At 43.2% G+C, this 144,179-nt stretch overlaps 1 protein-coding gene and 1 pseudogene across 1 annotated transcript; one reads left to right on the top strand and one right to left on the bottom strand.

Moving 5' to 3' along the window:
- Nucleotides 1-30,082: 30,082 nt before the first annotated feature.
- On the bottom strand, nt 30,083-115,085 carry LOC124788918 (serine/threonine-protein phosphatase 6 regulatory ankyrin repeat subunit B-like). Its single transcript, XM_047256200.1, has 2 exons — nt 113,985-115,085; nt 30,083-30,244 (listed from the first exon to the last, which is right to left on the bottom strand). The coding sequence occupies exons 1-2, from the start codon at nt 115,083-115,085 to the stop codon at nt 30,083-30,085; spliced, it is 1,263 nt and encodes a 420-aa protein (XP_047112156.1).
- Nucleotides 115,086-116,613: 1,528 nt separating this feature from the next.
- On the top strand, nt 116,614-133,536 carry LOC124788917 (annotated as a pseudogene).
- Nucleotides 133,537-144,179: the final 10,643 nt, after the last annotated feature.

The following is a 144,179-nucleotide window of genomic DNA, read 5'->3' as shown; positions in this document are numbered from 1 at the left end:
GAGCATTCACACAAGGGTGGCGCCGGTGACGACACCTACAACGCGCTCACATGAGGAAAGTTTCCAACCGTTTTCTCATACACAAACAGCAGTTGACCGGCGTTGCCTGGTGAAACGTTGTTGTGATGCCTCGTGTAAGGAGGAGAAATGCATACCATCACGTTTTCGACTTTGATAAGGTCGTATTGTAGCCAATCGCGATTGCCGTTTATCGTATCGCTACATTGGTGCTCGAGATGGTCGAGATCCAATGACTGTTAACAGAATATGGAATCGGTGGGTTCAGGAGGGTAATATGGAACGCCGTGCTGGATCCCAACGGCCTCGTATCACTAGCAGTCGAGATGACAGGCGTCTTATCCGCATGGCTGTAACGGATCGTGCAGGCACGTCTCGATCCGTGAGTCACCAGATGGGGACGTTTGCAAGACAACAACCATCTGCACGAACAGTTCGACAACGTTTCCAGCAGCGTGGACCATGGCTGCGGTTACCCTTGACGCTGCATCACAGACAGGAGCACCTGCGATGGTGTAATCAACGACGAACCTGGGTGCACGAATGGCAAAAAGTCATTTTTTCGGATGAATCCAGGTTCTGTTTACAGCATCATAATGGTCGCATCCGTGTTTGGCGACATCGCGGTGAACGCACATTGGAAGCGTGTATTCGTCATCGCCATACTGCCGTATCACCTGGCGTGTTGGCATGGGGTGGCATTGGTTACACGTCTCGGTCACATCTTGTTCGCACTGACGGCACTTTGAACAGTGGACGTTACATTTAAGATGTGTTACGACCCGTGGCTCTACCCTTCATTCGATCCGTACGAAACCGTACATTTCAGCGGGATAATGCACGACCTCATGGTGCACGTCCTGTGCGGGCCTTTCTGGATGCAGAAAATGCTCGACCGCTGCCCTGGTCAGCACATTCTCCACATCTCCCACCAACTGAAAATTTCCGGTCAATGGTAGCCGAGCAACTGGCTCGTCACAATACGCCAGTCACTACTCCTGATGAACTGTGGTATGGTGTTGAAGCTGCATGGGCAGCTGTACCTGCACACGCCATCCAAGCTCTGTTTGACTCAATGCCCTGACGTATTAAGGCTGTTAGTGCGGCCAGAGGTGGTTGTTCTGGGTACTGATTTCTCAGGATCTGTGCACCCATATTGCGTGAAAATGTAATCACATGTCAGTTCTAGTATAATATATTTGTCCAGTGAATACCCGTTTATCATCTGCATTTCTTCTTGGTGTAGCAATTTTAATGGCCAGTAGTGTAGATGTGTGAAAACGTGCTTTCGAGTACACTGTTCTTCTGTATCAAAATTGATGCGCATACTTTCCTGCTCAAACCTTACTCTGATTCCACTTGAAGCTACTCAACATACAGCAAACTCCCATACCTTCATCTATATATTCACAAAAAGATCTCCAAACACGGATCAGTTTTTCTGAAACTGGTTTATTTGCTCAAGATGTAGTACTCAAGATTTATTCTTTGCAGTGCCAAAACTACAAACTGCAGGTGGGGGACTTCGAGATTTTAGGCGCATGAATACGTCGGAGCTTACAGCTTTCTTTGCAAACAAAATGTAACAAGGCAAGCGGGTTCCTTTGTCTTATTATGTTGATCTCCCCAAAATTATGATTATTTTCTTTCGCAAATATCTTTAATACTGTTACTTTTTGACGGGTGCACAGTAATACAGGGTTCTTCTAATTTAGCCTTAGTATCTAACTGGGGTATCCGGCTTCACTCAGGAAGTTGATATGAAAATAGTATGGTAGTTCGAATAAAGGTGTCAACTTTACTGTATAATCGGTAAAAATTTTTATTGAAAACATTTTCTAACTATTTACAATTCTTGTTTATAAACAACTTTTTTCATTTTGTTATCTGTGGTATACGTGCACAAACTTTTCTAATTTCCTACTCGAGAAGAAGCAACGTATAATTGACCGTAAGAGAAGCAGGAGACTTGTAGATGTAGAACTCTAGACTAATTTGATTGGAAACTGCATTCTTTTAAACTGGAATGGGAGTTCAGTAAAGATCAGTGATAGTCTGGGATAGTGTGTGTACTTTGTACTTTCCAGTCGTAAGATCGGCTTCGATGACTACATTCGACAGCTGTTCAACGAAAATTTTTGTTCCATTACATAGGTTTAATGAAGTGAGATTACTCAGTAGTTCTTGTTACTTGGAAAGAGTTTAGAAATTTTGTATGGAAGTTCACACTTCCTTCAGCTGTTTTGGTTTCGATGGATTTCATTTTGCTAGAATTACGGCGAATAAGTCATTTATTCGGCTGAGACTATGATTGAGGCTTCTTGTAGTGGTAGTTCCCAGTGTTGCCGTTTCTCAGAAGTCCTGAGCGTTGGCCTCGTTAACCGTCAGAAGTCATGGGATCTGTGAAACTTGCTTGGTCCCCGTATTCCGAGTAACAACATCCGGAAATAAAAACATTAGGCGTTGTTCGGATGTACACTGTAAACTCGGCCAAGTGCGCCAGTTTTCATGATAACTGGATGATCTTCTTCTAGAACTCCTCGTTTCCGTCGTTGAAAGGTTTTCTTGGTGTGTTCCACGCATAATAGACAGGGACGCCGACGTATAATCTTTTCACGGATGGATTCGTTCGACACAGCTGGTAAAAGGCTGTTCGTGTTGTGTTCTGAAATGGTTCCTTGCAATTTTCTGGCGCTGTCTTTTGTGAAATAAACTTTCTGTCCGTTATTCTAATGTACCGCTAGATGTTTCGTACGTGTATGGGAAAACCGAAAACACGCCACGCTACATCGTTACTGTTGATGTACCTCCCCATTTGGTACATGGTAGATGTTGTTAGCTGTCTTTGACTGTTTGTAATACTGCCATGTCGTTGACTTTGTCCACATACTTAGACATATTTGATGGATTTCACCGAATTGCAGTCTACGTTTATGCATGCTTGGAACATTCTAGAAAGTAGTATGTTAAGTGGTACAACCAATTGATTACCTATTTTCAGTACCTCGCTGGCTTGTATTCGTATTTTTGATGTGAAGCCACCGTTTTTGGATTATCTCCTGTATTTGGAACAGACATCAACTCTGGTTTGTGAGTCGTCGAAGTATGGTTTTGGGTATTTTTTATACATTTTCCATTACTCATACAAGGTGAATTTGGAATTAATGGCCCACGTGGTTCGTGAACCCTGTTTTTCGCTACTATGTTGTGCAGTCCCGGATCTTATTGTGGGTTGGGAAATTCAGCTTGGATGATTTTGTCGATATCCGTGGGATGAATTCTGGCATGGAGCCGTACGAGGTTGTGTGAGGCAGTCCTCGTTTTTCCCATTCGATTTTGTACATACAGCATCTCACGGTTTCAAAGAAGTGGTTTTGGTGATGACTTCAACAAATTTCAGTTGCTTTCGTCGAGAATTCGGGCTGTTATGTATCGTCGATGCATGGGGACTTGCCTGTATCTTAGTTCTTTGATTTCTAGCCACGACGAGTTGCATGTGAATGTCATGAAAAACCCATGTCACCCATACATTCTTATGTAGGTCATGGCATCCTGAGTATATTCGTGCATATGTCTCGGACTTCCTTTGTATGATGAGGGTAAGATTACCATTGTTGCAATGCCGTCACTGTTCTCGTCATTTATGATTGCGTCTCGAAGGTGGTCGTTATTCTTCTGCTCGTAGTTCCTTCTGATTCAGTGATAAGTAAAGCATCCGGTCAGCTTCTGTTTTTGCACACACATCTACCAGGTGTTGTTGTTGGAATAAACGGCGAGTGTTGAGAATGTGATTGTATGCTTCATTGTCTCTGACCATTAAGCGGCAAGCGTAGAACTCCTTGGAAGCGACATGTTTGTTTTTTTCTACCCCTGTTTCAGGTTCGATTTGTTTCACATTAAAATGATATCCGTCCACTCCGTGCAGAAATATTAATAGATATTGGAGAGCATCATATGAACAGATTGTCTCTGCAATGCATTGTAGTCCTTCTCTTCTTCATTATGCAGTTATATCATGGCTTAAGTTTACATTGTCCACAATTATGATGGAGACTTCGCCTATCTGGGGTGCATTAAACTAACGTTCTTATTCTCCAGGTGATCTTTTGTCGGCTCGAAAATAGCCTTATAGTTATCAGAAATCATTCAGTATAGTGCTGTTTTGTACACGCGAATCAGTTGATTGTATTCGCGCACGATCATCTGTATATCTTGAACCACTTTTCTTGTCAGTCCACTGATACTCGTGCATCGTCAATCAATTTGTTTCTTCATTTCCGATTAAAGATACTAGCAGAAATTTATGGTCGCTGTTGTGTAATGGTAGTAGTAATCCCACATTGTGACAGATTTGTCCTTAGATGGAAAAACATTATCGATTTCACCCGCGTTAGTATTGACTGAAGTGACAACGAAAGAAGTTATTTGGAAGCAGACGTTGCATGCTTTTACATTTCGGTAAAATTGTTTTGATTCTGGAGATTCATCGGTCATGTAATTTAAAAATCCCGGCGAAGGTGCTTCCAGTGGTGGTAATCGAATTTTTCCATTCACGCAACAGAGTCCTGGTGTTCCTCTACTGAATTATTTTCGCGTTATAAAATTGTAAGATGCTGTCCATTCTTCCGATTGCGGCCTCTTTATGATATTTTCCTAGCTGGCGTCACTTGGCTAACTTTTCTTATAAGATTGTGTCGGAATTCTTCATTCTTCAATCTGTTCATTTCATTGTTCTTCGGTTTCTCTGCTTCTCACGGAGCTCATTCTCGTTCGTTGGGAACTTAAACGTGCTTCGCGCTCTTAGTCTGTTTCGTTATTTCGCTGTTGTTCTTGTTCTCGCCGTCTGGCTTGAGAACTGACAAGATCCCCTCCTCTTTTACGTTTAGGCATTGTCTAAAATATAACTGAATTAGCTTTTTACTAACAAATACACCAAGTACACTTTACACCTCTTTCTAACTGTATTTTCGATTTATATTCAGTCACTGCATCAATTTGACAACTCATACTTCACTGTTTGTTTTTATTCACTCAGGGCCCTACTTTTTCGCTTCCTCCCTTCGTCACTAAGCAAGTGCACGACTTGCTAACATATTTTCGTCGTTGGCTGTGGGGATACTTTTGATCAATTATATCAGTATATTCCAGACTATTTCCAAACATTCCACAACATTCAGGGTCATTGTGGAATATTGTGAAATATTCTGGAATGTTTTGGATGCACTCGAATACGCTGGAATGTTACGGAATGTTCTCGAATACTCTAGACTGTTCTGAAATTTTCCAGAAATTTCTATAGAGCGTAACAACCCAGCCCTTACATCTTCAAAAGCTCACCCTTCACGTAAAAACGGGAATCTTCCACATGGAAGGGGAATAGAGGGCTACCACACCATATTACCCCCTTGCTTGTACCAAGATTCGTTTAACAGTTTTAGCGGCACAATATTGTACACTTACTTTATAGTATTCAGGATGTATCATAATTAACGGCGTAAATGCATACAGTTGAAAGTACACGATACTAGTCTCAGTAAACATGTCGTCGAAAATACATACCTTAAGAGCTACGAGCAATTAGCTACGAGCAATTTTTCATCTTTGATACTGTAAAACAAGTCTCTTTCACTGCAAGTTCTTTGCTTTCCATATTTTGGGAAGTGGTACTATGGACCGTAATAAGAAAAAAATATCAAGCAAACATATTCTCTAAAACGCATACCTTAAATGCTACGAACACTTGATCATTAGATGAGTTGTGTTTCAAAGTAGCAAAGATGAACAAGTGCTCGTAGCTCTTACGGAATACATTTTAGAGCACATGATTACTCGAATTTTTTTCTTGTTTTCATACAAACTACCACTTCCCAAAATATGGAAAGCAAAGGACTTGCAGTGGAAGAGACTTGTTTTACAGTACCGAAGATGAAGAGCTCGTAGCTCTTAAGGTATGCATTTTCGACCCTGTGTTTACTGAGACTTTTTTGTTTCTAGTATCGTGTACTTTCAACTGTATGGAAATGGCTCTGAGCACTATGGGACTTAACTTCTGAGGTCATCAGTCCCCTAGAACTTAGAACTACTTAAACCTAACTAACCTAAAGACATCACACACATCCATGCCCGAGGCACGATTCGAACCTGCGACCGTAGCGGTCGCGCGGCTCCAGACTGAAGCGCCTAGAACCGCTCGGCCACCACGGCCGGCTCAACTGTATGAGTTTACACAATTAATTATCATACACCCTGTATATTGATTACATTCCTTTGGCTGATTAGTTTGCTGGAAAACTTTGCTGATTATCAACAGCAGTAATTTTGAATTTCTTTATAATTGTTCCTGTGTAAACATATTTCCCACTACTGATTTTCTGATATAACTGGTCTAAAGCATACACAAATAAGTGAAGTAGCCCCACAGCCAATGACGAAAACATTTTAGCAAGTCTAGCACTTACTTAGTTTGAAAGTAACAAAACAAAAAAAATTCAAATGTGTGTGAAATCTTATGGGACTTAACTTTTAAGGTCATCAGTCCCTAAGCTTACCCTCTACTTAACCTAAATTATCCTATGGACAAACGCACACACCCATACCCGAGGGAGGACTCGAACCTCGATCAGCCGCACAGTCCGTGACTACAGCGCCTCAGACCGCTCTGCTAATCCCGCGAGGCTTGAGAGTAACAAGCATTATTAAACATTGCTACTGAAATAGAATCCCATATTTTGGCAAACCAAGCGTAATTATATAAATTGTTTCCGCATCAAAAACTTCACATTCAAATATCTTTCAGCTATTCAGTCAATCAGGAACGTAAATATTTAGTTTCAGCTTCCGAAAATGGAGCAAACAGCACCAGCCAACTTTAGCTGTAATGACTGTGAGCTCATAAAAGAGGCTCCTCAGAGGCTACTTTAATCCAGTCTGCAGAAAGTTTTGAAAGTAAAAGATCTACGTCCACCAAAACGGGGAAATGTATCCGGATGAGTTAGCACAAGCAACAAATTGGAAAATTTAAATTTGTGTCCAGGAGTTCGTAAAATAATTCAGCGATCGATTTAAACAGTCATTATGGACTGGGTCAAACTTAAATAATGATCACTACTGTGATACCTGCGCCAAACTCTGGACTGTGATGTTACTTCCAAAATTCTTTGAAATGACTGTTAGACTTCAAGAACAGTTACTACAGATCTTTATTCAGTGACTGTGGTATTTATTTGTCTGCCACACGTGAACTTTGTCACTTCGATGTTAGATTATTCCACCTGAACAATAATATTACAGGATATCAAAAATGGTTCAAATGGCTCTGAGCACTATGGGACTCAACTGCTGTGGTGATCAGTCCCCTAGAACTTAGAACTACTTAAACCTAACTAACCTAAGGACATCACACACATCCATGCCCGAGGCAGGATTCGAACCTGCGACCGTAGCGGTCTCGCGGTTCCAGACTGAAGCGCCTATAACTTCGTCATAAATAATTAAGTTTCCTACTTCGCTAAGAGAATCAATAATTTGTACGATAAATAAGCATATCTAAAAACAGTAAGAGTCTGGTGAAAACCTGCACCATGGCTTAAAGCCCATCTCAAACACCTTGAGAGTACCTCTGATAATCATCCTACCTACAAGCGACTATGCAACCGAGTTAATCCGTGAGGAACTTAAAGCTCAGGTATGCTCACTCGCTAACAAGGCTTTCGCTGACCTGCGTTCCTGTGGGAAAATCTACGTATAGGAAACAGCAAACACAAATCTGCAGCTTAACCTCTAGTGTCCGTTGACAATCTAAATGAGTATCTAGCAGACTGTGTGTAATGATGGTGGTAAACAGGTCACAAAGGAGGAACGTGGTATCAAGAAACCGACAAGGACTAGTACTTGACTCATTACCCTTATCACTATATGTTAACTATTCTTTCCCGCTGTAAATGTCACCTATACGCTCACGATAGTTACATCTAACAGCAGATCCACAAAACTTGTTCACTCCCACCCAGCAAGTAAATGCCGATTTACATAAGCTGTCCGTGTTGGCACGGAGCATAGGTTTGCACATCAAAGCGTTTAAAATGCAAGAAAGCTTAGTCCTCCACAAGACTCATTACCCTCCAATTAAGAGAATACTTTCTACCACTAAACCTAAAAAGCATAGAATCAACCTTCCATTCTTCTGCAAAGAAGTTGAGGATGGTTCTGGATCGTCACTTATTGGTAAGTGATACGATGCTGACAACTTCTTAAAGACTGGAGTCTGTGTGTTCACACAGACTCTAGTCTTTAAGAAGTTGTCAGCATCGTATCACTTACTATAGAAATATAAGAAATCATTTCCCCAGGATTAATAAAATATCTGACACAAATACTCGGTATATTTAATTACAGTGATGCCATTCTTAAGTGACTCCCTACGAAATCTAGCGCAGGCTAGAACTGGTGATGAATGGTTGTATGCGATACGCCTGTAACGAACGCTTTTTCGATCGTATCACACAGTCTTACGAACAATTATGATGGCTGCTTGCCAATAAATGGAGACACCAACATACTCAGCTGACGCCGTCGTCTTCTTAATCATTCCACTTCCCTTTATTTATCCTAAAGTCTTACTCTATCTGAACAGCACAGCGGAAACACTCGTTTTCAATAAAATTGTCGATGTGCCATCACATAGCACTGCCATGTATTCGAAACCAGCTCCTGTATCAGGAATAAGATCTTGTAACAATCTTTCTCAAAATATCAGAGAAATTTAATTCCTTTTAAACGTCAAAAGGAAACTAATTATCCAACCTCTATCACAACAGCCACCGCTCCTACATTCTCTGCAGCTCATTGGCGCCATTCCCCCCCCTACCTCAGTTTTTCCCTTCCCCTAGTCGGCAGAGTTCTCTTTTTGTATTTGTTCTTTTTCAACAGCGAATGTAACTGTCATTTCAATCTATTTCAATATAAATGCCCGTTATTATTATTATTATTATTTTCGATTATTCCCAATTAAGAGAGCGTTTGAACTTGAATTCCTTTATGATGATTGTTTGTGCTTTTTCTGAGCCCAAATTTTCTTCATGTGTTCACTGTGTTGTTTCTTTCGCTCCGCTGTCCATTTGCATCCTGGTCTCTTCTGTATTGTGGTGTCAAATTTATGTTTTTTTATGATGTTCCTGAATTCAGTTCTATTTTCTGCATCGTTTACTGTTATGTGTGCTTGTCTGAGGTCCTCTTCAACTTCTTTTATCCATTTTGTTTTTCCCCTGCCTGAGTTGATGACTTTAAGAATTCGCTTTGAAATTCTGTTTTCATTCATCGTGTGGATATGTCCGTAGAACTGCATTCTTCTTTTCCTTATTGTATCCGTAATCTTGTCTGTGTATTTATATAATTCTGATGTTGGTCTCTTCTTCCAGATTCCTTGCTGTTGTATCGGGCCATAAAATTTTCCTGCGAATTTTCCTTTCTTGTTTCTCTATTTCTTTGATTTTAGTTTGCCCACCTATTTGTGTTGTTTCAGATGCATACAGTGCCTCCGGAAGTACGACAGTGTTGTAGTGCCTCAATTTTGCGTTAATGGATATGGACTTTTTGTTATAATAGTTCCACGTGAGTTTATATGCTTTCTGTAGTTTTTTTATTCTTTCGTCATTGGCCTTTAGGTTGATCCCTGATGGCTGGATGATTTCTCCCAGGTACTTAAAATGTGGTACTTGTACGATTTTCCCATGGGTTGTCACAATAGGCAATTTGTCTTGTGGCACTCTTTCTATGTACTGGGTTTTCTCATATGAGATTTGCAGGCCAGTTCTTTGTGCAATTTCGTGTAACTTCTCTATGGCGTTAGTGGCTTCTTTTCTATTATTTGTGAGGATTGCAAGGACATCCGCAAAAGCTAAACACTTCACATTGAATCTATTATCTTTTCTAATGCCAATTTGGATTCCTTTGACTTCTTTTTCCCATGTCCTGATAATTTTTTCGAGAATTATATTAAAGAGTAATGCCCGTTATTATTATTATTATTATTATTATTATTATTTCCTTCCTTTCTCAGACGTTATGTCTGGTTAAAAATGGAAAGTGACGCGGACCTTGGTCAAGCGTGATTTCCTTTTAACTGTACAGTATATGTTACATTGCATTTAGGATCTTTGGGGTAATTGAACATATATCACAATAATTATAGATTTCTGTAGCTGTAAATATACGTTTGGATGTAGCTGTATTGCGTTGATGTACTGGTGGATATTGTGTGGTATGACTCCTGTAGTTGATAGTATAATTGGTATAATGTCAACTTTATCCTGATGCCACATGTCCTTGACTTCCTCAGCCAGTTGGATGTATTTTTTAATTTTTTCTCCTGTTTTCTTCTGTATGTTTGTTGTATTTGGTGTGGATATTTCGATTAATATGTATTAATTTCTTCTTTTTATTGGTGAGTATGATGTCAGGTTTGTTATGTGGTGTTGTTTTATCTGTTATAATTCTTCTGTTCCAGTATAATTTGTATTCATCATTCTCCAGTACATTTTGTCGTGCATACTTTTATGTGGGAACGTGTTGTTTTGTTAGTTTATGTTGTATGGCAAGTTGTTGATGTATTATTTTTGCTACATTGTCATGTCGTCTGGGATATTCTGTATTTGCTAGTGTTGTACATCCGCTTGTGATGTGATCTACTGTTTCTATTTGTTGTTTGCAAAGTCTGCACTTATCTGTTGTGGTATTGGGATCTTTAATAATATGCTTGCTGTAATATCTGGTATTTATTGTTTGATCCTGTATTGCAATCATGAATCCTTCTGTCTCACTGTATATATTGCCTTTTCTTACCCGTGGGTTGGATGCGTCTTGATCGATGTGTGGCTGTGTTAGATGATATGGGTGCTTGCCATGTAGTGTTTTCTTTTTCCAATTTACTTTCTTCGTATCTGTTGATGTTATGTGATCTAAAGGGTTGTAGAAGTGGTTATGAAATTGCAATGTTGTAGCCGATGTATTTATATGAGTGATTGCTTTGGGTATTTTGCTAGTTTCTGCACGTTCTATAAAGAATTTTCTTAAATTGTCTACCTGTCCATAATGTAGGTTTTTTATGTCGATAAATCCCCTTCCTCCTTCCTTTCTGCTTAATGTGAATCTTTCTGTTGCTGAATGTATGTGATGTATTCTATATTTGTGGCTTTGTGATCCTGTAAGTGTATTGAGTGCTTCCAGGTCTGGGTCACTCCATTTCACTACTCCAAATGAGTAGGTCAATATTGGTATAGCATAAGTATTTATAGCTTTTGTCTTGTTTCTAACTGTCAATTCTGTTTTCAGTATTTTTGTTAGTCTTTGTCTATACTTTTCTTCAAGTTCTTCCTTAATATTTGTAGTATCTATTCCTATTTTTTGTCTGTATTCTTGATATTTATAGGCATCTGTTTTTCCATCGCTTCTATGCAGTCGCTGTGGTTATCCAATACATAATCTTCTTGTTTAGTGTGTTTTCCCTAAACTATGCTATTTTTCTTACATTTGTCTGTTCCAAAAGCCATATTTATATCATTGCTGAATACTTCTTTTACCTTTAGTAATTGGTTGAGTAGTTGATTTTTTGCTGCCAGTAGTTTTAGATCATCCATGTATAGCAAATGTGTGATTTTGTGTTGGTATGTTCCAGTAATATTACATCCATAATTTTTATTATTTAGCATGTTGGATAGTGGGTTCAGAGCAAGGCAGAACCAGAAAGGACTTAATGAGTCTCCTTGGTATATTCCACGCTTGATCTGTATTGGCTGTCATGTGATCTTATTTGAATGTGTTTGGATATTAAGTGTGGTTTTCCAGTTTTTCATTACTATGTTTAGGAAGTGTATCAATTTAGGATCTACTTTGTATATTTCCAATATTTGTAGTAACCATGAGTGGGGTACACTATCAAAAGTTTTTGATATCAATGTATGCGTAGTGTAACGATCTTTGTTTAGTTTTAGCCTGATGTGTCACCTCTGCATCTATTATAGTGGGGTACACTATCAAAAGTTTTTGATATCAATGTATGCGTAGTGTAACGATCTTTGTTTAGTTTTAGCCTGATGTGTCACCTCTGCATCTATTATCAGTTGCTCTTTACATCCTCGTGCTCCTTTGTAGCAGCCTTTTTGTTCTTCATTTATAATTTTGTTCTGTGTTGTATGTGTCATTAATTTCTGTGTAATGACTGAAGTTAATATTTTTTATATTGTTGGTAGGCATGTTATGGGGCGATATTTAGCTGGGTTTGCTGAGTCTGCTTGATCTTTAGGTTTCAGATAAGTTATTCCACGTGTAAGTGTATCAGGGAATGTGTATGGGTCAGCAATGTAACTGTTAAATAATTTAGTTAGATGTGACTGTGTTGAGGGGAACTTCTTTAGCCAGAATTTTGCTATTTTATCTTTTCCAGGGACTTTCCAATTGTGAGTAGAATTAATTGCTCGGGTGATTTCATGTTGCAAAATTATCACTTCGGGCATTTGTGGTATCATCTTGTATGTGTCTGTTTCTGCTTGTATCCACCGTGCATGTCTGTTATTTTGTACTGGGTTTGACCATATGTTGCTCCAGAAGTGTTCCATGTTTGTTATGTTTGGTGGACTGCGTATTTTAATGTGTGTGTTATCTATTCTCTGGTAAAATCTATTTTGGTTTGTGTTGAATGTTTGGTTTTGTTTCCTTCTATTTTCACTTTTTTTGTATCTTCTAAGTCGTTTGGCCAATGCTTCTAATTTCTGCTTCTTTTCATCTAATTGCTCTATCACTTCTTGTTGTGAGATTTTACCTAACCTTTTTCGTTTTTTCTCTGATATTTCATTTCTTATAAATTGTGTTAGCTGTCCGATGTCTTTTCTCAGTTTTTCTATTCTGATCTGTAGCCTGTGTTGCCACGCTGGTTTTGTGGGTTTCTTCTGTGTGTTGGTTGGTTCTGATCTCTGCCTAGTGTGTATATTTAGTGTAGTGAGTGCTCCTGTATAAACCAGTTGTTGTAACTCTTCCATAGTTATATTTTCATGTATTTTGTTGTGTATGACTGTGTTGATAGTTGGTATTGTTGTTTCGACTTTTGGGTTATTTGGTGGTCTATGTAAGAAGAATTCCCCCACCCCACGAACCATGGGCCTTGCCATTGGTGGGGAGGCTTGCGTGCCTCAGTGATACAGATAGCCGTACCATAGGAACAACCACAACGGAGGGGTATCTGTTGAGAGGCCAGACGAACGTATGGTTCCTGAAGAGGGACAGCAGCCTTTTCAGTAGTTGCAAGGGCAACAGTCTGGATGATTGACTGATCTGGCCTTGTAACAATATCCAAAACGGCCTTGATGTGCTGGTACTGCGAACGGCTGAAAGCAAGGGGAAACTACGGCCATAATTTTCCCGAGGGCATGCAGCTTTACTGTATGATTAAATGATGATGGCGTCCTCTTGGGTAAAATATTCTGGAGGTAAAATAGTCCCCCATTCGGATCTCCAGGCGGGGACTACTTAAGAGGATGTCGTTATCAGGAGAAAGAAAACTGGCGTTCTACGGATCGGAGCGTGGAATGTCAAATCACTTAATCAGGCAGGTAGGTTAGAAAATTTAAAAAGGGAAATGCATAGGTTAAAGTTAGATATAGGGGGAATTAGTGAAGTTCGGTGGCAGGAGGAACAAGACTTTTGGTCAGGTGACTACAGGGTTATAAACACAAAATCTAATAGGAGTAATGCAGGAGTAGGTTTAATAATGAATAGGAAAATAGGTATGCGGGTAAGCTACTACAAACAGCATAGTGAACGGATTATTGTGGCCAAGATAGATACGAAGCCCACACCTAATACAGTAGTACAAGTTTATATGTCAACTAGCTCTGCAGATGACGAAGAAATTGAAGAAATGTATGATGAAATAAATGAAATTATTCAGATAGTGAAGGGAGATGAAAATTTAATAGTCATGGGTGACTGGAATTCGAGTGTAGGAAAAGGGAGAGAAGGAAACGTAGTAGGTGTATATGGATTGGGGCTAAGAAATGGAAGAGGAAGCCGCCTCGTAGAATTCAGCACAGAGCACAACTTAATCATAGCTAACAGTTGGTTTAAGAATCATGAAAGAAGGTTGTATACATGGAAGAATCCTGGAGATACGAAAAGGTATCAGATTGATCATATAATGGTAAGACAGAGATTTAGGAACCAGGTTTTAAATTGTAAGACATTTCCAGGGGCAGATGTGGACTCTGACCACAATCTATTGGTTATGAACTGTAGATTAAAACTGAAGAAACTTCAAAAGGGTGGGAATTTAAGGAGATGGGACATGGATAAAGTGACTAAACCAGAGGTTGTACAGAGTTTCAGGGAGAGAATAAGGGAACAATAGACAGGAATGGGGGAAAGAAATACAGTAAAAGAAGAATGGGTAGCTTTGAGGGATGAAGTAGTGAAGGCAGCAGAGGATCAAGTAGGTAAAAAGACGAGGGCTAGTAGAAATCCTTGGGTAACACAAGAAATATTGAATTTAATTGATGAAAGGAGAAAATATAAAAATGCAATAAATGAAGCAGGTAAAAAGGAATACAAACGTCTCAAAAATGAGATCGACAGGAAGTGCAAAATGGCTAAGCAGGGATGGCTAGAGGACAAATGTAAGGATGTAGAGGCTTATCTCACTAGGGGTAAGATAGATATTGCCTACAGGAAAATTAAAGAGACCTTTGGAGACAAGAGAACCATCTGTATGAACATCAAGAGCTCAGATGGAAACCCAGTTCTAAGCAAAGAAGGGAAAGCAGAAAGGTGGAAAGAGTATATAGAGGATCTATACAAGGGCGATGTACTTGGGGACGATATTATGGAAATGGAAGAGGATGTAGATGAAGATGAAATGGCAGATACGATACTGCGTGAAGAGTTTGACAGAGCACTGAAAGACCTGAGTCGAAACAAGGCACCAGGAGTAGACAACATTCCACTGGAACTACTGACGGCCTTGGGAGAGCCAGTCCTGACAAAACTCTACCATCTGGTGAGCAAGATGTATGAAACAGGCGAAATACCCTCAGACTTCAAGAAGAATATAATAATTCCAATCCCAAAGAAAGCAGGTGTTGATAGATGTGAAAATTACCGAACAATCAGTTTAATAAGCCACAGCCGCAAAATACTAACACGAATTCTTTACAGACGAATGGAAAAACTAGTAGAAGCCGACCTTGGGGAAGATCGGTTTGGATTTCGTAGAAACACTGGAACACGTGAGGCAATACTGACCTTACAACTTATCTTAGAAGAAAGATTAAGGAAAGGCAAACCTACGTTTCTAGCATTTGTACACTTACAGAAAGCTTTTGACAATGTTGACTGGAATACTCTCTTTCAAATTATAAAGGTGGCAGGGGTAAAATACAGGGAGTGAAAGGCTATTTACCATTTGTACAGAAACCAGATAGCAGTTATAAGAGTCGAGGGGCATGAAACGGAAGCAGTGATTGGGAAGGGAGTAAGACAGGGTTGTAGCCTCTCCCCGATGTTATTCAATCTGTATATTGAGCAAGCAGTAAGGGAAACAAAGAAAAAATTCGTAGGAGGTATTAAAATCCATGGAGAAGAAATAAAAACTTTCAGGTTCGCCGATGACATTGTAATTCTGTCAGAGACAGCAAAGGACTTGGAGGAGCAGTTGAATGGAATGGACAGTGTCTTGAAAAGAGGATTTAAGATGGACATCAACAAAAGCAAAACGAGGATAATGGAATGTAGTAGAATTAAGTCGGGTGATGCTCAGGGAATTAGATTAGGAAATGAGACACTTAAAGTAGTAAAGGAGTTTTGCTATTTGGGGAGCAAAATAACTGATCATGGTCGAAGTAGAGAGGATATAAAATGTAGACTGGCAATGGCAAGGAAAGCGTTCCTGAAGAAGAGAAATTTGTTAATATCGAGTATAGATTTAAGTGTCAGGAAGTCTTTTCTGAAAGTATTTGTATGGAGTGTAGCCATGTATGGAAGTGAAACATGGACGATAAATAGTTTGGACAAGAAGAGAATACAAGGTTTCGAAAAGTGGTGCTACAGAAGAATACTGAAGATTAGATGGGTAGATCACATAACTAATGAGGAAGTATTGAATAGGATTCGGGAGAAGAGAAGTTTGTGCACAACTAGAAAAAGAAGGGATCGGTTGGTAGGACATGTTCTGAGGCAATTTAATATTGGAGGGCAGCGTGGAGGGTAAAAATCGTAGAGGGAGGCCAAGAGATGAATACACTAAGCAGATTCAGAAGGATGTAGTTTGCAGTAGGTACTTGGAGATGAAGAACCTTGCACAGGATAGAGTAGCATGGAGAGCTGCATCAAACTAGTCTCAGGACTGAAGACCACAACAACAACAACATGTAAGAATGGTCTATATATACATACATATATATATATATATATATATATATATATATATATATATATATATATATATATCAGCTGAAAGTTTTCTTCTATATCTGACATGTCTGTCACTTCGTGTTCTATTTGTGCTTGTTCTGGTGGTTGTCTTAAGATTTCGTTTTCCTCTGATTGTTTAATTGATGCGTGTTGTTCTTTGTTTCTTTGCTCTGGAATGTTTGAGTACATTACTGTATTTTCTTCTTCTTCTGATTGCACATTATTTTGGTCTAGTATTTATTGTACTTGTTGTTTGATGTTTTCTAATTCTGACTCGGGTATCCTGTTATTTTTGACTATTACACGAATCTGATCAGCTAGTCGTTGTTCTGTTAAAAATTTCAGTTCTGGGCATCTGGTAATAAATGTTGTGTATACTTGTGATCTGTATCCAGTTGTGTTGGTTCCTAAGTTTGTTGCTTGGGAATAACAGAACATGAGATGTCAGTTAACTTCATCTGACCAACTCATCCTCTGTCTATGTTTTCCTTATAGAGTGGTTGCAGGAAGCACATCCTGCAAAACACCTCTATTTGGATTTAAATCATTTTCCGTGTGGCTAGCAGTGTCGTTACCATTGTGGAGGGGCATAGAGTTCAAGCGTCGTCCCCGACCATGACAGCGCTTGTCCGAGGCATCATTAGTTCTGTCCTGAACCAACTAATCACACTAAAAGGGGGGTTAGCCCTATTAGTGGTTTGTTCTTTTCGTCGCCTTTTACGACTGTCAGAACATACCGGAAGCCTATTCTTTTCCCTGTCCTCCACGGGTTATTATTATTATTATTATTATTATTATTATCATTATGATCATTATTATTATTATTATTATTATAGTTGTTGTTGTTGTTATTAGAAAGGTACGGGAATATCTTTGGTGTGTGTTGCCCATGGCCAGATGTAAGGGAGGCTCTAGGTGCCATAATACCGTTACATTAAATAAGCAGTAAATAATATAAAATAAACTTTGCTGGAAGATGGTGATCATTTACTTCACGTCCTCTATTAAATAAGATACTCAACAGTGTAATACACCTGAAGCCGACTTCATCACACAATCACGCGAATGCTTGTTAACGTCTCTTTTGCATTGTAGCTACTACCTGGGTCTGGTCTTTAAATGGATGTACAGCAGTTTCACCGAGATGGATTGTCTAGCCATCTATCGGGCTGAAATGGACATGTAGACGATCTCATCAACATCCTTTACAATAGACCTGTAGTCTTACTTCATTGTCCCACAGTGACAATAGTACACACAATCATCCAGTAGGTACTATTGGTGTACGTGTATGCAATTCGCTAGGAGGAAATTTCCCTCCACAACATTTAGGACCATTTACTTTCCAAGCCTTATCGTTCATCGCCTCTAATTGCACCATTCCTTGGAGACTTCAGAAGTCAGAGTTTGTGTAAAATTTCTGTATCTGTTCGTAGACGACAGTGCTCTGTACCAATATATCTCAAACAGCCGCGTGCGGAAACGTTATTCTCTTGGAGGTCATACCTCGGGATCTATCGGTGACAGAAATTATGGATCAAGTGTTTCCGATAGCTCTGGGCAAAGCGACCATTTGTACACCAATCGGAAGAAGAGCACACTGTAGATATCTCACAGCACAGGTCAAAAATTAAATACACCACACTTCCTCCAGCCCAGGCAAACTCAGCAAATCGACTGGTTTCTTTGCATTTGGGTTGGTCTGGGTTCAACCTTAAGGATTATAGAAGGACTGCTTCTTCATGGGTGCCTCCTAAGTAAAACCCGAGAAAGCATGATTTTTAGGTACGAAAAGTACCAATTGGTTCAAATGGTTCAAATGGCTCTGAGCACTATGGGACAACTGCTGAGGTCATCAGTCCCCTAGAACTTAGAACTACTTAAACCTAACTAACCTAAGGAGATCACACACACCCATGCCCGAGGCAGGATTCGAACCTGCGACGGTAGCAGCAGCGCGGCTCCGGACTGGAGCGCCTAGAACCGCACGGCCACCGCGGCCGGTAAAATACCAATTGTGAGTGAGGATGGCCACCTCCATAATTGCTATTCATGGGATCGTCGAAATATTTACCATACGTTATTAAGATGATAATTTCAGAAAACTTTGAAACTCTCCTGGATATCATTATCGGTTACCGAGATAAAGAGGATTTATGTTAAAGTACTTTTGCACATAAAAAACGCACGTTCTATGCGATCTGAGGTGTAAATGTAGTATTAACTGCAGTAGTAAACACGTACTAAGATTTCTAGCTTTATTGCAATAGCTTTGAGGTCACCGAACAGTTTTAGACAGCATTTTCTCACTAGTAGAATTCTAACTCACTATCTGAACCCCCAAGTATCATGGACCTTGCCGTTGGTGGGGAGGCTTGCGTGCCTCAGCGATACAGATAGCCGTACCGTAGGTGCAACCACAACGGAGGGGTATCTGTTGAGAGGCCAGACGAACGTATGGTTCCTGAAGAGGGGCAGCAGCCTTTTCAGTAGTTGCAAGGACAACAGTCTGGATGATTGACTGATCTAGCCAAAACGGCCTTATTGTGGTGGTACTGCGAACAGCTGAAAGCAAGGGGAAACTACAGCCGTAATTTTTCCCGAGGGTATGCAGCTTTACTGTATGGTTTAATGATTATGGCGTCCTCTTGGGTAAAATATTCAAGAGGTACAATAGTCCCCCATTCGGATCTCTGGGCGGGGATTACTCAGGACGATGTCGTTATCAGGAGAAAGAAAACTGGCGTTCTCCGGATCGGAGCATGGAATGTCATTTCCGTTAATCGAGCAGATAGGTTAGAAATTTAAAAAAGGCAAATGGATAGGTTAAAGTTAGATATAGTGGGAATTAGTGAAGTTCGGTGGCAGGAGGAACAAGACTTTCGGTTAGGAGAATACAGGGTTGTAAATACAAAATCAAAAAGGGATAATGCAGGAGTAGGTTTAATAATGAATAAAAAAAATAGGAGTGCGGGTAAGCTACTACAAACAGCATAGTGAAGGCATTATTGTGGCCAAGACAGACACAAAGCCCACGCCTACTAGAGTAGTACAAGTTTATATGCCAACTAGCTCTGCAGATGACGAAGAAATTGAAGAAATGTATGATGAAATAAAAGACATTATTCAGATAGTGAAGGGAGACGAAACTTTAATAGTCATGTGTGACTGGAATTGGGTAGTAAGAAAAGGGAGAGAAGGAAACGTTGTAGGTGAATATGGATTGGGGCTAAGAAATGAAAGAGGAAGCCGCCTGGTAGAATTTTGCAGAGAGCACAACTTAATCATAGCTAACAGTTGGTTTAAGAATCATGAAAGAAGGTTGTATACATGGAAGAATCCTGGAGATACGAAAAGGTATCAGATTGATCATATAATGGTAAGACAGAGATTTAGGAACCAGGTTTTAAATTGTAAGACATTTCCAGGGGCAGATGTGGACCCTGACCACAATCTATTGGTTATGAATTGTAGACTAAAACTGAAGATACTGCTAAAAGGTGAGAATTTATGGAGATGGGACCTTGATAAACTGACTAAACCAGAGGTTGTACAGAGTTTCAGGGAGAGTATAAGGGAACAATTGATGGAAATGGGAGAAAGAAATACCGTAGAAGAAGAATGGGTAGCTTTGAGAGATGAAGTAGTGAAGGCAGCAGCGGATCAAGTAGGTAAAAAGACGAGGGCTAGTAGAAATCCTGGGACAGCAGAAGAAATATTGAATTTCATTGAACAAAGGAGAAAATATAAAAATGCAGTAAAGAAGCAGGCGAAAAGGGGTACAAACGTCTCAAAAATGAGATCGACAGGAAGTGTAAAGTGGGTAAGCAGGGATGGCCAGAGGACAAATGTAAGGATGTAGAGGCTTATCTCACAAGGGGTAAGATTGATACTGCCTACAGGAAAATTAAATAGACTTTTGGAGAAAAGAAAACTACTTGTATGAATATCAAGAGCTCAGATGGAAACCCAGTTCTAAGCAAAGAAGGGAAAGCAGAAAGGTGGAAGAAACATATAGAGGGTCTATACAAGGGTGATATACTTGAGGACAACATTACCAAAATGGAAGAGTATGTAGATGAAGATGCAATGGGAGATACGATACTGCGTGAAGAGTTTGACAGAGCACTGAAAGACCTGAGTCGAAACAAGGCCCCGGGAGTAGACAACATTCCATTAGAACTACTGACGGCCTTGGGAGAGCCAGTCCTAACAAAACTCTACCATCTGGTGAGCAAGATGTATGAGACAGGCGAAATACCCTCAGATTCAAGATGAGTATAATAATTCCGATCCCAAAGAAATCAGGTGCTGACAGATGTGAAAATTACCGAACAATCAGTTTAATAAGTCACGGATGCAAAATACTAACGCGAATTCTTTACAGACGAATGTTTCACTTACATACATGGCTACATTCCATACAAATACTTTCAGAAACGACTTCCTGACACTTAAACCTACACTCGATGTTAACAAATTTTTCTTCTGCAGAAACGCTTTCCTTGCCATTGCCAGTCTACATTTTATATCATCTCTACTTCGACCATCATCAGTTGTTTTGCTCCCCAAATAGCAAAACTCTTTTACTACTTTAAGTGTCTCATTTCCTAATCTAATCCCCTCAGCATCACCCGATTTAATTCGACTATATTCCATTATCCTCGTTTTGCTTTTGTTGATGTCCATCTTAAATCCTCTTTTCAAGACACTGTCCATTCCTTTCAACTGCTCTTCCAAGTCCTTTGCTGTCTCTGACAATAACAATGTCATCGGCGAACCTCAAAGTTTTTATTTCTTCTCCATGGATTTTAATACCTGCTCCGAATTTTTCTTTTGATTCCTTCACTGGTTGCTCAATATACTAACTGAATAACATCGGGGAGAGGCTAACACCCTGTCTCACTCCCTTCCCAACCACTGCTTCCCTTTCATGTCCCTCGACTCTTATAACTGCCATCTGGTTTCTGTACAAATTGTAAATAGGCCTTCGATCCCTGTATTTTACCCCTGCCACCTTCAGAATTTGAAAGAGTATTCCAGTCAGACTCGTATGTTTAAGTATATCTACAGATAAGTCATAAATTTCCTGACTTATTGAATTCCTTTTGTATAAGCAGCTCGTCCTGCTTACGGCCTGATGATATGATTACGGATATTATATGAACCCTCTGTGTGTTGCTACAGTCCATGTGTTAATGATCCCATCACTTCTGCGAATGCATTAAACGCTAGATGCCTAATTGCTTATGCCGCCCTCAGTGAAATGCATAGAGCAGTGTTAATTTTGACCAACCTGCAGTCTTATAATGGCGCCGCAGTGTAGAAAGCAGCACGTAGGTCGTAAGTGCGTAGTCTTGAGGCTGTAATGAACCGATAGCGAGGAACTAACGTCATGTACTTACATGACTCCTTTACTATATTCTACGGATGACACTTGAATTTATTTTAGCACAACATGAGTAACTGCAAGTCTTAAACATAATTCAATATGTTTACATATGTCACATGTTATTAATAAACACATCAAAAAGTTTGGCGTCAAGTCGGTTCTGAAAGTTCCGGAATCTGTACAAAAAAGTGGAATATAAATCAACATAAACATCATTTCCACCCTTTTTATTCCTAATCAAAACCACACATTGCATATAGTACCACCATACAGCGAGACATTCAAAGGTGATCGTCCAGATTTCTGTACACACCGGTACATCTAATACCCAGTAGCACGTCCTCTTGCATTGATGCATGCCTGCATTCATCGTGGTATACTATCCCCAAGTTCATCAAGGCACTGTTGGTCCAGAGTGTCCCACTCTACAACGGCGATTCGGCGTAAATCCCTCAGAGTGATTGGTGGGTCACGTTGTCCATAAAAAGCCAGTTTAAATGCATCCCAGGCATGTTCGATAGGGTTTATGTTTGGAGTACATGCTGGCCACTCTAGTTGAGCGATGTCGTTATCCTGACGGATTATAGATTAGATTAGATTAATACTAGTTCCATGGATCATGAATACGATATTTCGTAATGATGTGGAACGAGTCGAATTTTCCAATACATGACATAATTAGGTTAATTTAACAACATACTTAAGTTAATATAACAACTTTATTTTTTGTGTTTTTTTGTTTTTCTTTATTTTTTATTTTTATTTTTTAAATTTTTTTTCTTAATTTATATCTAAAAATTCCTCTATGGAGTAGAAGGAGTTGTCATTCAGAAATTCTTTTAATTTCTTCTTAAATACTTGTTGGTTATCTGTCAGACTTTTGATACTATTTGGTAAGTGACCACAGACTTTAGTGCCAGTATAATTCACCCCTTTCTGTGCCAAAGTTAGATTTAATCTTGAATAGTGAAGATCATCCTTTCTCCTAGTATTGTAGTTATGCACACTGCTATTACTTTTGAATTGGGTGTGGTTGTTAATAACAAATTTCATAAGAGAGTATATATACTGAGAAGCTACTGTGAATATCCCTAGATTCTTAAATAAATGTCTGCAGGATGATCTTGGGTGGACTCCAGCTATTATTCGGATTACACGCTTTTGTGCAATAAATACTTTATTCCTCAGTGATGAATTACCCCAAAATATGATGCCATATGAAAGCAATGAGTGAAAATAGGCGTAGTAAGCTAATTTACTAAGATGTTTATCACCAAAATTTGCAATGACCCTCATTGCATAAGTAGCTGAACTCAAACGTTTCAGCAGATCAGCAATGTGTTTCTTCCAATTTAATCTCTCATCAATGGACACACCTAAAAATTTGGAATATTCTACCTTAGCTATATGCTTCCGATTAAGGTCTATATTTATTAATGGCGTCATACCATTCCCTGTACAGAACTGTATGTACTGTGTCTTATCAAAATTCAGTGAGAGTCCGTTTACAAGGAACCACTTAGTAATTTTCTGAAAGACAGTATTGACAATTTCATCAGTTAATTCTTGTTTGTCAGGTGTGATTACTATACTTGTATCATCAGCAAAGAGAACTAACTTTGCCTCTTCATGAATATAGAATGGCAAGTCATTAATATATAATAAGAACAACAAAGGACCCAAGACTGACCCTTGTGGAACCCCATTCTTGATAGTTCCCCAGTTTGAGGAATGTGCTGATCTTTGCATGTAACGAGAACTACTTATTTCAACTTTCTGCACTCTTCCAGTTAGGTACGAATTAAACCATTTGTGCACTGTCCCACTCATGCCACAATACTTGAGCTTGTCTAGCAGAATATCATGATTTACACAATCAAAAGCCTTTGAGAGATCACAAAAAATCCCAATGGGTGGTGTTCGGTTATTCAGATCATTCAAAATTTGACTGGTGAAAGCATATATGGCATTTTCTGTTGAAAAACCTTTCTGGAAACCAAACTGACATTTTGTTAGTACTTCATTTTTACAGATATGTGAAGCTACTCTAGAATACATTACTTTCTCAAAAATTTTGGATAAAGCTGTTAGAAGGGAGATTGGACGGTAATTGTTGACATCAGATCTATCCCCCTTTTTATGCAAAGGTATAACAATAGCATATTTCAGTCTATCAGGGAAAATGCCCTGTTCCAGAGAGCTATTACACAGGTGGCTGAGAATCTTACTTATCTGTTGAGAACAAGCTTTTAGTATTTTGATTGAAATGCCATCAATTCCATGTGAGTTTTTGCTTTTAAGCAAGTTTATTATTTTCCTAATTTCAGAGGGAGAAGTGGGTGAGATTTCAATTGTATCAAGTCATTCACAAGATGTGCATGATGGGGGCCCGCATTGTCGTCCATGAAGACGAATGCGTCGCCAATATGCTGCCAATATGGGCGCACTATTGGTTGGAGGAAGACATTCACGTATGGTAAAGCCGTTACGTCGCCTTCCATGACCACCAGCGGCGTATCTCGGCTCCACATAATGCCACCCCAAAACAGCACGGAACATTCACCTTGCTGAACTCGCTGGACAGTGTGTCCATGGCGTTCAGCCTGACCGGTTTACCTCCAAATACGTCTCCGACCATTGTCTGATTTAAGGCATATGCGACAGCGATCGGTGAAGGGAATGTGATGCCAATCCTCAGAGGTACATTCAGCATGTTGTTGGGCCCATCTGTACCGCGGTACATGGTGTCGTGGTTGCGGAGATGGACCTCGGCATGGAAGTCGGCAGTGAAGTTGCGCATCATGCAACCTATTGAAAACAGTTTGAGTCGTAACACGGCGTCCTGTGGCTCCACGGAATGCATTATTCAGCATGGTTGCGTTCCTGTCTGGGTTCCTCCGACCCATAATCCATAGGTAGTGGTCATCTACTGCAGTAGTAGCCCTTGGGCGGCCTGAACGAGGCATGTTATCGACAGTTCCTGTCTGCCTGTATCTCCTCCATGTCCGAACAACATCGCTTTGGTTCACTCCGAGACGCCTGGACACTTCCCTTGTTGAGACCCCTTCGTGGCACAAAGTAATAATTAGGGCGCGATCGAACCGCGCTGATGGAATGATTGTAACTGATCGGCTGTCGGACCCCCTCCGTGCAATAGGCGCTGCTCATGCACGGTTGTTTACATCTCTGCGCGAGTTTAGAGACATCTCTGAACGAGCAAAGGGACTGTGTGTGTGATACAATATCCAAAGTCAACGTCCATCTTCAGGATTTCTGGGAACCGGGGTGACGCAAAACAGTTTTTTTTTTTTTTTTTTTTTTTTTTTTTTAATGCGTCTATTAACGTTGCAACACCAGTAACTGATTACACGCTTCAAATTCTTAAACTGTTCCAAACTCATTATTCCTGCACAAAACTAAGATATGGTAGACGACACTACATATCACGTCGGTCACCCACAACTACCGCTTCCGATCTGATTTGGTAACGCCTCTATTGTGCTTGGAAACCCGGTCTAAGCGGTTCTCAGAGGACACACGAAGAGCATTGTCTGCCTTTTCATTCAGATTTCGTTTCTGGTTTTGCTAGTAATTCTGACTCAGGAACTAAGTTGTCGATAACTCGCAGTTCAGAGATACCTGTTCTAGGCTGTTAAGTAAGTTTAATGCAGTGTTATTAAAATTTTCTGAAGGAAATTTAGCATTTTGGCTCGCAGCCGCTATTTAGTAAGTTTAATGCGGCCTTATTAAAATTTTCTGACGGAAATTTAGGATTTTACCTCGCAGCTTGCGAAAGTATCACCCAGTCACATTGATATGTTACAATTCTGGCGGTCTTTCCCTCGAGAAAGTGTGCCATCCGCTACTGGTATCTCGCACGACTGGTCATTTACTCAGTGCGGCAAATCTCTAATACTCTGAGGAAGAAACTTTGGACTTAAATAGGATAGATACTAAAGCCAGAAATACTGTAGCAGGAAAAAGAAGGAGACCAGCGGGAAACCGCTCCTGTCGGAGCTAAAAAAGTGCGAATATGTTTCTCTTCAAAAGACTACGACAGAAAAGTGTGAAACCAGCTGCCTCAATCCTCATTCCACCCTCTTCGCCAAAACATTTTGGCATGCGAACATTTTCGCCATCATTGTGCTCAGATAGGAGCATTGTTCCACTAGTTAGAATTGTTGGAATGTATCCAACATCGAAACTGGGAAACATATATTCATGAAGTCCCCATTATCAGCCATGTCTGCAGCACTGGTACACTCCGACATACCCACAACGCAGTAGTGTAGCATAACGGTGAAACAAAACGGCGCACTTAGTTGATAAATGAGAGACAGTTTGTCGCGTTTTGTTTTGACGTCACTATCTGCATGCTACGCTACCGTGGCATGTGTATCTAAACACGGACCAGGACTGCAGACACTTACGTTCAAAGAAACAGGAAAGTAATTACGTATAGTAATTCCTCCAATGTGTTGATTAAAACTTTTGGTACCCTTCGTACAATGTGTGTCGCTGTTATAAACCGATGTGAAGAACATGATGGGATACGTCCTACTATCGTGTCGGACCTCTTTACATCCGGCATAGTCCAGCACTTGGGACTTGGTGCTACAGAACAATCATAACAGGAGGGCTGATCAGGTAAGGAATGAGGATGTCTTCTGGAGAATCTGTAAGGAAAGGAATATATGGAAATTACTGAAAAGGGGGAGGGATAGGATGATAGAACATCTGTTACGATATAACAGAATAACTGCCTTAGTACTAAAGGGGGTTGTAGGGGGCAAAAACTATAGAAGACTGAGATTAGAATCAATGAAGCAAATAACTGAAGACGCAGGTTGCAATTGATATTCTTAAATGAAATTTTCACCATAGTAGTAGTGCGAATTGTGACCCAGTGACGGGACGCAATGCTATCCACAAATCTATCTACAAATGGTCTAAATTTACCCCAAAAGAACCATTTCCAGTCAAAGATCTGTCCAGTTCGACCAGAAGACCCAGTCCATTCCATGTTAACACACTCCACACCATTATGGAGCAACCACCAGCTTGCACAGTGCCTTGTTAGAAACTTGGGTCCATGGCTTCGTGCGGTCTGCGCGGCATTTCAGCCCCACCAACAGCTTTTACCGTCTGATGTGGGTTTTCCAGTTGTCTGGTGTCCAACTATGATGGACGCTAGCCTAAGACAGGTGCTGCGTCGGTCGTCGGCTACCATAGTCCATGGAGGCAAAATTTTGCTGCACTGATGTAAAAATGGATCAAATAGCTCTAAGCATTATGGGACTTAACACCTGAGGTCATCAGTCCCCAAGACTTAGAACTACTTACACCTAACTAACGTAAGGACATCACACACATCCATGCCCGAGGCAGGATTCGGACCTGCGACCGTAGCAGCAGCGCGGTTCCAGACTGAAGCGCCTAGAACCACTCGGCCACAGCGGCCGTCGCCGCACTGTTCTAACGGACACGTTCGTCGGAGGGCCCACATTAACTTCTGTGGTTAGTTAACGCTATGTTGCTTGTCTCATATCACCGACAATTCTACGCAAACGCGGGTGCTCTCTGTCGCTAAGTGAAGACAGTTGCTCGCCGCGTTGTCCGTCTTTAGAGGTAATGCCTGAGACATGCTATTCCAAGAGCACTTTTCGCACCGCGGATCTCGGAATACTGAATTGCCTATAGTCTCCGAATGACCCACGCGTCTGGCTCGAACTACCATTCTGCTTTCAAAGTCGTGCGACAAAATAACGTCGGAAACCTTATCACATGAATAACCAGAGTACAAATGACAGCTCCACTAATGTACTGCCGTATCATACCTTGTTTACGCGATACTACCGCCAAATATGTGTGTGCATATTCCTATCCCATTACTTGTCACCGCAGTGTATGTGCCCTGTTGTGTAAGTGAATTTTGGTACTGTGTATTGTCCGATTATGGTGTGTGTAGTGTAATAAATATGTAATGTACTGAATCGACTGTGAGAAAGCTAAGTGGCAAAGACGTTATCTGAGAGACACTATGACAATTATGTCGTTGACTCGGAATATTACTCTCTATGTGGTTTACTCGTAACTATGGGTAACTAGAGTATTCTGTTCGCTTCTTTTGATGTTATGTGGAGAATTGTACAAGAGACACAATAAACAGTCATTATTTCATGAGAAAAAAGGTGAGCGTCACGACCTGTATTAATACTTTGGAAGTATTGAAATAGCAGAATTGTTTCAGATTGAATGCGACGTGTACGGGAAGAGACGTGGACAACAGCACTCGAACCTGCAATCTCATTTATGAATAGTTGCTAAAAATATCCAGCCGTCTCTCTCAAAACTCTTCATACGCGCAACAAACAGTAATTCTTTTAACAGCACTATCAGAGACAATTTTGTCACGTTGTTACGACCTTTTACTGCGAGCATAATAAATCGACAACAGACAAACAAAAAATAGACAAACACATAAAAGAATGTACCACATTGTTAAGCAATTACACCATGGTATTTGATAAGAAACCGGGTGTTATCAAAAATTATGTGTGCCATTTAAATATTAGGCCACATAGAACTTACTGTCACCGATATTACTCCATTTGTGTCCCGCTTTGTTCGCTCTGAATTCCTCCGAGTGAGTATCTAATAATAAATATTACATGTATAACGATACCTTTCTAATTTTATTTTACCAGTTAGTAGACACAGTAACCGCATTCCACTTACTTGGAGGCTGTCTGGCTATATTGGAGACTGGCATTTGCAGGAAATTATCCGCACTTCACCTGTAGCTCAGATGACATAGAAGACTTGTTGAGGAAATTCATGGCCACGCCGTGAGCCCTGAGTACTGTGAAAATAGCTAGGTCTCCTCCGCTTCATTGCGCAGTAGCCGCACGCCACGACCGAACAACGGATTATCTTCCGGACGGCACAGCAGACGTGAACGTCGTAGACACAGAAGCGAACACGGCTGTACAAATCGCCACCTCCAAGGTGTGACGGTACGTCACATAAATGGAAATTTGGAGAAAGGGAAAGGAAGTTTTGGTTATGAGACGTGTGAATTATAAATTACTTCAAGACTGTGTACGTGCGCGCGATGTGTAACAAATCGTAAAGAACGTAAGTTATTATTATCAAAACACAAACATCGATGTAAATAACAACACAGTTTTTTTTGGGTATAATCTCTGTGGAACATAGACCATGCAGATCAGAGACAATGCTTTGATTGAAAGTTCTCCTTTTTTGTTTTGTCTAGCGGTAGGCCGCCATTGTAGTGCTGTCATAATTAACGTTTTATCTGTATTTTTGAAAAATACAATAGAAATTGTTATTAGAAAGTATGTATTATTAACTTAGTTGTCACCTCTCCTGATCGCAACCATTAATTATAATTAAAGTTTTTACAGAACTTCGTAGTGCAGGGAGGTCATCTCCCCTAGCAGGATTTAGTTGGACATTACGCTGACGATTCATGTCATTAAATGTAAATGCGAGAGACTTCTGAAGTTTGATCTTTCATTAATTTCGAAGTGAAAATTAATTTCAGTTACCAAAATTCACAGCACTGAATGAGTTCAGTATGTTTCATTTTGGCCGCCTAACGGCAGACGAGATTCTCTCCAGTTTTGCCTTGCAAATAATGAGCAAGAAATATGGAAAATCATTGTATTCCGCAATATCTCAGTTAATCTTTATATAATTTGGTACGTAAATAACCAGTAGCCCCTGAGACCTATATTAGTAATTACAGTTTGCGTAAGAATACGCATATTTTCTTTTCTAAATAGCAGCGCTCACGCAAACTATTTATTAGAAGGCGGTGAGTCACGCGCTGTGTTTAAAAACTATTACACCGTACGTACTTCGGGGCAGCCGATGTCCGTGCGAGTGCTATCGCGGTGTAAGTTAATTAAAAGTCTCATGCTAGCCCACGGTATTTAAAGCCACCCCAAACAAAAATCATGAAATATGTAATCATAAAAATAGAAATGTATAATTATCCCGTGATAAAGTGCACGCAGACACACACACATCCACATATATACTTATACCGTGATAATGGGTTCAGAGAGTATGGTCTCCAAGTTGGCCGCAGCGGGAACCAACGTGCAAATTGAGAACGCGGCGGGGGTGACGGCGGCGCACTGGGCGACGCTGGGCGGCAGCGCCTCTATGCTGTCTCTACTAATGCACCTGAGCTCAGACCTCGACGCAGCGGACTACAGCTGGAACACGTCGCTGCACGTCGCCACCTGATGCGCGCGACCCCACGTCGTCAGCGAGCAGCAGCTGCTGCTGCTGCTGCTGCTGGTGCTGCCCGGCGCCTGCGCCTCCGTTGCCAATTCGATAGGCATCACCCCACTGCACGCAGCCGCGCAGTAAGGTTCGTCACGGTCAGTTACTACTCCTGTCGGCCGTTAAAAGAGCGTGGCCATTAGCACGAGACTGTGGCGTGGGGTCCCAGTGCTAGTCCGAGTGCTTTTCTTTGTGATGTAGGTCGGAGTTAATAGAAATGAGGGGCGCTCAATAAGTAATGTAATACTTTTTTTCTCGGTGAATTTCGGTTGATAAAAGAAGCTTTAGTTAAAACATGGCTTGGGCATCATTATTTTACCATGTTTTTGTTTATGGACCTTGGTCCAATATTATAAGTGCTGTTTCCTAAGCCAGTTCCATAGTTCTAATTTGATCATAGCCTTGATGATTGTGAAGACAGGTGCCGGTCCAAAAAAAGGAGTTGTTGCCCCCATCCTAGCGAATCCATTGGCTTGTTCATTCCCACAGATCCCTGAGTGGCCAGGGACCTACACTAAATACACCCTATTGCTTCCCCCTAGCTCCACCTGAGCCCTGTGGCAATCTGCAACAATCTTAGATCTTGTTGCAGGAGCTGCCAATGATTTCAGGGCTGCCTGGCTGTCTGAACAGATGTAGATGCTACGATCATTGTAGCACCTACTCACATTCTCCTCCACACATGCCCTGATTGTAGTAATTTCGGCTTGGAATACAGAAGCCAGTTTCCCTATACAGAAGCTGCTCTCCAGTCTTGGCTGAGCCACATACAACCCTGCCCCAACGCTTTGATCTGTTATCGACCTATCGGTGAACCAAACGATGTCCCCTGTACGGTGTCGAACTGTATTCTCCTACTACTCCCTACGTCCAATTATTATGTTGTTAGGCTTATCGAAGCAGTTAGGAGTTATTATATAGTCAGCGGGCATTTCCCCAGCCATACCTATTATTTACCTCACTCACTATGTTAGTGTGTGATTCCGGATATCCAAATGAGACCCAGTTTTGGCCAGTTTTAAGTCTGTATGCCCCAGCTCCTGCCTCCATCTTAACCCAAAGGTGAAGTGGAGGCATGTCCAGCATGGCTTCCACTCCAGCGGTTGGTGTGCTGCTAATTCCGCCCGTTATGGCGCAGGCCAATCTCTGCACCTTAGCAAGCTCTTTAGCAGCAACACACTGTTCTACCTTCTTCCACCACACTATGGCCCCATAAGAAATCCTATGTCTAACCACTGTGGTGTATATCCAGTGCATACCCCTGGGGCTTAGGACCGCAGTTTTTGCCACAAGTCCTCCTACTACTCACTAAAGTGCTTTTTCCCTTGGAGCAGATACTCTTAACATGAGGTGTCCGAGTTAGCTTCTCATCCAAGGTTACCCCTAGATACTTCACTGTCCCCTTCACAGGTAGAGTTTCATTGAAGGGCTTTAGATTCCAAATTGTATGCTGAATATGTCTCTTTGTAAGTGGCTCCACAACAGTCTTCTTAGGATTAACTCTCAGATCCTGTTTAATGCACCATTTTTGTACAATGTCCAACCCTCCATGTGCCATATTCCTGACTGTGTCAGTGAATTTGCCAAGTATTACTATGACAAGGTCATCTGCGAATCCTTGGCAGAAGCATTGTCTGGGATTTGGTTCCTCAATGAGTTCGTTCACCACTATATCCCACAACAGAGGAGACAAAACTCCTCCTTGTGGGCAGCCTCTGGTGGTCTTAATTAGCATCTTTTCATTCATCATGGTAGCCTGTACCTTCCATCCACTAAGCATAAATCTGGTCCACCTATATATAGTGGTCCCCAGGTCATGCAGCTCTGCTGCCCTTACCATGGAATGGAAGGTTGTGTTACTAAAGGCCCCCTCGATATCCAGGAAGATGCAGAGGGCTATTTCTTGGAACTGAAGTGCTCTTTCCACCTTCTGAACGAGTTGGTGGAGAGCTGTTTCACATGATTTACCTGGTTGGTATGTGTGTTGGTCTAGGTGTAGAGGGACCCTACATAGCCTCCATAGCCTCCTCTCCACAACGTATACATTAACCAGTTTTTCCAGTGTTTTGAGAATGAAGGAGGACAGACTGATTGGTCTCATATCCTTGGCCTTGGTATGATCTATTCTCCCTGACTTTGGAATGAAGACAACCTTCACTGCCCTCCAAACATTGGGAATGATTCCTACTGCTAAGCTAACCCTAAATAGCCTGCATTGGATTCTTATAAGCTTTCCTCCTGCCTCCTGCAGGAGAGCTGGTAAAATTCCATCTGGGCAAGGTGACTTGAGCAGGTGGAATGTTCCTACCACCCACTGTATTTTGTTGAGGTTCACACACTCCTTGGCCGATTTCCAGTCCTCTCTTCGAGTGCCTGAGATCCGTTGTCTCTCTGGGATCACATACTGGTCTGCGTAATCCGGCAGAGTATATTGAGGAAAGTGAGTTTTGGGGAGTAATTCCAGCGTCTCATGTGCTGTCTTTGTATATACCCCATCCTCCTTCCTCAACATACCCCCTGGGTTAGTGGGTACTCTAGTGAGGTCTCGCTTGTGCAGCCGTGCCTTCCACTTCCTCACAGAATGCCTTCCAGGATGCCTTCTTTGCTTGTCTTATTTCAAGGTTGTAACTGACAAGGGCCTCACGATATTTAGCCCATTGTCCTTTGCGTCTCGCAATATTAAACAGTCTCTGTACCTGTTTTATTTGCGTTTCCAATTTGTTGTTCCACCAAGGAATACTCCTATTTGTGCACTTCCTGGTGATTGTGCGGTTCTCTTGATGTGAGGTCACTATGGCAGAGGTAACAGGCTCTGCTACTTCCTCAAATTCTACTGGCTTCCTTATCTGGTTTTAATTTCCTATGAGCCTAAGTCAAGGTCCCTCCTATATGTCTCCCATTCTGTTTTCCTGGGATTTCTATAAGTCATGATCTGTCTGATTCCCATTTCAACCTTGATTTTAATGTACATGTGGTCCGATGAGAATGGCTCCAACTCCACATGCCATTGTTTGACATAGCTACCCATCGTCATGGAACCAAATGTTATGTCAATTTCTTCTTCCCTTCTGCTATTCCTGAATTTAAGTTCATTGCCCCTATTCAGGACCTCTAAGTTGTCAGCTAAGAGGAATTCAAGAAGGTACTCACATCTACTGTTGGTGTCCTTGCTGCCCCACACTAGGTTGTGGGCACTGGCATCGCACCCCACCAGCGGTTGGTCACTTTGCCGATGGCAAGTCTCTACCAGTCTCCTCGCCTCCAAGGGAGGGGGGAGAACTGTCTTCGTAAGGAAGGCATGGTGAGGTCAAGAGAATTTCCCTCGTGATACCTTCCTCACATTGCTGCATTTTGATGGTCACTAAGTCCCTAGAGCAGAAATCCATCATTGGCATGAAAGAAATGCCGTTTCCAACATAGATGCATGTTCTGGAGTGTCTTAGATTTCTAGCATAGATCAGTGTACCTCCAGTGCCTCCGAGGCCCAATACACCCCCTTTGTATAAATAGGGTTCTCGTATCAGGGCCACGTCCACTTCCTGTCGCCCCAGGCAGCGGCTCAGGGCAGCAGAGGCCCCTTTACTGTGCTGCAGATTAATCTGCAGCGCCTCCAGGCTCCGTCTTATGGCAATCTTTGAGGTCTTTGAGAATCCTGACAGTAATCGGAGAACCCTAAAAACAGTTTCAGGTTCTGCTCCCGCATCGCCTTCAGGGACTTCTCACCAACCTCCACCACCAGGGTTCGTCCTTCCAGAGCAACCTTCTGGTTAATCTCCAGTCTTCTGTCGGGACTTTTGGGTTCTGGGCCCCAATTTTCCCGAACAGTCTTGGGAGGGACTTCCTTAACGATCCTGGGTATCCATAAGAAGCTGCGCTGCGATCTTAACCGGCAGCTTCACATCTTCCCATGGGGATATCATTGGCACCTTGTCCTTGAACCATTCTACTGTGTGCACCCCCTCACAGGCAAAAATGAGTGCACCACGGTCTAGACAGACCCTCCTGAAGTTTGGACCTGGGCCAGCGTCCTCCCTCCCCAATCTTTTCAAAGAGGGCCATCTGTACTAGCTGTGACATTACAGCCTTTATCACTGCGATTTTTAATATGTAAAAGTTTTTTTTCTGTATTTGCGTCAGTATGTGCGAACTTTTAACATATACCAATGAATGTTGTAACCAGATATCTTTGCCGCACTCCTGAAAAGCGCAGAATATCACGATAGCTATAAACTGTTATACGCTGCTATCGATCAGTAAAAAAAAAACCGATGCACCTATGTTTCAAAATAACAATTGCCAATTTTTACTTCTTCAGGGAGCCGCGCCGCTGTCTAGCTGTTCTGTGAATGTGTTGCGAGTCGGACGCAAAAGTATTGTGCTCCATACTGATATAATCATTGTATTGTAAATTTAAGAGTTTAAGTGATTAAAAATATATGTAGCCACAAACAAGCGAGAATGTGTATCGTGAAAATTCGCTCCATCGCCACAATGGGTGGCCATGTTAATGTAAGTTTCCGTTTCATAATATAATACTTGAAGCCTTGAAGTTTATTTAATTTCAAAGAAAATCTCTCAACCTTATTTTCATTAATTATACTTGTGATAATCTTTTCTGTTTAAAAGATTTATGCAGCTTATGATCCAGCGTGTGTTCTGTCGGAACAGGAGGCTGTCGTGACGACATCGTTATAGTATTTATTCCAAGTTCTTTCAGTTCCGTTTATATGTTCGTACAAATCCAATTAGTTGGTCCCTTAGGTTTCTTTCCTGTAACTTCCGTCTGTTTTCTCCGCGCGATCTTCCTCCGAAAAAAAATTTCTGTTCATTTTTTTTAGTAATTTTCGATATCGCGAAGGAGAAAAGACAGCCGCCTCCTGCTCCGAACGGAACACCACGACTTTTCTAACGTCGGAGAGTACCGCACGAATTTTCCGCTAAAAGGTAATAGAATTTCTTAAAGCTGGGTCAATTACACATGTTGCTGCTGTTCTCCGACAAATCTGGTGTGATTAATAGTAATTTATTCTGTCACGACAAAAAGAACCAATTTTATTTTTACCAAAGCAACAAAGCTTTCAATTAAATTACTAGAAAAAAAAATCATACTAGATAGCTCCGCCTGCTGTGAGGTAATGGCCACCAGTGGATAACCTTCCTGCATAACTGCCATCCTAAAAACCGAGACTGCAGTACTATAGGTCTGTTTCCCTTGGGTTCTAGTCCCATACTTCCCTCCATTTGTGTTTAGGAAGCCTTTCTTTTCCTTCCTTTTCCCTCTGTTCCTTGAGTAGCTTCCTCCTTTGGGCCCAGACAAGCCTTTGATCTTAATCTGGTCTAGCTTCTCGATTACAGTTCCCACTTCCGGCTCAGGTCTAGACCCTGATTCAGTAGTGGAAGTGCCTTCCATCGGTTCAGTCCCCAATGTTTGGGTATCTGAGGTCTCAATTTGCCCCTCAGTTTCCTTTTCTTTTTTTGTAATCGTGTTCATGTTGGTCCCATGAGATTTGGGAATCTAGAAGGTCCACACAATGAATACCCCACACAATGTAAGGCTAATTACTCAGGGAGGTCGCCCGGTATCCCTGAGGCTCTGTTTGCGACTCATCTTCCCATGTGCCACGCACCCCTCAGCATGGATCGCATCACACCTTCAGTTGGGTCAGGGAACAGGGTAGGACTAGGAGTGGATAGGGAAGAGGGGAAGTTGTGGGACACTCTTAGTCTGATCCATCGGCTGAGGCCTTTCCGGCAGTAGGTCCTCTACCTTCGGCATAGCCCTCAGCTTCCTGCAGATACGCAAGCCTCTCCACCCGCATGGACAGTGCTTTGTCAAGGTGGTTTCCCCAGGAGAGGAAAAACTGGGTTTGGTAGCCAAAACAACAGGAAATAATACGTTGTATTGGAATCCTGAATTAAACAAATCTGCTTGCAGAAAAAAGTGTTCCATTATTTCTTGAAAGTGTAACATTTATTCATTACGAAATATTGTGCACAAATAATTTGGTGAACTATTTATAGCAATTAACTTTCCAGTGCAATAATACGAGACTGAGATTGATATGGGGTGGTGGTGGTGGTGGTGCTGGTGGTAGTAGTAATTACTCAAAAGCTTATTTTTGTACAACTCCCAAAGCTAATCGGTTATTGACTCTGTGCAGCTATCAGTCATCATCATTTTCATCATCGCTGAGACGGAAGTCACCGAAGTGGTGTCAACTAAAAGGACCTGCAATATGGCAGCCGAACCCCAAAGGGGATAACCTGGCCAATAAATGCCATACAAGCATTTCATTTTCATCATCTCCGCATAATTTTTGCAATCTACACTTGATTATGCTTCCAGTAGTCTAGCATTCGTCTCCCAGTGCAGGCCTCAGGACAGGGGCTCAACATTCATTTGCTGTGTGTAGGCTTGGTGACCCCAGGGTTCCAGACCAGGGGACTAGTAAGCGCCACAGATATCACTGTAAGCTCTGGGCATGCTTCAGCGACCATCGTGTGGCATAGCAGTGGAGCGTTGTGTGGCTCAGGGAATGGGGATCTTGGCTTGACCACCCAGATCATGACGACGGAATAAACCTCTATAAACAACCCTCAATCTCAAAGAATGCTGCACAGTGGTGGATGCGTGACTGTTACAGTGGAACAGTCATTAGTGGGCAGCCTCTAGGGAACCAGCGGCAACTCAGTTGTATTAGGCTTACTCAGGCCTGTGAGGCTTTGTCTAGGTGGAGCCTTATTTACCTAGCTGCTCGTGGGACCAAACTGCATACTCCAAAATTTTCTTCACCCCCTCCCTGCAAAAAGGGTGGTTCGCTGGAAGGTACCAACACCCTGTCTAATAAGAGCGCTTGTGTATCCAGTCCTGATTCAGTCAGTAGTAACAGAATGCATACTATTTCGTAGAGTATGTTACTTACAGCTAAACGAAGAGAGGGTAGTTTTGAAAAAGTTTCACCATTCTACGTAGAGAGTGGCTTAGAAGGCATTGCTGCCATGTTGAAATCTGTTAAGCACTCAAGCAGTGGGGCGATGGTGGTTGAAGCATTTATTCCCAACAAGTCATGAACCTCCAGTAAGCTCAATGCTTCGGGGAGTATGTGATAGAACTGAATTGCACATCATCTTGAACTACAGCAAAGGTGTTGTGACTTGCAGGGGTCTAGGTGCCTTTCCCCAAGAACAACTGCAAGCTGAATGGTCCTGGGAAGGCATTGTTGACGTGCAAAACGATATGAAACACAAGGATCTGAGCGATCTTGTTAAATCAGACTCTTTCATCCTTACTTTTACCAACACCAAACTACCAGAGCATGTGAAAGCAGATTTCCGACATCTAAGTGTAGGACCCTGTTACCAAAGTGTGATGCTGTGTTTTAAATTCCAACACGTTGGGCACACTACTCTTGGCTGTACAGCAGAAGCCACTTATGGGAAATGTGATAAAGCCACCCAAGTTGGTTGCTCCTCTACTCCAAATGTGCCAACTGCTTTGGGGATACACTCAACGTGGAGCAGGGACTGCAGAGTTTTCCTTGAGGAACGGAAGAGACAGGAGATCCAAACAACAAAGTGCATCCCATATAGTGAAGCCAAGAAGTTATGAAAGTCCATGCTGCCACCCATGTTTGCTGCCCCCTTTTCCTCAGTTCCAATACAGAAAGTCCTGAAAATTGATGCCGCTACACGGATGGAGGTTGCTACTGTCAGCACTAGCACCTGCGTTTGTCAGTGCACTTGTGCTGCTGCAGTTCCTTTGAAGCCTGCCCTTCCCGAGGAATTTCATAAAAATCCATGGTTGCTGGTTGCTGACATTGTGGACTTTCCTCCCCATCAACAGGTCAAGTCTTGTGCACTGCCCATGGCTGCTCCAACCACTACCACTTCTTAAGTGGTGCTCCAAAGCCGCCTCAGTCCAAAACGTTGAAGTCAAAGGCAAGAAATCATCTCCTGAAGGAGATACACCGCCCAAAGATGTCAATGTCATCCTATCTAACATCTCTCTCAAATCTTCTTCAGAGGCGATGGAGGTTGATTTGAAACTGGGGAGGTATATCCTATATCACAAGGATGACCTGAATGGGGAAAGGGCCAAAGGAGGAGTTGCCATGTTTGCCAATAATGGGCACCACTTCTCTGCTCTCCCCTAGATACTGACCTGCAAGCAGTTGCAGTTTAAATTCATGCATCTAAGAGGTTTACAGTTTGCTCTCTTTCTTTACACAAGCTGGATGCGGTACACTCCGAGGCTCTCATAGATCTTATGCAATTACTCTCCTGACCATTTCTCCTCCTGGGAGACTTCAATGCCCGTCATGTCCTGTGGGGCTCGATCTCTACTTGCCCTCTGTGTCGAGTTTTGCAGAGCCTTCTAACATCTCAAGACCTGTGCATCCTAAACACTGTTACTCTCATTTCTGTGATGCTTTTGGGTCATCCTCAGCCATCAAGCTATCTCTCTACTCTCCAGCCTTCGCTGACTCTGTTCATTGGGAGGTCATTGATGACCTTCATTCCAGTGACCACTGCCCAATTTAAAAAAATGGTTCAAATGGCTCTGAACACTATGGGACGTAACATCTGAGGTCATCAGTCCCCTAGAACTTAGAACCACTTAAACATAACTAACCTTAGGACATCACACACATCCTTGCCCGAGGCAGGATTGGAACCTAAGACTGTAGCGGTCGCTCGGTTCCAGTCTGAAGCGCCTAGAACAGCTCGGCCACACCGGCCGGCTGCCCAATTCATTTTCCCCTAATGGACGGTGGATTGCTGGAACAGATACCCCAACACGGATGATTGGCTGGGCTAATTGTTCTCTGTTCAGCCAGTTGGCTGTGTTTGAACACTGTGAAAGCAACCAGGAATTGGTGGACCACATCAGGCATGTGATCTATCATGAAACTGACCTAACCATACTCAAGTCTTTAGCTCCTCTTAGGAAACGACATGTGCTTTGGTGGACAGAAAAACAGCAGTCAGCCATCTGTGGCAGAGACATCACTCAGACACTGGCCGAAAATTTTGCAAATACTACAGCTGTTGCAAGCCAGGATCTGGCGTATAGTCGCTACCATGCAACTGTCAAGAGGAGAAAATTAAACTTCAGATCCAGCTATCATTTGGCCTACAACTCTCCTTTCTCCACATGATAGTTCGAATCGGTTCTGTCTGAGACCCATGATACTGCACCTGGTCACGACCAAATTCGGTACTGCATGCTTCGCCATTCACCAGTGACGTGAAAGTAAATCATCCTCAAACGTTTTAATCTAACACAGCAGTCAGGCATCTTCCCAAACTCGTGGAGGGAGGCAGTTCTGACACCTCTCCTGAAACCAGGAAAGGACCATACATCTCCCATTAGTTACTGGAGTATTTTCTTAACGAGCTGCGTAGGAATGACCCTGGAGCGAATGGTTAACCGTCTTCTGGTCTGGTTGTTAGAGACCTGACAACTCCTTAGCCCTCTCAGAATGACATCTGGAGATTTCAGTCGAATGTCGACAATCTGACCATGCTAGAGGAAGCTATTCAGCAGTCTTTCCTGTACTATCATCCCAAGTGGTTGCGACTGATGCAGTTTAATCTTTGATATCAGTAAGACATATGACACTACTTGGAAACACTGCATTCTTGCAAAACTGCATATGTGGGGCTTTGGTGGCCAACTCCTAATTTTCTTCTGATCTTTCCTGTCTCAATGATTTTTAAGGATCTGCATTGATGCCTTACTGAAATATCGATTTGAACAGGAGAATGGTGTCCTTCAAGGCAGCGTCTTAAGTGTTACTCTCTTTGCCATAGCCATCAACAATATTATGACCACAGTAAGGAGTCGTGTACAGTTCTCCATATTTGTGGACAATTTTGCTGTTTTCTGACCCTCCTCCAGTGTTGCAACAGTGAGCTGCTAGTTGCAACTTATGGTGTGGCAATTAGAGGAGTGAGCTGCATAGGAATGTTATCAATTTACCAAGGATAAGTATGTGTGTGTTCATTTTAATGTTGTCGTATTTTTAATTTTGCTGCCTTGCATGTGGGGTCAACATCCTATATTTTAGACCCTCAGTGAGGTTTCTGAGCCACGTATTTGACTCTAAAGTGTCATGGCTGCCAGACCTGGGAGACCTGAAAGCCAGAACCCTGAAGGCACTTAACGTACCTTAGCCACAGGCCTTGGATAGCAGACAGGGCGCGTCTCCCACAGTTTTATAGGGCTTTGGGGCATTCGCAGCTGGACTGTGTATGCACGATGTACAAGTGAGCGGGGCTATGTTATTTGCGGATCAATGATTCTGTCCACCATGATGGGATTCGGCTGGCCACAGGCGCTTATTGGACAAGTCCTGTATCCAGCCTGTGTGCTGAGATGGGGGAACCACCACTTACCCTCCGGCGCCAGCTCCTCATGGTGCATCAGACTTATAAGATCCCCACAGCTCCGACATCACCCACACACCATACTGCTGCTTGTTCGCCTCTGGAGCGCCTTTTTTCCAAGCTTCCACGAGCCACAATGCCGTTTGGAATCTGCATGCAGAGTGTGCTAGAGTCACTCGGTGTGGAGCCAGTGCAACACCAGATCCACCGTTTTTAACTGTCTGCCACCTGGTTACTGGAGAAGCCCAGAGTGGTTTTAGATATGGTGAAGTACATGAGAGATAACAACACTCCTGATTCAGTTTTCAGTGAAGTATTTTCTGACATTTTATCTGTTTTTCCACATGGTGGCCTCTAGGTTCGACTGCCTCAAGCATTTACTGTCTTTGATGCAGAGTTGTATGCAATCTTGAAGGCAATGGAGCAGATGAGACTTTCGTAAAGTGCTAAATATCTGTCTGTTCCGATTCTCTGACTGTCCTTCACTCTCTGAAATGTTTGTACCCAGGAGATATAATAGTCCATACCATTCAGGATGCCCTACTCCAACTACAACAGTTTGTGAAGGAGGTTACCTTCTACTGGGTACTAGGGCACCAGGGAATTGTAGGATACGAAAGGGCGGATCTAGCAGCCAAGGAGGCTGCCTTGATCCTCAGGTCATTCAGTGAGCCATCCCCCTGCGTGCTATGACGTCGCCGTTGTGCCCAAGAGCATTGAGACAGTGGGAGGATGAGTGGCTAGAAGTAACTGACGACCATCTTAAAGCCCAGAACTAGGCTGAGGCGCACTTCCTTCCAGTCACGTAGACAGGATGAGGTCCTCGTCACTCACCTTCGCATAGGTCACAGCCCTATGACGCATGGCTTCCTGCTCCGGCAAGAGGGTCCTCCAGGTTGTGGTGATTGTGGCGTACAGATCACTGTGCACCACATTTTAACAGAAAGCATTTTATTTTCCGACAAGCGGGCCACAGCTGATTGGCCGACGGATCTGCAGTCTATTCTAGATAATGATCAAACGAATTTGGTTCCAGTTTTGTGAATTGTCCGACGTTTGTACCACGATTTCAGGGAGATTGTTTTAATATGTTCATGAAGTGACTGGCTCACCCATATTTTACGTAAGTGACCAGCCAATGACATTTTCCCGTGCATATACACACACACATATATATATATATGGGCACTGATAACCTCGTCATGGAGAGCCCATAAGCGTCAAACACACATACAAACAGACACACTCACACACACAAACATACATACTCTCCCAGTGAAATCTGCACATGCACCTGCTAGAATACAGGTACACTCACACAATTCCCTCCATTTTCAAACTGGGTGTTACTTGATGTTTCAGGATATGCCCCAACAATTTAGCCCTTCTTTTAGTCAAGTAGTGGAATAATGCGATTTTCTCACTAGTTCAGTGCAGTATATTTCGATTACTTATCCGAGCTATTTTGGCGGTATGCCACGTAACGTGATAAAAATGATATTTAATAACTTCGAAGAAAAATAGCAAAGACTCTGTAATATATTAATGTGATCTGCGAATGTTATTTCAATTTCTGTTCTTTTGCAAATAGATCGCTAGCTCTCTCCTTTTGTTTCTTCGTAACGTAAGAAGCCATTTTGTGAGGAGGGACGAAAACGTAAGTTTCAAGTAGTATTTAGCCTAAATATAATCAAATATTACTAAAAATTGTCGCTAGTGTTTTTCTGTACCAGCTCCTATAATCATGAAATGATGGATTTAAATGCCTTATGCAAATTTTATAGGGGAACAATGGTGCAGAGGTCACCACCATTGTTGTCATATTTGAGTAAACTAATTTCGTTGCCCGCTTAACGAAATTGCGGGAATGGCTTTGTATTTGCATTTCACAATCACAGTTATATAATTGTAATTTAATTTATTGTTTTTTTTTTTAATTTGTGATATGTTACAATAGAGCATCACCGGTATTTTGCGGTCTAACTGTGTTGGTGAGGCAGTAAATCTATCCACAGGGCAGTGACACTGCGTCACTACAGCACAATTTAGAGGTGTGGAGGTTGGACTTGTAGTCCCGTACCACCTTCCGACGGTGACAGTACTACATCAGTCAGGCAAAAAAATTTAGCCTAACGTGGGCAGGTAGGGTGGGAAAGTAATGGATGTAGAATGGGGGCTAGTCCCGCCAAAGGATGCATCCATGGTGGGCGTTCCAGGCCTATCGTTAGCCATGGTCGGAATCCGATTCCTCTAGGATGGTTAGGGGAACCGGATGTCGATGCCAGCGGCATGGAAGGGTGGTCCCAACGTGGCGTAACCCAATGACAATGTCACACAAGGCATCCACTTTCTCAGAGCCGCCGCACGTTGTTGCGTGTGGTCGTCCTGAGGGGGCGATATCCGCTTCCTCACAGAGAGTGACAATTCTCGTGAGTGGCGGGCCGTGCAGGCTCCACCTGAGTACCTTGTTCTGCAGACGCTGCAACGTCCACATCCTGGTGACACTAATCGTGGCCCATGCAGCAGGTCCATACGTGAGGGCAGGCAGGATAACTGGTCGGTAAATGTGGAGTGTGGTATGCAGGTTAAATTCCCTACTGTGGAAACGTCGGTACAAGGCCGTGGTCAGCTTTTGCCCCTTGTTGGCGATATACTCCGCATGACAGTGGAAGAGCAACTTTTGGTTCATCTGGACCTAGAGATAAGTGGTTGTCGGGGACCAGGGCACCTGCACACTTGCAATCGAAATATTGCGGCGGAGGACTGGGCGCCGTTTCGTGAAATAGACTGCCATAGTTTTGGTGGCATTGAGATCTATTTTGTTTGTCTGGCACAAGGTGATGGTGGCGTCCACCTGTCGCTGGAGTCGGGCGACGACGTTGTCAGTAATGCAGCCAGTGGTATATAGTGACATGTCGTCAGCATATTGTGCTAGGTGGTACTCTGGGATGACTGGCATATCATTTACATAGATGTTAAAAAGGATGGGAGACAACACCTATCCTTGTGGAGTGCCTACCGAAAATTGGTGAATGCCAGAACACATTCCCCGTAGAGCCACTAGGAAAGTCCTACTGCGGAGGAAGTCATCCACGATATTGACATAAATATCCTGTGTAGGGGTCTGTGTCAGCATCTTGTGTATGAGGTTGTCTTGCCAGATCTGGTCGTAGGCGTTTTGCAAGTCCAGAAAAACGGCAGCAGTCCACTTGACAGTGTTGAAGTTTTTGCTGAAGTGTTCAGTGATCTGTAGGACCTGAAGTTCGGCAGAGAGGTGTGAACTGAATCCAAACTGTTCAGGACAGATCTTCCCAGCCACAGCAAGAGGTTGGCAAAGTCGGTGAGGGATCACAGATTCAAGGACCTTCGCCATAGTATTTAGGAGGCTGATGGGCCTGTTGTTGGTGGGAACTGTAGGGTCCTTGAACATCTTGGCGATCACAATCAGCTTGGCTTGTTTCCACTGAGGGAGAAAAGGCCAGACGTGAGACAATAGTTTAAAATCTTGGTGAACAGGTTGAGTGGTATGTGAGGAAGGTTCAATCCATGGGCCGACCAGCCACGTTTCCATCAAAAATGGTTCAAATGGCTCTGAGCACTATGGGACTTAACATCTCAGATCATCAGTCCCCTAGAACTTAGAACTACTTAAACCTATCTAGCCTAAGGACATCACACGCATCCATACCCAAGGCAGGATTCCAATCTGCGACCATAGTGGTAGTGCAGTTCCAGACTGAAGCGCCTAGAACCACGTTTCCATCGATCGATGCGCTGAATTTCTGCTATGAACGTAAGGAAGGGAGCAGACTGGGGTAGGCGGTTGCGGAAAGCAGCAACAGCTGTCGGGACTTCATGTTCTTCCTGTAGTTCGTTTGGAGAAAGGTCCTGGACAAGAGGGTGGTTTTGGGCCTCGAGAGCATCTGCCAGCGTTTCCACAATTTGGAGGGTATCATATGACAAGCCCACTGCCATGCGAATAGGATGGGCAGTCACTGGCATAGAATGCCGCAGGGTGCGATTGACAGCCCAGCCAGATTTTTGGTTGAGTAGGAACGTGGACATCCTGTCCTCCCATTGTTCGAACATCTAGTCGGCGAGCTGGTGGCAGAATTCACCCTGGAGGCGCCTAATTTGGCGTTTGTCCTGAGGGTCAAGAAACTGCTTCCACCGCTGGTTGTAGCGTTTCTGTCGCACCTTCAGCTCCCATAACAGAGGGGACAAATCGTACAGGGGGGTTAAATTCCGAGGTGCAGTGGAGGTGGAGAGTTTCACTGCTTTCTGTATTTTGGCAGTAAGGTAATCCACAGCATGAACTATATTGGAACTGTTGTCAAATAGAGGTCGTGTCGAGTGGTGTTATTAAGCACCCTGAAAAACTTGACCCAATTGGTGAGGGTCACAGTGGAACGAACATCAAATGAAAGGGCAGCATTGGTCAGGTGCAAGAGTACTGGCTCCTGGTCGGAGGCCAGTTTGTGGAGAAGTTCCAATGGAAACTGAGCAGTGATGTTTTTGAAGATGGCCACATCCAGAACGTCTGGCTGGCAATTAGTACAGACTGGGATATGGGTAGGTTTGTGGAGACCACAGACCGATAGTGCTATAGTATCCTCTGGGTCAAGGAGGCGCCAGCCTTTTGGGTTAGAGACCCGAGAATGCCAAGCTGGGTGCTTGGCATTGAGATCCGCCCCAACGACGGGCCTGTCGAAGGATACCAATGTGTGGAGGTCTCCTTCCAGCAGTGGCTTCTTTGGGCTCAAATACGCTGCTGCAAAGGTAATGGGACCAAGGCGTATGGAGATGGTAACCCCTGTGGCCTCTATGTGTTCCATTAGCTGGAGAGTCTCTTGGGTATGGACAAGAGCTTTGTTGAGCAACACAGCTGTGCTTCCACCACGGCAGCCAAGACGGTCAGAGTGGTAACACACCATGTTGCGAAGATGGAAATCGTCTGGAAACTGTCATGGAAGATGGACAATGAGGAGGAGACCGAGCTGCAGCAGCAAAGGATGTCGTGGGAGTCTGGGCAGGAAGGGGCACAGGAGCCACAGAACTATCTGGTGCCTGAGATGCTGGTACTGGAGTGGCTGCTGAGGGCAGTGCACCAGGCTGACCCCTCAAAACAAGATGGTTGGTCGTGTCCCTTTGTGGTGGGGGAGGTCAATTTGTTATTGATTTCTTTTTGGGAAGACGAGAAGACTTCAGTGCCTTCTGGTAAACAGGGCTCCCCCTCCAGGATGGCATGTGGTGGGGATTGTGAGTCGTTCCCTAACACCTGGCGCGGTAGGTTTCTCCAAAGCAGGGAGTTTGCAGTTCTCCACTAAATGTGGGGCACCACACTTAACACACTGCAATGGCAGGGAGCAGTAAATCCCAGTATGTCATAAATGTTGGCATTTGCGACAGGTGGCTGGCCCACTGCGGCCCTCATACGATTCAGTCCGGACTTTCGTGTACATAAGATACCGGATTTGGTAAATCCGCCCAATGTCCTCCCTTCGGGAAAGGGAGATGACGTGGGTAGGGTAGGGGATCAATACCCGGGTCTCGGGATCCCTCTTGCTTTACTGGTGGATCAAAGGATCTTCGAAATGGATCCGAAGCTGTTCCTCCTTGACTACCTCTGCCGTAACCTCTGGTGGCAAGTCCTTGATGAGGATTTTGGTTCGGCGATTATCCGAAATCTGGTGGGTAAAGTAAGGCATCGCCTTTGATATTATGAAGTCGAGAATGGTAAGATAGTCATCCCTACTGTCAAGCAGGTATTTCACATGATCTTTTTGGTAAACAGCTCTCAATTGGCCCAAAATGAGCCGCTGGTGCTCAGTGTTCAGTTTTGTACAACTAGTGACATTATATACCACAATGGGGGTATATTCTTTTTCTTCAGAGGGCTTGGCTGGATCTCTTGAGAAGGAGGGTCAGGAGCAGCAGCCATTTCCTCATCCATACGACCATCCAGTGCGGCGTCCCCCAGCAGGGAGGTATTGGAACACGATCCGCTGTCACCACAATCCGCGTGGCCGGAGCAGCGTCTGGAGTGACGGCCAGAGGACTTTCCGAGTGGTCCAGGGTGTCCAGAAGACTCGCCACAGTGGCGGGACGGCGAAGGAAGAGGTGCAGGTACAGGTACAGCCGGGTGGTGGTCAGACAGAGCCGATGTGTTCGCCGCCTCACTACGAGAAATATCAATTACTAAGTGGTCAGGTGAGTCGTTGGACGACGATGACACGGATGAACGGACCCTGACATGGGACAGTGGACAGTCTTCATGGTGATCAGTTTCAGTGCCGGTGGTATCCGCCGGCAATTTGTGGCGGTTGGCGCGATCTACATCTACATCTATACTCCGCGAGCCACCTTACGGTGTGTGGCGGAGGGTACTTATTGTACCACTATCTGATCCCCCCTTCCCTGTTCCATTCACGAATTGTGCGTGGGAAGAACGACTGCTTGTAAGTCTCCGTATTTGCTCTAATTTCTCGGATCTTTTCGTTGTGATCATTACGCGAGATATATGTGGGCGGTAGTAATATGTTGCCCGTCTCTTCCCGGAATGTGCTCTCTCGTAATTTCGATAATAAACCTCTCCGTATTGCGTAACGCCTTTCTTGAAGTGTCCGCCACTGGAGCTTGTTCAGCATCTCCGTAACGCTCTCGCGCTGACTAAATGTCCCCATGACGAATAGCGCTGCTTTTCGCTGGATCATGTCTATCTCTTCTATTAATCCCACCTGGTAAGGGTCCCATACTGATGAGCAATACTCAAGAATCGGACGAACAAGCGTTTTGTAAGCTACTTCTTTCGTCGATGAGTCACATTTTCTTAGAATTCTTCCTATGAATCTCAACCTGGCGCCTGCTTTTCCCACTATTTGTTTTATGTGATCATTCCACTTCAGATCGCTCCGGATAGTAACTCCTAAGTATTTTACGGTCGTTACCGCTTCCAATGATTTACCACCTATGGCATAATCGTACTGGAATGGATTTCTGCCCCTATGTATGCGCATTATATTACATTTATCTACGTTTAGGGAAAGCTGCCAGCTGTCGCACCATGCATTAATCCTCTGCATGTCCTCCTGGAGTACGTACGAGTCTTCTGATGTTGCTACTTTCTTGTAGACAACCGTGTCATCTGCAAATAGCCTCACGGAGCTACCGATGTTGTCAACTAAGTCATTTATGTATATTGTAAACAATAAAGGTCCTATCACGCTTCCCTGCGGTACTCCCGAAATTACCTCTACATCTGCAGATTTTGAACCGTTAAGAATGATATGTTGTGTTCTTTCTTCTAGGAAATCCTGAATCCAATAACAAACCTGGTCCGATATTCCGTAAGCTCGTATTTTTTTCACTAAACGTAAGTGCGGAACCGTATGAAATGCCTTCCTGAAGTCCAGGAATACGGCATCAATCTGCTCGCCAGTGTCTACGGCACTGTGAATTTCTTGGGCAAATAGGGCGAGCTGAGTTTCACATGATCTCTGTTTGCGGAATCCATGTTGGTTACGATGAAGGAGATTTGTATTATCTAAGAACGTCATAATACGAGAACACAAAACATGTTCCATTATTCTACAACAGATTGACGTAAGCGAAATAGGCCTATAATTATTCGCATCTGATTTATGACCCTTCTTGAAAATGGGAACGACCTGCGCTTTCTTCCAGTCGCTAGGTACTTTACGTTCTTCCAGCGATCTACGATAAATTGCTGATAGAAAGGGGGCAAGTTCTTTAGCATAATCACTGTAGAATCTTAAGGGTATCTCGTCTGGTCCGGATGCTTTTCCGCTACTAAGTGATAGCAGTTGTTTTTCAATTCCGATATCGTTTATTTCAATATTTTCCATTTTGGCGTCCGTGCGACGGCTGAAGTCAGGGACCGTGTTACGATTTTCCGCAGTGAAACAGTTTCGGAACACTGAATTCAGTATTTCTGCCATTCTTCGGTCGTCCTCTGTTTCGGTGCCATCGTGGTCAACGAGTGACTGAATAGGGGATTTAGATCCGCTTACCGATTTTACATATGACCAAAACTTTTTAGGGTTCTTGTTTAGATTGTTTGCCAATGTTTTATGTTCGAATTCGTTGAATGCTTCTCTCATTGCTCTCTTTACGCTCTTTTTCGCTTCGTTCAGCTTTTCCTTATCAGCTATGATTCGACTACTCTTAAACCTATGATGAAGCTTTCTTTGTTTCCGTAGTACCTTTCGTACATGATTGTTATACCACGGTGGATCTTTCCCCTCGCTTTGGACCTTAGTCGGTACGAACTTATCTAAGGCGTACTGGACGATGTTTCTGAATTTTTTCCATTTTTGTTCCACATCCTCTTCCTCAGAAATGAACGTTTGATGGTGGTCACTCAGATATTCTGCGATTTGTGCCCTATCACTCTTGTTAAGCAAATATATTTTCCTTCCTTTCTTGGCATTTCTTATTACACTTGTAGTCATTGATGCAACCACTGACTTATGATCACTGATACCCTCTTCTACATTCACGGAGTCGAAAAGTTCCGGTCTATTTGTTGCTATGAGGTCTAAAACGTTAGCTTCACGAGTTGGTTCTCTAACTATCTGCTCGAAGTAATTCTCGGACAAGGCAGTCAGGATAATGTCACAAGAGTCTCTGTCCCTGGCTCCAGTTCTGATTGTGTGACTATCCCATTCTATACCTGGTAGATTGAAGTCTCCCCCTATTACAATAGTATGATCACGAAACTTCTTCACGACGTTCTGCAGGTTCTCTCTGAGGCGCTCAACTACTACGGTTGCTGATGCAGGTGGTCTATAGAAGCATCCGACTATCATATCTGACCCACCATTGATACTTAACTTAACCCAGATTATTTCACATTCGCATTCGCTAATAACTTCACTGGATATTAATGAATTCTTTACTGCTATAAATACTCCTCCACCATTGGCGTTTATCCTATCCTTGCGGTATATATTCCATTCTGTGTCTAGGATTTCGTTACTGTTCACTTCCGGTTTTAACCAACTTTCCGTTCCTAATACTATATGCGCACTATTTCCTTCAATAAGAGATACTAATTCAGGAACCTTGCCCTGGATACTCCTGCAGTTTACCAGTATTACGTTAACTTTTCCTGTTTTTGGTCTCTGAGGACGGACGTTCTTTATCAACGATGATAATGTCCTCTCTGGTAAGCCGTCAGGTATTTTATCGTTTCGCCCAAGGGGGGGGGGGTCCCTCTAACCTAAAAAACCCCCGTGTGCACGCCACACGTACTCTGCTACCCTAGTAGCTGCTTCCGGTGTGTAGTGCACGCCTGACCTGTCTAGGGGGGCCCTACAGTTCTCCACCCAATAACGGAGGTCGATGAATTTGCAACCATTATAGTCGCAGAGTCGTCTGAGCCTCTGGTTTAGACCCTCCACACGGCTCCAAACCAGAGGACCGCGATCGACTCTGGGCACTATGCTGCAGATATTAAGCTCAGCTTGCACTCCGCGTGCGATGCTGGTTGTCTTCACCAAATCAGCCAGCCGCCGGAAGGAACCAAGGATGGCCTCAGAACCCAAGCGGCAGGCGTCATTCGTTCCGACATGTGCTACTATCTGCAGCCGGTCACACCCAGTGCGTTCAATAGCTGCCGGAAGGGCCTCCTCCACATTACGGACGAGACCCCCCGGCAAGCACACCGAGTGCACACTGGCATTCTTCCCCGACCTACCCGCTATTTTCCTGAGGGGCTCCATAACCCGCCTAACGTTGGAGCTCCCTATAACTAATAGGCCCGCCCTCTGTGACTGTCGGGACCTTGCCGGAGAATCGGCCACTGGCCCAACAGGCGAGGCATCCTGTGGTGGCTCGGAAACGATGTCATCACCACTAGGAAGCACCCCGTACCTGTTGGAAAGGGGTAAGGCAGCTGCCACGCGGCCAGATCCCACCTTCGCCTTTCGGCCAGGCACGCGCGAGCCCACCACTGTACGTCATTCACCCTGGAGTGATGGCTGACCGGTAAGATGCTCACTGCCGGAAGACGCAGCGACATCAGGGGTTCTATGTGATTCCAAGGCCACCGAAGTAGGCATAGGTCTCACCACAGTTGCCCCAACGCCACTACGAGCCGACGCCTGCGCCTCGAGCTCGATGAGCCTAACAGACAAAGCCTCCACCTGCCCCCGAAGTGTGGCCAATTCTCCTTGCGTCCGCTCACAACAACCACAGTCCCTACACATGACTATGTTTACCCTACTCTATACGGTGACAAATTCCCAAGATAATCTTCTGATGAGCTACTCTGATAATCAAGAAACACTCACTGAAATACGAGACGCGAAAACTACGCTAGGTTTTCCCAGAAAAACTATTTAAAAGCTAAGCGCAGCAAATAGGTACAAAAACGCTTTATACAAACAGTACTCGCTGCTGCTGGTGCTCTCGCTCTGGCTGTCACAAGACAACTGCTGATTCAAGTGACTAGTGGTTAACGGCCGCGAAACAAACAAAAGACGGTTTTAGGGCGCTTTCTGTTCTAAACGATCAAGAAAACACTAAGAAATCTAACACGAAAACTACGTAAAGTTTTATCAAGAACTGTTAGTTACTATGCAGAGCAGATAAACACAAATAGAATCCCTTCCTTAGTGGAAGGTCGTAAACAAAATGCAAAATAAACGCTTTATACAAACAGTACTCGCTGCTGCTGGTGCTCTCGCTCTGGCTGTCACAAGCGATCCTTCGCCCATTGCGAGGGCGGAACATTAGGCTCGGCGGGAAACTGGGATGAGCGGCGTTTCCACCACGGTTCTCCCGGAGGGGTGGAAGTGGAAGAGTCGGAGGGTCACGAAGGCTGCTACACGGACTCCTCCATGGTGGACATGGATCCGTCTGACGTGGCCAGGTCCCCGGCGCGAAGGGACTGCACACCCCAAATATTTCCCAGCTATCCTGGGACAATAACTACTAAGACACCAACGTCGAAAGGCAGGTATAGAAAACACTTTCAGGGATCCAAGCTGAGTAACGACGAATGTGTTGATGGTGTCTTTTAATATAAAAGCACTGTGTTGGGCAAACTAACTGTGACAAGTGCCACAACTGAGCAAATCACATGAACAATTTTCCAGTTGTGAACTCCAACTTTTCATAATATATAAAATGCAATATATAAATAACCTCCACAATGACGCCGAACGTGGGGCACGAAACACTGATTTATATAAATATACCAGTTATGGAGGTACATAAAGCACCACGACAACTGGAGCACAAGGAGTGGAGCTGTAGCCACTGATTTACATAAATATACCTGTTGTGTGGTACATTAAGCACCATCACAACTGGAGCCCAAAGTGTGCAGCAGGAACCACTTACATGAATATATCAGAAGAGATGTTAAAACAGATATATAGCTGTATTTAGATTTTAGTTAAACTCAAATCTCAATGTATGCACACTTGAGCTTGTTCAGTATTTTCAGCAAAATGGTGAGATGTTGGTCACAGTTCTGGTTCCTTTTCAGGAATTCGCGAATGAGTATTCTCCGATGGATCAGTTATTAGCAGCTCATGGATATAAAAATGACAGGATGCACATCCTTTTGTCGTGATTGTATATGTTAAACTGTGTTTTATCAACGATTCCTCAAGTTTTACTTGGGCAATAGTTGGTGATACGCCGGAATCCACGGCACCAACAATGCCCGTAAAAGTCGGTGGAGCCTGGCTGGCCGATTCTCGTAGACAAATTTCTCGTCAAGGCATATATTAACTGGAAAGTTGCCATGTGCTGTGCCATCAGTCTTAGATTTTTTTTCTTTTTTTTTCTCTTTTGAAAATTGTATTCAGAATAAAGTTTCTCCTTCACAAAAGTTTTCAAGTTTTCTTTTTTTATTTCTTTTTCCTCAGTCTGAAAATTGTATTCAAGGCAAAGTTTCTCCTTCACAAAAACCTAATATGAAACATTTTACATTAACTTCAAAATCAGTGAACTTCTCAATTAAGCTACAATTCTCACTTACAGAGGTAGTTAACAATGCTTAGACTGTTACATGACAAAAGGTGAAACATCGTTTGACAAAATAAATTCCAAAATTTAGCTTCTTTGTATCAGTTTTAGGAAATAAACAAAAATATTACATACCGGGTATATCTAATCAACCTATATATTAAAACTAGTGGCAAATGCTTGGTTCCTACACACAAAGGACAGTACTGTTAAATTGTTCGCAGCTCGTGGTCTTGCGGCAGCGTTCTCGCTTCCCGCTCACGGGGTCCCAGGTTCGATTCCTGGTGGGGTCAGGGATTTTCCTTGCCTCGGGATGACAGGGAGTTGTTGTGTCGTTTTCATCATCATCATTCATCCCCATTACAGTCTGAGAAAGTAAATGGCAAACCACGTCCACTAGGACCTTTGCCTAGTCGGCGCAGCGGGTCTCCCGCAACGTCCCATACTCTGAAGAGCGTAGGGGACATCATCATCATGATCATCACCACTGTTGAATAAGCGTAAGCCACTTGCGTTGCTGCATACTTAAAGCTAAATATACAAAATTTCGTTACGTTACAAAACTGTATTATGCTGCGTCCATAGGCCAACAGCTAAATTCTCACAGTTACCCAATAGCTTTAAGTCTTACATCCTGCCTTTAACGGAGTGCAGAGGCAACTGCTACTGCGCTCCGGGTGCCCCTACATACAATCGATAGTGCTACTCAGGCAACATCTTTGGTTCAGTGGTGTCAAAGATACAATCTCTTCTACATGTGATAAACATTTCATTCCATTTTTCATGAAATATATTAGAAAATCAGGCTCCTCGTACAAGAGGACCCCATACATGCTTAACAAAAAAAACCAGAAGCGTTGCAAGCCACTAGTGGGGAAGTACTATGCGATTCAGGAGAGGCTAAATAATTACTGAGAATATCTGTTGTTTCAATTGATCACTTAACAGCTAATCAAAAGGCTCCTCTTTTGGACAGAAAAAATAAAGAGCGGTCTCTATTTATTAGTGCTGCTCGAGCTGCCTCTAAATCACGCCACTGCTCAGATGAAACTCCTTTACACATGGCTAAGTTACGGTAAGTCAGTAATGCACAGCTATGTGCTATGTATCACAAAACTGTTAGTAAGGCGCAATCTTTTGACCAGCAGACTAATGGATTTGTTCAGAGTTACCGCAAGAAGAACAGAACGAAATTTTCTAGCGAGAAGTGCGGTGAGCTATTTCGAACACAATGAGAAGTGAATTCCTGAGAAGACTAGTAATTTAACACAAAGACTGTGGAGACCGACTGTCATCGTGTGAGATGCGGAAACCATAATATTGAGAACAATAGTTATTTGTCCACTGCCGTTAGGATTGTCACACTACTGAAAAAATGTACATCACTATTTGGTGACATAATGACAATAGTGTTATCTCCTCTGAGACACAGTGATCATAAATGGCATGAATGGCTGAGATATCTTGAAGGGCAGGTTCAGTCGTTTAATTAGTACGGTTTTTCTTCTTGAAATATGGGCCCATCAAGCTTAACATCCGATTACAGTGTCGCATGCCCTGACTTGGGTGACGTGGGAATGAGATTCAGAAGTTAATCCAGGAGCTGGTACAGAGACTTCCAACCATCAAATTAACGCCTCTACCTTTCCTGTACCCTTTACCATAGAGGCGAAGGGAAAATTGTCAACAGCACACACCATATCGAGACGGTCACACACCCAAGTACTGGCCATGCACGACGGTAATTAATTTTATTGATCTTATGAGGACTGTCATATCCACTTCTGCTGAGACGCTGACTCCCTCTGAGATATTGTTACACATGTGGGGGCATGGGCCACGTCAGAAATCAGTGCCAAAGTCCAGAATGTTAAGAGTGTGGAGAAATAGGACATGAGGACATGAAACACATGATTGCTCAAGTACAAAGCATAATAAACAGCATCACGGTTAGCTTTCATAACACGAAAGGGGGTGATTCAAGCGTTGGACGGCATTTCCAGTAGAACGAAGTATTATAAAAACACATGCAGAGAGAAAACGCTGATTGTTCGGCTAGTGAATAGTAGAGAACATAAATTGATGGTGTGCACGTGTACCCATGTGTGTGTTTTTAGTCTGTACCTCTTACATAGAAAGAGACTAAATTCTCCACGATATAGGTTATATGGTGTAGGTGACAGTTAAGAGATATCATTGGCGACTATATTGCTCAGCTGCAGCACTGCTTTGAAACTTTCTAGGAGCTTATGGAAACGTTGCCAAAAGTTGAAGGGTCCTGCATGATTCGACGGTTCAATTTGTTTGATGAACATTACACAGAAGTTGATCTTTTGCAGTACACCTTTGGGACATTGTTTAAATCAGGCACAATGAATGCAAATCGGAGAATATTTCAAGAAGGTGTTACAAAATGAACCACAGACAAGTGCAAAAACGATAGATTGACATAATTTCATACCACAAGGTATGTCTGCAATTAATAGACGTCTCAATGAAAATGTTGTGTGTTTTAGAACCATTAGAAATCAGTGATGAACTGAATAAGTCACTTTTTTTTTCGTACACAGAACCATGGTACAAGTTAATGAAACAAATGAGGACTTTATGATCATAATTAGTCTTGACAATTTTTCCCTAAATGCGGTGAATCTGCCAAAGGAGGATGGTATAGATAGCAGCAAGCAAAAAACGTATACTACTTCATTACATGAAAAACTGGCGCACTTACAAGGAAATAGGAATACAGTGAAAGCTTTGTTATTGCAATTTATAGAACTGATTAATGAGAGTGGTCCAGTACCAGAAACACCAGTCATACAGCTTAGAATACTAATGGTCAACAACGCTTTAGTATATAGGAAACTATATATATATCAAAACCCTTGAGGGAAGAGTTTATCTATCAGCTGTTGCTTGGCAGTTCATGGGGTAGAGCCGCAGTAGTTGTCCCAAAAAAGTCACCAGGTCACACTACAGGATACAGATTTTGATCGTCCGTTGGTTTAAAAGAAGGGGAAGGGACAAAACTGCTAGGTCATCGGTCCCTTATTCCGAATAAAACAACGCCACACGGGGGAGAATAAAACAAACGTGACGTAAAACACAAAACGGAAAGAAAAGAAAAACCACAAGAACGAAGGAAAGGTAATAAACACTAAAGTGAACAAAAGAGGAAAAGAAAACAACAGAAATGTAAGAAACAGTTAGAAGAGAGTAGAACAGGAAAGCAGATTACAGTGGTTGGACGGCCACGAGAATAAAAAGGAGAAGGCAGCCACTCTGCAGCACATTAAAACCTCCATCGTAAAAGAGCTAGGGTGGAGGACCCAGAGGGACAAAGGACATGCGCGACAACTTAGATCAAATTATAAAACCCACGCTCACGGGTAAAACGTAAAACTAAAGCTGCTGTAAAGGCATTGTCGAAAAGCACCGAAGGTAGGATGCCGGAAAAGGTAAGAGTCCACCGAATAGCAGCTAAAGGTGGGCAGTCCAGCACGAGATGGGCGACCGTCATTTGTGAGCCACAACGAGACCGAGGAGGGTTCTCGCGACGGAGGAGGAAACCATGCGTTAGCGTCGTATGGCCAATGCGGCGCCAGCAGAGTACAACTGATTCCCTGCAAGAGACCCGCTTGGAAGACTTCGACCCATTCCTAGTCTCGTGCAGTTTGTTGTGCGTACTGTTATGACATTCTGTCTCCCAAAGCCGAAAAACCCTGCGGCGTATGACAGAACGCTTGTCAGGTTCAGAGAAGCTAATCTCCATAAACGGTTTCCGCGTAGCCTGTCTGGCCAGCATGTAGACAAGTTCGTTGCCTGGGATTCCCACGTGGGTCCAGACAACCACCACTGAACGTCTGGAGCGTTCCAGGGCAAACGATGACGGGGGTTGCACTGCTCGACGGCTTGTAGGCTACTGAAGGAGTCAGTACACAGAAGAAATGACTCCCCAGGGCACGAACGGATGTGCTCAACAGCACGAGATATAGCCGCCAGCTCTGCAGTGAACACTGAAGCTATCTGACAAGGAATGATGTTCAATATGTCCTCCATGGACATACGCGATGCCGACGAGACCATCAGCCATCGAGCCGTCGCTGTAAACCACTTCATAGTCTCGGTACATCTTAAGAATGTACAGGAAGTGGCAGTGGAGAGCCGCAGGGTTAATTGAATCCTTAGGGTCATGTGAAAGGTCCAGGCGAAACCGCGGCCTGAGTTTACACCTTGGAGGTGTAAGTGAATGGACTCCTTGTGTAGGTGGTAAGGCAAGGACTCCAGTTCAGATAGAAGGGATCGGACCCGAACTGCAATTATAAGCCCTCAGCTGGGTAGCTGATGCGAGAACTGAAAAGCCGTTGGTGGGGAAAACAGACGGTATATGGATGTGCAAGAGAACTACGAGCAGCAGTGCACGCCTAACCTTCAATGGAGGGACCGACGCCTCCAACAGTACACTGGTCCCATCGCTAGTCGAACGCCACAGTGGCGTGCTAGGTCGAGTAAACGCAACGCTAAGGGCGCCGCCGAACCATAAACCACACTTCGATACTCCAGGCGGGATTGAACAGGGGCTCTGTAAACCTGCAGCAGCGTACAGCGATCTGCACCCCAGTTGTAGTTGGTCAGGCAGCGAAGGGCATTGACGTGCTGGCGGCACTTCCGCTTGAGCTGACCAAGATGAGGAGGCCAAGTCAATTGGGAGTCGAAAACCAGTCCTAAGAATCGCTATGTCTCCACTAAAGTAAGGGGATCGTCATTAAGGTAAAGTTCTGGCCCCGGATGAACGGTATGACGCCGACAGAAGTGCATAACACACGACTTTATGGCCGAAAACTGGAAACCGTGGGTTAGAGCTCCCGACTGCGCCTTGTGGATGCCACCCTGTACGCGCTGCTCAGCAAGACCAGTACTATTGGAGTAGTACGAAATGCGGAAGTCGTCCGCATACAAGGAAGGTGCGACAGACGGCCCTACAGCTGCTGCTAGACCGTTAATAGCCACTAAAAAGAGAGATACACCCAATACAGACCTCATTCTCCTGGATATGGAGGGAAACTAAAGGAGGCACCAACCTGGAGACACAAAAAATGAAGCGATAGAAAATTTTGGATGAAAATCGGGAGTGGGTCTCAGAGACTCCACTCGTAAAATGTGGCAAGGATATGATGTCGCCAGGTGGTGTCATACGCTTTTCGTAGATAAAAAAAGACGAAAACAAGGTGTTGGCGTCTGGAAAAGGCTGTACAGATGGCAGACTCGAGGGACACAAGATTGTTAAGAGGTAGAGCGACCCTGGCGGAAAGCGGCCTGGCATGGAGCCAGTACGCCTTGTGACTCCAGGACCCAGCCTTACCGCCGACACACCGTATGTTCTAACAGCTTACAAAGATCGTTGGTGAGGCTGGTGGGTCGATAGCTATCAACATCAAGCGGGTTTTTGCCAGGTTTGTGCACTGGTATGATTGTGCTCTCCCACCAGTGCGAAGGAAAGATGACATCGCACCAGATCCGCTTGAAGATGACGAGCAGATGTCGCTTGAAGTCAGAGAGAACTGGTCCAGTAGCTGTCTCGGGGCAATGTGCAAGAACAGTCAGGAGCTCCCAATCTGTGAATAGGGCGTTATAGGGTTCACTGTGGCGTGTAATGAACGAGAGAACTTTCCCTTCCATCCGCCGTTTGAGAATGAGAAAGGCTAGTGGGTAACTCTCCGATGCAGAGGCTCGAGTATAACGCTCAGCAAAGTGCTCGGCAATCGTGCTTGCGTCTGTAGATAACACGCCATCGATGGTAATGCCAGGAACGCCTGTAAGGATCTGGCACCCAAAACACGCCTGATCTTCATCCTGACTTGGGAACGTGACGCGTTGACCTCAATGGTCGGGACGTACCTTTCCCAACACTCCTGTTTCCGCCTTTAGATAAGTTGGCGAACACGGGCACAGACTCGTTTAAAGGCTATTAGGTGCTCTAGGGAAGGGTGCCGCTTATGTCGCTGTAGAGCTCTCCGATGCTCTTTAATTGCCTTAGCGACTTCTGGTGACCACCAAGGTACCGACTTTCGCCAGGGGCACCCCTAAGATCGAGGGCTCGCATTTTCCACCACAGAAACGATCGTTGTAGTTACCTGCTAAACCACAACATCGATGGCAGTATGCGGGAGACATTCAACAGTGACAGACTTCCCAGTCTGCTATGTTGGAAGCCCATCTGGGTAGGCGTCCATGATCATGACGCTGGGGGAGTCACTGTAGGATGGCGAAGTGGTAACCACCACACAAGTCATCTTGTGCTCTTCAATGAATAGATGAGAGAAGTCCTGTACTGCAAAGTGATAAATCAATGGCTGAGTAACTACCCGGAGCCACACTGAAATGTGTGAAGGCCCCAGTATTTAAGGGGCAGAGGTCGAAGTGAGACAGTAAAGCTTCGACATCTCTGCCTTGGCCAGTAAGCAGGGTTTCACCTCAAAAGTAGGAAAGGTTTAGGGAGTTATGCAATCAGTGCACCCAAAACCTTCAGGGCTACTGCACCATCTGGAGGAAGATACACATTGCAGACATTTATTTCCTGCGTCATCTGCATCCTGACAGCCACAGTTTCAAGAGTGATTTGAAGGGGCACAGGCTGAACACACACCGAGTTCACGACATAGACGCTACCACCAACTCATAATCTATTATATTCGATATGGTTATTGTAATATCCCCTGAAGCTACAAAAGGCAGGGTTCTGTATTGCCAGGAACCAGGTTTCCTGGATGGCAATGCAGAAAGCAGACGTAAAGCTCAGCCAGGTGGTGGAAGAAACCACCGCAATTCCATTGGAGGATAATGTGATTGTGAGACTGGGAAGGCAAGGAACATGAGGCAGTTGATGCCTCAGGGTCAGCGGCTGCCACTGTGCATGAGGGTCTGGCGAGATCTAGGTCCTCAGTGGAAACCACAATCTCCACCCCATCCACAGAAATAGAGCTTGTAGGAAGCAGTGGTGTGGGTGGTACCGCAATTCCCTTGATCTTGGGTATCTTCTTTTTGGGTTTCTCTCGCTGCTCCTAGGGTTCCTCTGGCTGGGAGGGCTTCATTGATTCAGTCTCAGGGAACGAGGTGGATCGTGAAGCCCTACAAATAGCCGCTTTTGGGCACTTCAGCCACTGGCAGGTGTCATCTTTCCCACTAGCAGAAACGTGAGAAGGAAGTGACCCAAAGAACCCCTTCCTAGCGAGAGGAGCTGAAGAAGACTTACACTTCTCTGGCTGAGAAGGGGGGACTGGTATCCTTGATGGTTTGGGGGGAGGGGGCAGAGCTCCTGAGGCAGGTGATGCAGGATCGAAAGGGAGGGAATTGTCCCCCACCATCAAGGGGGCAGGTGCAGTCTTACAGTTCTGAAAGCCAACTGTATTTCGTGGAACTGATGGGGCTACCTCAGTTCTCGTAGCAGCAGCATAAGAGGAGGTCATTGCCACAGGATGGAGGTGCTCAAATTTCCTCTTAGCCTCAGTGTTTGTCAGTCAGTCTAGGTTCTTATATTCTATGATTTTCCTTTCTTGCTGTAAAATCCTGCAGTCTGGTGAGCAAGGGAAATGCTGCTCTCCACAGTTGTCAAAGATGGGACGTGGGGCACATGGAGTATTGGGATGTGAAGAATGTCCACAATCTCGACATGTGATGCTGGAATGCTGTGATGAAATATGACTTCCAGCACTTAAAGCGGCAGAGGAATATATGGCTTGACATCACATTGGTAAACCATCACCTTGACCTTGAGCAATGTCTCACCCTTGAAGGCCAAGATGAAGGCACCGGTGGCAACCTCATTATCCCTCAGACCCCTATGGACGCAGCAGACGAAATGGACATCTCGGCACTCTAAGTTGGCGTTTAACTCGTCTTTAAATTGCAAAAGAATGTCCCTGTGGAATGTAATACCCTTATGCAGTGTGATGGTAACAGAAACATTCCCCAGTGTATCAGAAACGAGTAATATCCGTGACTGGCCAGAGGATGTCGTTTTTATCAAGACTGGGACTGCCTTTTGGATAAGCCCTCCACCTCCCCAAACTTGTCCTCTAAACCTTCAACAAAAAAACTGAGGCTTCATTGAAACAAAGAAGGCTTCATAAGCTCTCATACGTATGAGGTAACAGGGTGAATAAGGTTCGCTGCCATCCTTAGCTTGGCATTCCTCGCGTGTTATCCGCCCTGATGCCATCCTCTCTGACCAGAGGCCCTCCCCACGGGCGCCACCCAGCCACAGCAAAGGCCACCTGGCAGGATGGCCATTACTGGGAGTCCAGATGCTCCAGGGTGATGGGCACCTACTCCTCAGCACATATGGAGAGTTAGCGTTGCAGGCAGCAGCAGAGCGATTCCCTGTGTGATCAGGGGGCTACAACCAACAGAGCAAATGGAGCCCCACCATAACGGACTGGCTATCAGGTGGAACCATGTAAACAGGTCCCTTATCATCGTCAGCGCAGAAAACGATACTGCACAGTGGATGGAGGAAAACGCACCCATCAAGGTGACTTCTCCCTACAGCTGGAAAATGAGCAAAAGTGCAGATCGACGTCGACAAAGGATGCGAGAGGTCTCTGTGCATGATGGACACGATACACCATGTAAGGCGCCCTTCCGCAATTGCCTCACTCTTCGGGAAAATTTCGAATAATCAAGGTCAAACTCGACAGGGGACCATCACATAAAGGCCGAAACGTATGAGACACCTTTTAGTCGCTTCGTATGTCAGGCAGGATTATCTCGGGCCTATTCTAACCCCCCGAACCGCAGGGGGAACTGATTTTTATGGGACTATCAGTGCTTTAATGCAAGAGTTATCACCAACGTTTATCACGTACTGTACATACCAAACTGGATAACTTGGGTCAGTATAAAGAATTGTTGACAATGGATCTGAAAAGTGGCTATCACCAACCGGAAGGAGTGCTGGAGGACATTCCAAACACAGACTGTTAGGTCTCATGGGGAAAGTATTGGTATCATTCAGTGACATCCAGAATCACAAACTGGCTACATTTCAGAAACAGTTCGAATACCTACGGAATAAAAACCAAGACACACCATGGTGTTTCTGCACGGTATCATAGTATTTTTGTAAGACATGGAGCAACATATATGTCAATTGGAAGTGAAATTCAATGGACTGCAAGCAGCAGGTTTAACACACGACATTGGTAACTGTTATTTTGCAGCATGAGAAGTAGACTGTCCGAAACAGGTGGTCAGTCAGGAAAGTGTAGAAAATGATCGACAATTATTTTCAGCATTTCATAATTTTTTCCGCTTCAGACAGCAAAATAGCTGCAGTCATTTTCCGAAAATATGTCGCTTTGCTGAAATTGTTGACCATTTCCAATATTTGTTAAAGAAAGGAACAAGTCCGTGGCCTAATTACAGAGCATTTGCCACGTGGAAACAGGCACTAACATCAAGTCCCGTGTTAGTATATCATAACTTCAAAGAGGAATTAATTTTGTCCTTGTGAAGTGAACAGCATGGCGATCGGATGCACTCTCAATCAGAAAGCAAATAATAGACACCAAATGCTATGTGCATCCGAACAACTGCATAAAGCAGACCAGACAGTTCAAAAAAATGTGTGTGAATTCCTAAGAGACTAAACTGCTGAGGTCATCGATCCCTCGACTTACACAGTTCTTAAACTTACTTATGCTAAGGCCTACACACACACACACACACACACACACACACTCATACACACACACACACACACACACACACACACACACACACACACACGAGGGAGGACTCTAACCTCAGGCAGGCGGTGCCACGCAATACGTGACATGGCCAATGCGCATGGCTTTTAGCGGTTCCCTACAGCCTTTCTCACTTCCACTGTTATTTGAGAGAACACAAGGTTAAAGTAATGATGGTTTATGTTATGCTGAAGTGGTTGTTGGAACTGAAAACTTTTCCAGAACATTGACCTGGTGGGCACTAAATTTGAGTGAATTCAATTAAGAGGTAGTGCACTAACCATAGAAGCACAAAAGTAGCCCCAATACTTTAAGCAGGAGGACTGGAGATTTATCATCATTGCACAAGAGCATTTTAGGAAGGCAGAGAGCATAGATAACTGACACTGACTGTCGTGCATTTAGGTCAGTCACAGTTCGTGACGCATGATGGCTTACTGTCCAGAACGACAAACTGTGGACCATGAAGACTAAAAAACAAGATGTCGGTCAATATGCTGGTAACTCCATACCTTATGTGGAATGAGCTGGCATTAGTCACTGACAGACTCAGTTGCAAAGACTGTCGGACATGCCTAAATTATTCGAAATGATGGGAGTGGATATTTTTGGCCTATTTCATTGAACACCTGAAGGTAATGGTTACATATTGTTAGTAATTGATCGTACTGTTGATTGGAATTCCCGACCAGCAAGCAAGTCCACAGCTTCCAGATAAAAAACCTGGAATACATTGCAGCCTCTACATTCAAGTTCTGCTGTCGAGAGTTTATAACTATGGTCAACGTAAATACCAATGACATGTAATTGGTATTCATGAGAGATATTGTCACTTTTATCTATGATAATGACATAGGTCAATGCAATGAATTAAAATTTGTCAGCACCATGATGCGAACCCAGGTCTCCTGTTTATCTGTAGTGCCAATATGGTGTTGTGGGTAACGCATCTCCCCTGTAAGCAAGAGACCTAAGTTCGAATACCAGAGCTGGTACAAATTTTGATTCATTGCATTGCCCTATAGCGCTGTCGAAGAGACGAGTGAGACACAGTACGTCTTAGGAACGCCAACCATGCAAGATTGATATTTTCTACATCTGAGGTACAGGCAGAATTAACGCAGTTTCGCTCATTGCTACCGTGCTATTCCAATATCAGAGAGCCATGGCAATAAGATAAGAGTTAAGCAGGCGAACAGCAATCGGCTGAGGCGTGAGCTGAAATTTATGTCGGTGAGGTAGACATACCAGGGTCTAACAGTTAGTGCACCTGTCTAGTAAGTAGGAGACCTGGGTTCGAATCCTGGTACAAATTGTAATTTATTGAATTGACGTAATATTATCAATGTAAATACTGATGAATTAAAACAGGCCTTAGTACCTCACATTTTATTTCTTAAACAATTCACATTAACCGCCCACACATGGCATCGAAAATGTTTATGCATGGGCGGAAGCCTGTATCTCATATTCACAAAAATTACGTGTTTCTGGCCTTTCTGACCTGCCACTACTTTACCTCAGTCTCCAACGATGCTTGAGGTCTCTCTAAAACGTATTACGACAGCCTTCTGTCCACCACTTTCAGCAATACATCAGAAAATGAAGTATAAACATGTATTTAAAAATAGCATTTATCTGATACTGTAAATGATGTGGCTATTAACTTAAGAGTTGTTATGTTGCATATTAAATCTGAATATTACGAAACGAAAAATATTAAAATAAATAGTAAGGTGGCACTAACCATACTTCATTTTTATTGTTTCCCAAAAAGATTTCTGCCATCTTACGTACGTAAAGTAGCCAAATTTTTAACCAATTTTAAAACGACTGGTTATTTGTGTGTAATGTCTCATCTTGAAGGAAAGATTCCAAAACAGGTCTTACATTTTGCCAGTCTGTAATATTATACTGAATGTTTAATATTATGATTTATATTTTTGTTGATAATACTAATGTTGCAGATGCGTTTGGATGACAGTTGTACATGTCAAACTTGATCTTTTATCCTACAGCATCTAGCGAACAAATGTTACATTTGAAACCAGTCAACTGCGTTTCTATATTACGCAAAAGTTTCCATGTTTCATATGTGATACAGTTATAGAGTTACTCAAATGAGTTGATTTCTCACGAAACCATATTCTAATTACGGCCATTAGTTGCTACGAACATCCTCATTTTGTGGCGGCAAAACGTGGGTAACGTATTAAAGTGATTTCAAAATCCGAAATAACGATATCGAACAGGAATACTAAAATACAATTTCTGAAAGATTTCATGGTATCTACCGAATTACAAGCAATAAAAGTTTTACGTCTACATCTACATCTACATCCATACTCTGCAAGCCACCTGACGGTGTGTGGCGGAGGGTACCTTGAGTACCTCTATCGGTTCTCCATTCTATTCCAGTCTCGTATTGTACGTGGAAAGGATTGTCGGTATGCTTCGGTGTGGGTCTAATCTCTCAGATTTTATCCTCATGGTCTCTTCGCGAGATATACGTAGGAGGGAACAATATACTGCTTAACTCTTCGGTGAAGGTATGTTCTCAAAACTTCAACAAAAGCCCGTACCGAGCTACTGAGCGTCTCTCCTGCAGAGACTTCCACTGGAGTTTATCTATCATCTCCGTAACGCTTTCGCGATTACTAAATGATCCTGTAACGAAGCGCGCTGCTCTCCGTTGGATCCTCTCTATCGCTTCTATCAACCCTATCTGGTACGGATCCCACACTGCTGAGCAGCATTCAAGCAGTGGGCGAACAAGCGTACTGTAACCTACTTCCATTGTTTTCGGATTGCATTTCCTTGGGAATCTTCCAATGAATCTCAGTCTGGCATCTGCTTTACCGACGATCAACTTTATATGATCACTCCATTTTAAATCACTCCTAATGCGTACTCCCAGATAATTTATGGATTTAACTGCTTCCAGTTGCTGACCTGCTATTTTGTAGCTAAATGATTAGGGATCTATCTTTCTATATATTCGCAGCACAGTACACTTGTCTACATTGAGATTCAATTGCCATTTCCTGCACCATGCCTCAATTCGCTGCAGATCCTCCTGCATTTCAGTACAATTTTCCATTGTTACAACCCCTCGATACACCACAGCATCATCTGCAAAAAGCCTCAGTGAACTTCCGATGTCATCCACAAGGTCATTAATGAATATTGTGAATAGCAACGGTCCTATGACACTCCCCTGCGGCACACCTGAAATCACTCTTACTTCGGAAGACTTGTCCCCATTGAGAATGACATGCTGCGTTCTGTTATCTAGGAACTCTTCAATCCAATCACACAATTGGTCTGATAGTCCATATGCTCTTACTTTGTTCATTAAACGATTGTGGGGAACTGTATGGAACACCTTGCGGAAGTCAAGAAACACGGCATCTACCTGTGAACCCGTGTCTATGGTCCTCTGAGTCTCGTGGCGAATAGCGCGAGCTAGGTTTCACACGACCGTCTTTTTCGAAACCCATACTGATTCCAGCAGAGTAGCTGATATCAAATATGTGTCTTATATATAGGATAAAATTTGAATTCAGTTAATAGAAATTTTGGTTATGGTCAGGGAGTTAATTCTTAGGTGAAGGTATCGACTTTGGTTCGATAACAGATTACGAAATTACAACACGTCTTTCTATTACACTCAGCTGCTTATCTTGTAGTTATTGGCTTTCTTTATGATCTACCACAACTGCGCACAGTTCCTCCTGTTGACTATTATGAGATATCTCCGTATGTCCATCTTTGCGGGACTCGGCTGTTTGATAGACGATGTCAAATTAAACGTCTTTCAGCTGTCTAGTTTCCAACCATATTTTATTTGGCATCCAGTTTCAGCGTTTCATCACGCCATCTTCAGGTCCTTGGCTGACGTGTAGGAAGAATGTACCTCGTTTGTGAGTCCTGAAGATGGCGAAGTAAAACGCTGAAACTGGATGCCCAATAAAATGAGGTAGGGAACTAGACGGCTGGCATGGTGATGACTGAAGTGATCAATATAGCAAAAATCTACTAATACCAGTATTGCTGGCCCCTGTTTTGATCACAACCGAGGTAGGTTCTTCCCACATGTCGGTCAGGAGCCTGAAGATGGCGAAGTAAAACGCTGAAACTGGATGCCCAATAAAATGAGGTAGGAAACTAGACGGCTGGCATGTGCTGTTACGATCACAAGTAGTGAATCAGAGGTCTGGCTTCCAAACGATATTTTTATTAGTCTTTCTCGCAAACCAATAAACTGTCGCATCAGTGTACTCATCTACAGGTCGTTCCTGTTGTCCCTATTCCTCCTTGCTCTAAATTGTATCATAAATATTCATAGCCATTCTGGAGCAAGAGCTTTTAAGGTACGTAGCTGGGCGTTATGTCAGCTTAGTCCAGCGGTCCGCCAGTTACTTCAGAAAAAGGCGCAAGTCTACTCCGCGACAGCGCTGGCAGAAAACCACTCCACTACGCTGTATTTGGTGTCACATCACCACCTTGAATTTGCTTTGTTGTGCTGCGCTGGAGCTGACATGGATGACTGTGACAATAAGAAGTAGACGGCACTGTTTGGGGCAATTAAGGGTCAACGGAGGAACGTTGTAGAGTACTTGCTACAGAGGGAAGCCAAAGTCAATCACGCTGCTGAATACGTAACCACAGCGCTACATGTCCGCAGCTCGTAGTCTAGGAGCTAGTGTAGCTGCCTCTGGATCACAGGGTCCCGGGATCGACACACGGCCGGGTTGGCGATTTTCTCTGCCCGGGAACTTGGTGTTTGTGTTGTCCTCATCATTTCATCATCATCATTTGTGTGAGTGACTTGATTGGATTGCGAAAAGAAAGTAGACTGTGTAAAAATTGGGACTTCGTACAGGGGCTGACGACCGCGCAGTTGGGCGCCCCACAAACCAATCATCATCATCATCAACAATGAGCTACATTTTGCAGCACAATACGAGGTCGGTGAAATAGTCCAGGGGCAGAAGTTAACGGCGAGGACGTACGGAAAGGCACGCCCTTACTCCTGGCGGCACGAAGTGGCTACGGCGACTCCGTCAACCGCCTCAGTGCGGCGCCCAGGGCGTACGTGGACGCCACGGAAGAGCGGGGCGAGTCGCGGCTACACCTGACCGTCCGCAGCGGAGACGCCACCCTCGCCTCTCCTCGGCGGGCGCGCTACTCACGGCTAACTACAGCGGCCGCACGCCGGTGGACTTGGCCGAGGAACTCCGGCGTTTGGGAATCGTGGAACGGAACTACTCGTGGCTTACTGCGGCCTGGCACATAAGAGGCGTAAACAGTGCAATCTACGGTCCGTTGACTGACTTTACACTCGTCATTTTTTCCTATTTTCCGTCTTTCCTTTAGTTGGCTGGCTCTGAGCACTATGAAACATAACTTCTGAGGTCATCAGTCTCCTAGAACTTACAACTACTTAAACCTAACTAACCTAAGGACATCACACACATCCATGCCCGAGGCAGGATTCGAACCTGCGACCGTAGCGGTCGCGCGGTCCCAGACTGTGGCGCCTAGAACCGCTCGGCCACCCCGGCCGGCCTTTCCTTTAGTTGTTTTAAATTCTTGGAGGTATGTAGGTCTATGCAACCAATTGAAGGGAGTTTGTTTGTAGCCATACGCGTTCCACTCCATTTATTTGGCAAGCATCATCAGTGGCTTGTAAAACTTGTTACTTTTTTTTTTTTTTTTTTTTTTTACACGTGCAAGTGATATGTGCCATATGGCAAGTTTGAGTAAAAGAACGCCAGAAATCTGCCGGGTCTAATATGGAAACTAAGGAATACATCTCCATGACAACACACATGAGTTAATAGCGCTGGAAATTTTAACACCGAACGATAACTTCACATTACGAACTTTGTGCTACGAAAGTTAATTTTAATCTAAAAAACAAAAGAAAGATACGACAAAATACACTCCTGGAAATGGAAAAAAGAACACATTGACACCGGTGTGTCAGACCCACCATACTTGCTCCAGACACTGCGAGAGGGCTGTACAAGCAATGATCACACGCACGGCACAGCGGACACACCAGGAACCGCGGTGTTGGCCGTCGAATGGCGCTAGCTGCGCAGCATTTGTGCACCGCCGCCGTCAGTGTCAGCCAGTTTGCCGTGGCATACGGAGCTCCATCGCAGTCTTTAACACTGGTAGCATGCCGTGACAGCGTGGACGTGAACCGAATGTGCAGTTGACGGACTTTGAGCGAGGGCGTATAGTGGGCATGCGGGAGGCCGGGTGGACGTACCGCTGAATTGCTCAACACGTGGGGCGTGAGGTCTCCACAGTACATCGATGTTGTCGCCAGTGGTCGGCGGAAGGTGCACGTGCCCGTCGACCTGGGACCGGACCGCAGCGACGCACGGATGCACGCCAAGACCGTAGGATCCTACGTAGTGCCGTAGGGGACCGCACCGCCACTTCCCAGCAAATTAGGGACACTGTTGCTCCTGGGGTATCGGCGAGGACCATTCGCAACCGTCTCCATGAAGCTGGGCTACGGTCCCGCACACCGTTAGGCCGTCTTCCGCTCACGCCCCAACATCGTGCAGCCGCCTCCAGTGGTGTCGCGACAGGCGTGAATGGAGGGACGAATGGAGACGTGTCGTCTTCAGCGATGAGAGTCGCTTCTGCCTTGGTGCCAATGATGGTCGTATGCGTGTTTGGCGCCGTGCAGGTGAGCGCCACAATCAGGACTGCATACGACCGAGGCACACTGGGCCAACACCCGGCATCATGGTGTGGGGAGCGATCTCCTACACTGGCCGTACACCACTGGTGATCGTCGAGGGGACACTGAATAGTGCACGGTACATCCAAACCGTCATCGAACCCATCGTTCTACCATTCCTAGACCGGCAAGGGAACTTGCTGTTCCAACAGGACAATGCACGTCCGCATGTATCCCGTGCCACCCAACGTGCTCTAGAAGGTGTAAGTCAACTACCCTGGCCAGCAAGATCTCCGGATCTGTCCCCCATTGAGCATGTTTGGGACTGGATGAAGCGTCGTCTCACGCGGTCTGCGCGTCCAGCACGAACGCTGGTCCAGCTGAGGCGCCAGGTGGAAATGGCATGGCAAGCCGTTCCACAGGACTACATCCAGCATGTCTACGATAGTCTCCATGGGAGAATAGCAGCCTGCATTGCTGCGAAAGGTGGATATACACTGTACTAGTGCCGACATTGTGCATGCTCTGTTGCCTGTGTCTATGTGCCTGTGGTTCTGTCAGTGTGATCATGTGATGTATCTGACCCCAGGAATGTGTCAATAAAGTTTCCCCTTCCTGGGACAATGAATTCACGGTGTTCTTATTTCAATTTCCAGGAGTGTATAATATAGCAGCATATTATACCTACCACATAATGCGTTTATTGTATGTAAAAAAAGGAAACAAATTTTACAGGCCACTGGTTATGCTTCCCAAATAAATCAAGCGAAACGCGTGTGGCAACAAACAAACTGCCTTCAATTAGTTGCATAGACGCTACATACTTTAAGGAGCCATTTGCACTCAAGCACAGACGATATTTAATTTACTGAACTTAGATTATATGTATCGATTTTTTAAGATAAGAGAAAGCAAAACAAAGGAATTAACACCGCCCTCTTGTCCCAGCCAGTAGGCATCAGCACACTCTTATGTCATTCGTTGTCCGAGAAGGACGTAATATTTTATGTGGCTCCACAGTTAGCCATATTGATACGTATTTGCAGAAAAGAGGCGCAGAATTAATAAATCGCTCTCATTTGTGAATTATCTGCAATTATTTACCTAGTGTCATTCATATCGTAATGTATATGTCGAAATGAATACATGTTTTATTTAATCGTATGCTTTTCTCTGTTTTAGTAGTTTTAGTCACCCCATTGTCATGATTGTAGCCGAGGTCAGATATCAGACTTTATCTACAAAAAATATATAATGAGTCCTGGCTACGTTCCGTACATCCTCGGACGTGCGAAGCTCCATAATTTCACGGCGTAAATTGCATTTACTTCATTGTGTGACCTCAATGAAGAATGCTACGTAAGATTTTATGAAACATTAAGAAATTCAATTCCAATCTTAAAGGCGAAACAAACTTTGATCTCTCAATTACTTATCCAAACAACAATAATTATTATTATTACAAATTATTATTATTATTATTTTATTTTATTTTACTTTTATTATTTAAAATACCTCCAAGAATGATCACCTGTGAACAATCTTGTAATGTCACAAAGTATTCTCTACAATGATTACTGTGCATATGCCGTAATTTTTAAGTGCATTAGTCTAAAAGAAGAAAGTTTTTCAGCTATGGTTTTAGAAAGCTCACATATTACGTAGTAAGCTGTCAAAAATACCTAATTGAAAAGTAATTCGTTTTAATTTTACCCTTCATTGCGCGATTTTCGATAATTATTTTTGGTGGCAATAAAATTACATTTCCACAAATTCTCTGTTGTTAAAATAACTTCACCTTTCCACTTTCTCTCCCATTTTACTCAGCTAGTATAATAATTACTTTTCTTTCCCATTTATTGAAGTTCAGTGGTTTCAAATGGAGTATGGTTATTAAAATCACTTCCACACGCGGAGAGACATTTCGTAAACAGTTTATGCTTCAGCTCTTAAGATATTGTTTTATTACGTCTCGAGATACTGAGGAAAGCAGCGATCTCACGGAATACTGGATCTTGGAACCAAACTTTCTAACAGTAGTTACGCTCTGTACTATACTGTCGCAGTTCTTTCTAAGTATGGTCAAGTTTCTTCGCGCTATATTACTATCCACCGACACATCATGATAAGGTTACTTGCATCCTTAAGTTTTCCACTACTGTGTATATTCTTGTTTATTTCTTTACTTCTTGTTAAGAATTTAGCAAGCTTGTAGGGTGGTATGCAGTGTACAAATACTATTACGTCATTATAATCTTATCCGCGACAGACCCTTTGTTGATTTCAATTTTTTTGTTTTTTTTCCGCACTCAGTAATTGTGCCCTAAATTTCTCCGATGTGGGGTATGTATTTCTCTATCAAATGGTTCAAATGGCTCTGAGCACTATGGGACTAAACTTCTGACATCTTCAGTCCCCTAGAACTTAGAACTACTTAAACCTAACCAACCTAAAGACATCACACACATTCATGCCCACGGCAGCATTCGAACCTGCGACCGCAACGGTCGCGCGGCTCCAGACTGAAGTGCCTAAAACCGCTCGGCCACACCGGCCGGCATTTCTCTATCAAGCAGCGAATATATACACTATCAATCGCTTCCAGTGGAATTTAATTCCATGCTTAACGCAAACTGTATACTCATGCTAATTGGAATGTAGAAAAATACGTTTTTCCAGCTGAATAAGGTTTGGCGTATAGCAAATTTGGTGACAGGTTTATGAACTGTGCACTCCACATACTTACTTCAGTTATCAAAATTATGCAATAACAACTGCTCCACCGAATAATATTTTGAGGTAAGTTTGCCTCTGAGTAATATTACTGATGCCACTTCAATAGCCATAACTGAAATTCAAACTGTGGCTACTGCGTGTCAAAATAAAAGCTTCTAGCCGCCACTGCAAAGCAAAGAGAACTTCTTAGGTTACTCTCCCCGTATCGGTCTACAGAATAGAGGCGGCATGGAGAGTATATTTACAACCGGCTGGAAATTGTCTTTTGATCACTTTGTAGGCACAATATTCGAACAATTGAGTATCATACATATTACCGCTACAAAATTTCTGACATTCATACAGCAATGAAATGCAGTGTTCTTGGATATGTGATGGGAGTTTGACAACGGTATCCGCTGGGTATCCATTGTTCACATCGAAACAACAGTCAAAGAGAAAACTGTCATTTAACACTGCCAGGCATGCCTAACAGAAAGACTTGATCACTGGTTTTTGTGAAACTAAATTGCTCGTACTCTGCATACAATTTTCGTTTATTCTCGACAGCACAATATTTCTACAGCATTTAAAGTTATTGCTCTGCATCAGACTAGAGTTACTACTTAATATTAAGGAGACTAAGTTGATGACTACACCTTTGTGGACTTCATTTTGACAATTTTTGTAGCCATCATATTTATTTATGACTTTCCCATTCACTCTTACAACTTGTTTACAGCTACCTAAAACCTAACATGAAATAGTCACTAATCAGGACACTCTTACTTCATTCACAGAAACTTCGACACATGATTAAATCGGTACTACAGGGCTATTCATAAAGAAGAACACGTTTTAAAAATGTATTGCTTCTGAACTACAAAATACAGAAACGCAATGGCCGACCGGGGTGGCCGAGCGGTTCTAGGTGCTACAGTCTGGAACCGCGCGACAGCTACAATCGCAGGTTCGTATCCAGCCTCGGGCATGGGTGTGTGTGATGTCCTTAGGTTAGTTAGGTTTAAGTAGTTCTATGTTCTAGGGGCTGATGACTCAGAAGTTAAGTCCGATAGTGCTCAGAGCCATTTGAACCATTTTTTTAGAAACACAATGCCAACACTCCTCGAAAGAGAAGAGTTAAAATTTTTGTGCATTCCTCGTGAGCACCAAGTGTTACAAGACAGATATCAAAACGGTGGTTCATTTCCTGCCACACTTGAAACATCTGGTCTCCCGTTACCAAATTCACAGCTTCAGCAATGTGATGTCGCAGAGTTTCGAGAGTGTTTAGCGTAGGGTGGATAAAATCTTGGTCTTTTACGTAACAACACAGATAAGTCCAAACGTGTGAGGTCTGGAGACCTGGGAGGTCACCCACGACGAAGTTCATTTTCTGCTCCTCCTCTTCCAGTCCAATCTTCTGGAATTGTATCACTCATGTAGGTCGGACGTTGGAGACGTGAATTCGGTAACGAGAGACCAGCTGCTTCGTGCGTGGTAGGAAATGAGCCACCATTTTTATATCTGTCGTGTAACACACGGAGCTCACAGTGTATGCATAAAAATTTGAACTTTTCTCTTTCGAGAAACGTTGAAATTGTATTTCTGTATTTTGTAGTTTGGAGGCAATAAATGTTTGGAAACTATTACTTCTTTTTAAATAGCTTTGTATTACAGAACACAACATTTTTACGGGATTTTACACAACGTCATTAATATGATTACAAGCAGAGCGGACCGCAACAGTTTATTGGAATATAGCCCAGAGCACACAAACCAGTCTTCTACGATTAGCCGCATGATTGCATGTAAATTTCAATCTCACGCGTAACTACGATATTTACCAGCTTTTGCATACGTATTTGTATCATCCCCTACATTCCACAATCGCTGCTAGCTGCCCTCTTTGTGGTGATGAAAATAACATTATCACTGAAGTTCAAATCAGTTCTCAAAATGCATTAAATACTAAACTCTGTAGAACATGGAATTGCTGTTACATTTTAAACGTACGTAGTATCATCAGACTCGAAAATAATAATTGCATCACAACTGATTTGGAATTAAAATATCTGATATACGATGAGGCATTGAGTAAGCTGAAGGTTATAAAGATCAATGAATATTAATTCTTCTTTAGGGACTCAAGAAAATGTACTCCGTTTGTTTTTGGATCTTTCACGAAGTAACAGCTACTGATCTTTGTCGATAGATATAATACAAAAGCCTGCGGGATACGAAATGTTTTTGAACTTTCGTGACCTGGAAATATCCAGAAACGTCTTAACTAGTTAAAGAGTGAGGATTTTGTGTCGCACGTGGCTAGTTCTTGCCCACGAAAACCGAAGTTCCGAATTCAAATAGCGCTTCAGCACACAGTTTTAATCTGCTACAAAGTTCCAGGTTTGGAATAAGCTGGGTCAAAAACGGCTTTCAGTCTAAGAAAGACGAATCCCTTATGTTCAAGCGATATTCTTATGAAGCGATACTCTCCAAACTGAGATAGAAATGGCTCATTAATGGAAGTGATGGCACAGTCTGAATCTCATCCAAAAAAATTCTGTACCCTTAACTTTATATCTGGTCTTATTAAAAATTATTGGGGATGTTCTAAATGATTTTCGGAGCTTGTAGACTGTTTCGCATAGTTTGGCTGACTTCAACATATGTTCAATTAGAAAAGTATTCTGTATCATGACAAAAATGAGTCGTTCGGGTAACAGTCTTTTAAAAAAGAACCTAGTGCTAAAAATTAAACCAACATGCCTGAAATTTCTAATGGAAAGTAATAGTAGTGCTGTTTCGTGGTGAGATTAAATATGGTAAACAGTGATACAGATCGGATTGAACGTGCTGCTAATTTCTCATTAATAAGGCCTACGGTTTAGACATGGAACCGAAATTGACACCTGGGTAAAAATCATAGTAGTGCTTTGAAATTTCAGTACCACGTGGCGGGAAGCTATTGAATCCGATGCTTATTGCTGCCTGACTAATATTCAAATCACTTGTAATGGACCTGTTCGTTCTGTAAGTATGACGAGTGATTGATTTAGTCTACATTAAGCGATATCTATTACATTTGTGAAACATGGCAGGGAATTACATTGCAATTAACTAACTGTACCTCTAAATCATGTTACACTTAGGCAACGGACGTAATTTAGTGCAACTACACTAAGACACCTTTACCCACCATTGACAAAATGAGATTCACTTCTGCGCAGCGCCATTTATGTATCTACGCGTTCTTCTTCGCTTCACTCAGCATATTTGATAGTATTATTCTCATTGTTTTCTATAAACTCAAGTCTTTTCTTTAGTATTACCCTTTCTTCAGAGCTGAAATACTGTTCGCAGTCGGCTAATTGCCGTTGTTAGGCAAATTTTTCGTTTTGTTAATGTCTGTATAGCCCTCATTTCCTGTTAAATTTTGTTTGGTGTATCCCCTGGAACCTGAAATTATGGATAAAGGGATATAAGGCGAAAGGTTAGGGGCCCGTGTCATTTTAAGTTACTACCTTACTGACATAAATACCTTCGAAATAAATAAGCCTTTGGCAGTTACAATTTCAGTTCATTACAACATAGACTGAGTAAGGTATCAGATCATAGGACAACAACAACAGGTAGGCCTTGATTAATAAGAGATTCAGTTAACAAAAATAGTGAAACAGCTCTTAATTTAATTAAAAGGGAACAGGCAGGCCTTCAGTTATAGCAGCTTCGGTTAAATGAAATCACCAATTATAAAACAGGCAGGCCTTCTTTAATAACAGCTACCGGCCGCGGTGGCGGAGTGGTTCTAGGCGCTGCAGTCCTGAACCGCGCGACTGCTACGGTCGCAGGTTCGAATCCTGCCTCGGGCATGGATGTGAGTGATGTCCTTAAGTTAGTTAGGTTTAAGTTGTTCTAAGTTCTAGGGGACTGATGACCTCATATGTTAAGTCCCATAGTGCTCAGAGCCATTGGAACCATTTAACAACGGCTTCAGTAAAGTAGGACTTCAAGTAGGGAAAAGGTAGGCCTTCATGAATAGCTGCTGTGGTTAAGTAACCAAAAATTTGAATTTCCTCCTCGCAAGGGGTGCACCAGAAAGCATATACTCAAGGAGCACACGACTACATCAAATACTGAGCCCAAGAAAGGTTACCTTAAGAGGACCGTTCTTCCAAGGCACTTTTCGTTGTGTGCAGATGTACATAAGAAATATTAACACAACGAGGCTAATTACGAGAAATCAGCATTAACCTAGCCAAATGGTATACCCGCGTCACTGCAAGTTAACGCCTCTACAATGACGGCGAAAAGCCCGGAAGAAAACTAGGCTGACAAACTCAATTATATAGCTTCAGCAATCGCAAATTTTGAGACGTGAGAACTTCCTTAGTCAATACAGTTAACAGATAGATGACATCTGCAATGGTCGAATGTATCTCTAAACCGGCACCCGTGCGTTTCACAAGGGAAATGTGCTTATCTGGTGTTCGAAGACTTTTGGCAGGGAGGCCGGCTATAACCCAACCATCCAGGTACTGCGTCACAACTGAGAGGTCCGGCCACGGTATAGAAGAAACACGTTATCGCTCCGGATCAGGAAACACCGTCGTTAACAAAGAACGAAAGCCCGTATCGACTCAGAAAAAGCAAACAGCAGCCACAATTCAAAGAAACAAGTAGTGGTAAAATATATCACCTAAGAAATCACAATGACCGCAACAAGCCTAAAGGAATCAATACGAAAATAACATTTAGGACCTAAAAATCCAAAACTTAACCGAAGTTCACGAATCGAAACTGAAGCTTGCCGGTTCCGAAGGGGATCCAAAATTCAACACAGCGAAACTTTCTCCAACTTTCTCACCGGTGTGCTACGTCCCAGAAATGGCTGAGCAGGCTACGCACGAAGACGGCACTCGCAGTCAGCCACGGATTCAAATCGGCCCACAAATATGCCCAGCGAGTATTCGCTGGATTCCGTGCCCAAGACGTTTGCGCAAGTGCTCGCCTTAGTCGCCGGGCGGATCTCTCTCCCTGTCGTCCTCACTCCGTTTCCCCTCCCCAACTCGTCACGCTACAACCCGCTCCTTCTCCCATCAACCACCTCAAGCAAAAATCTTGGTGACTCCAAACCAGGGGGACGACACACGACACATCGAGCTAGTGGCCCCATGAATTTGAAGGGTGACGCCAGCGAACCCGCCACGACTCATATCCCTTCACTCTAAAATACGTATTCTCAGAGTCTACTTTAGAGTTCCTGCACAATGAGTTTCTCTCAAGCCTCGTACCGAATTTTACTATTTTTCTGCAGACGTTCGTAGACGTCAAAATATCCATTTCTACCACACTTAATTCGTAAGGAGAGAAAAAGAAACGATGGTATCTTAACAATCACGATTTGTCGACATACACAAAACCTAACTAACCTTTTGCGAATAAATTGGTTCTGTTAAATAATGACTAAAAGGTAACTGGAGCGGGAAGGATTATCTATATTTTCCCCAAAGTTCGTGGTGAACAATTTTAAGTCAAAGTTCCGTAAAACTAATGCTTCATTACATTTCAACCTGATAACCAATGGGTATTAAGAGCGTTGTTCCACCTAGGTGAGTATTGAATATTACAGACCTAAATTTGGATTTTGTTGTCCACATAGTACAGATGCACAACCTATAAAATGTACGAGAGCATGCTGGAAAGTAAAAGTCCTAAAGGTTTCTAAGTAAAACAAAGGTAACTGACATTCTACATCTTCACTCTTCATGTCTACTTATCTTCAGCACTTTGCCGATTGCACTATGAATTATACGAGTATGTGGAACATGGCGGTGTGTTACGTAACTATGACGGTGAGTGGGAGGCAGCGTATTGCAATCTGGTTTAGAATTCCAACAATTTACACAGATGGAGCACCGTCTCCTTCCGCACGGCAATGCCAGACTACACACGAGCGCTGCGGCAACCAACTATCCGAACCTTGTGTTCACTGTGACAGACCATTCCACATACATTGCCGACTTTGCCCCATCCGATTTTCATCTGCTTCCAAAATTTGAAGAGAACCTTCGAAGACTTAATTTTGACAGTGGTAAAGCAGTTGCAAGCAGAGGTGAAGTTTTGGCTTCGTAAACGAAGTAAAACATTTTACAGCGACGGTATTAACAAACTGGTTTCCCATTCAGAAAAATGTGTTCACCACCAGGATGACTATGACTGGATATGCAGACATGAAATATAGAGATGATGACTGTTAATAAATTTTATTTTATTTAAAAAGCTTCGAGGGGATTTACATAAAATTTTCCGAGGCTCTGCTTGTCAGTACGCCCTTGTCTTAACTGCTGGCTATTTGATAACGTCTCAGTATAGACTGAAACATCTCCCTAAAGTTATGCGCAATAGAACTGTCTTTCTTGAAAAACATAATTTTCATGTGGGTGTCCACAAAAGGTTTTGGTTGTCATTTCTAGACACGTACTACACTTAGCTACCGCAGTCCAAGTACGCTGCTATAAACTTACGAACTACGCTGATGAGGCGAACACTATGACCATCAGTTTCACAGCGTGCACCTCCACCTAAGTTACGCAATAAAGCAGCCATTCCGCTAGTCATGGATTCGACAAGTCGTTGAGAGTTTTCTACGAAACCATATGGCCATACAGAGTTCAGTCGATTACTTGGAGGTGGTTCGTGAGCGCGGAACTGGCACCCGATAGCGTCCAAGATGTGTTCAGTCGGCTTCAGATGAAGCGAATATCGTGTCGAAGGCAGCAACGTGAGTTCACAATTACGCTCCTCAAACCACCGTAGTACGATTCTGGCCGTGTTACACTAATTTATCTGAAAAACAAGGTGCCTTCAAGAATGAATGCATGCAGGTGGTAAACAGCACTGTTCACGTAGTCATGGTGTTTCTGATAATTAAGAGGAACCTCACGAAAGCGCAGGTGTATAACACTGAGAAACCTGTAACTGAACTGCGCAGGAAAGACCTACTACTGGCTCGATTACAACCAAACTTGGCAAACATACGACTTGCTGTTTGGAAAGAAGTACTGTGGATATAAGAACCACCTACATCCTTAAGGTATGGTGGTGGTGGTGGTGGTGGTGGTGGTGGTGGTGGTGAAATAGAAGTGTCACGCAGTGCAGGCAAATACCCAGCTTGTTCAACAAAATGACGAAACGAAAAAGATCTACCGTTTATTACACTTTAGTATCAGTGCAGCAAAACAGCCATATCAGATATGACGAGTTAATTTATTATTTCTTTACCTCTATCTTTATACGCAACATATTTCGCAGGCATTATCAAACTTAACCACTTAGTTAATAAAACACCTCTGTATTCTATACCGCGTCATAAACCATTAAATCTGTGATCTAGGGATAGCGTCTTCGAATGGTAATCAAATGTTCTCGGTTCCAGGTTCGACTACACCACTGCTTAAAATCTGAATAAAATTCAACCTCGAATTCGGGCGAAGACTTCCGGCATAAGAAATTATCTTTTGTCTGCCAACGGCCTTCTCGGAGAGGGCAGAGGGGTGGACAGAGGTTCAGGGTCCTCTCTTGCCACTGAGGTGGGAAACTGCACCTAAAAGTCCGAATAATCAGCAATGATCAACATTATGAGAATTCAGAAGGCAATGGAAACCACACTGCATATTTCAGCAAGACATGTGGCTTTAATTGAAAAAGGGTGTGATGATTTCTCCAATGGCATAAGATTCTGGTCTAGTCTCCCATACGTTTCTCCAGGAGGGGACTGTCAAGGGGGAGTCGACCATGAGAGAGGGACTGAATAACCAACGCAAGGATGACGCTCTACTAGTTGGGGTGTGGAATGTTAGAAGTTTGAACGTGGTAGGGGAGCTAGAAAATCTAAAAAGGACAAGTCTGAGGTTCTATCTAGATATGGGTTCAGTGAAGAAGAAATGGATTTCTGGTCAGACAATCACAGGATAATATCAGTAGCATCATAATATTGTATAACAGGAGCGGGATTCGTTACGATTAGAAACATAGGAAGGAAAATGAGTTAATGTCAACAGTTGAGTGACAGCGTTGTTCTCCTCAGAATCGACAGCTAACCAATACCGACAACAGTATTTAAGTATTAATGCCGATGTCATGTGCTGAAGGTGAGGGGAGAGAGAACGTAAATGATACTGAGCGGATCGTTCAGTATATTAAGAGAGATGGCAACCCAATACTCATGGGTAACTGAAATGCGGTTGTAGGATAAAGATTAGAAGAAAGGGTTAAGGGAGAATATGGACTTTGTAATTGGAACGAGAGACTAGTACTCTGCAGAAAATTTTAGATGGCAACAGCGAATACTCTGTTCAGGAATCACAATAGGGGGAGGTATACTTGAGAAACGCCGTGACACACGGCAATATTTCAGTTAAATTACATTACGGTCAGGCAGAGATTCCGGAATCAGATATTGGATTGTAAGATACACCCAGGAGCAGATAATGACTCATATCACAATTTAGTTATGATGAAGAGTAGGCTGAAGTTCAACAAAGCAGTCTCGAAAAATCAGTGAGGAATGAATAGATTGACTTTCAATTCTCTGATGCTATAGTTACAGAAATAATTATTAGCTCAGTAAGCAGTTCATTAGAAGAGAAATGGATATCGCTAGAAAGGGAAGATCATAGAAGTTGTAGAGGCAAAATTATGTGCAAGGAAGGTAACAGTGAAAAAATCGTGGATAATGGAAGAAATACCTTAGGTGATCAACGAAAGAAGGAAGTGCAAAAGTATTAATGGAAATTCAGGAGTACGAAATACAAGTAACTTAGGAATGAAATAAATAGGAAGTGCAGGAACCTAAGGAATGGTTACACAAATATGTGAAGGAAAAGAAATCAATGTTGGAAGGACTAACCCAGCATGTAGAAAAGTCGAAACAACCTTAAATGAAATTACAAGGCGGTAACATCAATGGTGCAATGGGGATTCCAATGTTAAATGCAGAGGGAGGGCGGATAGGTTGAAAGATTACTTGACGGCTTCTATGAGGGCGAAGACTTTTCTGATAACGTGATGAAGAAGAAACAAGAGCCGATAGGGAAGAGATAGGTGGTCCAGTATTAGAATATAGAAGAGCTCTGGAAGACTTAAGGGATAGATGACTTTCCATCGTAATTCCTAAAATCGTTGTGGAAAGTGGCTACGAAACGATTGTTAACGTTGGTTTGTAAAATATATGATACGCGATGAACCACCAGACTTTCGCAAAAACGTGACCCGCCCAGTTTCCAAGATTACAAGAGCCGGTAAACGCGAGAATCAGCGCACAGTCAACTTAGCAGCCAAGAAAGATTCAAGAGTTGGGTTAGAATTTAAAGCGAAAGGGTATCGATTTTAAGATTCGCTGATGACATTGCTATCCTTAGTGGGTGTGCAGAAGAATGACGGTATCTGCTGACTGGAATAAGCAGTCCAATGAGTACAGAATATGGATTGAGAAAAAATCGAAGAAAGAGGGAAATAATAAGAAGCACCAGAAATGAGAAAGTGTGAAACATAACATCTGAGTTGATGATCATAAAGCAGATGAAGTTAACGAATTATTCTACCTACGTGGCAAAATATCCCATGACGTACGGAGCAAGGACAACACTGGAAGCAAACTAGTTTTGGCAGAAAGGTCATTACTGGCCAAAATAAGTTTACTACTCGTAGTATCAATCATAGGCCTTAATTTGAAGTAGTAGTTTCTGAAAATGTACGTTTGCAGCATAGCATTGTATGGTACTGAAACATGAACTTCGGGAAAACCGTAACAGAAGAAAATAGAACAGAGTAGCAGCATTTAAATTATGGCACTACAGAAAAATACTTAAAATGAGATGGACTGATAATGTAAGTAGTGAGGACATTTTCTGCAGAACCTGTAACCTCCTCCTCATTTGTCGACCTTAATGACAGTGAAAAATTAAACCGCATGTACCTAATAGAAATTTGGGAAAAGCAATCGTCACCGAAGTTAATCTGTCGGTAAAGAGGGAGGAAAGGGTTACATCTAAAGGAAAGGAAAAATGCAAATAAAATTGGTGTAAATTAATTTTGAAAAGGGGTAAAGTTAATAAAGAAAGTAAATGTGCAGCCGTTACGTTAACAATTAACTAGCGGTAATTAGATATTTGAGATTTGGGGAAAATTATGGTCGCCAATCCTATGGGCAATTACTAAAAAGAAAGGTTATTGCACATATATTTAGCAGTAGAAGCGTGGAAACTGAAGGTTGACACGTGTAGTGTGAAAACTGAATGTTTGTCAGAAGTAATAAATTTCGCTACACTCTGACTTAATTTAGCAAAAGAATTAATAAAACCGGAAAATTGAAAGTTAAGTTAGTGACTCAAATTAATAGTGAGCTTTGTTTCCGAAGAACATCGAAATTCAGTAAAATACGGTTAGTCTTGGGATACCTCAACAATCATTTCAAAAGCTCCTTCAATCTACGCAATTAAGAAATAAGAGACTTAACTTTGAACTTGAATTAAATGATTCTGAACAATTAACAAGAGTAAAATTTAGTACGTACGAAGCTGAGCTGCAGTCACAGGTAAGCTAAAGTATGCTAACAAAACTCGCACTCTTAATTTGTGCTTGTGTAATCTAAATATTGTAGCCAGCTATGAATGCCTTAACTGAACTTTGAAATTAAAGCACTGAAATGGAATGATATTACTTTAATGCTGGCGTCTGAATGTCAACGACACTCGGGTTCATTTCGGAAAAGAAAGGGACCCTGCTTGGTAATGCAATTGGGACAAATGAGCAACAAAGGTTCATGCTAAGTTGCTGTAATTTTGTGATGCAACAACTTTAAAAGCTGAGGTCTGCCATACAGTTCTAAAAATTTTCGTGCTTCCTGTCTTCCTTGTTGGTTGATTGAAGGTTTGAAGCCGTCGATCGAGGAGGTGGCGACAGTCACTCATTGTCGGCCGTCGCTGTTGCAGAAGCTAGATGTTGGCGCGCCTCCTTCTCGACACGGTCACCAGGCGAAACGGGCTCTTGATGTGCGCCAGCTAATGCTTCCCGTCCGTGACACCGTGTCAGAAACTATTATAGCAATTCGTGCGCAATTACATGCTGCCAAACCACGAAAGCGCGGCAACTCGCGGGAGCGTCACACCACATCTGCTCCACTGCCCTCCTCCAGCCAGACTCTGCTCTGCCCGCGCTCCACGCGGCCGAATTCACACTACCAAAGATCCTTAACACTTTGGTTCTCCACACGACCTATCGATGTATTCGTTCGATAGCAAAGTTTTCCCTAGGCAAGACCCAGCGTAAAAATAGAAATAGTATTTACAAAACAAACCAATTATACATTGAAATAAAAGCATAAACATATATATACAAATAGTAAAACAATTACAATATATAAAGACACAGAAACGTCATATCTTCAGGTAACAAAATAACGAAAAAATTTTATAGTACAATAGATGGAAATAGGAGGATATGCATTTCCGGCGTTACACGTGCCCCACATTGTCTGAGGATGTTCGTGTAACCTAAACAGACTCAGAAAATGTCCCCAAAAGAAAAAAAAAAAAAACAGCGGAAATGCATATGCTCAAAACATCAAGAAATTTTAGCATTGGGCTGATTAACCATAAACCAATTCTTAGACCATAATAATTGAGTGGAGACACTCCTAATTTTATTCCAGTCTGTCATCTTACACAAAAGAAAACAGGTCGACAACATATTAAACTTCATAGAAAACATAGAAAATGGTTTAGCTATTCTAAAATCATCAAATTCCTAACAGTATCAAGAAACGGAATTCTATTTACAAAATTAACCAGAGTACATGGTCATAAAAAACAGATATATCAAAATACGCAAATTAATAATTAATTACATAGAATACATATTTTATATAACCTTTTCATAATTCACATTCTCGTCATGAGAGTCCACTTAACGCTAAACAAGAAAATAATATACAGCAGATCGACAAAAATATAAATATTGACAACAGAATTCTTTCACTTAGGCTGTCCGGGAAGAAAAACAACTCCGCCTTCCGTACCCGCAAGTACAAAGAATGCCGACAGCGGCACAAGAACCGACAGCGGCACAAGAGCCGACAGCGGCTCCGCCTCGCCAGTATTGTTGCGCCCGCCTGTGCGGCACGCTTGATCTCACTCGCCCTTGTAAAGGCATTTCCAGAACGTCTGTTTCACTGAATTCTTTCAGAAACACTCACTCCCGAGTAATCTCAAGGAGTCCATTAACACTATCACAGTGGATAACTCGACACTGTCCATCATCACACGCATGTACTAGCCTGAAACTTAAAACAGCGTCTAAGTACATCGGCAATGACTAGTAAATCACATGTTTATGAAATTTTACAGCTAGTTACAAAACCATATTTACATTCCTTAATCTACTGTGACTCAGTTGAAAACTTAAACTACCAGCTTGGATTTTTTAATTGGTTACTAATCAGTTACTCTTAAATCATGTAATCAAAATTAATTACTTATTAATGACAACTTCTTTAACGACCTCTAGGTCAGGCAAAAGCATCGCAACATGGCACATCCTTAAATCTTACACTCTATATTTACATACTGTACTAATTACCCTTTCTGTGGTATTAATCAATCCTTGGTTGGTACAATTTCAAGTCTACAATGTTCCGTATACCTAATAGCTTTCCAGAGCTTGGATACTCTAAGCAATAAGCATTTGTGTGAGGTATACCAATGACTTTATATGGTCCATTATAAACAAACTTAAATTTAGAGGTTTCATTGTTTATCTCGCTCGATTTCTCATGAGCTTTTACAAGTACTAAGTCTCCGATTGCAAACTTAGCAAAACGCGCTTTAGCGTCATGACGACGTATGCGAGCATCGGGTTTTAGCTTCATTATTTCTCGCAAACGATCTTTTTTCACACCAATACTAATGTCAATCCGTGGAGGGAATTTGATTATCTCTTCCACTAAACTTTTACTTCTGTCATCTAACAGGATTTCCTCTGGAGAAAATCTCGTAGACTCATGTCTCAAGGTATTCATAATTCTCTCAAATTCTGCTACATATCTGCCCCATGCCTATGGTTGTGATGGCAATAGGTACGGGAAAGTCGGCCTCGTCTTTGTTCGTGTGTTACGTTTGACACACCGTCTACAATACTTTCCAATTCACTTTCTACACCATTTTCAATGCCAAAATTCCTCACGTTACAGTAGTTCAAATTAATGCCTACGTCAATGGCATGCGGCCAGTTAACAATGTGTATAGGCTGGTATTGCCTATGCACACCGTCTCCTGTCTAATTACTATTGTTTTATCTTGTGACGTACATGTCAAAGTTTTGCTTTCGCTATCAATCACTGCACGGTACTTTAATAGCCAATCTAACCCGATAATTACTTCCGTAGTTAAGTCTGGCACGACGACAAACTCTTGTTCAAATCGTGCCCAACATATCTCGAAGCTAACAAAAATCTGTTTTGTGACCGGTCTACTGGCCTTCCCAGTAGCACCGACAATTTTCACTCCTGTTACTGGCATAACTACGATACCAGGTCTGTCTTTCAGTAGCTCAATATTTTCCTAGATACAGCACTCAAATCTGCACCGGTGTCAATCAACACGTTTAGTTGTAGGTTGTGCACATTAACAGACACACTATCTGTCTACACTTGTCCTTGACTGTTTCTTTACTTTCCCACAGTAAATGCTCGTCTATATCCAGGTCATTCCAGAAAAAACCATCTGGCTATGATCCTAAATTCAGCTTATCTGGCGGCTTTTTCAGCCTCTGTTCACATACAGTTTTAATTTCAACACGTTTGTCCTGAGGCTTGGTCTGTAGCTTCGCCTCCAATACCGAAACCTTTTCCTCTAACTCGTCAACTAGTCAGCGTTGCTTTGCTATCAATTCACTAATTGTCACCTTCGTTGATTACTCTTTGGTCAGATTGATCTCATCTGCCAATCTATCTGGAGGAATGTGCCCAGTAGTATCTGCAACTACTTCCTCTGGATCTGCGCAACCCACACTGCTATCGTCCGACCGTATAACGTCAGCTCTAACCTCATACACGCTGTAATCTACGTGCTTTTCTACCAATCGTGTCCGGTTATCACTGAAATTCTCGTAGTCTTTCTCCTCAATACTTTCGCAATGTTTAAACTGGAGTTTTGCGTCGGCTGGGTCGGCCACTTCTAATACTATAACTTTCGGTAAAGTCTGCCGTTCAGGGCCAGAACTTTCCGTTACTACTTCAACATCCAACTCTTGCGGTATGAAACACGACGAATCTTAACATCAACTATTTCTGGTAAAGTCTGTCGGTTAGGGCCAGAACTTTCTATCATTTCACAAACACTATCTTCCTGCCGGACTAGACGCGGATAATCCTGCACACGCTCCCCATAAACACTTCTCCCATACAGGCCCCTATAATCTGTTAGTTCGTCGTATAAGCGACCGAACTACCTTAACCAGACCTCATCCCTCTCTGCATCCCCTCGCTCGATGACGGACGTTTTATCCGACATCTTATCTTCTCTCAACACTTGCGAATCATTCTTAAACTCAATCTCCAGTTCCGCTGTGGGTGTTACAGCTGCCACTTTATAATCGATTTCCGGAACACTGCTTAAATTGTTCTCACTGACAGTGAATGTATTTTCTGCTGCCGTATCTACAGCTGATCTACTACTTGTGGGCGCACTTCTTTCTCCTAACACTGGCACACTCTCCCGCTGTTGATTATTCCATACGGAATTTTCATAACGACGACACCTCGGTTTTCTACTGTTATTGGGCCGCCAAAATTTCTCCACGCCCGGTCGGCCCCTCACCGGCGCGGCTAATGGTTTCCCTGTCTCGTCCCAGCAGATACGCTCCCCGGATACTGCTGAGGCGGCTGGTCACACCCTCTGGCGTTATTACTATTCTGCGAAGCCCGTATCACGCTAGTATGATACTGGTTTCCGTTTTTCCTGTTATTATTTGCATTGTACCGATTATCATTACGGCCCGAACCACTATTGTTATTGCTGCCAAGATTGCGGTACGCATTATTCCCATAGTTATCATTGTTGTAGTTGCTGTGGTACTCGTTGTTGTTACCAAGGCCTCTACCACTGTCGCGATTATTGCGCCAATTGTCCTCGTCCTCAACTCTTTCCAGGAAATCATTGATTGTCCTGTAATTGCTTCCTACGTAGCGTTTTGTATCATCTGGAAGCTTCTTGTAGAGTTCCCAGACTATTTCCGATTCCGTGCGGCGATCACGCAAATATTCCAACTTTCGGACCCAGCATTCACAAAAATCCTTCATCGAGCCGCGCGAATTCGCATCGAAAGGCCTCGATACGACAAATTCGCGCCAGACACTTTGTTGTTTTTGCTCTGACCAGTATTCAGCCAGAAACAAATTTTTAAACTTGTCAAAAGTCAAGTTCGTAATCTTGAGGTTTAAGCCCCAACGCTTGGTATCACCAGCCAACACATCAATAACCGCATTAATTTTCCTCTAATTAGTCCATGATCTGGGTAAAACTCTTTCACAATTTTTAATGAAATCCGTCGCGTGTATACCACCTTTTTTCAAGGGGTCCAACCGCTCCTCTTTCGTCAACAATTCCGAACTATGTGCACAGATTGACACACAGCTCTGTTTTTCGTCAAGTTTCTTTTCTAATTCCGACACTCTCGTAATTACTTGGCAAGTGGTTGTCGCAAGGGTTTCCACTTCCCTCTTTTTCTCTTCGCAGGTATTAGCCTGCTTCCTCACTTTAGCATCTACTTCGGATACTAAAGCTTTTAAAGTTTCCACCTTCTGTTGATCCTCTTTTTTCACTAATTGAATTTGTTTCGTCACCTTATTCTCGATGATCGGAGCAACTGCTTCTCCTACACTTTTTTCGATTCGGCTAATTTCGGAATCAAAACGAGTATTTATGCTCGCAATTTCCGCTTGAACTCCAATCATTTCCTGTTTAAGATTACCGATTTCGGTATTAATCATAACAATATCTTCTTTGATTTTATGAACTTTTGTGTTAATAACTCCAACATTGTTGTTAACAACATTAATGGCTTTGTTCTGGTTGTCTAGCTTCCTATCAATTTTTTCAGACTGAGCTTTAATTTCTGCCGATTGACTCTGGTTTTCATTAATCAAAACATTCAATAAATCAGTTAAATTACCAGAAACTACCGGTTTTACTTCCGTAGCTGGTTCCTCTATATATGTTCCCCCGTATTCGTCATCAAGGGGTACAGATTTGATTTTCGCTTCCGATTCCGAAACATTTTCTAAAGTTTGGTATTCCATTTCTGCTCTTTGTTGCGTTTCGGCAGTCGCGTCTTTCATGCTAGCCGCCTGCCCCTGAACAATGGGTTCGGCGGTGCGTGTTTCCCACTGTTCGACCGATTGTTCCGTATCCAAGTCTACCAAATTCATTTTAATAATTTTCAATATAAATGCCAAATCTCAAATATAATTAGCATTACTCCCACTACTTATTCTCGCTGACGTAACGGCCTGTTCGTAACCAGTACTTTGTTACGAGATTTGCACAATGCAAAATTCGTGTCCAGAACAACATCAAATTTGAAGATTGTCCTGTCACTAGGTCGCCACGAGTAACCTCCTCCTCATTTAAATCGTCACCGAAGTTAATCTGTCGGTAAAGAGGGAGGAAAAGGTTACAACTAAAGGAAAGGAAAAATGCAAATGAAATTGGTGTAAATTAATTTTGAAAACGGGTAAAGTTAATGAAGAAAGTAAATGTGCGGCCGTTACGTTAACAATTAACTAGAGGTAATTAGATATTTGAGATTTGGGGAAAATTACGGTCGCCCATCCTATGGACAATTACTATAGTAACTGAAAAAGAAAGGTTATTGCACATATAATTAGCACTAGAAGAGTGGAAACTGAAGGTTGACACGTGTAGTGTGAAAACTGAATGTTTGTCAGAAGTAATAAATTTCGCTACACTCTGCCCTAATTTAGCAAAAGAACTAATAAAACCGGAAAATTGAAAGTTAATTTAGTGACTCAAATTAATAGTGAGCTTTGTTTCTGAAGAACATCGAAATTTAGTAAAATACGGTTAGTCTTGGGATACCTCAACAATCATTTCAAAAGCTCCTTGATTCTACGCAATTAAAACAATTAACAAGAGTAAAATTTAGTATGTACGAAGCTGAGCTGCAGTCACAGGTAAGCTAAAGTATGCTAACAAAACTCGCACTCTTAATTTGTGCTTGTGTAATCTAAATATTGTAGCCAGCTATGAATGCCTTAACTGAACTTTGAAATTAAAGCACTGAAATGGAATGATATTACTTTAATGCTGGCGTCTGAATGTCAACGACACTCGGGTTCATTTCGGAAAAGAAAGAGACCCTGCTTGGTAATGCAATTGGGACAAATGAGCAACAAAGGTTCATGCTAAGTTGCTGTAATTTTGTGATGCAACAATTTTAAAAGCCGAGGTCTGCCATAGGGTTCTAAAACTTTACGTGCTTCCAGTCTTCCTTGTTGGTTGATTGAAGGTTTGAAGCCGTCGATCGAGGAGGTGGCGACAGTCACTCATTGTCGGCCGTCGCTGTTGCAGAAGCTGGATGTTGGCCCGCCTCCTTCTCGACACGGTCACCAGGCGAAACGGGCTCTTGATGTGCGCCAGCTAATGCTTCCTGTCCGCGACACCGTGTCAGAAACTATTATAGCAAGTCGAGCGCAATTACATGCTGCCAAACCACGAAAACGCGGCAACTCGCGGGAGCGTCACACCACATCTTCTCCACTGCCCTCCTCCAGCCAGACTCTGCTCTGCCCGCGCTCCACGCGGCCGAATTCACACTACCAAAGATCCTGAACACTTTGGTTCTCCACACGACCTATCGATGTATTCGTTCGATAGCGTAGTTTTCCCTAGGGAAGACCCAGCGTAGAAATACAAATAGTATTTACAAAACAAACCAATTATACAGCGACATAAATGCATAAACATATAAAGACACATAAACGTCATATCTTCAGGTAACAAAATAAGGAAAAAAATTTATAGTTCAATAGGTGGAAATAGGACGATATGCATTTCCGGCGTTACAAACCGACGAGGAAAGGAATAAACTGAAAACACAGACAAGAAGAAGGGATAATATGGTAAGACATCTGTTAAGACGTCAAGGAATAACTTCCATGGTAGGAGAGGAAGCTGCAGAGGGTAAAAACTACAGAGGAAGACGGAAATTGGGACACTTGCAGAAAATAATTCAGGCCCAATGTTGCAAGTGCTACTCTGGGACGTAATTCGTGGCGCTCCGCTTTAAGTGTTATGAAAAATTATGTTTCCTTAAAATGGTGCTTAAATTACAAAGACTGTACTGATTCATTGTTGAGTACAGCTCGCGTGTTTGGGATATTCACCAGGAGGGATTAAAGAGACATGGAAGCCATTCAGATTTGCTGCCCGTAGATTTGAGTACTACGGAGATGCTTTGTCAACTCAAATTTTAGCCCTTTGAGGAAAGACGACGTTGTTTTCGCGGAAAACAAGTGATAAAATTTGGAATACTGGAATTTTAAGGTGACTGCAGGAAGATTCTGCTGCCGCCAACGTACATTTCGCACAAGGATCACGAAGATAAGAGATGAAATGGATAGTACAGAGGCCCTTTTTATGACTATAAGAGATAAAGGAAGTGACTAGTGGTGGCACAAGCTACCCGCCGCCATAAACCATACTGTGGCTAAGGGAATGCGAACGTAGATATAGATGAGGCGAGAATTGCGAGACTTCCAATAAATTAAACATAATTTCAAACCTTTTCTGAAGTTTTTCTAGCTAACAATTTAACGGCAAATATTGAACACGGTATGTCATTTACTTTGTTCCGGTACTGTGAAGTGAATTTTTACATTGATCTGCTGACGTAGCTCATGTGTGGTAGTACAAGATGCCAGCAGAGACGCCAAAGGTATTCCTACTGTAAGCACTCAGTGGAACTAGTAGCTTTATGTGCGGCTTCGAAATAAAAACTGTCTGCAGAAAAACGTTCTGGGAGGATTCCTTCTTTGTCGATAGAGGTATAAACGGGTTATTTCATGCACTTTACAATGATATAAGAAACTACAGTATGACGTATTTAATTTCGTGTGAATATCAGTACATTCACCTCTTGAGTAAGTGGACATCTCCTGTGATGAACTGAGGAAAAAGAACACTATTTACAGGAAAGTAATCTCGTCACAACAAAAGAATTTGGTGACTTGTCTAATCAGCAGCTAATTATTTGTTGTCTGAAAGATATTTAAAGTTTATGTTGTAAGTAATATATACGTACAACATATTTTTCAGTTTTTATTTGGAGAGAATATTACTATTAACTCGAACTCGATTTATAAACATTTGAGGCAAAAAGTACTAAACCGGTTTCATTTGCTTACTTTTCATATTTCTTAAAGTAATTCTATCACATCTGATTTATCGGACTCATTAGCATCACTGGCTGCAGCAGGTAATGGAGCTGTGCTATTTCTGTCTTAAAGCAGGTTTTGAGTAAAACTTTCAAATCTCGAGTAGTATTGGGGTTTGTCTCTGCTGTAAACTTATCGTGATTGGAATGGAACGTCAGCAACGGTCTGTGGGATAATTGAGAACCGATAAATTCCACGTTCTCCAGCTGCCTAGTGTCCAGGCAGTGCATTATGATACATAGTTTGAATGTTACTGTAACGTTGAGGGTCTCTTTCTACGAACTGGGTTACATTTATAACTGTCTTGATTCCTAACACGCTTATTCTGCAGTTCACATTTTGAACAGTCCTAAAATGGAATGTTCCCAAATTGCCGTTCTCATTTGAACGATGCAGATAAGGCTCGGTGTCTGAAATATCCATTGCACCCAGATGGGCGAAGAAAACTACTTCTGGATGAGCGGCAAGGAGCCCTTGGCAAAATACTGGGTTCCTGGAGCGGTACCGGCCATAAGCTTCCAGGCTGTAGTGATGGCTGCTCCATCGCCAGGCCAGACGCACAGCATGAGTCTGTGTTGTGATCACCGGCAGCTACATGGCAGGCAACGAGTTGAAAAAGTCGGGGATTTACTGGTTGGTCACTGTCTGGAAAGTAGCACTGTAGGGTTAAGAACCACTTCTGTCTCATAAGGATGGTGAAGAAAAGGGGAGTGACAGTGAAGCATAACTCAGGGGTACCCGGAGCAATTTCAACAAATTGCTACGTACACCATTTACTTTTATAAAGATAATATGGCATTAAGATTCCCACTGCCACTAGGGGGGGAGGTGTGTATCAGAAAGGGGGGCTTAAAGATGTTCTAAATCAGTCAGATACGAACTATTTCCTGTGTGATGGAATGCTATTAAAGGCATGAAGCTGAATTTGTCTCATATTTCTGCTGTTCAATGTGTGTTGTGAGAGAGGACCCTGCAGCAAGCCAAAAATTTTTTCAACGTGTTTCGTGACCTAAGATCAAGCCACACAGCTGTACTCTAAACAGAAATTTAACGTGTATCTGGAATCATATGGTGTTAAACAGTAGGAGATCAGAACATATGTTTGCAATCTGTATAACATACTCATATGTTCAACATCTGCTATGGCCCGAGAGTTTATACCAAACTTGATATACATATTACTGCTCTGTTGGAAAAATCACTGACCTGAATGGGTGTGGAAGTGATGGACAGGGGACAGAGAGATGAAGAGTGGTGGACGGACGGAATGGGGATGAATAGAAAGGAGATGAGCTAATCAATAACTGGAATAAATAAATACCTAGGCATTGCTAAGCTTCACATCTAGTAGTACAATAAATTATGGTAATTTGTATTAGAAGAAGCAATAAAGAACAGTAATAGCGTTCAATGGGGTTCTTGGGCTATACGTTAGGGGAATTAAAGAAAATTACCTGCGTTTACAAATACCTTGAAAAGAATGCTGCCAGACTGCTATAAAGAATCGAGACACTGTAAATGTCTTATGTATTGCGCCATAACCTTGTTTTTGTTGTGGTCTTCAATCCTGAGACTGGTTTGATGCAGCTCTCCATGCTACTTTTTCCTGTGCAAGCTTCTTCATCTCCCAGTACCTACTGCAACCTACATCCTTCTGAATCTGCTTAGTGTATTCATCTCTTGGTCTCCCTCTACGATATTTACCCTCCACACTGCCCTCCGATACTAAACTGGTGATCCCTTGATGCCTCAGAACATGTCCTACCAACCGATCCCTTCTTCTAGTCAAGTTGTGCCACAAGCTCCTCTTCTCCCCAATTCTGCTCAATACCTCCTCATTAGTTATGTGATGTACCCATCTAATTTTCAGCATTCTTCTGTAGCACCACACTTCGAAAGTTTCTATTCTCTTTTTGTCTAAACTATTTATCGTCCACGTTTCAATTCCATACATGGCTACACTCTATACAAATACTTTCAGAAACGACTTCCTGTCATTTAAACTGTAAGTAGGCTGTTTAGCTTTTTATATTGGTAACGCCACGTAGCGCTCTGTATGAAAATCCCTGGCTGTGCTGTGTGCAGTCTGTGGCTAGTTTGCATTGTTGCCTGCCATTGTATTGTTGGGCTGTCGGCTGTTAACAGCGCGTAGCGTTGCGCAGTTGGAGGCGAGCCGCCAGCAGTGGTGGATGTGGGGAAGTGATATGGCGGATTTTTGAGAATGGATAATCTGGAGGTGTGTCCATCAGAAACAGTACATTTGTAAGAATGGATGTCATGAACTGCTATATATATTATGACTAATGAGGTAAATACAATGTTTGTTCTCTATTAAAATCTTTCATTTGCTAACTATGCCTATCAGTAGTTAGTGCCTTCTGTAGTTTGAATCTTTTATTTAGGTGGCAGTAGTGGCGCTCGCTGTATTGCAGTAGTTCGAGTAACGAAGATTTTTGTGAGGTAAGTGATTTGTGAAATGTATAGGTTAATTTAGTCAGGGCCATTCTCTTGTAGGGATTACTGAAAGTCAGATTGCGTTGCGCTAAAAACATATTGTGTGTCAGTTTAAGCACAGTCTTGTACAGTTTTTTTTAAGGGGACGTTTCAAAATCTATACTCGATATCAACAAATGTTTCTTCTTCAGAATCGCTTTCCTTGCCATTGCCAGTCTACATTTAATATCCTCTCTAATTCGAACATCATCAGTTATTTTGCTCCCCAAATAGCAAAATTCCTTTACTACTTTAAGTGTCTCATTTCTTAATCTAATTCCCTCAGCAACACCCGACTTAATTCAAGTACATTCCATTATCCTCGTTTTGCTTTTGTTGATGTTCATCTTATACCCTCCTTTCAAGACACTGTCCATTCCGTTCCAATGCTCTTCCAAGTCCTTTGCTGTCTCTGACAGAATTACAATGTCATCGACGAACCTCAAAGTTTTTATATCTTCTCTAAGGATTTTAATACCTACTCCGAACTTTTCTTTTCTTTCCTTTATTGCTTGCTCAATATATAGGTTGAATAACATCGGGGATAGGCTACAACCCTGTCTCATTCCCTTCTCAACCACTGCTTCCCTTTCATACCACTCGACTCTAATAACTGCCATCTGCTTTCTGTACAAATTGTAAATAGCCTTTCGCTCCCAGTATTTTACACCTGCCACATTCAGACTTTGAAAGAGAGTATTCCAATCAACATTGTCAAAAGCTTTCTCTAAGTGTACAAATGCTAGAAACGTAGGTTTGCCTTTCCTTAATCTTTCTTCTAAGATAAGTCGTAGGGTCAGTATTGCCTCAGGTGTTCCAATATTTCTACGGAATCCAAACTGATCTTCCCCGAGGTTGGTTTCTATCAGTTTGTCCATTCGTCTGTAAAGAATTCGCGATAGTATTTTGCAGCTGTGACTTATTAAACTGATACTTCGGTAATTTTCACATCTGAGGTTATTTCGCCTGTCTCATAAATCTTGCTCACCAGATGGTATTGTCAGGACTGGCTCTCCCAAGGCTCTTAGTAGTTATAATGGAATGTACAAATTATTCACACCCGTGGTCTAGGGGTAGCGTCTTTGATTCATAATCAAATACGTCTTCGGTCCCACGTTCGATCCCTGCCACTGCCTAAATTTTGATAAATAATCAGCATTAGCGGCCGAAGACTTCCGGCATAAGAAGTCAGCCTCATTCTGCCAACGGCCTTGTCAAAGAGGGAGGAGGAGCGGATAGAGGTTCAGGGCACTCTCTTGTCCTAGGGGTGGGAAAATGCCCCTAAAGGCGAAAGAATCAGCAATGATCAACGACATGAGGATGCAGAAGGTAAAGGAAACCAGTGCATTAAAGACATGTAACGTGTATCCACAGGACATGTGGCCTGTAATTGAAGAAGTGTCATGATGATCTCTCCATTGGCAAAAGATTCCGGAATAGTCCCCCATTCGGATCTCCGGGAGGGGACTGCCAAGGGGGAGGTTACCATGAGAAAAAGATTGAATAATCAACGAAAGGATAACGTTCTACGAGTCGGGGCGTGGAATGTCAGAAGCTTGAACGTGGTAGGGAAACTAGAAAATCTGAAAAGGGAAATGCAAAGGCTCAATCTAGATATAGTAGGGGTCAGTGAAGTGAAGTGGAAGGAAGACAAGGATTTCTGGTCAGATGAGTATCGGGTAATATCAACAGCAGCAGAAAATGGTATAACAGGTGTAGGATTCGTTATGAATAGGATGGTAGGGCAGAGGGTGTGTTACTGTGAACAGTTCAGTGACCGGGTTGTTCTAATCAGAATCGACAGCAGACCAACACCGACAATGATAGTTCAGGTATACATGCCGACGTCGCAAGCTGAAGATGAACAGATAGAGAAAGTGTATGAGGATATTGAAAGGGTAATGCAGTATGTAAAGGGGGACGAAAATCTAATAGTCATGGGCGACTGGAATGCAGTTGTAGGGGAAGGAGTAGAAGAAAAGGTTGCAGGAGAATATGGGTTTGGGACAAGGAATGAAAGAGGAGAAAGACTAATTGAGTTCTGTAACAAGTTTCAGCTAGTAATAGCTAATACCCCGTTCAAGAATCACAAGAGGAGGAGGTATACTTGGAAAAGGCCGGGAGATACGGGAAGATTTCAATTAGATTACATCATGGTCAGACAGAGATTCCGAAATCAGATACTGGATTGTAAGGCGTACCCAGGAGCAGATGTAGACTCAGATCATCACAATATAGTAGTGATGAAGAGTACGCTGAAGTTCGAAACATTAGTCAGGAAGAATCAATACACAAAGAGGTGGGATACGGAAGTACTAAGGAATGACGAGATACGTTTGAATTTCGCTAACGCTATAGATACAGCAATAAGGAATAGCGCAGTAGGCAGTACAGTTCAAGAGGAATGTACATCTCTAAAAAGGGCCTCCACAGACGTTGGGAAGGAAAACATAGGTACAAAGAAGGTAGCTGCGAAGAAACCATGGGTAACAGAGGAAATACTTCAGTTGATTGATGAAAGGAGGAAGTACAAACATGTTCCTGGAAAATCAGGAATACAGAAATACAAGTCACTGAGGAATGAAATAAATATGAAGTGCAGGGAAGCTAAGACGAAATGGCTGCAGGAAAAATGTGAAGACATCGAAAAAGATATGATTGTAGGAAGGACAGACTCAGTATACAGGAAAGTCAAAACAACGTTTGGTGGTAACATTAAGAGTGCAACGGGAATTCCACTGTTAAATGCAGAGGAGAGAGCAGATAGGTGGAAAGAATACATTGAAAGCCTCTATGAGGGTGAAGATTTGTCTGATGTGATAGAAGAAGAAACAGGAGTCGATTTAGATGAGATAGGGGATCCAGTATTAGAATCGGAATTTAAAAGAGCTTTGGAGGACTTACGGTCAAATAAGGCAGAAGGGATAGATAACATTCCATCAGAATTTCTAAAATCATTGAGGGAAGTGGCAACAAAACGACTATTCACGTTGGTGTGTAGAATATATGAGTCTGGCGATATACCATCTGACTTTCGGAAAAGCATCATCCACACAATTCCGAAGACGGCAAGAGCTGACAAGTGCGAGAATTATCGCACAATCAGCTTAACAGCTCATGCATCGAAGCTGCTTACAAGAATAATATACAGAAGAATGGAAAAGAAAATTGAGAATGCGCTAGGTGACGATCAGTTTGGCTTTAGGAAAAGTAAAGGGACGAGAGAGGCAGTTCTGACGTTACGGCTAATAATGGAAGCAAGGCTAAAGAAAAATCAAGACACTTTCATAGGATTTGTCGACCTGGAAAAAGCGTTCGACAATATAAAATGGTGCAAGCTGTTCGAGATTCTGAAAAAAGTAGGTGTAAGCTATAGGGAGAGACGGGTCATATACAAAATGTACAACAACCAAGAGGGAATAATAAGAGTAGACGATCAAGAACGAAGTGCTCGTATTAAGAAGGGTGTAAGATAAGGCTGTAGCCTTTCGCCCCTACTCTTCAATCTGTACATCGAGGAAGCAATGATGGAAATAAAAGAAAGGTTCAGGAGTGGAATTAAAATACAAGGTGAAAGGATATCAATGATACGATTCGCTGATGACATTGCTATCCTGAGTGAAAGTGAAGAAGAATTAAATGATCTGCTGAATGGAATGAACAGTCTAATGAGTACACAGTATGGTTTGAGAGTAAATCGGAGAAAGACGAAGGTAATGAGAAGTAGTAGAAATGAGAACAGCGAGAAACTTAACATCAGGATTGATGGTCACGAAGTCAATGAAGTTAAGGAATTCTGCTACCTAGGCAGTAAAATAACGAATGACGGACGGAGCAAGGAGGACATCAAAAGCAGACTCGCTATGGCAAAAAAGGCTTTTCTGGCCAAGAGAAGTCTACTAATATCAAATACCGGCCTTAATTTGAGGAAGAAATTTCTGAGGATGTACGTCTGGAGTACAGCATTGCATGGTAGTGAAACATGGACTGTGGGATAACCGGAACAGAAGAGAATCGAAGCGTTTGAGATGTGGTGCTATAGACGAATGTTGAAAATTAGGTGGACTGATATGGTAAGGAATGAGGAGGTTCTACGCAGAATCGGAGGGGAAAGGAATATGTGCAAAACACTGATAAGGAGAAGGGACAGGATGATAGGACATCTGCAAAGACATGAGGGAATGACTTCCATGGTACTAGAGGGAGCTGTAGAGGGCAAAAACTTAGAGGAAGACAGAGATTGGAATACGTCAAGCAAATAATTGAGGACGTAGGTTGCAAGTGCTACTCTGAGATAAAGAGGTTAGCACAGGAAAGGCATTCGTGGCGGGCCGCATCAAACCAGTCAGTAGACTCACGACCAAAAAAAAAAAAAAAAAAAAATGGAATGTTGTCTACTCCGGGGGCCTTGTTTCGACTCAGGTCCTTCAGTGCTCTGTCAAACTCTTCACGCAGTATCATATCTCCCATTTCATCTTCATCTACATTCTCTTCCATTTCCATAATATTGTCCTCGGGTACATCACCCTTGTATAGACCCTCTATATACTCCCATCCACCTTTCTGCTTTCCCTTCTTTGCTTAGAACTGGGTTTCCATCAAAGCTCTTGATATTCATGCAAGTGGTTCTCCTTTCTCCAAAGGTCTCTTTAATTTTCCTATAGGCAGTATCTATCTCACACCTAGCGAGATAACCCTCTACATCCTTACATTTGTCCTCTAGCCATCCCTGCCGCCATAAGATACATTGGATGAAAGTGAATTTTCTGTAGTGCCAGAACAGAAACAGGCAGATGTAAACATTTGCCAGAACTCGGTGGGTGTACAGGCAATGGAAAGCAATATCTTTAGCGACTTATAATGCCATTACACTAACAAAGTAACTGTAAAATAAATTAACATTGTAAATATTAAGAAAACAGGAATGAAGAATGACATAATTCTCAACAGACCTCACAAAGAAGCTGTTATTCCAGAATAAACATATGAAGCTTACTAATTTACAAAAGCTGTGGAAACAACCACAAAGTTTGAGTGGGCCGGCAGATACATGTAAGACTTCAGTAGTAATCCAAGAAGCTAAAGGCACAAGGAACGAGTCATTATTTATAAAAAAATTATTTAAAATATTTCTGTGAAGATAAAAACGAAACCGGGCTTCCACCTGATGGAATTTATCTTTCCACCGAGTTGGCTAAAAGGAGTCTCTCAAGACTTGTCATTGTAACTATAACCTGATGCTTCGTGCCCGCTGGTACCCAGATAATCCACTATGTTTATTACAGAGTATAATGCTGTGCTGTGCGCTATTTTGTATTTCTTGATTGCGTTGACGACAGTGTACAGGATATCTGCTGCTGTACCTTGTTCAGCGTTTATAACTTTTTTGCAAATTTTCACACCCTCCAAATATACACTGTACTGAACAGAGTGCATCTTGTGTATGCTGTCCTCTACATGTCTTTATGCATGAATTCCTCCTGTATTTTCCAGCGGCCTCGTGGCAGTCAAAACGGTAATGGTATTTATTTCCCCGTTCTGATTGTGTTTTTTTCATTTTATCCAATGACCAACTGCAACTGAACGATAGTGTCAGTAGCTTTAACAGTAGCTCTCGTACTCAGACCCAACCTAGCTATCACACTAAACGAAGAGAAATAAGCACAGTTATTGATTGTAAGATGGCAATAAACCTTTTATATTGTTGGTGATACGCTTGTAGAAAATTATGGTAACAAGTTTTGACCCCTCCTTCACAACATTTATATCAAGAAAATTTAAGCACCCATTTTCCTTCACTTTCACAGTAAAATTATCTTTTTCATATATTTTTAACGGCATACAAAATCCCTTCGATATCTACATTACTGCCGCGATATATGACGAAAATAATCATATATCTACGATATATAATTAGGTTTATCTTTTTCTACGTATGAGAATATAAACACTTGGTAATGAGGTCATTTATAAAGACATACTCTTTAACACCTGTACGTAAAACACGTTTCTGATAAATCTTTCCATGAAAATTATGAAAACAATATCTGACAGCGTCGATATATCTTAAAGTTTTGACCACACAGTTTTTTTTTATTAAGCGTTACGCGGTTCAAAGTTTCACCATCAGATTGAAGCTTTGGAATAAAGTGTGCAAAGGAATAAACGATGGCAAATATGTACATGCTAACGTGAATACGCATATTAGTGATCCTCCTGATTTGGATACTTAAAAAATGTCTCAGCAGGGCTATTTTTTCTTTAATTTCAATAGATGGTTCCATTTAATTAAGAGTTTTTCCAATAGAAACGTTAGCGTACAAACTTCCTGGCAGATTAAAACTGTGTGCCGAACCGAGACTCGAACTCGGGACCTTTGCCTTTCGCGAGCAATTGCTCTACCATCTGAGCTACCCAAGCACGACTCACGCCCCGTCCTCACAACTTTACTTCTGCCAGTACCTCATGTCCTACCTTCCAAACTTTACAGAAGCTCTCCGGCGAACCTGGGAATCAGGTTTGATTGCTTGGGAATATTTATGCCACACGATGGTGATGTAACCCATGACAGAAAAAAGGTCAGCATCGATCGTAATATGATCGGTACACTTTACGGTAGATCTGTATTTAAGCTAACAGCGTAGCTATCGTCAGTCTTTTATAAGTTGTGGTCATGTTGACACAGCACGATTATAACTACGCATATTGAGATATAACTTTGGCATTCACAAGCATCAAACAGTTTTATCGATGCCTGTACACATCGCAGTTATAATGTAATACGTGTAGTAACTATGCCGAGTCTACAGGAATACGACATATAACACACTGGAGATAGCTACGCTGTTAGCTGAAATCTAAATCAGCAATAAAATACAGTTATTATGACTGATGCTGTCTTCCTTCCTGTCCTGTAATTTAGTCATGTCTTGATACAACAGAGAAGTGTGTATCGGCTGTAGTAAAAACTACTTTATTCTAGCTGACTTAAAATCGTTGAAGGTTATACGAGTAATTTAAATAGCAATTGTACACGTGTGTTTTGGTAGATCCTATAAATTTTCACTGCAATTTCTGCTTGTAAATTACTTGAGATTTTGCTTTTGCAAGTAGTCTTACCTGCGACTATTCTTTTTGTAAGTATGAAGCCTAGGCCTTTACTCAGAAATATTCATATCCAGAAATGTGCAAAGCAGTCTGATTTACCATTAGCAGCAAATTCATATTTGTAGGCATTGTAGCCAGTCTTCTCACAGTCTCCAAGGTCAGCTTGACTATGCAACATAAAGTTGGCATTTACTATCTAAGATCTGTTTAATCAGCCACAACCTAGCATTTGAAACGAACACTTAGATATTTGTAAAGGAAATAATCTTTCGGTCAGGTGGGAATAAAATTCAGTGAGTTTAGTTCTGGTTAGTTATTAGCACCCTAATTTCACTTCTCGCCCACTCACATTCAAATTTGTTGTTAAAGCATTGTCCACTATATGACCTAATACGAGGTTTACACTTAGCATATCTAGATATCACTTCATATATAACAGACAAGATTTATTTATCTCATACACTACCAACCTTCTCACAATTGGAGTGAGTTGTGGTAAAGTCGCGGGAGGCCTGCAACGTACTTAAATACTGAAAGTCTTTTTTTTTTCACTTTTTGGCTGTTAATAACAGTCCTGAACAATAAATTAATATAGTGGGCCTGTACATGTTAGATGAACTTAACGGCGATATTATAGTAGGGCAAGAGGACTAAGATCAACATGAGATGGGACATACACTTCTGGAAATTGAAATAAGAACACCGTGAATTCATTGTCCCAGGAAGGGGAAACTTTATTGACACATTCCTGGGGTCAGATACATCACATGATCACACTGACAGAACCACAGGCACATAGACACAGGCAACAGAGCATGCACAATGTCGGCACTAGTACAGTGTATATCCACCTTTCGCAGCAATGCAGGCTGCTATTCTCCCATGGAGACTATCGTAGACATGCTGGATGTAGTCCTGTGGAACGGCTTGCCACGCCATTTCCACCTGGCGCCTCAGTTGGACCAGCGTCCGTGCTGGACGTGCAGACTGCGTGAGACGACGCTTCATCCAGTCCCAAACATGCTCAATGGGGGACAGATCCGGAGATCTTGCTGGCCAGGGTAGTTGACTTACACCTTCTAGAGCACGTTGGGTGGCACGGGATACATGCGGACGTGCATTGTCCTGTTGGAACAGCAAGTTCCCTTGCCGGTCTAGGAATGGTAGAACGATGGGTTCGATGACGGTTTGGATGTACCGTGCACTATTCAGTGTCCCCTCGACGATCACCAGTGGTGTACGGCCAGTGTAGGAGATCGCTCCCCACACCATGATGCCGGGTGTTGGCCCTGTGTGCCTCGGTCGTATGCAGTCCTGATTGTGGCGCTCACCTGCACGGCGCCAAACACGCATACGACCATCATTGGCACCAAGGCAGAAGCGACTCTCATCGCTGAAGACGACACGTCTCCATTCGTCCCTCCATTCACGCCTGTCGCGACACCACTGGAGGCGGGCTGCACGATGTTGGGGCGTGAGCGGAAGACGGCCTAACAGTGTGCGGGTCCGTAGCCCAGCTTCATGGAGACGGTTGCGAATGGTCCTCGCCGATACCCCAGGAGCAACAGTGTCCCTAATTTGCTGGGAAGTGGCGGTGCGGTCCCCTACGGCACTGCGTCGCTGCGGTCCGGTCCCAGGTCGACGGGCACGTGCACCTTCCGCCGACCACTGGCGACAACATCGATGTACTGTGGAGACCTCACGCCCCACGTGTTGAGCAATTCTGCGGTACGTCCACCCGGCCTCCCGCATGCCCACTATACGCCCTCGCTCAAAGTCCGTCAACTGCACATACGGTTCACGTCCACGCTGTCGCGGCATGCTACCAGTGTTAAAGACTGCGATGGAGCTCCGTATGCCACGGCAAACTGGCTGACACTGACGGCGGCGGTGCACAAATGCTGCGCAGCTAGCGCCATTCGACGGCCAACACCGCGGCTCCTGGTGTGTCCGCTGTGCCGTGCGTGTGATCATTGCTTGTACAGCCCTCTCGCAGTGTCCGGAGCAAGTATGGTGGGTCTGACACACCGGTGTCAATGTGTTCTTTTTTCCATTTCCAGGAGTGTATTTCTAGAACAATTTGACAGATCACTGAGACTTCTAAGTCGAAGCAAGGCCCCTGGGTTAGACTACATTCCGTCAGAACTACTGATAAACTTGGGAGATCCAGCCATGACAAAACTCTTCAAAGTGGTGTGGAATATTTATCATACAAACGAAATACCCTCACAATTCAAGAGGAATGTAATAACTCCAATGCCATAGAAAGCAAGTGCTTACAGCTGTGAATATTACCGAGCTATCGGTTTAACAAGATGAGGTCGCAAAATACTAACACGAATTCTCTGCAGAAGAATGGAAAAAGTGGCAGAAGCGGGATTTGGAGATCGGTTTGGACTTCATAGTAATTTAGGAAGACGAGAGGCAGTACTCACCATACAACTAATATTAGAACTACGTTTTTAGATTTGAAGAAATCTTTCGACAGCGTCGACTGGAATACACTATCAGAAATTCTGAAAGTAGCAGGGGATTAAATACTGGGAGCGGAAGACTACTTAAAACTGGTACAGAAACGAGACGGCAGTATAAGAAATGAAGGGCGTGAAAGCGAAGAAGTAGTTGAAAGGGACTGGCTGTCTTAGCTTATCGCGACTGAGGCAACAATAACGGAAATCGAAAAAAAATGGAATATGAGTTAAAGGTTAGGCAAAAGAAACAAAATCTCAAAGTTTTGCCAGTGACATTGTAATTCTGTCAGAGACAGAAAATATCCTGGAAGAGCAGTTGCACGGAATGGGTAGTGTCTTTAAAGGAAGATGTGAGAGGAACATCAACTTAAGCAAAACAAGTATAATGGAATGTTGTCGAATTATATCAGGCGATACTGAGGGAATTAAATTAGGAAACGAGATACTGAAAGTAGTAGGTGAGCTCTGCTATTTGGGAAGCAAAGTAACTAATGATGGCCGAGGTAGAGAGAGTATAAAACGTAGACTGCTAATAGCAAGAACAGCGTTTATGAAGTTGAGAAGTTTGTTAATATCTAATATAGGTTTAAGTGTTCTGAAGTTTTTCAGGAGGTGCTTGTCTTGAATGAATCCAAATATAAAACTGAGACTTGAATGACAAGTAGTTTAGAGACAAAGAGATAAGAGGCTTTTAAAAACGTGGTGCCATAGATGAAGACTGGTTGGGTAGATGGCGTTACTAATGAGGAGTTTCTGGACAGAATTAGAATTACAAATTTTGTGGTACGACTTCAGTAAAAGGAAAGATCAGTTCATATGAACCATTCTGAGACATCCAGAGTTTACCAATTAAGTACCAGAGGGAAGATAGTGCGTGTGTGTGTGTGTGGGGGGGGGGGGGCATTGTAAAGGGGGAGCAAGAGATGAATACAGTAAGCAGATTCAGAAGGATGTAGGTTGCAGCTGTTATTCCGAAATTAATAGATCTGCACCGGATGGAGTACCATAGCATGAAGAGCTGCATCGAATTAATCTTCGGACTAAAGACCACAACCACCACAACAACAATAAGTCCACTTTTTAAATCAATATTCACACCTTTCTCGCACATTGTATCAGAATACTTGCGAAAACATAACAACTGTCACACAAGCACTATCTCTAGATCCCATTAAGAGTAAACCCATGTAAAATTATTGGCATATAAATTTACATGCCAGATGAAACAAATACAGTGTATCTTGTCACATAATTTCAATGCTATCCTTGATGCTCGACTGACGACTTACTGCCGTTAAAAATACTACTTATTATTACATACCATCAGTGTGTATGGTTATGGTGTCGTCGTGATTTTGTAGTAAAATTGACGCACAATTATTGACAGAAACAGTATCAGTAACAAGAGTAAAAACATAAAACAACCGTTATAAAGTTTCTACGTTATTTATGGTATTCAACAAAAGAGGTGTGAGTTCTACTTGCATTCGATGTGACGTGCTTCATATTTGTAAACTTGATATTTTTCAAACAGAAATCTTCAGTAGTCGATAAATTATGCCACAAGGATTCTGGGTACAAAACAATGTGATTGTCGGTTGTCAGTGGTAGTATCCGTTGCCAGTATCATCCTGAGAAAAGTAAGTGAGTGAATCGGATGGGCATCGTGCTATTAAACAGTCTAGAAATACGTTGCAGAGCCCACAGATAAAGATACAAAGGTTGTTGAGGTTTTGCAATATGACTTGATGAAGAATAATTTGATATGTGTGAAGGCATTCAGGTAATGTCACTGTACTGTCATTATTTAGAGGTATCTCTCTTTATTGATATCGCTTTGTTAGTTCGATTTTGAGATTTTATTAACAAAGATAAATATTCACATGGCGTGCACTTAGCAGTTTTAGATCTACCACTCCCTTACCATTCTATTAGCTCATTTCTTGGCAGAAACATATTTTATTATAAAGTGATTTTTGTAAAGATGATTTCACTTGTTAATATATAGTTTTTGAATGCTCTCTTCAACATTATTCAGTAAATGCAGTTAGCGGAACACAGTAGCACAAAAATAAAACTAAAGCTTAATATGCTTAGTGTAATTTCATTTCCTTGCACTGCACTGTGCAAGTCGCCTATCATTTAGCTGATCTGTTGCAGGGCTCTAGTTGCATTTTCATCACTTTCGAATACTACCGAGTTTCCGTTGCAGCAGGTAAACAATGAAAATTGTTTGGGCCAAGTTTTCATCACAGTCATCACAATAAAATAATTTAAAGTTGAGCTCTTCATTTCAAAATTAAGATCACTTCGGATTAGGTGAACATTAGTTCAGATTTTAGAATTTCTTCCAATCCAAATGCGGCATACAGCAAACCAGTGCTTAACAGTACAGGTTAAAAACAGTCTTGGTTGCAATTTAGTTTTTTTATTTTTCAACGACGCGTTCCGCCTTATTTAGGCATCTTCAGCTTATCTTTTCTAGATGGACGCGAGAGACACCAAGATCTGCATAACGCGTTCCCGTTCACAGGAGCGAGTAACAGACTATGATCTTACTCCTGTGAACGGGAACGCGTTATGCATATCTTTGGACAGTTATACTTTCAAAATTAATATTGTAAATTTACGCAAAATGTATTTTGTTAACCTTTTATGTTGGAATTGCAAGTTACACTGTGACGTCACGCATCGTAGGGATGTTCACTTGCACTGCTCAATACAGATTTCACAGGATGGTTTCTTTGGTTTACAGTTTTATGTTTTCAAGTTATTTTGGTAAAGCTTTATTAAAACACAGTTACACGAGATTCACATATATTTGGCAACTTATGAGACAGTGTTTCCATAATTTTATCATTTCGGAATGTTTTAATGACTTTTTTTAGTCTGATGAATGTCTGCCTGTATAGTGACATTACAAGAAACACTTTATAAAACAACCTGTTCTTTTGTTACTTATACTAGTGTAAGAATTCTTTGCATATTCTGTATCTATTATTCTTTTGTTACTTATACTAGTGTAAGAATTCTTTGCATATTCTGTATCTATTATGATATGTATTTTTATTATTTTTGCAGCTTTGGAGTATTTTTGGGTTATTTGCGTGACATTTCGTGAAAAGTAGTAGTGCAGCATAAGAATCGTAAGTCGTTGCAGTGCGGATTCTACCTGTTACTATTTAACACATTAATGATTTCCATGTCTAATTATCTGGGTCAAGTTCTCTTTTGTAGATGATTTGAACTTGAAAGTTACTTTTGTGGACATATAAATCTGTGTGTTTCACTTCATTTTTGTCATGAGTGAGCACTATCACTAGCAGTATTACACGCAGATGTCTTGTGAGAGAAATGAGCCAATTTCAGAACGATGAGTATTCCACAGTTGGAGAAACTGATTTTGTTACACATTTATCACAAATTAATAAGGTGATTGAATATTCGGAAAATATCAGACACGCATGTGCAAATTACTCCACTGTTGAATCAAAGTACAAGACAGGGCATCGGTAGAGAAATTTTAGGCTCCGAGGAAGAATTTGTGGGAAATTAAGCGACAAACTCTTAGCACCGGTAGATTCTGGTTTCAAGCCAACTTCTTATATGCAGACTGTACCCGCGTTGCCATCTATTGGCCTTAGGGTCGACCTCGTAACGTAAGTATTGTAGAATTGTGTCACAGGAAGAAAATAACAGTCATATGAGGAACTGAACGGATTACAAGACAAGATAAAGAAACTGGAAGACAATACTAAGGAACTGGAAAGGAGACTGGGAAAGTGGCAGGAAGAGAATTATAAGTCACAGAAAGAGATGAGAAAGAAAGTGGAGGAAAATGACAGAAAAATAGAAGAACGTAGTAGGTCACAGCAAGAGATGACATCACAGATGCAGAATTTGTCAGTTCAGATTGAGCAAGAAATAGGCGATGACGTCCAGCCGATAACAAATCATTTAGAGACTAGGATCTGTGATGCTGAGAAAGAACACTGCCGAAAGAACGAAATACGCCTAGGAAAAAATTTGAAGTTAGATGAGAGGATCGCAAATATCGCACCATATCATGTTCAGAATAAAGACGAAGAGTTAGCAAAAATAATGAGTGTGGCACTCTGGGTAACACTGCTGTGGTCACTCAAGTAAAACAGAATGAGCAAGTTCATGCTGTTATTCGTGAAACAGATGAAGAAAGTGGATCATCGACATTACAATCAGAAACACAGAAAGAATAACTAGATGCTATTTCTGAAAAGTCGAACTTTCTGTAAAAGTGATGAATTTGTCAACCATTACACGTAAGGATTATGACAATTTCCCTGTTCATTTTTTAGAAACTGGAGAATACCAAGCCTTGAAATGATTTACAGACGGTCAAAGAAAAATCTACCAACAACGGAAACAGGAAGTAAATGCCAATGGGTCTCAGCTCACACATGTCGAAAGAAAATATACTTGAGGTCAAGATGTTAGCAAATTTGGTCATTCTCATTCAGAAAATTTAAATGAAAATAGAAATGTGTGGCCTTTATGTGATCATCCTACTCTACAACTTTCCTTTCGAGGACAAGGTATTGGGCCGCTAATGCGTTGCAACAAACAAAGTTCGAGAACACTGAAAAATATGAACATCGATAATGAGTATTTCTTGACAGAAAATTCAAAGTGTCTCGAAATTTTGGTACGAAATTCAACCTCAAAGTTGGCTGGGCCGATTTCAGTTCTCATTACCACCCAACTGGCCAATTGCTCACCAACCAGAAGTCATGTGCGGATACCTAGAGAGCGGATCAGTTACAACGATGCGATCTAGAGTGAAAGAATATCGAAGTCAAGGAGAATTTTATTATGCATGATTGCCCACATACTGGTAGCAGACTACAGAAGACTGACAAACACGGAATTATTATGCTTAAAAGCTTTGATCAGTTAGAATATTCAAGTCACACGCGTTATTCTGAAGACATAGTGTGGAAGAACTAATATTTGTCAAACCCCTATAGTCTATCTGAACTCTTACATACGTGTTTGGCAAAACTGACAACATATTTACGACTCCTTACGCGGGCAGGAAGATGCTAAGATGATTGGGAGGCATTTCAGGATGTACTGCAGAAACTGGAGATAGATAATAACGACAACCTAAGAGGAGACAGTTACAATAGTTACAAATAAAGTTACAATAGTAAGTAATTTTGACAACCGGAATGATTTTAGAGATGAAAATAGACATCAATCACAAAACACACTCGACTGGTTATCAAGAAACAGTTTTCTTAACAGAGTCAGCTTCCACAACAATGGTATAGGACATAACTCGTGGCACAATAGGAATCATGGTAATGAAAATCATTTCGATCAAAACAACCAAGATAAGGAGAGATGAGGTTGGCTTTATAATGGTAGAGTGCTGAAAGAACGAAAGAGACAAGTTGAAGTGAGTGAAGTTCAATCGCTTAGCCCACGCTACAATGCATATCACGAACGTCCAACGGAACAATGACTTGCTGTACCTACATATAACAATGTATCCTATCAGACAGAAAACACCGCTGCCAGAGCACATTTAAAAACATTGCATCTTTTCAGACTTCACAAAGATTACATCACAAGGAAGAAGTTGACCGAGTATTGAGAAATACAAAGAAAGATGCTGCAAGACAAAAGAAATTAAAAACCACAGGATTTAATTTAAGCAATTTATACGTTAGATATGTTACTGAAATCTCATCGCTTATCACATAAATGTAAATAACTGAGTGATAACTTTTTCTTGTTTATAACAGACCTTACCACACAGACATACAATGGTCCACGACATTGCTGCGGAGGATGAAATTTTGTGCATGTGCAAGAGTAGAGGGCTTCACCATGTCAGTCATGTGAAGTCATTTATTGAGTACAACTTAACTAAGTTTCCTGTGAGTAGTTATAAATTTTTCATATTTTGTGTTTGCACTTCGCCACATTCATGCATCCATCCTATTGTCTGTTTTTTATTGGGGAAGGTGAATTACTGTATGTAATTTTGCTGTTGTATCTCCAGTCACATATATTGCAGTAAAGACATATGATATTCCATAGATAGTAATTGGCTCTGTGTTGTTTTTTGTATGTTTAAGGGATTTGAAAATGCAATGAAAGTTGAAGGTTTATTTTAAATTGTGTTTCAAAGAAGAAATTATTGTTGTTCGCCTAATGTAAACCGATTAAAAATTTTTAAACATGCATGAATAGTAAAACGGAAAAGATAAGTGTACACAAATCCCTAACACACTTCTTGTAATATGAGCATTACATCAGATTTTTCACATTCACATTTGATTTTTTCTGCTGTGATATAGTTTAACTTTTAATCTTATAAGGTGACCTAATGCAGATAAAATTGCTTGTAATAACATTCTTTTCAGGTTATGTAATTCTTCCTCTTCACACCAACAATATTTAATAACGAAGTTTAGGGACATGATGGTTTTAGGTAAGTTATATCATATGGCAAGAGGGAGCTCTAATTCTGGAGAAAGGTCAAGTGTGGGTAAGTTTAACTTACAGTCTATTTAGTAAGCGTGAGGAATTTAATATTTCATGTGATGGTATGTATTTGGGTTTTCTACTTGTTTGTGATGTTGTTGGCTTTGGAAGCAGCATGACAAATAGTATAGACGTTAATGAATAAAGTGTGGTACTGTGGAACATTAAGTCAATAAGTATGCTAATGAAGTAGAGTTATATTATTTTTAAACAATGAAATGAAAAATACAGATAATTAATAATGTGTGATACCACGTAATGTTGACAGTTGAAACTTGGGAATAAAGTGTAGATTTTCGTTTGTAGTGGTCAAATGTGTATGAAACCCAAGGTTTATGAAGCTATGGTAGTAACAGAAATAAGGAGAAAGGTGACAAAGATCAGAAAAAGAAGTCAGCATTGATGAATTGTCAATGTGCTGAAGGGAGGTGTTGGTAACTTCACACGTCTTTTTTACTGGTAATTTTATGTAAAGCCTCTTTCGTTTGTATTCAGATTTTATTTAAACAACAACGATGAAGGTGAGGCACAAAAACAGGTCATTTGCAACGTTATTTGAATGGTAAGGTACGTTTAGTTTGAAGAACGACGTTTGTACTCGTATTTTTCTTTGTTACCGTAAGATAATATTTTTAGGCCTTTGCTTGTGACTGACTGGTGACTAATGAGAGCATTTATCTTTCAGAAAATTCTCTGAGAGCATTTAACAACCTTTTCTTTAGTTAGCCCAACCATGGTTGTTCCCTGTCTTTATATGTTTGTAGTATAATTGTTTCTTGTCCTCACATATGTTTGTAGTTACTTTCTTCCCTTTCCTTATATATGTTTGTAGTGGTGTAGTAATGGTCTGCATTCTTTGTATAGTGAGGTAAAATGTGAAATTTCTTGTAAATGTGCTCACAAATAAAACTACTTCATTGTTTCTTGCCATTAACCATTAACACAGTTCACTGAAAATAAATCTGCTTGCTAATTGCCAACAGGACACCTGACAAACCCGACTACACACTGTTTGCACAAGGATGCAAGTTGACATCTGCCTTGATATCAAAGTGTTTACCTCTTCCTCAGCATGCTACTTTTGTGTCTGGACTACTGACTTTCTCTAAAACAGATGCAAATCAGCAGAGGCAGCAGCTAAAGGAAAATAAACTACTCACTAATTTTTTTAATTTTGCTTCTCAGAAACAATCTGTAACTTCATGTGGCGTAAGATGCAATGTACACACCATAAAGTATTCAAAACTTTATTGTAAATTATGAAGGTGGAGGGTACCTTAAAGAAAACGATTCTTGAGAAATCAAACTGATTATTCGCAAAAACACTGCCCGACATAAGACGACGAACAACTACAAAACCCTCCAATTTTAAAAGAAACTACGAACATTTCAATCGATTGAGTTATTTGTGAGATAATGAAAAACAAAGGTCAAATTAACACTAGCCATGAAAGTGGTTACCTGAGGGACAAAGATTTCCTTCAGTTAATACTTGTGACAAATAAAAATTAGTTCTTGCTCAAGCCTTCGTTATCTTTAAAATTCTTTCAAAATCTTTTCCATCAATATAAAGAATGAAAAAGTATTATAAATGAGTTTTCATCTCCATAGTGAAGTATTCCAGATAGCCTCTCCCAGAGTGCCAAGGAAACATCTCCTCTGAAAAACTCAAATGCTCATAAAAATGACTCAAATGTTCTCACGCTGCACAACAGACTGACTAGCAAGTCAACTACAGATAAAACTAAGCACAGAGTCAAGGACGTTATTACCACTCATGCAGTGACCTGAATCGTATTTGTCCCAGTAGTGTAAGGTGAATAATTTATAGTAGCAGAAAACATACGGGAACCCTGAAACATTACACATTCAACACTAGCCCTCTATTAATAAACCCTCGTACAATTTGCGATTTAAGATGGTAACTAATCGCGGTTCCTGCGGTTTAGTACCGCCATTACGGGATGTAAAACACGGCAGTTTGTACATTGTATTTGACGTACAACTGGACACCTTATAGACTTAATTAACTAGTGCATAAACAATACATTTCGAATTCCTTTTAATATGATATTAAGTTATAAAATGTTCGATGGTTCAATTATAAGTAACATTTTCTTCCTTTTATTGTTCTATGGTTGAGGATCATTAAAAGTATAGTTAAAAGTGCATAAACCAAAGTTTCGGTATATTATTGAAGCTATTTGAGCTAATGATGATGGGAAGAAGAGAAAGCAAGGACAGAGGGGACAAGTCTTCATAAGAACGAGACTCAGTAATGGACAGTACTGACAAATCTAAAGTATGTAGACAAGACCCTCTGTACCTCTATTACGTATTATTGAAAATATACCAGGGAGGGGATAAGAAACGGCGCTTAGGTTTTGGGGAGAAATATCTTCATTCACCACTTTTTTAAATTTTCCTCCCGAATCGGTGTCAGACTTCCGTATCCAGGTTTGGCGATATTGACCTCTATCCTAGCCTCCCACTGATAATGCGTAGAGATTCTCGTCAGTTGAATGGACTGTGTAAATGAAATGTCGGAACAGTTCTTCGTGGATTATTTGTCGTAGCAATTCATTGGAATAAAAGGACAAACCTCTATTCAGAACAGTCTGTCAGTCCATTCAAAATTTCAGAGCAAATACTCGTTCCCCCTTGTGCAGTGCGAAGACCATGGTTATCTTATCCCTATTCACGCGGAAGATACAAAGGATTTATTTGAAGTGCCGCAGACTCTTGAAACCTAACAATAGTTACAAATTCCGCCAGATTGTTTTTAACATTATAGTTGAAGAATTGGAGAGTGTAACATCTAATTTTGTTGATAAAGTAATGAAAAACTTTGAAGGAACCATATTCCTTCAGCAACGGAATTTCCTCGCTATGCTAAACTGCTGTGGGAAAATGTATTCAAGACAGAGGCCACTAGAATAGTTCTGCGTAACTGGCATTCAACAGCAGCTTAGATCATTTGGCGCGAATCAATGTACTACTTAAACATGATATGAAAGTCTATAGACACACAGGACGTAGAAAATAGTGATTAGTAGACGTATCTCGGGGACTGTCTTCAGTTGAAGCTGAAATAAAATTTCCTGTTTTACTCCACATGCTACCACAAGGCGTTTAAGAAGAGCCGAGTATCTGTAATTTCACCTTTCAGTTCACAGAGACTTCGCAAAAGATATTTTCTGAAATTTCTTCGTAGCAGTTACATTTCGAGAAGTTCATGGCAGATTGTAATTCAAGCAGTTTCCTCATTCATTTCATGTTAGTTGGTTTTAGCAGTAGAATTTCCGCAAGCTAATATAACTTTCCTCATACCGAACGTCGGTTTGAATCAAATGGTGTTTTACCAAACTGAGCGTGATCAATTTGGAGGTAGGTCGTCATTGTGTAGTCCACCAGTTACACAAAAATTTACACTTTAATGAGGACTACAAACCACTTTACATCTCTGAAGTTTTCACAGCAAATGTTTATAGGAGTGAAAGTAATGATAAGTGACACACAAAAGTACTAGGACTGACTGGTAGTCAATCCTGGGACATTTTTATCGGTAGCCTGACGCTTCACAACTGAGCCATCAAAGTGTGAGAAGTGGCAGTAAGGGATGCGTTAGTTCACTTGCTCAGTGGCAGTTTTACAGCATGCATTCTTTGAGGTATGTGATTTAGAGTACTTTGTAGTTAACGATATTTGCACACTACTGAACATTCAGTGACCCAAAATTAAAAGGAAACCGAAGGAAATTGTTTAGAAACAACGTAACTGAGTGGTTGTAGATAATCACTGTTTTAGGATATGAGTTTGAAATGAGTTATTACATTGATTAATAACTGAATATAGTTAATAGAAAATGTTTTTATTAATACAGAATGTGTAACATGCGGCTTTCTTTTGTACTATACAATGACAGTGCTGATGAGATCTAGAAGGAAATAGTGTAACAGTCAGACTCAATGGAAGTTGCAGATCTATTTATGCCTCCTCGTAGGCGGTTCAACCATTCTACTACAATGTCGCTCCGCTCTACTGCTTCGTTCACTGGTGTTTCCCAGGGCAACATACTGAACGACAGAGTCGCCGCTGCCACAAGGGCAGCAGTAGAAGAAGCGACACCATTCACGGCAGTCAGGTGTAGAGGGGTGAGGCCCCCGCCGTCTGCCACGTCCACGTCAGACCGCCGCAGAGAGAGAATATAGTCCGCCACTTCGTCGTGCCGCTCTGCAATGGCCACGTGCAGAGGGGTGGACCCTTCCGCGTTGCTAGCGTTCACATCCGCGCCAGCACCGATCAGAATCTCTACAGTTTTTCTGTCGCCGGCTAGAGCTGCTATGTGGAGGGCTGTGTCCAAATCCACACTGGCGCTATCAACGTCTGCTCCCCGCTGCAACAGAAGTACTACAGCCCCCACGTGTCGGTAGCTGGCTGCTAGGTGCAAAGGAGTGCGGCCGAGGTCATCGCGGCATTCAGTGTCTATTCCGGCGTCCAGAAGTAGTTCCGCACACCTCACGTGACCGCCGGACGCCGCTTCGTGCAGGGCCGTTCGATGCATGGCGTTGCGAGCGTCCACGCCGACGCCCGCTTGCAACAGCGCGCGAACTGCGCTCGTGTTACCCTTCCCTGCTGCAGTGTGCAGGAGAGAGACACCGTCTGGCGTGGAGACGAAGGGGTTCGCCCCGAGGTCCATAAGCGCGTCAAATCCTTCGTGGAATCCGGAGGCCAGCGCCGTGTGCAGTGGTGTGTGGCCCTTCCAATCAGCGGAATTCATGTCCGCACCCAGGTCCTTCAGCAGTGACAGGGCGGCGGTGTTCCGGCTGCGAACTGTCCAGTGGAACACGGAATGCCCCTTGCTGTTTTGGGCCGTCAGTGACGCTCCTGCTTCAACAAGTTTCTTGATTGACTCCACACAACCGGCGAAAGCAGCGATGTGGAGGGCTGTGTTTCCATTGTCGTCAACTGCGTTTACGTCAACGTCAAATTCCAAGAGCAATGAGACTGCCTCCAAGATGTCTGCAGCTGCTGCGAGGCGAAGAGCTTGGGACTCACCATTAGGCAGACGACTGATTCTCGACAAATACGGCAAAACCGCGGTCTTGGGCATTAGATGTCCATCGAGAATGTCGCAGGAGGCGGTTTCCTCGATTTTACCACCAGTAGCTACAAATTTTACTCTGAACGTTGAATCCTCATCCGTTCCATGCTGCTCGTATTCACCAGGAATCATTAGTGTCTCAGGAGCTGAGAGAGTATCCGAATCAGCATCATCCCACTCTTCAAACCTGAAATAAAAAACTTATGTTATTCTGGACGTGCAATAACCACTCTCAGACTGCAGGTGGCAGCACTAGCAGTGGACGTTAGACGCGAAAAACAGAACAGTCGTCATATAATGTGGAAACATATTTATCTGACGTCCAAGACAGCATGATCTTTGGCCTCCGGGTCAAGCGTGGAAACATCTCCAAACCGCCTAAGTTCTTAAACGGTTGGCGGGCTGCCGTGGTTGAAGTATAGCGTGCCTAGCAAATTTGATGATCCAAGACTTGCGGCTAGGCAACCGCGGTGTACCATGGGTCAAACAACAGGTATGAATGACGGCAGCGGATGTGTGTGCGGACAAAGTAACGTGCAACAGTTGGACAACTGAATACCCAGATGAAATGTCCACCAACAGCTTCCTCAACGACCTTTCAGTGAAAGTTGCTGTGTATGGGTCACAGTAACAGGCGCCTGGTTCATGCACCCATACTGACTGCTGATCATTGGCGACGAAGGCTTGTATTTGCATGTCAATAGCGCAACTATTCTCCCACTGAATGACGACAGATGGTCTTTTCAGATGAATCACGTTTTCTGCTCCACCAGACAGATGGCCGTAGGCGTGTACGGCCTGCAACAGTCATCGGAAGGATCCCGGCCGGAGGGGGGAGCGTTATAGTCTGGGGAATGTTGTCACAGCATTTCTGGACGATCTCGTCATTATGGAAGGCACAATGGATCAACAGATATGCAGCTGTCATTAGGGACCACGTCCACGCCCACATGCAGTTCGATTTTCCTCGGCAAGAAGGCGTCTACCAGCAGCACAACGTAACCAGATACACAGATCGTACTGTATGGGCGTGGTTCTAAGAACACCAGGATAAGTTTACCGTACTTCCCTGATCACCAGACTCATCGGATTAAGGCCCAATGATTCTGTAAGTACCTCTCGATAGGACTCATCGCGCTATTTATCTTGAACCGAGAATACATTCCTGGCTTCGTCAAGCGGGGGCGATCTGCAGTGCATGGTAACGGGAGAAAGCTTCACAAGCCAAGATCGCTAAAAACACCATTTTATTGTATGGCCTGTTTCAACAGAGCTATACTGTAACCATGGAATCTGAAGAGGGTGAACAACAGATGATACGAGAGTATTTTGCAATCATTATATTACTACTTGATACACTGCTTTGTTACAGAATCTATGAAATTTTAACATACCATATGCTGCTGAATTTTTACAACTATTATCCACGAGGGTTACAAGTCGCTCTACATTGCGTATGTACACCGTGGTCATGAAGATCACTACACATCACGATGTGAAATGTAAGAATCAACCGCCACAATGTCATCTGGGGAACGTAGCCGGAGGACTCCGGTCAATTGACAGCTGGTAGTGTACACGAACACTTGCAATCTGCTCAGTATAGGTTTATGTCTGTACACAATCGACAGGCCACTGTAGTTAGCTTCATGGTAGTGGGATGTACATAAGCAGTGTGAAGCGACTTTTGACATTGGTGAGTAGTTTATCGTAAAAATTCAAAAGCATAAGATATGTACTAAGTTGTATTACGATCATCGCAAAATATTTTTCTATCAGCTGCCGTACATCCTTTTGCAGATCCAATAATGACGGCATGGATCTGTCGAAAACGGTCATACAATGAACAGCTTTTTTAGCGATCTTTGCTTGTGAAGCTTTCCTTCGTTATTAAGCGAGACACATAGCGCAACTGGCCACGGTGCTGGAGTCTTCATGGCTCCACATCCCTGTCGGAACCTTCCAGAACCTCGCTGACACTCTTCCCTGCACGTCCGCGCTGCAAAACGTGGTTAGTCCGGTTTCTGTGGGTGGTCACAATGTCATAGGACCCTGTAAATATGGTTTCTGTAGTCTTCCGCACCAAACTCAAGGCACAGGAGTACATGGTTTTATATTATAAAGTAATGCAAGTCATTTTAAGCTGTCTAGTTTACGTACGATACTAAAGTTGTGAAGCTTTCACATACACCAAAATATCAAACAGTATATTTTCATTAAATAGTAGCACAGATGTCTCCATTGGAATGACAGTCATCAACGGCTGGAAAATATTCGTTAAGTCAGCTATGGTTGACACAATGATTTTGTCGAAATGGGAGCCCTGATATTGAGAACTTACACATGGGATACCTGATATTGAGAACAAAGAGATGGATATTATGAGAGAAAATTTTTCGAAAATAAGTAAAGGCTTGTTAATGTGCCTTGCTGTGAACCTATTTATCAGCACTGACCAATAGTTTTCGCTCTAGCAAACTACGATTCGGTAGTTTTGGTACAGTACATAAATGAAGTAAACAGTAGCCTTACCAGTTGTGTTGGTAGCTTTGGTAGGGAAGAAACATCAATGAATAAGTGAGAGGAACAGGAAGCTCATGACTTCCCTTTATCTCGTTTGTTAGTTCGTTTTCTCCCACATAACTAGAACCGCACATCATTCAGTGTTAGTCCATTGTGCAATTAATACGCTTACAAATAATGAATTGCATTTTTAAGTGAAAAAAATTTGCTGCTAGCATAGCTTCTGCGCTTTTATACAATCAAAGCAATTACTTTTCATTCAAGTACAGTTTAGATACACAGACACAAAAAGTATAATTACTGTTTTTATTTTAAAATCAATAGAATGTTCTCCGTCAAGATCAAATGGAGCTTTCTGTTTTATCAAGTTCAAAAGTTGTGCAAAATAAAAGAAATATGTTTCGTATAGGCTCGACAAAGTATTGAGGCATTATTTGATGTGTGTTTGTCCTTTGTTTTTATTTTTTCTTGGTTTTGAGGAAACTGCGTATGTAACTCTATATAATTTTTATTTTTACTACTGTATCACTATTTCACGCTAAAAATCAACATTTTTCGAATAAAACCTGAATTAAAAACGACAATTTTTATTTTACTATGAACCTTTTAGTTTTAACTGACAGATAGGAGAACTATGTAAAACAACAATTTTCCATGGGTTACGCTTGTGGCCCTTTATACATCGTTACTGTTTCTAAGAGGTTCACCGCTTCCTATTCGTAGGGATTTCTGTTGACACACTAGTCGCATACGCAGGCAAAGCGAAATGAGGTGAGGGCCGATAGGCATGCAACACGTCAAACGTACAGGTAACATGGTTACAAACTTAAAGCTCGGTTTACACTATCAAGTTATTGCAGCAATTTACTTGCGCGTAGGAACTTGCCGCGCGAGTTTTGAGTTTTCTTTGTGGTTTTAGGGCGCACAACTACGGTGGTCATTAGCGTCCAGACTAATTTAGGAATGCATTGCGAGGCCCAAGGTTAAAACAGCAACTAAAAACGACAACACTATAAAAGGCACATTAACAGGCAAGGGATTAAAAGAAAACAGCATAATCAAATGTCCTTAGACAGGTTTGTCATGTGGATAAAACGAAGGACGCGAGCAGCTGCTCCTGGGTCATCCGCTAAAATTTCATCCAGAGTACATGGTAGGACAAGATCAATGCGCAGTGTATTAAAATTCGGACAGGACGTTAGAATGTGGCGTACCGTCAGCAATTGCCCACATGGGCAGAACGGCGCCGGCGCAGCAGTCAGCAGATGTCGATGGCTCAACCGGCAGTGTCCAATCCGTAACCGGGCCAAAACGACCACCTCCCGCCGAGATGGGCGTGAAGAGGTCGTCCAAGCCATGGGGAGAAGTTTCAAGGCCCGAAGATTGTTTTCAGTAAGTGTAGAACAATCGGCATGCCACAGCGATAAAATGTGCTGACAAATGACCCTGCAAAAATCAGATGAAGGCACACAACAAGAAGCTGTCCGAGTCTGGAGGACCACAGCCTTGGCTGCGGCATCTGTAGTTTCGTTCCCAGGGATACCGACATGGCCAGGAACCCACACAAAGGTAACCGGAGAATCGTCCGCCAGATGCTGAAGAGAGCGTTGGAGCCGGTGCACGAAACGGTGAACCCGATATGGATCACTGAGACTCTGGATGGCGCTCAGGGAATCAGAGCAGATGACATAAGCAGAATGTCGGTGGCGGCGGATATAAAGAACAGCCTGATAGAGGGCAAATAGCTCAGCTGTGAAGACCGAACAATGGCAATGGAGCCGGTATTTGAAACTGTGTGCCCCGACACCGTCACTGGTCTTAGAGCAACCTGTATAAATGTAGATCGTATTAACGAACCTCGAACGAAGTTCGACAAAGGGCGAACGGTATACCGAAGCAGGGGTAACCTCCCTTGGGAACGAGCTGAGATCAAGGTGAACTCGAACCTGAGCCTGAAGCCAAGGTGGCGTTTGGCTCTCGCCACTCTAAAGGTTGTAAGGAGTGAAAAATCAAGGTGCTGAAGGAGGCGACGAAAGCGAACTCCAGGGGGTAGCAGGGCAGATACATACAACCTGTATTGACGGTCGAGAGAGTCATCAAGGAAGAAACGATAAGACAGGTGGTCGGGGATTGATAATAGCCGACAGGCATACCGACAAAGCAGTATACCGCTCCCGTGGGTTAGTGGCAATTCACCGCCTTCAGCATGAAGACTCTCGCCGGGACTAGTATAGAACGCTCCGATCGCAAGACGTAACCCCCGATGTTGTATAGAGTTGAGGCGGCGTAAGATGGACGGCCATGCAGAGGAGTATACAAAGCTCCCATAATCCAGCTTTGAGCGGACGATCGACCGATACAGGAGAAGTAGGACGGTTCGATCCGCTCCCCACGACGTACCGCTGAGAACACGGAGGACATTTAGAGAACGGGTACAACGGGCAGCCAAATATGACACATGATTTTTGTTTTTGTTTTGGGGTGCAAAACTGCTATGGTCATTAGCGCCCGGTCTGTGACTTAGCAGAAGGTCAAAAACGAAAATGGAAACCAGCAGCAATGGGAACGAAACAAAAAATTGGAGAAACTAAAAACAGAAGAAAAGCTTAAAAATCCACTACAGAAAGGGGTTGGTTGTCCCCAAAATGAGCTTCAAATGACTGACGTCATCTCACTGGCACTAATAAACTCGAGAACGCGATCGGCTGAGCGCGTGTCACGTGCTAAAATCGACGATATATCAGGCGACAGCTGTATACGGGCGCGTAACGGAGTAAAATAGGGGCACTCAATTAAAATGTGTCTTACCGTCCACAGCTGAGAGCAGTGGAGACAGAGTGGGGGAGGACCGCCGCTTAAAAGATGTCGGTGGCTAAAAATACAGTGCCCTATCCGGAGTCTAGTTAAAATTACCTCCTCCCGACGACGCGTTCGGGAGGAAGATGTCCAAGCACAGGGAAGAGCTTTCACGTCCCGCAATTTATTATGGGGAAGTGTCGACCAATGTGCGTGCCATAAAAGAACAACACGACGACATAAAACGCTCCGTAGATCGGCGAAGGGAATCGATCGAATAGCTGGCCGAAGAAGAGAGACTGCAGCCTTGGCCGCTATATCGGCCGCCTCATTTCCACAGGTACCAACGTGTCCTGGGATCCAGAGGAACGCCACCGAGACACGCCCCCCCCCCCCCCCCCCCCCAAGTGGAGCAAGCGTAGGCAGTCCTGAATCCGGTGGACCTGAGGGTGAACGGGGTAGACTGAGGAGAGAGCTGAGAGAATCTGAACAGATAACATACTGTACCCGCTGATGGCGGCGGATGTATTGGACAGCCTGGAGAACAGCGCAAGGCTCCGCAGTATAAACCGAACACTGGTCGGGAAGCCGAAATCGATTTGGGGTGTCGCCAACAACATAGGCGCTCCCTACACCTAACGATGTTTTCGAGCCATCAGTGTAAATAAATGTGGCTTCCTTCATTTGTGCACATAGAGCAGCAAATGCCCGACGAGAAGCAAGTGAAGGGGTACCATCCGTGGAAAATTGACAACGGTCACGGAGCAGGCAGGTCCGGGGACGGAGCCAAGGCGGTGCTGTACCCCAAGTTGTCAAGAAGGTTTTAGGAAAGCGGAAGGAAAGAGAATGGAGCAGTTAACAGAAGCGGACTCCCGGTGGTAGTAGGGAGGAGGGGCGGCCTGCATACCCTACATCAGAGGCGGCGTCGAAAAAAATGTCATGGGCTGGATTAGCAGACATGGAAGACAGATAGCTAGCATAACGACTCAGAAGGACTGCTCGCCGATTGGACAGCGGAGGTTCAGCAGTCTCAACATAAAGGCTTTCCACAGGGCTGGTGTAAAAAGCTCCAGACACTAAACATAATCCACAGTGGTGGATAAAGTCGAGACGCCGAAAAATAGACGGCCGAGCAGAGGAGTAAACTATGCTTCCATAGTCCAATTTCGAGCGCACTAAGGCGCGATAGAGGCGGAGAAGGACCACTCGGTCCACTCCCCAGGAGGTGCCATTCAGTACACGGAGGGTGTTGAGGGATCGCAGGCAGCGAGCCGAAAGATAGGAAACGTGGGAGGACCAGCACAGTTTTCTGTCAAACATAAGACTCAAGAATTTAGCGACGTCTGAAAACGGAAAGTTGACAGGTCCTGGATGTAAGGAGGGTGAAAGAAACTCCTTACATCGCCAAAAATGAACACAAACGGTCTAACTGGGAGAAAAAAGGAAGCCGGTTTCGGTGCTCCAACAGTGGAGGCGATCGAGACATCCTTGACGATGTTCAAGAAGGCTGGTCCGTTGAGAGCTGTAGTAGATCGCAAAATCGTCCACAAAGAGGGAGCCTGAGACATCGGGGAGGAGACAGTCCATAATTGGATTTATGGCACTGGGAAACAGTACAACACTTGGCACGGAGCCCTGGGGTACCCCGTTTTCTTGGGAGAAAGTACGGGAGAGAATAGTGTTCACCCGCACTCTAAATGTGCGCCCTGCCATAAATTCGTGAAGAAATAGTGGCAGCCGACCTCGAAAGCCCCAAGAGAACAGTGTGCGGAGGATGCCCGTCATCCAACAGGTATCGTATGCTCTCACCAGATCAAAAGATATTGCTACTGTTTGGCGTTTCCGGAGAAAATTGTTCATGATAGTGGAGAGAGCAACAAGATGGTCAACTGCAGAACGATGCTTTCGGAAACCGCATTGGGAAGGTGTTAAAAGACTGTGGGACTCCAGCCACCAAGCTAAACGGCCATTCAGCATACGCTCCAAAACCTTATATACACTATTCGTGAGAGATATGGGGTGACAGCTAGAGGGGAGATGTTTGTCCTTTCCAGGTTCTGGAACAGGAACGACGATAGCTTCCCGCCATCGTCTGGGAAAACTACTGTCGGTCCAAATTCGATTATAAATGCGAAGGAGGTAACGCAGACTATGGGTTGATAAATGCAGCAACATTTGGATGTGGATACCATCCGGTCCGGGGGCGGAGGAGCGAGAAGAAGAGAGTGCAGTTGGAGTTCCCGTATGGAGAAAACAGTATTATAGCTTTCGCGATTTTGAGAGGAGAAAGCAAGATGTTGCACTTCCGCTGTACGTTTCTTCGGGAGAAACGCTGGCAGGTAATTTGAAGAGCTCGAAATGTCAGCAAAGTGTTGACCCAAAGAGTTAGAAATTGCGACAGGGGCCACTAACGTATCATGCGCGACAGTGAGCCCACAGACCGGGGAGAAACTAGGCGCGCCAGATAACCGTCGAATCCGACTCCAAACTTCCGAGGGGGGAGTGAAGGTGTTAAATAAGCTAGTAAAGAATTTCCAGCTTGCCTTCTTGCTATCGCGGGTGACGCGACGGCATCGCGCACGGGACTGCTTATAGCGGATAAAGTTGGCCAAAGTAGGATGGTGGCAGAAAACGCGAAGACCACGTCGCCGCTCACGTATTGCGTCACGCCGTGCCTCGTTCCACCAAGGAACTGGGGGGCGCCGGGGCAATTCGGAGGTGCGTGGTATTTAACGTTCCGCAGCTGTAAGAATAACGTCTGTAATATGAGTGACCTCATCGTCGACGCTAGGAAAGTGACGGTCATCGAATGTCGCTAGAGACGAAAAAAGTGTCCAATCGGCTTGGGCAAACTTCCAGCGTCTCGGGCGCTTATATGGCAGTTGTCGTTGCAATCGAAGGACACATGGAACGTGGTCACTCGAGTGCGAATCAGCAAGGGCGAACCATTCGAAGCGCCGAGCTAGCGGAACAGTACCGACCGAAAGGTCCTAATGAGAGAAATTTGTCGCGGAGGCAGACAAAAATGTAGGGTCCCCAGTGTTGAGGCAAACAAGACCCGCGTCGTGGAAGACGTCTAACAACAGTGAGCCACGCGGACGTGGATGTGGAGATCCCCAAAGCGGGTGGTGGGCATTGAAGTCCCCAACCATCAAATAGGGGGGTGAAGATGAAAAAGATCAGCTCGTGCCATTGATGTGGACGATGGAATGTATATAGTACAAAGAGAGAATGTGTATCCAGAAAGGGAAAGACAGACAACGACTGCTTGGATGGAAGTGTTTAAGGGGATTGGGTGATAATGGAGAGTATTATGGAGAAGAATCATGAGTCCTCCATGTGCTGGAGTGCCTTCAACAGAGGGGAGATCAAATCGGACTGAATGAAAATGGGGGAAGAGAAAGCGGTCATGGGGAAGCAGCTTTGTTTCCTGAAGACAGAAGATGACCGGCGAGTATGATCGTAGGAGGATCGCCAATTCATCGAGATTGGCTCGAATGCAGCGGATATTCCAATGGATAATGGACAAAGGGTGGACAGAAAATGGAAGAATGTGAGTAAGGTTGCCGTCAACTCAACGTCTGCTCAGAGCTTGCGACCGACAGCGTGAACGGCACTCAGCCGAAGGTAACAGATCCTGATCCATAGGTTGTTCAGGAGCAGCCCCTGCCACCAGCGATCGGCCGGTTGATCGGCCGCCAGCAGTGCGCCTCGGCGACACACAAGACTGCCGAGGGCGGTTACCGCCTGGTGGTGCTGTAGATGAGACACGCCTTGGCGGAGGAGGAGAGGAACTAGGTTCCTTATTAGCATTCTTGGAAACATGATGTTTAGATGAAGGAGGAACCGATGGTTGTGAAGTTGGGGTACGTAAAAAATCTTCACGAGTATGCTCTTTTGTGGAAGTCCGGGTGTCTGACTTTTGGGATCGAGATTTAGCAGAACCCGATGACGGGTGAGCCATAGATTGAGCAGGCGAAAGTGGGAAGGTTGAACAGGCGATCTTTGCGCTGGCCGATCTGACGACCGTGTCACTAAAGGTGAGATCACAAGTCTGCGTGGCCGCATCCTTTGTTGGCCGAGGAGAGGCAAGGACAGTGCCGTATTTTCCTGTCTAAGTCACAGTGAGCTTTCGACTTGCGAATAATTTTCGAACAGCAAAAGTTGACACCTTTTCCTTCACCCTGATTTCCTGAATTAGCTTTTCGTCTTTAAAAATGGGGCAATCTCGGAAGGAAGCAGCGTGGTCACACACACAGTTGATGCAACGAGGGGATGGAGGTGAACAAGCACCTTCATGGGCATCCTTGCCACACGTAACACATTTGGCTGGGTTGGAACAGGACTCGCTGGTGTGATTGAACCGCTGACATCGATAGCAACGCGTAGGGTTTGGGACGTAGGGGCGAACGGAAATTATTTCATAGCCCGCTTTTATTTTCGATGGGAGGTGAACTCGGTCAAATGTCAAGAAGACAGTATGGGTTGGAACAATGTTGGTGTCAACCCTTTTCATAACTCTATGAACAGCCGTTACGCCCTGGTCAGACAGGTAGAGCTTAATTTCCACGTCAGACAACCCGTCGAGGGAGCGTGTATAAACGACTCCACGTGAGGAATTTAAAGTTCGGTGCGCTTCAACCCAGACACAGTAGGTGTGGAGCAGTAAGGACGCAACAATTTTTGTGCCTGGAGGGCACTGACTGTTTCTAACAACTAGGTGCCATTCTGTAATCTGGAACAAGACTTTACAGCACCTGAATTGCGTCGACACCTTTCTGAATAATGAAAGGGTTGACCGTGGAGAAGTCGTGACCTTCGTCAGACCGAGAAACAACAAGGAACTGTGGCAACGATGGAAGAACTGTGTGTGGCTGAGACTCAGTGAACTTACGCTTGTGAGCAGACATAGTGGAAGATGAGGAAACCAATCCGGAAGAATCCCCCATGATTACCGGCGTCTCCGATGGCGCGCTCCTCCCTTGTGGGGGCCCTCTCTGAGGGCACTCCCGCCTTAGGTGATTGTTCACACCTCAGGTCACACCTCCCGACAAACGGATGGAGGGACCAATCGGCACTTTCGGAAGGTATCAGCTCGGGTAATCACCCCTCCGTGGGCCTGGCCGTTACCAGGGGGTACATATGTGTCCTACCCGTCCACCCGGGGCGGGGAATTACGCGTTACCCCATCACCAGCTACGCACGAAAATGCGTGGGTCGACCTTTAGACACGCACAGGGAGGAAGAAAGAGAAATGGAAAAACAAAGAAAGGGAAAGGAAAGAAGAGAGGTCTCAAACGCCACAGCGGAGAAAAGTGTAAAGAGAAGGTGTAAGGAGAAGAGAAGGACAAAGGAAGGAGGAAGACATACAAGCAGAGAAGGTGAAGAATGGGTTATAGTTACGAGCGTCCGTCTCCGGACATAGGCACAAACCATACTCCCAGAGGGGGAGCAGGGGAAAGGAAAGAGCCATAGGTGAGGGGAGAGGGGGCGAAGATGGGGGATAGGGAAGGATGCAGAGAAGGAAGGTACGCAGCCTGGAAAGGAAGGAGGGCCACATTAGCTTGGGGTCCCGTGCTCGCTACGCGCATATCCACAAGAGAGTTGTGGACCCCGTGGGGGGTATGACACATGTGGAGACCAGCTAAGTTTCCTGTCAAATGTAAGAACTAAAAATTTTGTTGTCTCCACGAATGAGAGAGCAATGGGACCGAGATGTAAGGACGGTGGGAGAAACTTTGTAGCGCCAGAAGTTAATACAGACCATCTTCTCGGCAGAAAAACGGAAGCCATTGGCGACACTCCAAGAGTAAAGACGGTCAAGACAAATCTGAAGAAAGCGCTCCAAGAAACATGTACGCTGCGCGCTGCAGTAGATGGTAAAATCGTCCACGAAAAGGGAGCCTGATACATCAGTTGGGAGACAATCCATTATTGGATTCATCGCTATGGCGAAGAGAGCGATGCTCAAAACTGAGCCCTGTGGCACCCCACTCTCCTGGCGAAAGGCGTCGGACAGGACAGACCCCACACATAACCTGAACTGTCGATCCTATAAAATGTACGAATGAAAGAGGGAGGCAACCGCGAAGGCCCCTTGTATGCATGGTGCGGAGAATGCCCGTCTTCCAACAGGTGTCGTAAGCCTTCTCCAAATCAAAGAACACAGCCACTGTCTGGCGCTTCCGCAAGAAGTTATTCTTAATGAAGGTCTACTAGGTAACCAGATGGTCAACAGCAGAGCGGCGCCTACGAAGTCCACGTTGTACATTGGTAAGTAGGCGTCGACAGTCAAGCAGCCAAGCCAAACGGGAGTCAACCATTCGTTCCATCTCCTTGCAGACACAGCTGGTAAGGGAAATGGGTCGATAATTGGAAGGCAAGTGCTTGTCCTTCCCCGGCTTAGGAATCTGTACAACCATAGATTCGAGCCAGCATTTGGGAACATGACCCTTAATCGAGAGGCAATTATAAGTACGAAGAAGAAAACCTTTACCCTCAGGAGAAAGATTCTTCAGCATCTGAATATTAATAGAAGCTGGCCCTGGAACGGAGGACTGTGACTGGGCAAGTGCATTTTCGAGTTCATGCATGGCGAATGGGGCATTTTAACTCTCATGATTCGAAGAGCGGAAGTTAGATGGTCTTGCCTCCTCTGCCTGTTTTCGGGGGAGGAAGGCAGGGTGGTAATAAGTGGAGCTCGAAACCTCTGCGAAAAATCGGCCTAAGGCATTGGGGACATTCTCAGGGACCAGAAGGACGTCATTCGCGTCCGTTAAGCCAGAAACTGGGGTTGCCTGCGCCGGCTATCTGGCACTAAGGTCCACTCACCAGACAACAGAAGGAGCGAAACTGTTGAAGGAGCTTGTGAAAGCTACCCAGCTGACTTTCTTGCTTTCTTTAATAACTGTTCAAGCAATCGTTTATAATTAATATAATTCGCCATCGTCGGGTGGCGTTTAAAGGTGGGTAAATCACGTCGACGAGCACATAAAGCGTCTCTATATGCTGCTGTCCACCAGGGGACCGTTACACGTCGTGGAGAAGAAGTGGTATGAGGGATGGAATTTTCAGCACCAGTGAGAATGACTTCGGTGAGGTGTGCGACCTCACTATCGCAGCTTGCGGAGTTTTGATCCTGAGATGTCGCCCTGGAAGAAGAGCCCCCAGTCTGCTTTGGAGATGTTCCAATTAGTTGAGCATGGAGATGGGGTATGATGCAGGAGATGGATAACACAAGGGAAGTGGTCGCTCGAATATGTATCGTAAAAGGCGTACCACTCAAACCGGCGTGCAAGTTGGGTAGAACATATAGAAAGGTCTAAATGGGAATAGGTGTGAGTGAGTTGTGTCCGAAAGAAAAGTAGGGGCGCCAGTATTGAGGCAGACAAGATTGAGGTGGTTGAAAAGGTCTGCTAACAGGGAGCCTCTCGGGCAGGATGCTGGAGAGCCCCAAAGGGGATGGTGAGCATTGACGTCTCCGGTCAACAAAAATGGTGCAGGTAGTTGGGCAATAATTTGCATCGTGTCTGCCCTGGTAACGACGATGGAGTGTAAACGGTACAAACGGAAAATAAAGTGGGGAGAGTAATTCGGACGGCAACTGCCTGCAGATCGGTGTGCAATGTGATGGGATCGTAGTTGATATCATCCCGGACCAGCAACATAACCCCTCCATGAGCCGGAATACCTGCCACAGGGGGTAGGTAAAAACGCACAGAGGCATAGTGTGCTAAGTGAATTCGATCGCATGGGCGTAGCTTCGTTTCCTGGAGAGCTACTATGAGCGGACAGTTCAAGCGTAGCAGCAACTTCAGTGAATGCCGCGAATATTCCAATGAAGAAGTGCCATCGTGAGAAGAAAAAGAAAAAGGAGAAGCAAGAAGGGGTCACCTCGATGGCCGCTGAGGGCCTGGCTTCGAGCGAGCACTGCAGCCGCTATCAATAGGTGGAGAGCCATCGTACATTTTTTCAATAGGATCGTCGGCCACCATGTTAAGATGGCCGGGAGGGGGAGCTTCCTCCGCCGGTGATCGGCCAGATGTTCGGCTACCAGCGGCGCGGCCACGCGAAATGGATGACGGCCTGGGGCGGCAACCGCTGGGTGGCGCATTAGAAGAAATGGGCCGTGGCGGAGAAGGAGAACTTTGCTTCCTATGAGCCTTCTTGGAAGGTCGTTTAGTCGAAGTACTGGTCGATGGCTGGGAGTTAGGGGGACGGAGGAAGTCTTCACGGGATGGTTCCTTCTTGAAGGCCCGTGCATCTTATTTCTGGGCCGTAGTCTTGGCAGAACCTGATGAAGGTGCTTGTGTCTTGGGGGTGACGGGAGGAAGAGGAGACGTTGACCGGGCGATCTTAGCACTGGCCGAACGGACGACCGTAGCGCTAAAGGTCACATCGCATGTCTGCGTCGACACCTCCCTGGTAGGCCGGGGAGAGGCGAGGACAGTACTGTATTTCCCCGCTGGGAGCAGTGTGGGCTTCCTACTAGCAACTAGCTTGCTAGCAGCAGAGGTGGACAGTTTCTCTTTGACCTGAATTTCCTGTATACAGCGTATATCATTGTAGACGGGACAATTGCCGGAAAACGCTGCATGGTCACCTGACAGTTCACGCAACGAGGAGACAGAGGTGGACAGTCACCCTCATGGGCGTCCCTAAAACAAGTGACGCATTTAGCCGCATTAGAAAATGACTGGCGGGTGTGACTAAAACGCTGACACTGGTAGCAGCGCGTAGGTGTCGGGACATAGGGGCGAACAGAAATATCCTCATAGCTCGCTTTAATGCGCTCGCTTTAATGCGGGCAGAAGTCGAGAGAGAAGAGGAAGAGAAATCCATTGCGGATGAATACCCCATGATTCCCAGCGTCTCCGATGGCGCGCTCCTTCTTTGTGGGGACCCTCTCAGGTCACACATCCCGAGAAACAGACGGAGCGATCAACCAGCATGGTCGGAAGGTGTCAGCTCAGGCACTCAGCCCTCCCTGGGCCAGGCCTTTACAAGGGGGTACGTGCGTGCCTTACTTGTCTACCCAGGGCGGGGAAATACGCGTTATCCCGTCACCGGCTATGCGTGCGAACGCGTGGGTAGGCCTTCAGGCACGCAGAGGGAGGAAAGAAGAATAAGACAAAAAGGGACATAGGGAGAGAGAGGACAGACTGTCTCAAACGCCGAGGTGGAGACCATAGGGTGGAGAAAAAGGCACGGAGAAGAAGTCAAGGTAAAAAGGAAGGAAGACAGTAAGAGAAAGAGAAGGACAAAGAGAGGAAACAAACAAGGGAAGGAAGAAACCAAAATAAGCGAAAAACCAAAATGACCACAATTGTAAGTCGTTGAACCATCTGTCTCCAGATGCAGGCGCAAACTACCCCCCCTTGAGGGGGAGGGACTCTTAGTCGCCTCTTATGACAGGCAGGAATACTTCAGACCTTCTTACGCTGGACCCGCAGGGGCGCGAGTTGCGAGTGTAAACATATCGCCAAGTCGACTGGCGACTGTAGCAATTTACTGCTTAAGTGACTTGCTGCACGTTTTCCGCTTCCAGCGTGAACACTACGCAAGAATTATCTGCAAGTAACTTGCAGCTTTTAGGCTTTATTTCTATTTCCTGCAAGTAGGAAGCGCAAGTTATAGTAAGTATGTCGTCTGCATAACACTCATATTTAACGTTTTACTTAATGTGGTGACTTAATTTTATGCAACCATCTTATGTATTGTATGCAAAAAATTTCAGAAATGGAGAAGAAACTGGAATGTTTGAAGCATGATACAGAACATTTTATTGAAGCCGTGGAGAGCTACCCCGAAATATAGAACGTGAATAACCGGGACTTTAAGGTTAGAGTGAAGAAGATGAGCACATTAAATGAAAGCTCGTCGATATTCGACACATCTGTGAAAGACGTACAGAGAAAGTAGCATAACGTGCAGACACAACCCCTTTGCCACCTGAATCCACACGCTTGTTGTTTTAGGAGTCTAAAAATACGATGTGCAATTATTACATGTTATATTTAATTAGCATATCACCTTCCATTTTATGAAGATTAGAAAAAAAACATTTTATAAGCATATTCTGTAAAATGCAGTTATTTCAATAAAAATTTTATTTCATTGTTGTGTTTTCACATACTTTCAAATAATTTTCCCTTTTCAAGACGTCAAAAATGGCTACATACATCGGGTACGATCAGAGAAATCGTTCTGACTGAAATATGAAACAAGTACATTAGTGACTGGTATGAGTCTTGTACAAAAAAGAGATTTCAAAATTCAAACTATTTCGGTTGTATGTTTCACATAAATAAATGAAAAGGCCTATTTTATTCGTAGCTCACCTGTAGCTATAAATCGTAGAGTGATTAGCAAACGTTCCTTTGCTGGAACAGCAGTACCGAAGTTTGTGTCTCGTATTGATATGACGGGCGCTATTAACGTCGACAAACACTCCAGATCATTTGAGGACATTCTGCAAAAGTTTTCAAAATTATCCATGCTCTCTATACTAAGTTCTTGCAAAAGGTTATAATAGGCACCATTTGGCGATCTTCTCATTATCCACTCTCTAACCCTAACATATTTCTTTTTCACGTTTTTCATCACAAGAGCTGCAGCATATCTCACCCAACTACTTGTCGTTTTATACTTAGGCTGTCACTCGCAGTGGTACTGAAAGCATATGTAAATAGTATCAGCAAGTTGTTGATGCAAGTTTCTTGCCGAAGAACTTGCGGAATAATCTTGCTTAATTCAAGTGCTGCTGTGTGAACACAGCAGCAACAACAACTCGCAGCAGCAGCAGCAGCAACAACTCGCAGCAGCAGCAGCAGCAGCAGCAGCAGCAGCAGCAGCAACCACAACAACAACAACTCGCAGCAGCAGCAGCAGCAGCAGCAACCACAACAACAACAACTCGCAGCAGCAGCAGCAGCAGCAGCAGCAGCAGCAACCACAACAACAACAACTCGCAGCAGCAGCAGCAGCAGCAGCAGCAACAGCAGCAGCAGCAGCAGCAGCAACAACAACAACAACTCGCAGCAGCAGCAGCAGCAGCAGCAGCAACAACAACAACAACTCGCAGCAGCAGCAGCAGCAGCAGCAGCAACAACAACAACTCGCAGCAGCAGCAGCAGCAGCAGCAGCAGCAGCAGCAGCAACAACAACAACTCGCAGCAGCAGCAGCAGCAGCAGCAGCAACAACAACAACTTGCAGCAGCAGCAGCAGCAGCAGCAGCAGCAGCAGCAACAACAACTCGCAGCAGCAGCAGCAGCAGCAACAACAACTCGCAGCAGCAGCAGCAGCAGCAACAACAACTCGCAGCAGCAGCAGCAGCAGCAGCAACAACAACTCGCAGCAGCAGCAGCAGCAGCAGCAGCAGCAGCAACAACAACTCGCAGCAGCAGCAGCAGCAGCAGCAGCAGCAGCAGCAGCAGCAACAACAACTCGCAGCAGCAGCAGCAGCAGCAGCAGCAGCAGCAGCAGCAGCAGCAACAACAACTCGCAGCAGCAGCAGCAGCAGCAGCAGCAACAACAAGTCGCAGCAGCAGCAGCAGCAGCAGCAACAAGTCGCAGCAGCAGCAGCAGCAGCAGCAGCAGCAGCAGCAGCAGCAGCAACAACAAGTCGCAGCAGCAGCAGCAGCAGCAGCAGCAGCAGCAACAACAAGTCGCAGCAGCAGCAGCAGCAGCAGCAGCAGCAGCAACAACAACAACAAGTCGCAGCAGCAGCAGCAGCAGCAGCAGCAGCAGCAGCAGCAACAACAACAACAACTCGCAGCAGCAGCAGCAGCAGCAGCAGCAACAACAACAACTCGCAGCAGCAGCAGCAGCAGCAGCAGCAGCAGCAGCAGCAGCAGCAGCAACAACAACAACTCGCAGCAGCAGCAGCAGCAGCAGCAGCAACAACAACAACTTGCAGCAGCAGCAGCAGCAGCAGCAGCAGCAGCAGCAGCAGCAGCAGCAACAACAACTCGCAGCAGCAGCAGCAGCAGCAACAACAACTCGCAGCAGCAGCAGCAGCAGCAGCAGCAGCAGCAGCAGCAGCAGCAACAACAACTCGCAGCAGCAGCAGCAGCAGCAGCAGCAGCAGCAGCAACAACAACTCGCAGCAGCAGCAGCAGCAGCAGCAGCAGCAGCAGCAGCAGCAACAACAACTCGCAGCAGCAGCAGCAGCAGCAGCAGCAGCAACAACAAGTCGCAGCAGCAGCAGCAGCAGCAGCAGCAACAACAAGTCGCAGCAGCAGCAGCAGCAGCAGCAGCAGCAACAACAGCAGCAGCAGCAGCAACAACAAGTCGCAGCAGCAGCAGCAGCAGCAGCAGCAGCAACAACAACAACTCGCAGCAGCAGCAGCAGCAGCAGCAGCAGCAGCAGCAACAACAACAACTCGCAGCAGCAGCAGCAGCAGCAGCAGCAGCAGCAGCAGCAGCAACAACAACTCGCAGCAGCAGCAGCAGCAGCAACAACAACAACTCGCAGCAGCAGCAGCAGCAGCAGCAGCAGCAGCAGCAGCAGCAGCAGCAACAACAACAACTCGCAGCAGCAGCAGCAGCAGCAGCAGCAGCAACAACAACTCGCAGCAGCAGCAGCAGCAGCAGCAGCAGCAACAACAACTCGCAGCAGCAGCAGCAGCAGCAGCAGCAGCAACAACTCGCAGCAGCAGCAGCAGCAACAACAACTCGCAGCAGCAGCAGCAACAACAACTCGCAGCAGCAGCAGCAGCAGCAGCAGCAGCAGCAGCAGCAGCAGCAGCAGCAGCAGCAGCAGCAGCAGCAGCAGCAGCAACAACAACTCGCAGCAGCAGCAGCAGCAACAGCAGCAGAAACAACAACAACTCGCAGCAGCAGCAACAACAACAACTCGCAGCAGCAGCAGCAACAACAACAACTCGCAGCAGCAGCAGCAGCAGCAGCAGCAACAACTCGCAGCAGCAGCAGCAGCAGCAGCAGCAGCAGCAGCAGCAGCAACAACTCGCAGCAGCAGCAGCAGCAGCAGCAACAACAACAAGTCGCAGCAGCAGCAACAACAACAAGTCGCAGCAGCAGCAGCAACAACAAGTCGCAGCAGCAGCAGCAGCAGCAGCAGCAACAACAAGTCGCAGCAGCAGCAGCAGCAGCAGCAGCAGCAGCAGCAGCAGCAACAACAACAAGTCGCAGCAGCAGCAGCAACAACTCGCAGCAGCAGCAGCAGCAGCAGCAGCAGCAGCAACAACAACAACTCGCAGCAGCAGCAGCAGCAACAACAACTCGCAGCAGCAGCAGCAGCAACAACAACTCGCAGCAGCAACAACAACAACAACTCGCAGCAGCAACAACAACAACTCGCAGCAGCAACAACAAAATACTCGCAGCAGCAACAACAACAACTCGCAGCAGCAACAACAACAACTCGCAGCAGCAACAACAACAACTCGCAGCAGCAACAACAACAACTCGCAGCAGCAACAACAACAACTCGCAGCAGCAACAACAACAACTCGCAGCAGCAACAACAACAACTCGCAGCAGCAACAACAACAACTCGCAGCAGCAACAACAACAACTCGCAGCAGCAACAACAACAACTCGCAGCAGCAACAACAACAACTCGCAGCAGCAACAAACTTCCGTAAGCAACTTGCTAGTGTAAACCCAGCTTACATGAGGAAAGCTACTAGGAAACGTACCGTAGCCTATGCTTACTTAACGCAGTCTACATTAACCTACCATAGTTTTACAGCTGTACTCACTAATGAAGGTTTCCTTTGGAACTTCATAGTAAACATGTTACACACAAGAAATTCTTACTTTTGTATTTTATGTCTTTTACACATCTGTCCCTGTCGTTTCAGGTTGGCGGGAGGGAGAGGGAGCTATATGGTTAGCCTGCTTTCAGACTTACAAAGCCGATGTTCAAGCAGTTTGCTCTTGGCACATGGTGCCTTGCAATGACTCTTAGTTGTGCTGTTAACTGCTTTGAGAAGAACGTTGTAAGGTTAATTACATAAGGACGTCACTGGCCTTGTTCGGCTTGCACGGCTACGTAGTGCCTCACCGGATCAGCGGTTGCACCAGCCACGTGGTTAGAAATCACCTCAGCAGCGATCTGATTCTTTCTGTACTGTCTCACTATGTCTCTCTGTCGGACGAAAGGTTTCCTTCATGCATCTCTCCCAGTGTTGGACTGGCTAAAGAACTGAATGTTTTGTAGCTTATATTAGTCTTTGCTAAGCTCTCTATCAGTGAATCCCTTGTTTCCCTCTATTGCTGAAAACAACAGCGGCTGCTGTTCTCCACAGAAGTCAGCGACTTTCTAGTATTGTAATATACAGGGTGTCCATAATTAAAGTAATTAAAGTTTTATTTTCAGAAGGCTGTACAAAGAGAAGCACTGTGAAGCCACTCTCTCGTTGTACAGTAACTGAAATATTTCTTTTTATTTGAGTTATTTAGATGAGGTATTATGTCATTTTTTCTTTGAAATTTGTAAGTTTATTAATATAGTAAAATAATGTAGATTTTTCAAAGAAGCTAAAGGCTTTAGAATAAAAAGTAGGTATTACATAGTTCAAAGTTTTGTTTTTAGTAGATTAAGTACATGTTTTAGACCGTAGCGATATCTTCTGTTCTGTTCTCTCAGATAGAATCTCTGTTACATTTAGATTTGTTGTTGTAAAGTTATTTGTAAAAGTTTCGTTTCATACGATATACGAATAAAACAAAATCAAAGTTATCTCTGGTACTACTTCGTTATTAATGGATTTTAATATGAGCAATTACTGAAGTGTTGCGTTCTTACATCTGAGGATGATTGGTTTAAAAATACTGAAATGCACTTACTATAATTTTGAAGTCAGTCTCAATTCGACAGTAGTTAAACAATTTTCATGTAAAGGTTAACTTCCGATCGCAGCACACACAGACCGATCGGCTGACATTTATTTGGATTCCACCGACTACATTGGAGCAACCTTTCACTTTTAGCGTGTAATCTGACGTGAAAACTTAACTACCACGAATATAAGGTGTCGAGAAATTTGTTTTCAATTCTGAGTGCTTGAAACCAATTCCAATTAAAAACAAATAGTGTTTGTCCACCGAATTAGACTGACCTTGCTCAATAACAGGGCGTATGAATAAACAGTTCACGACGATGTCAAGCTACGTTACGTCTGCTATTACTGTTTCAAGAGATTCTAATAAAGTTTGTGATTCGTCGTCCTAGCTTTAAATAGAAATAAACTGAATACGACCCTGGAGATAGAAGTCATCGTCACCCGCCAACTTAATAAACTAAAATTTAGCACCCATGAAAGACTACAAAAGGAGGAGGAGCCACAACTGGTCAAAATGACGTCAAATTTAACAGTATGTTATTGGGGAAACATGGGAGAAAAAAGTAACTAAAAGTTTACCAATGGACGGCGTTTTACGTGTCAGAATATGCACACCAACAGACTCGTGGCTCACGGCTGTCCCTCAGAGTGCGTCCGAGACGCCCAACGTGACTGTCTCCAGGAAGGACCGCGCGCTGCTGTTTAAGCCCTTTTGCAACACCGGTGATTGTGAGCCAGTTGCTCTGCAGAAGTGCGAACAGTCAGTGATATACATATATATAAAAAAAAAAAGAAGCACTGGCCCGATGTCCGCTAAACGTCTAGAGGAATTGATTGCAAATTCGACGAGAGAGGTTCTTTTGAAGTACAATATGGCAGAAGGAAGAAAGCAGTTGATCTGTCACTGGTGAATGCAATAAAAATCTTTTACCAACCAAGGTCGTTCCTACACTTCAAGAGCGAGGATGTTAGGATAGGATCATTTATATGAAAGATGGCATTGCTCCGCACATTACATAGCCAGTGAAGCGGCTGCTGCTGAGATATTTGGGAAAATGCTGGAATAATCAGCCTACATTCCCCTGCAGCCTCGCCATCTAGACCACGTCTTAATCCCTGTGACTGTAGAGGTTGTCTGAAAGATATGTACAATGCTCCAGTGGCGAACGTAGTTGAATACAAGGCACAAATGGGGTAACAGATTCTGAACGTGACTCCGGAGAGACTCCGGTATGCTGTGGAAGGTACTGTTTCTCAGTTCCAACTCGTGGCGAAAACGGTGGACAGCATACGGAACACGTCTCGCGCCAGTCTCGTTACCATTAGAAACAGATACTGCTTTGCTTTTTATGCAGTTTTCTTCCATCAAATGAAGTACGACCTTGCCGTGATGGACAGGCTAACCTAGCAGTACCACAAGACTTGACTGCCGAACTTGTGCAGTCATGAATGTTGAACAGTACGGATGGTGTAACATGTAACTCAAACCATAGCCGTTGTATTGCGATTCAGCTGTCATTTGTAGCTGACCCTCTTTACGTCAAGACGCCTACAGCACCACCTGTTAATACTGTTAATTTTTTTGCTGTTTCACGAGTTTCCCCTATGCCGATAATATGCTGTTCAAATGTGGCGTCATTCTGAGCAGCAGTTCTGTTTCTATACCGTTCCGAAACTGGAATTTAAATTATGTGCACCTCGTATGTCATTGTTCACCTTCAATTTCTTGAATTTTACTTGTATCCGTTATTCACTTGCCTCGGCTTCCTAATTAATTAAGGACATCCTGCAAATAGGTACGACCCGATGCTTTTCACGGTCGGGAGTGAATAGGTTGTTATTTTAAATCCCAGTTGCGTGCTAAATTGGCCTCGCCTGTAGAACGGGATAAGCTCTACATAAAACTTCCGTCTGTGGTGGTCGCCAGCTGCGGGAGGGTGACAGCGTTTTTAATTTTTTTCCACGTGTCCTCAGCTTTCTTACTTGATGACTATGATTAGAGCTGAGTCACTGCTGATATTCTAACAAAAATCTATTACATTGACGTCGAGTGACTTAACTTGTGTACAATCACTTTCAATCTGCAAGGGATTTACAAAGGGCAGACAGTAACAGCTGTTCAACATGTTCATGTTTTCATTGTTGGGAAAACTTCCCATGTCTCAAGAAGTAGCAAAGGTATGTGACATGAAACAGAAGGCACTATATCTTTAAAATGTGTAGGCATGATCTCTTCCTTGGATGAAACGTGCGCTATGTGTCATATTCCCTGTCCGTCTACCTTCCATTTATCTGCACTTACAGAGTGGTTACGGGTGACGTTTCAGGGATTTAACAGGTACGCCGAAAATGTTACGAATTTGAGCATGGACAACTGTCAGTCTTAATATTACGAAGAAGCTGCGATTCCGTAGCAGAGTTAGTTGTTATTTAAATAGTAAATGAAGCAACTTTGTTTGACAAAAAAAATTCAGAGTACTTATAGTTTTGGTAAAAAATTTAGCAAATGTCTTTTTTCTAACTGACAAACTGAGGTTGCTACCTGACAGTCAAGGACCATCTCTTGTTTGGGATACAGGCAGTTCGAATAAAAACATTTGGAAACGAGCTCAAATGTAGAACAGTTCCATAAGAAATATGTTGAATTTTAATTGCAATATGGTAAGTTCTAGTGATAAACTGCAGCTGAAGGTAAGTAACAGCTGATTTCAAAATCGAAACATAAAATAATTGGAGGACGTTGGACGGTAACAATACATCGTTGTTAGTCCAACCTTTAGAAAGATGCGCGAGTGTATTACGTACTCTAGCGTGAATACACATTCTCATCGTAATGTAATAGTAAACCCAAGGAATGAGAAGGTAGTATTTATGACAACAGAAAAAGAAGTTTTCAAAATTTATGTATTAATAGCGCTTCAGTTACTCTTTTCAGCTTGGAGGGAGGGGGTGTGAGTGTTAATTTCGTATAAGATGAAAGAGTTAATGTCACAGTACTAACACCACAGCAAATTTAGGCTGTGGTTTGGTGCGGGCGGTGGAAAAATAACCTAGTATACTTTGTTCAAATTTAAGGTTGGAATAAATAGCTGTGTAAGATACTGCAATGAGGAGCCATGAATATGAGTCGCTTAGAATATAATTCTGTCAGTTACCGGAAACGCTTACCAAGTTCTACATTCTGGCGCTTCGTTTACCCTTCCCAGATGTATTCTCCACTTCTTTCGATATTCCATAATTTACATTTGTAAAAACTCATCGGTTTTCCTAATTGGATGAAATTCAGTTTGCCTTTACCGTCTAGAGCGGTAGTTACTGTGAGGAGCTCCGCGGTTCTGTTTTTTCTTTACAGATTTAATGCTTGATACTTGTCTCAAAATCTTTCAGGCTGTGTTTCAAATAGTTTTACTATGTCACGAACCGCACAAACTACCAGCTTATTGGATATACTCGTACAATTAGCTTGTCGTTGGATTAAAAATTTGGCAGCTGAGGGAAATCTGCACGATATTTTTTACTAAGGGAAATTTATGTGAAAATCTATGGGTTTCGGACGAGGGAGAGTTGCTGGAAAACCACTAAGCTAGGAAACTGCGGATTAGCGGATTGTACAGGGAGTGATACTTGTTTCAACAGTTAAAAAAGTCAAGTTTTGCATACAAAAATGGAGAAATCATCTACCGTAAAATTACGAGAATCTCCAGCTGGGATTAGCTCACCGTGCGATTCAACCCGTCTGCAATGATCGATGACGTCATATTTCGAGTAAACGGCATAGTTTATATTAATTCCCAAGCATAATTTACAAACATAGATCGCACTAGTTACTAGGACAATCACAGGTGGCGTTTAATAACATGACACATCCTTCGCAATTTAAACGCTTGACGTCACACACGACATGGTGCATCAAAGCAGAGGTGTGGAAACGGACCGTGCGCCTGACCCGTGCATGTTTACAACCGAGAAATGGAGTAGGCCCTCACATAATTCGAAACTGATGGGTCAGGAACACATGCTACGAAAAAGACGCAGCCAGTCAGATTCATCGCAAGACTTTCAAGAAATACTAACCCATCCACAAGAAATTTAAAAAATATCTTAATTTAGTTTACCAGTTACCTGTCACTGCTCGTAAATGGTCACTAACACAGTGACAGGGAGGCTACGTGCAGCAGCAGCAGATTCCTAGGTTAGTGGCAAGGGTAACGTTATCGCTTACAGATGCGAAGCGTGCCTTAGCTTTCAGATCTCATCTCACTGGATATGTAGCATGTTTCATTAGGTTCTCATCTCTCTCTTGACCGAAAAACAACCAGCCCATGTAAAACGATTCACTAATACTCCTTTCAGTACCCCTATACTCAATGGTGTAAAACAAATTAAATGAATGTTACTCAAAACGCAGAAGACTTTCTGAACTAGAAAATCAGTCATGGCAAAATAATCCTCCCAGAAACGACAAAATCATTAATCGACGTTTTCCCACAGGGCATTCGCCCCATCGACGACACACATGATTAGAGTTTCCTTCGTTACCCACACTGTCATAGCCAAAGTAAACGTAAGTTGCTAATTTTAACCTTTGCCAGGACGCTCCATTCTCTAACGCTTTGGGATCACACACACGCGTTAAATATGATTATCCGGTACTTTAACTGTAGGAACAATACCAGAGCAAATGTAAACAACTGATAAATACACACCTCAGACTGCCATGTGACAAGCCACAAAACGCTATCTGTGCACTTACGCACCAACCTATTTTTTCAAGCAATTTATCCACACTGGTAGATTACATACATACATACATATATACATAAGCATGGAAATGAATGTGTGCGAGTGTGCTAGGAAGGGGTGTGGGGTGGGTGGTGGCTGCGAGGTCGCCCGTCCCACGTCTCTTCCTAAACCACTGAAACGATATCCATCGAACTTAGTACATACATTCCTAACTTTCAGGCGACAGTCTCTGTGGAAGTAAAAACCACCTGCCTATCAAAGCGGTTGGGGATGGGGCTGAAAAAGTTGCCCAACTTGTGACGTGGTAATTGTCAGACATTACTCATCCACTATTTGAGAATGATAGCACTTAAAGACTTGCAACGAACTTCACGCATTATTTCAAACCGATACGAATCTTTTCTCGCTGACCATCCGTACGATGAAAGGAAGGAGAATATCAGTTACTACTTTCCCGGTATTCATGCAGTTAAAGTAACGCATTAGGCATGACGTTTTAAATTAATAATTCTTTACTACTGACAATACTGGCGACATATTTTGTAGACGCTGTGTCCATACACCACTGAACGTAACTGTAAAATTTTGTTATTGTATGACATCTGAGGATATGAGGCCATAAAAAATGAGATGAGTGGAAAACTGCCACATCATGCCCGAGTTTTAAATATATTACTTCTAGGCTACTAAGCCTGCTCTACATACGCCACATACTACCCACATACGCCACCGAGTGTACCTGCAAAATATATCATTCCACTACGCATAGTTCTGGAGATATTAAGTCATCAACATTAAACACAAGACCAGATGCTGTATGGACGTACAGTTCGAAATAAATACTTAGCAACGCAGAGTTTCTCTGCTAGCACTACAATGTTCCTCAAGTCATATGCTGCATGACCAGTGGCGACATGACTTTTTCTGCATGTGATCGCTCGGGTTATGCATCACATTTCACGGTGAATCTCACATTACAACCATAAATAATTTCATGCTTATTAAAGCGCTTGCAGCACTATGCGCTGTAGGTAGGAGGCGCAAGATGTGATACGTCGCGGTTAGTGGGAGGGCGCCGACTAATGTCACGCTGCATTCGGTCGACTGCGTGCGCTGTATAAGGGGCAAGCACTCGCACAGAAACTGTGCCGAGCTGGACTAACAGCCACAAGTTGTTACACCACAATGTTTTTTGGAGGCTTTACTACTCTGTTGACGTACAAAAGTATATAATTGTTATTCCATCACAACTACTTTTAGCTCACAGACGGAACGGGGTTTAAAAACCTAAGTGTATATTGGAACTAGAGACATTTTACCCTGTGTAAGGTTTACCACTTGTCCGCGAGCAGATACAGCCCCAGAACAGCTCGAGCGGAAGACAGCACTTCCTACAGGTGCTTGTGCGTTCTACAGTGTTCGCAGTTCGTACAGAAGGTCAGATCTTGCATTCTGAGAGGAAGCCAGTGAACGACTGATAGTTTCTGCAGTAGTTGAATGGCCGCCTAGTTCAGTGGTTGGTTGGTTGGTTGGTTTATTTGGGGGCAGGGGACCAAACAGCGAGGTCATCGGTCCCATGGGATGAGAGAAGGATGGAGAAGGAAGTCGGCCCTGCGCTCTCTAGGGAACCATCTCGGAATTTGCCTGAAGTGATTTAGGGAAATCACGGAAAAGCTAACCCGCGATGGCTGGACGCTGGATTGAACCGCCGTCCTCCCGAATACTAATCCAGTTTTCTGACCACCGCGCCACCTCGCTCGCTAAGTTAAGGGTTAAAGACACTACATAACAGACGATAGTGGCCCTAAATGTTTCAGTTAATGTCTCAAATACACTTAAAGTATCAAGTGAAACCTTGTGCAAGGTGTTAACTTCTATTGAATGCTATAAAATATTTTGTGACGAATCTGCGGACCATACGCTGGAAAAATCTGCGCATCATATGGCTGAAAATGAAATTTCCCAAACAGTTTCATTCCAAGATATAATTCTGAAAAACCATTTTCAATGACGGATGAGGTACATTACCCACTACAAGACCGGCAACATAGCGTATTTCACAAATAAATAATTGACAAGTTGTTAGAGAATTCATCAAATTGGATGGGAATCCATTTACATAGACTGTGATTAATAAAAACTGCCATTAATAAAAACTGTAATTAAGAAGTTGGAACAAAATTTCCTATGGCTGGGAACTTACTAACCTAACTTACATTCTCCCTCGGTCCAGGAAAATATGTAATGCACAGTTGCTAGCAAAAGAAAACATCGACGTCGAGAGGACCTCGGCTGGCAGTTCACGTTCGAGGTACGCGAAAAACTGACTTGACACACTGCGACGCAACTACAGTTATATTTCATCAGAAAGTTGACTAGAACTTGTCGAGTCAGTATTACTCAATAGTTTATTATAAGTTATTTTCCATTTGGGTAGCATGTATTACAAAATTTTTGTAAGGTGCATATTATAAAGACATATCAGAGTTTTTATTGTGGTAGTAAAATTAATTCTACTAACTATAATGAATTAATTTTCCACTAAGACAATGACACAGAAAGGAGTCATTTATGAATCCATAGTGTTTCAAAATCTGGAGGAAGGTGGGTATAAATTACAATATCTTTGTGACGTTACCTCTAACTTACCTGCCTTTCTTCTTCTGTCGCTTCGTTCGTTACCTTTCCTTCTCCTGGCCTTGTACTATTAACATGCAAATACTGATTTAAGTTTCTGTAAGCGAAAGTAATCTTTTTGACCAAACATTGTGTTATGGTCGTTCGCTTGTATTAATTTCACCAATGCGCGTCGGTCTTGCTGAATGAACAGTAAATTCCGGTTTAGGTGATGTTTATGCAGCCACTATTAGGGCCATCCTCATCGAAGTAACTACGTTGCATGTAGTAACTGCTTACATCCTGCGTATCATTTGATTTTAAAGAAGTCCGGATGCCCGGAGTAAATGAATTAAGCATACTTGAGATATTCCAAATCTTCACGGTCACGAAAATACGAAGCCAAGCAAGTTGCTTCTGAACAATTATGATTTGTCTTGCTAATTGTAAATCCGTAGACTTCTCGTTAGTTTAATTCGCTTGGTTCTAATTAAGGGGAGTTAAAATGTCGTTAATGAAATCGGCGGTATATGGTGACAGACGTACTTCGGTTTATGGTATCTAACAGTATCTATGAAATAGATTAATGGGGGGTAGAGAAGTTCGTGATACAGCTGCTCTCTTTTGTTATTGGCACCGTTTTTCTTTTTTAATTAAGTTGCTAGTGACAAGAGGTATCTGTAGTGTATACCGCACTCTATGTTAGGTTGGAAGGTGCTAGTCTGGTGAATTTGTAAACCCAATGACTGATAATTTTCTCTCGCTGTAAATACCACAACTACACTTACGTTCCGCGGGGAATATTTTCTCACTATAGATGAGCGTTTTGGAGATTTTCATACTTTTGGAAACGTTTGTAAGAGCGTCCCCCCTAAACTGCTTATGAATTCTAGTGATAGTTTGAAAGTTAAAATTCGCTTGCTTTTATATCATAATCGTCGATGTTGTTATGAGTGGTGGTGGTCAGTTGCCTTGTTGATTACGCAGTTTACCGTATCTGTCACCAAAGTTAATAATAAAAATTTAATAAGGAGGGTGGTGACGTAAAGTTTCTGATCACTAGTCGTTTCGCCAATGTCCTGGATTAAATTCCTAACCTGTCCGTAGTGTCTCACGAAGCAAGGGATTATGACAGTGATAGTGATCCATCTATCGGACGGGAATGTTTAAGCTTGACAGCCCCCTTGGCTATGTGCCGACAGGGGATTTTACACTCTGACTTTCCGTCATCCATAGAAACGCAAACTCAACATTACAGCGGATAAACAATGATCACAGTCATCCACGCGCCACAGACGCTTGACGCCTAGTAACAGGCCATAGGAACGGAATGGCAAAACACCTCCACTAGGACGCTGCCGTGAGCGGCTGTGCAACGTTCATGCGCCTCTCCCTACTCTCATCCCTGAGTATGAGTATTACTATTGTTACACGTGAAGGTAAAATAAACGGGCTTCGTAAGCGCTCTGAGTTTTGCAGCGCCTGACACTGGAATCTGATAACTATCTCGATAAACTTTCAACGTTTGTTAAGCAATCTGGTGGCGCACTAATCTCCCTTTCCTTCAGATGTTCATCGGTAACAACTTCTACCCGGTCAGGCTCCTAGACCACCTTCCAGATTACGTCAAATATCGCAGAAGCGCGAATTTGGTTTTTAATCAGAATTGCAAAGAAAGTAAAACATTTAAATAAGATAAATGACAACTTGAAAATGCAAAAACGAAAGATCTAATTT

This window comes from Schistocerca piceifrons, chromosome 3 (assembly GCF_021461385.2).
Source record: "Schistocerca piceifrons isolate TAMUIC-IGC-003096 chromosome 3, iqSchPice1.1, whole genome shotgun sequence".
NCBI lineage: Eukaryota > Metazoa > Arthropoda > Insecta > Orthoptera > Acrididae > Schistocerca > Schistocerca piceifrons.
This window is presented reverse-complemented; position numbering and strand designations above follow the sequence as displayed.

Excerpts from the sequence above, each read along its gene's own strand:
- LOC124788918 (XM_047256200.1), bottom strand. The coding sequence starts at position 115,085 with ATGATTCCTGGTGAATACGAGCAGCATGGAACGGATGAGGATTCAACG. Across the intron at positions 30,245-113,984 it reads CCCCTCTACACCTGACTGCC|TGGGGTGATGCCTATCGAAT; the intron begins GTGAATGGTGTC and ends GGCTGCGTGCAG.